This window comes from Ptychodera flava, chromosome 12 (genome assembly GCF_041260155.1).
Source record: "Ptychodera flava strain L36383 chromosome 12, AS_Pfla_20210202, whole genome shotgun sequence".
In the NCBI taxonomy this organism is placed as follows: domain Eukaryota; kingdom Metazoa; phylum Hemichordata; class Enteropneusta; family Ptychoderidae; genus Ptychodera; species Ptychodera flava.
The window spans coordinates 39,202,342-39,346,520 of NC_091939.1; the positions used below are offsets into that span (position 1 = coordinate 39,202,342).

Genomic DNA, 144,179 nt, shown 5'->3' on the forward strand with positions numbered 1-144,179 from the left:
TGTTTGATCTAGAGTGCGCCATTGCGCATTTTGCGCAAAAAAATCAGTTACGGCGCTATTTTTTCAGGACCGGGCGCCGTTGCAGGCGCAATATTTTTTGGCCTGTGCAAGGTGACTTTTCCGCCGGGCCCCAATATTGTATGGTACGCCTATGCTCTACGGAGAGGATTTACCGTAACATGGTAAAAGTTTTTTTGCGACAATGACGAAGTACATAGGGCATGACGTTGGGGTGACGTCAATCTGAGGGGTCTTGTGCAAAGACCATGCCTCATGGCGAAACGCCAACGGCTGCTGACCGATTTTCTGATAAAGCTGTCTGTTGTCTCCTCACCCACGCCCAACAATGAAGCGGGTACAAAGGTGGAAGAGCCAGGAACTCAAACGCAGACCAATGCTGTCCGTTTGAAAGACGCCGGTGTTCAACAAAACCGCACGCCGCAGGTGAATACAATTTTACCGTTGATCATTTATCAAATGAGAGATATTCGGTACAGCCATTATTAACAATGGAGTTGCCGAGACTGATATCGGTGCACAGCATTTTTGTCACAGATTTTTTGAAACCTCTTGAGTGGAACTTGATCATAAAGTGGCATAGCCCTGCGTTCAGGTCTGTGTGTTCCAAACGGCGTTATACAGCCTCCACCTCAGCCCTGCAACGGTCTATTGAGATAACTGGGGTCTCTGCGGTCCGCATCCGGACTGCAATGAAAAAAACGGTCTTTTTGGCCAAAATTCTGCTCTGTCAGGGCAAAATCCTTTCCCTACCTACTTTTATCTCCTAACCAACCCTAGTAAAGATGTGATTAACTTCTCCTAACGTCCAAAACCGCTCGTTTTCTGAAACATTACGTACTCGACAAGTTGTTTGGATTGCCATTTTGAGTCTCGCTGCAAGACCCCAGTTCTATACATAGACCGTTGCAGGGCTGTGGTGGAGGCCATATAACGCGGAGAACACACAGACCTATACGCAGGGCTAAAAGTGGCATAGAATAGTTATGTTTTTCATCATTTTGTGAGTTTCTGAGGACAAGTCGGTTATTTGTTCGTGTGAAAACTGATAGTGATCAGCGTAGCAGCTACGCGTGTAGGGGTGTTCAGTCATACAAAAACATACATGAATTATATATATATTTCGTGTCAAACAAATAGGGTAGAGAGTGAGCATTTTTTCATCTGTTTAATTTTTCTCTACTATTCGCAAATCTAGTATTTTACATTACTAATGATTTATGTTTTTTAAACTTATTTACCGTGAACCTCCACACTTCAAATTAATAAATATTACATGTGATTGTGAGTGTAAAATCTTTATTGAAGTCAGATTTTGGCAATTCAGTGTTTACAGCTCAATAAAAAATCACTTTCTTCTCTCAGGTGAAGTGGCTATCACAGTGGCACTGGCTATACTATGAAGACGATGGGATGTTTTGCCGCATCTGTAAAGAAACAAACAAAAAGAACCCATTTACTGGTAAAAGTGGCTGCCAGAATTACAAAACTTCTACATCAACCAGACATGTTGTTAGTAAAGAACATCAAAATGCTATTCAGGAACTGAAATTGAAAAGTAATTTCCAACAAGCTTCAGTGAATGCTGCAGCTAGCCTTTCTCAAGAAGAATCTGACAAGTTTAAAGCAGCTGTTTCGATGTACCGCACTGTGTACTGGTTAGCAAAAGAAAACATTGCTACTTTCAAGTACCCCTCCCTGTTAAACTTTCTTAGATTGCAAGGATGCGAGTCTCTCAATCACCTACAACAGGGAAGAAATGCCACTTATGAATCTCATATCACAGCTGAGGAAATCCAAGATGCAATTGCTGCTGTACTGATGGATGATCTGAAAAAGAAAATTGAACGAACGCCATTCTTTTCTGTCTTGTGTGATGAGACGACAGACATATCTGTTGAAAAGAAACTTGTGATATATCTTAAACTTTTAAATACAGAAACATTCAGCCAAGAGACACATTACCTCGACAACTCGGTAATACCTGATGGTAAAGTAGTAATTATAACTGAAACAATAAATAACAAAGTGTTAAAAGAACATGGTGTGCAGAAACTGGTAGGCCTAGGCAGCGACGGTGCCAGTGTAATGACTGGAAAAGTTGGAGGAGTCACAGCTCTCCTGAAAAAAAAAATCCTCGTCTCATCAATATACATTGCATAGCTCACAGGCTTGCCTTGTGTACTGCAAAAGCAGCTGAGAAGGTGGAATACTTGTCCAAATATCAAGACGTCTTAACAAATACCGGTATATTCACCTACTTTAAATATTCTGCAGTCAGAGTCGCAAGCATAAGGAAATACAGAAAGTGCTAGAATATCCGGACCTGAAATACAAAGAAGTATTCCATGTCTGATGGTTTTCTTTCTACGCGTCCTTGTCAGCAATCTATTGTACATGGGATGCTTTGGTGGTGTACTTTGAAAGCAGGAATGCGTCTACAGACCCTAAGGCAAAAGGGATTCTCAAGAACATTATCACCTATGACTTTGTGGCAACCATGTATCTGTTAATGGATGTCATACCAGTACTCACTCAGCTATCCATGGTGTTTCAGAAGCAAGAACTGGATCTTGCTTTGGTACAGCCAGCTGTCAACCATGCTGTAGCTGAAATAAAACGACTGAAAGAAGAAGATGGTCCTCACATGCAGCAACTGTCACAATGCCTGATACCTGCTGAGAATGGAAAAGTTAAACTTCAAGGACATGTACTTTCACACTGCACTGAAGCAAAGGAGCGACACTTCAAAGCTCAGATACGTGAGCTGTTCTGTGAAGAAATCATAAAAAATCTGAGAGTCAGATTTCCAGATGAGAGCTCCAATGTAATCACTATGTTCTCTGTCCTCGGCATGAGACCTCTGTCTTTTGTTGATGACAAGGAAGCCTGGGGAAATGACAAAATTGACTTGCTGATTGACCTGTACGGGAAAGAAGTCCAACTGGATGACGACACAAAGGTGGCACCAATCATAGATGCAGATGAAACACGAAGAGAGTGGGCTCTTGTTAAGGACCTGGTTTTACAGGAGGCTTATCCTAGGGAGAAACTTGCAACTTTATGGAAGTTACTTCATAGCTACCATCGAGAGATGTTTCCCAATCTTCTTACCCTTGCCAGCATTGCACTTGTACTCCCAGTGCAAACTGCCGACTGTGAACGAGGCTTCTCAGTTCAGAACAACACAAAAACTGCTAGCAGAAATAGACTAAGCAGTGACAGACTCAACAAACTTTGTACAATATCCATAAATGGACCACCAGTTGAAAACTTTGAGTTTGACAGAGCTGTTGGGGTATGGAGTGAATCAAAGGAGAGGAGATTATTAAGCAAAAGGGGACACTAATTAACTGAAACCAAAAATATTACAAAGTTTGTACTTACCTGCAAACCACTGATTTCCTCTTGTTCCGACCAGTGAATGAAACTGTATTGTGATCTATATTGGTAGCTGATGGTATGTCTGCAATAAAACATGCATTGTTACTGATCAGCAGTATTGAGTTGAGAAGTTTAAATTAGGAAAAAAAAGTTGTTCTTAAATGTGAACTCAAATAGTCAACATTTGAAAAACAAAAACAAAAAAAATAAATGTGTTAAGTGTTAATTCAAAATGGTCAACATTTGAAAACAAAATAAAAGTGTTATTAAATATGAACTCACCTGTAAGTCTTGTTTTGTAGCGATCTTTCCTGTGGGTAAACGTAGCCAGTCACTTCATAACTCCATGATTTGATTGACCCTTTCACCACCATGGTTTGGCCCAAACCCATTGTTATCAATGGTGATTGTGGAAATGTTTACAGGGAATTGGGGATGAACAGGTTAAAGGGCCAGTAGCTGTCACTTTTGATATGTTGCTTTCAATGTTTTTATTCTGAGTATCAAAATGACTATTGTAATTCTCCAAAAATCAAGTTTGTCAAAAAAGTCTGTATATCTGCTCTATTTCTGGCATTGTTATTGTTGACATTTGAATCTAAATTAAGTTGTTAACAATAAGGATTTACTTTTTAATTATGAGAGAGTTGACACACTGGATACCAGGCAAATAACTCAAAGCTCTAATCAATAGAAAACTGCATTTGTTGATTGATACACAGAAAAAAATACAAAAAAATTAACATTTACAGCTGTAACACTTTTTTATCGATTCCTTAAGCACACACTCTGAAATCTTGTCTTTGCAAGTCTTACCTGGTCACCCCCTGCCCATAATTAGCCTTTTAAGAAAGTAAATTGTAAATTTACTTTGCTCGATATTACCCAGGGCCACTTTTATCTGCTAGTCACGATCAACAAGGGCCCCCCTTCAGACATTTCAAGGGGCCCTCAATGGCCCCCTTTTTTTGCCAAGGGCCCCTTTTTCTCAAGGGAGTGGGCCCTCAATGGCCCCTAATTTTGAAGTCCTAGATCAAACACTGATTGTGTATCAGTGACAAGGTGGATAATAACACTTACTGACTAGTAAGAGAGATGTATTTTATAAATGGCATGTTATAATGGCATGTTACAACATTTGCATGTTTCGTATTTGTTTATTTACGAGTACTCAAAAAACATGGCGGCGCCCATGCAAGTTGGGTACACTTCCGGTTACTCGCATAGTATACTATGAATCTGCGCATGCGTAGTCAGTAAACCACTGACGCGACTACCAATCTATTATGCTTGCGTTGAGCTGCTTTGAGAAATGCTGAAGACAAGATCAGTACTTAATACACTGAAGTCAACACAATGCTCATTTGTGTAACTGTTATGTGAAAAAGATTAAGAAAATGCCAAGCATGTTGGCTTTAACACTCATCTTGTTTGTGTTTGCTTCTATTCAGGGAGGATAGGGCTGTTAACCTTGCTCTCTCACCACTGACCCCTGGGGGCGCCCTCCATGAAAGTGTATCTTAACTATGTACCTGAAGGCTGATTTATATTTAGAGAACAATATCATAGTACCATTAACTACCCACAGTTCTCTTTAATTTGTATCCTTGAATGTTGACAGTCAAATAACTTTTTCTACTCTGCATTTTATCAATAATTTGAACCATTGAAATACTTATTTAAGTTAATCCAATAAAAAGTCTGTTGAGATATTGAGTGAAAGTTTCAAAATCACTGTCAAATAAATACAAAATTTATGGTCTGCCGTTGTCAAAGAGAAATGTTTTGAGTAAATTAATTTTGATGATGCACTGGTTTTGGTATGGCTGGCATTCTTTATTTTCTCTGTTCTCTCTCAGGTACAAGTTGCAATAAGTCAGTTGAAGATTCACAAAGACCCATCCACACAACACTAAAGTTTCAACAGCTGTAAAGCATTCAAATATCTACAAAGAAGAACTATAAGATGACCCAGTCTTTATCTAAAAGTCTGAAGGTAACAAAATGAAAACCTAGAATGTGATTGGTGTTGGGTATCTCATCACACTGCCAAAACATTGAAGTAAATAAAAGGATGGAGCACTTAGAAAAAACTGTAGTTTGAAGACCCCTGTGAAAACCCTACACTTATTATCAGACTTTAAAAAGACAATGCTTCTTATTGTGTAATTATCTTTTAAATGAATTGGTTGGAAATGAGAAAAATGATAAAAGATTTAAAACTACACATCATGTTTATCTTATTGTAGTATGTAAGTCAATGATAGAAGTAAGCTGTAGTCTTCAGACTTTGTGGAACAGAGATCTTCAAAGATGAACCAGTTTGAACTAATAAGGTGAAAAATGATGATGTCATGGTCATTGAGGATTGAAACATCATTTCAGAAAACTTATTTTTACTTTTTACAAATGCCTATGGAGTATAAAGTTTATGTATTTTCTGCTGATATCATACATAGTCTACATCATTCAAGTATAGTTTGTTAAATTTAAAACAAGGGAAATTTATTCTACCACAGTCTTGTCTTTTACACCACCAGCAAGTATCCACTATTCAGATATTTGTACTAGTAAATCTATATCAGTTTTCCACTGTCACCTAAGCCTTCATGACAACTATCAGTATGAGAATATTTGCAGAGGACATGTGTTTGTGAATTTTCAAAACAACAGACTTTGGTACTTTCCATCATGAAAGAATTGGTCAGTTTTTTCAGTATTGATGCATTGAAAACCACAACTGTTAGATTTTTATTTCTCACAAGTTTATTTGTGTGATTCATTCAGTTTTTTAAGAAGTTTCATTGAAGTGTACATCAATTTGATCACCAAGTCTTCTTTCAATCTCATGATTTGTTCAGATATCCTCCCTGCATGTTGTGAATATTTTCAATGTCTTCACATATCAGTGTTTGTACAGCCAAAGGAATCATCGAAGTCCTTTGTATTTTAATAATGTGTATGTATATAAGAATTTTTCTTCCTGTAAAGTTATCATTTAAGTTCAAATTTGAGAATATTAAAATCAATATATTATAACTTGGTGTATGGTCACATGATAGGGTATACCATTTCATACTGATCACTTCAAAATAATTACAAACTTTGTAATGTTATTGTGAGTTTACACAATCTCACCATCTCAACACTTCAATGTTAAATATACTATTTGTTGACTCTATCCTCAATGAAATGCAATCATTTACCTGAATCTTCATGCAAAGAATTATATTGTGACAGAAACAATAAAAGTAAGACCCTCTTCAAAGCATGGTTTTGTTGATTGTAAATGTATTGTTCAAGATGTATATCAATCTCTCTGATAAGAATAATTATTACTTCCAGAGTATGTTTTCAATAAAAGTGTATTTAAATAACATTAGAGAAAAGTACATTGTGTTGATTCCTTGTATGTTATTCAAAGGTATGCTTTAATTTGATCAAAATATTCTAGATTTTTCGATTACTGATAACGTCTTGCACAACTTTTATGGCCTCCACATTCTTAAAAACTTTTGAGAGTTTAAATGTCCAGAACAGTTAATAGAAGACATACTGGGCTGGGGGTGGGTATTAGTAGTTTTGAATGAGGCTGCCTGTAGAGGGCGCTCGACAGCTACCTGTTGAGCACTACGATAGGCTGTAGATACTGGAAATTGAACAAGGTTGATGTAGGGCATGAAGCTGAATATCACATTTGCCAAAAATGGATTAAGAACCCCACCCTCACATCAATTACAAAACTTAATATTTGCTTAGATTTAATTGTCAGTAGCTTGATATCAAGGCTTTCTGTACTGTGCATAGATAGATCCTGCAGGCCAAGACAAAATCCAGGCCTACTCTACAACACATCTTATTGATCACAAATATGCATAGGGAAAATCTATTGTTATTTTACAAGAAAAGATAATGCCCGCACCAAACACTGATATCAAAAGATTAGCAAAGACAGAAATTGCATTAATGATAACAATGCAACATCAGATTATTCAGGGATTTGAATAGGGTAACCCACGCAATGTCATCAAACACTTTGCCACCTGTACTGCCAGAGACACTTTTACCCATTTATTTTGTTACATGTCTTTCTTTCGTCAGTTTTAATTGTTCACGGTGTTTTATATAGGGTACCACTGCATCTTTTTTGCCAATACATTTTTCACAGATTTGAGATTTCATCAGGACGAGTAGATATTTGGAAAAGATGACGAAAGTGTACATGTGGTTTGGAATCATCAATTGGACGCAGATAGCTATCAGACTTATGCATTGGTGTTCTTTTGCAGACAAGTACTTCTGTAGTCTGGCATCGGTCTTTGAACATGGAAAGCTCACCCATTCAACGTAGGAGCCTGCGGTTTCTACTCAGACAAAGCGTCAAAAACTTCTTTTTCTTGAAGAGCAGATTAGCAAACATCCTAACAATTAATATTTTGATCGTAACCCTTACAGAGTACTGAGAGTACGGCACGGATCCGCTGGCTGGCTACTACGCATGTCAATCCCCACCGCCGGTGGCGCACTTTAGTATAAAGACATGTATACCTTTCACCGATAAGTGCACGGGTTTTAATGTCACGGAGTTTCCCTTAACTCAATAGAGCAAGCAGCGGACTTTCTTTAGTACATTTACACACAGATTTGACTGACAATTCGTAGTCAGACGACTTTGATGTAAAAACCCATGATAGCTGCATGAAATGTAGCTGTGGGTCCATAGCTGTGGTGTTTTCGGACGGGATTTCTGCCTTCTACGAGCTGGGTTTGACTTTGACGTTTAACCCCGCCACCACAGATGGAAATAGGGTGCATATGGTTTTCACAACTGAATTTGATGAAACTAATTCTATCAGTAGCGTTAACCTCACAGAGATAGTTTTCAAACATATATTTCTTCTCAAAAACGTGATAGTAAATTATAATTTTGAACTTCACTGAGCCAAATTTGCATGCTCAGCTCTAAATTTTTCGACCATTTCATGTTTACATTATTGTAGTCATACGAAATATCTGAGAAACCACAGTTGTCAAATGCGTTTGATTTTTACAATCCCCGCTGACTTGACGGAGTTTTTATCATGCATGGACTTAAAAGTCTAAACACAGTGCAAGATACTTTACTCTCCTTTGAACTTATCAAGAGTATCAATAAATCTATCAATACTGGTTTACCTAATTCACCATGCAACATAAAATTCCCAGTTCAAGTATTAATCTTCAATAGATTTTCAAGAATTGTTTTGTTTAATTTTTACTTTGTTTAAGATTTTGATGACCATAAATTTTGCATCTGTTCAAAAGTATTGGTGGGATAAACACTAATACATAGAATAACTCACGCTGAATATGTATTGGGACGTCGTTTCATTGAGCCTTTGTCTTTAAACTGATCATATGACGTCATCGTTTAATGCGCAAGCGCACTGTGCGGGCGTATATAAAGCCAAGAAAAATAAATTTTGTTTCTCATCCTCGCGGCGTCAATTCAGACCCGCCACGTCTTTTTTTTCTGCTCATGAGGAAACGCAAAAATACGCAAACACAGTGCTATATAAACATAACTGTAAACAAAATAACTGACGCTAGCATTACATTCAGAACTGTACAAATATGTCACTGTTATATGTCACTGTAAGCTGCAGTCAAAACTGTGCATTGCTGCACTGCAGAACTGTTGCCATACAAAAATACTAAAGCAACACTGCTGTGCATTTATCTCTGCGTGCAGTCCTATGTTGTTTTCATGGTTTTTGCGCGTTCTTGTTGGTTGGAGAATTAAAAAAAATGAGAAGAAAAAAAAACGCGTCACCGCATCATTTTTGCAATATGTCTGGGATGAGAAACAAACTTTTTACTTTTGTTGGCCTAAGCGTGCTTGTTTATACGAAGTTCACTTATCTTGGTTTGACTTATCTCGTCTACAAGAAAGATGTGGATCATTCATTATTTATCATGTCCCATGCCGTGTTACAGAGAAGAGAGCCACTCCGTTCAAAGACTTGAAAATTAAGAGGGCAACCGTGACGGTCAACTCTTGAAAGAATTCATGATCACAAAATGTTCCTCGTTCTTAATCGTCTTGCCGATTTCCTTTCGAACGAAATTCGTGCAATTTTGATCACCCAAAACTTTGCAGACGACGGTCACTGTACTGGGTATGCAGGCTTTCTCATGGTAAAGCTACAGCCAGTCATTTGAGATGAGTGAGTCTTGAGGGACTGTCATATTCCAGCAATTCATTTCCTGGAAATGACCAATGAATTACATACAACCTTGCTAAAGTGAAGGAACGGAATGTGGCGGAAGATACGATAAGCATAGGCATGGTTTAACCATAGGGTGTTGCAAGCAATTAGCCTGGGAGTTATTATCGATGAATGTCTGTATTAAACTCTTGAAGTCTTACCTGTGTCATGTCTGTGCCTATTACTCTACTACATGTATCTCTGTATAGTATTTCTCCCTTATCCCCTTAATTAAGGTAGTATGGACCGAAAGTGAAAGACTTTCTTTTCAATGAAACTTTCGACTATTCTCGTACCGGATCAAGAATAAAAATCAGGGTTCACCTCGCAAATTGTGGTACTAGGCCAAGAAAGACAAATCATCTAAGAATACCCGATATTTAATATTATAAATGGCTGACGTCCCTGTGTTATCTCCGAGGGGAAAATAAAATTTTCGATGAGGCGCGTTCTGGGCCTACCTTTCATTGGTTCTATTTCGATCCCCAAAGCGGGGGCTTATCACCCTGACTAAATCTTTAGCAGCTCATATGAGCTGTGAGGTAAAAGAAAATAATGAAGGGGATTATGGAGGGTAATTAACAGATGTGGACATCTACTGTTTTCTTTGAAATACCATAGGCCTATAGAGATAATGCAGGTAAAGTACACACACGGCACAATTATAGGTTACACAGAAAGATCCGTCGCTCGAGGGCGCTCTTTACGGTCCCAGGGCGACGAAGCCGGCGAGCGGCTGCTATCTTCACCATTCATGGCAAACTCATACGGCGGTGCAGGGTAGGATAGGTGTCTTACACAGTCCCTCTATCCACTGTGTGTCTTATTAGGCAAACTGTTTCAAGAGAGCATAGGTTATTGCAAGCAATATTCGTCTGGGAGTTATATTCATTAAATGTAATGTATTACACTTTTTATTGTACAAGTCTTGCATTAATAGCTGTCTGCAATTTCAAAATGCATCATTTGCAATCATCAAAAACTTTATCATTTTTTATTCATTTTCTTGTGTTTTTCATAACCGCCAAGAAAGAAAAATTCAATCAAGCTATAACTAGTCAAACCATTACGAATATACACCCCCGGTATACACCGTACTCAATTGCGCAGGGAAAATTCTTACGGCTCAAAGATTTCAACTTTCAGTCAATCCGATGTTTGAAAAGCTTACGGATTCGGATGCTGCGAATGTCTAATCCATTGTTTCACATCGTATTTCCTGTCATTTAGAACGGCTATGGGTCAAAGATCATTTGCTTATCGAGCAGTTAAAATTTGGAACGCTATTCCCCCGTCCGTTCGTAGCTGTGAAACTTTGTTATCCTTTAAATCCACATTATGTAATTATCTGTATGCTAAGTTCATGGACGAGGGCTCTGATTTGGATTGATTGTGTCTTGTTGGACCTTTGTTACATTTTAGTTTCGCATATTTATTTATAATCTGTACATTTATCGAAATGTCCCCAATTCAATACTTTTTCCATGTATGCTTTCTCTTTGTATGACAATGGACTTATTTTAGAGGGCTCTGATGGAAATTACAATTCATTTTGTAAATCAGACTACCCTCGTTAAATAAAGTATAATAATAATAATAATAAAAAGTCGTTGAAAGTCGTCCCAAGCTCATTGTTGCAGACTGTCAGCCTTCACGTAAGTGTTTATGTCAAGCCGCCAGGAAGGTATAGCATGTCTGGAGGAGGTCACGCTGAAAATTGTACAAAGTTTGGCTTTAAATCGATTGGGAAAGTTATCGATGCACATAATGTTGTCATTAATGTATACGTGTGGATTTTGTTGTGCTTGCGGACGGAACGTCCAATCGAGCTACCTTCAACATAATTTCATTTTCACTCAATATATTACCATATAGTACTTCAACGTAAATTGAAGTGAACACATTATTAGTTCAAATGAAGAGAGTGTACGTTGACAGAGTGTTAAATATGATAGTGTCCTTGTAGCGTTTCTTATGACATCTTCATTACGTTTGGAACAACAACAACAACAACAACAACACAGTTATCTTCGCTGAATTTTATTGGTCAACAAGAACAACACGACTAATAAACATAAACAACAATTCAAACAACAACAACAACAACGAAGACGACGACCAGATTTCTAGGTTCCCTATTATAGTTTACTAACGTCAAGTGTCTCTGTACTTACACCGACTCTTCGCTATTGTCTCTGTTGTGGCCATGGTTTGTACTGTACACTGGGTTAACTGGATCAAGTGTTACTTTTTGTAGTGCAGTGAATAAAATGTAGCTCTTTTCGCGTTTAAACGAATAATTAAACACCTTTGTGAGGCGAAAATGCAAAGGGAAGCGCGCGCAACTGCATTTAGTCAAGTGACAAAGTTAGAGTAGTCGCCTCATTTGAACACAAGCTATCGCATTTTGCAAAATAATGTCATTAGTATAGCGAAAGTCGGGAGAAAAGACGTCGTGTCCAGCAGTAGACATTATCAAGGAAGCAGGCAGGGTATTAAGCATACCATTTTGTAGCATACTGTCGTTCAAAGTGATGTCAGGTCGCATCAATGTATCGTAGTGACTACGAACGCGTTCGATCCCCGGGTTCAATCTAATCTTTTAATGGCAGGCAGATATCTTTTTCTAATATTTGGTGGCCTTGAAAAAGGCCGTTTGGTTTGTGAGCGATCAATATGAAACTGAAACGTTGCTGCATTTTCGAAGTAGGCTTCTACTGATACAGCAACAGTACCCGAACATAGCACTGGGTCCGTAGCTGTGGTGTTTCGGACGGGATTTCTGCCTTTTAAGGGCTGGTTTTGACTTTTACGTTTTAACCCCGCCACCACCCGCGTTTTTTAACCCCACCCGCCGGGTTAAAACCGTAAGAGTCAAAACCAGCTCGTAAAAGCTAGAAATCCCGTCCGAAAACACCACAGTTATGGACCCACAGCTACCGAAACATATTCAAATATGTTCGCAAACAAGATGTTTAAGGTAGTATGCGCCTAGAAAACGAAAAACTTAAACTTTTGCTCAAACTTTCCTCAAGGAATATTTCAACCATTCACTTTTAAAATCAAGAATGAAACTCAGAGGTCACTTTTCAAACTTTGGCAGCAGAGAAAAATTACCCAAGATTAAATTTATTTGTAAGGCCGCTAACCCTGTGTACACTCTATTTAGAAAAATAAAATTTTCGATTTTCCAAAAACTAAGACGGCGGTGAAAGGTTTTCTTACACTAAGAGCTTTTAAAATGAACCTTCCACGAGTGGTATATCAGAAAAGCACTGTGAAAGTTTGAGAGTCAGAATATCTATCCCCGAGTCGTATTCTACCTCAACCCGAGGCCAAACAGCTGATCACGAAGCATACTCAGATTTTTGTGTTCCTGAGTGTACAGTCACTCAGGACGCCTTCCAAGATAGCACACCTAACAAATGTTGGACGTGGGACTCTGAATATTAACGCAAAAAATGCTTAACCAGCGGAGGGCACATTATAAGCTTACTTAATTTGTTAAATTACTTAAATTGTTGACAGCTTTGAAAATTAAACTCACTGGTCTCCTTTTACGAAATCCATGAAATCGAAATTACACTCTCATGTCAGGTTTTCACGAATGCAATAAATTACCAGATTTTCTTCGAGTTAAACTAAATTTGATCCAAATATTATGGAAATATAAGTTTTACATTAAGTTTAAGTGCTTCTTGAATTGTATTTAATTTGCATCTACAGGGCGAAATGATCCAAAAGTCAAAAGATTACGTCACTTGATGGGGGAGCCGGTGGCAGAATTGCAGTTTACAGTATTTCACTTTTTTAAAACAATAAAATCAACTCATTACTTATGCTTTGATGACGACACTTTCACTACAGCTACATTCAAAACATGCGATATTATTATGTAATTCCATTTGCGTAAATGGATATTATAATGAAAATTGGCTGCAAATTTATTGCTCTCTTTCGAAATTTTAATTAAATGCATGATTGCACCAAGGTATAGTTAAAACTCGCCCCACCCAACCCCGGCAATGTGGTCAGGCTACAGCCGTGCCAACACTGTCATTGCAAAAGGGAGGTTGACCACAGGCACCCGTGTGTTGGATAGTCTGCTAGATCGATCGATTTTCTACTCGATCTATCGATCCTGTGCTCTATCTGCCCAACACTGCAACTACCATCATATAGACTAGCCCGCTAGTCGCTTTGCATGTTGGTTTGTTTGTTTTGTTTTGTTTTGGTTTTTTTGACATTTAAATAAAGATTGTCAACTTATTCAGTCATTCCGTCTCTCCTATTGCTTTTTTACCCACGTTCCGGGTGTGGTTTTGGCCAGGTCATGCGATATAGAGGCTTTGCCTTCGTGTAGGTTTATGCTCGCCATAGCGATCACTCTACCATTAACGGATCAAACCACGCATACAAAATTAAATCAAGACGAATTTTGCTGAAATGTCTTAATTTTATTACAACATTATTAAGCCCACAGACTTAGGGCAAGTCTGCAACTACCACTACCTCCTAAATACTTCTAAATAGGTTGCAGGGGCGGGCAGATCAAGCAGGAAATCGATCGATCTAGCCACAGGCGCTCCTTAGCTGGGTAGTCTGCTAAGTAGATCGATCTAAATACTCACAAGGTGTGCAACACAATCACTCAAAAAAACACGCGATCTGGGTTTTCAACTGGCCGTTCTCTCACACAAAACATTCAATACTACACTCCCATATACCTAGTTGGATCACAAATTTAACCATCTCCTCGAAAATCACGCCGATGAACGTGTTACTCGCGTCATCTTGAAGAAATCGGCCGTGTTTTGAGACCAAGCGCAGTGAAATGTGGCCTGCAGAATCATTCTACCGTATGATGTAATTTATTCCACTACTTATTGGCTAATCAACGGCCAAAACAAAGGTCATGGCAAGACGTCACTGGTTAAGTATAGTTGAACCAATCAGCAGTGGAAAAAATGACGTCATATGGTAGAATCGTTCTGCAGGCCGCATTTCACCGCGCTTGGTCTCAAAACTCGGCCGATTTCTTCAAGATGATGCTAGTAACACATTCATCGGGGTGATTTTCGAGGAGATGGTTAAATTTGTGATCCAACTAGGTATATGGGAGTGTAGTATTGAATGTTTTGTGAGAGCGCACGGCCAGTTGACAAATCGGGTGGTGTGTTTTTTGAGTGATTGTGTTGCACACCTTGTGATTTAAGTTACAGTGGCAGGCATATCGACTACGGGATCAATAGATCGATCCGAAAATCGATCTACTTAGCAGACTAACCAGCTAAGGAGCGCCTGTGGATCTAGCACAGTAGCAGACTACTCAACCCACGGGCGCCTGTGAACGTGAGTGTGAGATTTTCTGAGTACTGAGATTCATGTGATTGTTTGTTTTGGCTGAAAATTGCAGGAAAGATTCATTCGACAAGCTTTAGGAATCTAATCGTGCAATACGTATATTGGCGGTCATGAAATCCAGACTGCAGAGATACAGCAAATGAGAACCTGAACCCATGGACCTGAACCACATCTTGGCGAACTTAGTGCGCCCTCTGGTGAGCGAGACTGTGCGAGATCCACTTGTTTATGTGTGAATACCGGACATTGCATGTGTATCGGAGACGTCACCGCTATCATATCCAAGTTATGGCCGTTGCGCGTTGCAAGATTTCGTTGAACAATTTGCCGTGTACTTTCCGGACATTGCTGATTTGTAATTTCTGACTTACGTTGACCCCCGATTAATGCAACTTCAGCGGCGTGGCTGCTACATGCCTTTCGACCGGCGCTCAGGTACGTCCGTCTCTCTTGAACTATAACTTGTTGTGCCAAGTTTGAAAGAAATTGGGCCAGTTGATGTTTGAGCATGGACTGGAGCTAAAAAGGACCTGCGTCGATGAAGTTGAATCTTTATGACCCACCGGACGACTAACATCAACAACTATCCTCTCCAAAAGTTCCCACGCTAATCCCCGCAATATTACATGTACAACAAATAGTGTCCAGTCATTCATTTTTACCATAACATATAAACAGCAGCTTACAAATTCAAAACAAAGATTGAGGCTGGATAGTATGACAGGATATTAGAAATTCAATTTTTTTTTCATGTACAGCTTCAGGTGAAACAGGGATAGATATGCTTGTTTGTGCTGTTAGACTCTTGTTACATGGCATGTACAGTGTAATTTAGAAATTTTATTATTACTCTTCATTCTCGTGATTTTTCTCAACTGCACCAGTGTTTCATTTGTAGTAAAACTGCATGCACATTGATTCAAATTCATGGGTTTATGGTGCAGTTAAATTTCAGTATCATTCAATTTAATGTAGTGCATGGGAAACAAAACAACATCAAATACTTGGCATATACATTACACACAGACATACTCCATTAAAACTTGTTTAGGATACTGTACATATGGATGTGTTAACTTGTATTGCAGCCATTCAACATGACTGCATGGCAGTTTAATTTTCTGCAGTCGATCTATTTAGTCAATTAATCTTTCAATCATACTTGTAACGAGCCATGCCAGTGTACATGTTCTATTGCCAACAGTTGTGTTCATGTTTACTATTTGATTGTTCTGCCCTGAGATGGATTTCCAGAATTAGTATTAACCGTTCATGAATTTCTGAATTTAAAATAAAATCGGGTATTTTTAAACTTGCTTAGATTCAACTCGTAGTGAAAATATACAATGCAGATGTAATGACTGAACAAATAAGTGAAATCTTTTGTTATCAATACAAAATACTAAATTGGGATTGCCCTGTGTGGAAGTTGGTTGACAGTTAGTCATCAAATATTAACCAAGTTAAGGGGATTGAAATCATGAATGTTCATGTAATATTTATTTTATTTTTCCTTTCAGAGACACCATGCATAACATCAGCAGGGTGGAGATATGGTGCTGTCTATTGACCAAAGGTTAGTAAGGGATCGGGAATGTTGCCCAGGAGCACTGGGATCAAGATGGGTGGGTACTGTGGTTTGGGATGTGGGGGGTACATGATCTGGGGGCTTGGAATTGATATTATGAGGGATGGGGTAAGATTTGGAGGGATGATGTTTGTGAAACTTTCTTGAAGTATGACCGTTTCCGATGTTCTTGTTAATATTTCAAATCCATTTACTGTTTTTGTAACATGACACAAGATGCCATCCCAATATTTCCTCAAAAATTGTTTGCCTGTAATTAAACCCACAAAAAATTATATCACGTGTTTGAGCACCATCCGGAAAATTTTCATAAACTTACTTTTTGTGTTTATTTATTCATTGTTTGGCATATTTAAACAAAATTCTGTTGAAAATGCCACATCATACCTCAAATTTTTATGTCATTCCTCACAAATTTTACAAAAGTTTGATATTTCAACAAAAATTACTTTTGTCCCATTCAAAACTTTACCATATTTCTATTTATGTGACCAAATTTGAAGAATCTCCCTTACACTAAAGCTTCCCCCGCTTGATTTCTATGCGTTTGACCAAATTGCCTGTACTATTTCTTTTGATTATTCACTGTTTAGTACCAAAAACCAACAGACTGCCTGACAATGCCACATAATACCACATTTTATGCAGCATTTGTCAAATATTCTTTCACATTTCAATATTTCCCACGCGAACTACCAATGCCTCATTCAAAACTGTACCTCTATACCAAAATTTCCCAACTTACCCGGTCATTTGTCACTTCAAAACCAAATCATGATATGAAAATGCCACAAGATGCCTTATTTTATTCAATAATTATCACAAATTTGGTCTTATTTTTTCACAGGTGCAAAAAAATAATTTTCATTGATTAAATGTCATGATCCTCCTGAATACCAAATTTCCCCTACTAAATGTAACATGACTTTTCACTTTTATTTTTATCAAAATATAAAACCAAATTATAAAGAAAATGCCACATAATGCCTTAATTAATGCAAATATTTCATTCCAATATGATTTTTTCCGTGCTCAATATTTCATTCGCTTGACCCACTGTCTAAACGTTTCACAAATTGCAATTGATGATTCATGATTGATAATGCAAAATTACCAGTGAATGTGTCATTTTCACAAATTTGGCTGCAGTTTTTCAATTTGTGCCATTAACAACTAAACAATAAACAAAAATTTCTTTACTTGCAAATTTCATACTGTTGAAACAAACCATCTGCATTTTTTTTTCACTGAAAATTTAAAACCATTGAAATCAAAATATTCATTGAAAATTTTCTATACAATAATTTCCCTTAACCAAACTTCATGAATTAAAGCAAAGTTTGAAAAATGTTTTGAAGAACACCAACTGTTGGTTTTATGAACAAATTTTTGGTAAGATTCTGCATCATACCCTTTTTTATTATTTACTTCATCTTGATCATATTACATAAAATTAAATCTCAAAAATTCTAACAATATTCCTTTCAACAATTGATGGTTAATGTTCTGCAAAATTCCATGCAATAAAATGTAATTTCAATCATTCTCACAAAAAATTGACCATATTTCTAATAAACTTCATACACGTTTGTTTAATATAAATAATTCTGAAATTTCCCTGTAAATTCTTCAAAATTTTAAAGACTGCATGGAATTTTTTGTTTGTATGACTACAAATTTGTGTATCACTTTTGGTGCTATTGAAAATTTGATTTAAAAAATGCCTCACGAGGCCCAGTGAGGTCTTCATTCTTACAAATTTCATTCCAATATGATTTTTTCAAAATTTTTCAAAATTCTTACATATTTCTACCATCTAAATTACTGATAAACATTCTGGCCAACCTCCCTGTGCATGTGGGCCTCATTTATCACAAAAAATGTTGCACAATGTATGGATGCATGGCTAAAGCTTTGTGATTGGTGTGACTGTACAGTATAGTGGATTTCTTGTGATATTTTTGGATGTGACTGTCAATCATGACAATGGGCAACATTGAGACAAGTGGCTGTTAGTGGATACTTGCCAGCTTACATTGGTATACATATCAATGTAAAGTATTCAATAAAAAAGTTACTGGTCTCTTTTGATCATGTTGTTATTGTTGCTTTGACTTTATTTGCGTAGCTTCTCAAATTGTTGTGAAATTGGCCCTTGTAACGTGGTTGGCGATTGCACCCTCAGACATCACCTGATTTCCTTTCGCTGTACATGTGATACCATTTGCAGAACTTTAAGCATACATCCAGCATTGGTGACATATCTATTTCAATTTCTCCATTGTTTTGGCATGTTTTCCCTGCTAAATTTTGAATGTTCAATTTTTCAAATTCACATGCACTTTGATAAATTTATCAGCTAAATTCATTCTGGATACAATTTTTTAAACTGTGTACCATCTGGTTGACTTGTAACTATTGATGTCCAAATTTTCCAATTTACATTAACCATCAATTGAAAAATGTACCCTTAAAAATTTTTAATATTTTCCATAACCCATCATAAAAACATCCCAAGTTTCCCGATGACATCATTGTGTAATTTACATTTGGCATGTTTTTATTTTAAATTTTGACCCTGTCCCATTTATAAAAACCCCAATGAGATGATGCAGGATCTTGCCTCAGTCCAAACATCAAATCAAAATTTCCCAATTCAAATTTGACTATGCATTTTATCTGAACAATTTTGTCATTTGGCTTATTTCCATTTACTACTTACTCTAAATTTTCAGTCATCAATTTGAAATTGACACATTCACTTTATTATGACCCCTAGAAATGTGTAGTTTGGCCTATTTGAATTATATTTTCAACTTGATGATTCCTAAACTGCCCAAAATATTTGTTATCCACTCATCACACAAATTGTCTTATGTGGCATTTTCACCCGTCCCAACTTCAAATATTTTTATATAATTCAATGTTTCATTTGGTACAAGTCTGGTTCCCTCCTAATTATATGTGAAATGTTCAAATTAAATTGATTATCGATGGATATTTATATCTGTCAAGGTCGTGTGGCATTTTCATGTTCCCTGCCATTGAACTTTATGAAGTCTATTTTTAATCATGATGCAAATGAATGACATCACTTGACCCATTTCCAATTCCACCATTTGTGATATGTACTATTCTTAAAAATTTGATTGTCCCTTTAACATACAAATTCCCCAAGGTAATGTGGCATTGTCACCAGTCTCATTATCCTGTAAACTTTACAAAGTCCCTTTCGATTTCATTTGACGTTGTTTGGCCTATATCAACTTCAAAACACCTGATATGTGAACTGTTCAAATTTGATTGATTGTCCATTAACATTTACATTGCTCAAGGTGATGTGGCATTTTCACTCACTGTTATTTAAAACTCATTTTTAAAAACTACATCATTACATCAATGTTGCCTCAAAATTTATTCCCAAAGTAAGAAACATGTTTTCACATTTTTTCCATGTGCCCTATCTTAAACTGACTTTTCAATTATTGTGTCATACTTACAGAAAGTCTCACAAACATCAGGGGATTGATTATATTGGGATAATTTGATGAGGGATGGGTTTGGGGTTGGGATTATTTTTTTGTTCTCTCTGCAGGATGGAAGTTGTACGGTTCACCAAAGAAGATGAAGAAGAAGAAGATGAAGAAGGAGAAGAAGAAACGAATGACACCACCGATGAAGATTTTGGAACAATTATTTTGAATTTCTTGATTTGTATGAAAATTTATTTGTAAATTAAATGTGTATATTAAATAAAGGCACACTGCCCGTATTAAATAAAGGCACAGTGCCCGTATTAAATAAAGGCACGCTGCCAATCTATTTCCCTCCTTTAGGGATCTCTTCTGTAGAATTTTTGGCCAATGCATGAGGTAAATTATTTCCAAAAGTCAGGGACCCGAAAAATGGAACACAGAAAACTAAACTACGTTATTTTGTGTTCTGGAGCTGCCTGCAGAATATTGGGTTTTTTTTCCCTCTTAAAAATGAGGGTTTTTTTTGTTTTGTAGATGGCTCAGTGTATTTCATTTGGACTTCTGTATAACTTAGTTGCCATTTAATACGTTCAGGCCCCAAAAGAGACCACTAAAAATACACAAATCAATTTTTCAGAGACTCCATAGGCTTTGAACTTGGTACGGATGTTGATTGTCATAGGTTAATGCATGAATAATGGCGCCACTGCATGTTTTAGCACTTAACTGCACAGCACATAGGCACAATAAATATCTAGGCACAATAAATATCATGGCATTCAACATTCTCATCAAGTTGGAGACTTGAAAAGTCTGTCTGAAACTTGTACTTTTTTCGTTTGGCTGAGGTCAAGCTGTAATCTGGCTTATAAAATTTATATCGTTTGGCAATAAATTGACATTTTTTCAGTGATACGTACAGTCAGCTTGATACGGGTATTATTTAGTATTAGCCTCTGTGCTAGGCAGTGCAAATCTGCTGGTACCCCAAGTATGACAGTATATTTATCATTGGCAAATGTTAATATTTGTAAAAAACCACATGATTGCAACCGAAAAGTGCAATTGTAAAATCATTAATTAGCATTTTGGAATTGATACAAAATTGGTCTCGCTTAGAAAAATTTATTTTGATAAATTGATATCAGAATTCATAGACACCTCAAACTTGCAGGGCTAATAGGTGCCTGTGACTTCTCGTGCGCCTGGGTATACAAATTTCGATAGGTCATGTGACCTGGTAGCCATATTGGATTTTCCAAAAACCTAAAAATGGCTTCTCCAGATGACCCAGGGTCTAATCGATTCAAGTTTTTTTTTATGGCAAGCATAATTGAAGATCTTAAGAATTTGCAAATCACATGCAGTCACGTGACCTTGGCCGCCATATTGGATTTTTGAAAAATAGCAATCTAATCTTTAAAAATCTTCTTTTCCAGAAGTAAGTCCCCGGTTGAACTGAAATTTACAACTATCATCTTTCAGTTAAATCTCTTTCAAGTTTGCGAAAGGCATATGGATCGGTCACGTGGTTTGGCAACCACATTGGATTTTCCGAAAATACCAATTTAATCTTTAAAAATCTTCTCCAGAATTAATACACCAATTGATCTCAAATTTTACTCAAATTAATCTTTTTGTGAGCACTATTAAGTTTGAGAAAGGTATTTGGATCAGTCAAGCAGTTTGGCAGCCATATTAGATTTTTGTAAAAACCCATGACAATCAGTGAAACCTAGAATACAATGAGATGATGTTCAGAATTCCTCTTTACAAGAAACAAAAGACTTATTAAGGCTCAAATTTTACACATAGTATCATCAATGCGAGAACAAGAAACCATGGCAACCACTTGGGTCCTGCCAACGCCGCTTGCAGCTTTAATTATTATGTTTGTATTATTATAATCCCTGTGGATGAACTCTGGGGGAATGTTAAAAATGGGCTCTGTCCATCTGTCTGTGTGTCCATCCATCCCTTAATGCATGTAGATATCTCAGACATTTCTGGCCAAATTCTTTCAAACTTGGCGCAAGGATAAAACTTTCAAAGAACCTAGTACCACCACTTAACTAGTGGTTCGAAATTGGACTATTGATTTTGTCAGTGTTGTTGTTGTTTGTTTCTTTCTTAGACCCCGAGATTACTTGTCTTGAATAATAACGATTGCTGGAATTGATTTGATGTCATATTGTATACTTTGAATTTTACACATTAACAAATATATATTTGGCGGAGACTATATCATTGACAATGACTTGTCTTCTGTGTAGAAAGATTAGAGATGCAGTGTCCATGGTAACACAATAAAATGAAGATCTATAAATATGTAATTTTACATTAAAGGGACGAATGAAATATCCACATGTAAGAGGACAGATATTGAAATTGAAAGTAACTTTTGCAGGTTGATGTTTTGTATTTGTGGTTTGATTTTCTATGGCATTAGAAGACATCATGAATTGTCTTCCGCTTTTGACTATGGTGTTGTAGATTTGTATGAAACCCGATAAATGGTCAAATGCCCTATGTGGTTTCAATAAAATACCTCATATTAAGCTTTTCTTCAATGATTTTCAAAAGATTGATACAATCGTTTGTCAACAGTATCAAACACAATAGATTTCATCATAATTTTACACCAACATGGAACACAGTTTTTATATGAAGAGGCTCTTGGATAAGTCTCTTTTGACCAGTTTCTGTTTAAAAATGAGTGAGAAAGTAAAAGCAATTTAAGCTTTTCCCCGCTTACATAATGTTTTCAAAGCAGGAGCTGTAAACTCAGTGGCAATGCTATGTACAAACAGCAGTTGCTACAAACGTAATGGTAATTTTTTCGAGAGTGCACGTAGAGGGCGTACATCATTGCAACATAGGCATCATGCCATGCTTGTCCCTTGTAAATATCAGCCATTCAATAAAATAAACATACTGGGCAAAGACAGAAATGCCAAGTGTACACAGCTGCCATTTCTAAAACTGGTGAATGACAGTATTAAAATAACTGGTATTTAGAAGCTCATTATGATAACTATCTAAAGTTTTACAGGGCCAATGCCGAGTGTGAGCGTCCAGCTTAATATTATCGTGCGCTGCCAACGCTAAATATGAATTGTGGAGCAAGCACTCATGTCCTTGAGTAATTAGCAGATGTGCATTATCTTCTCCGATGCTTGAAAATACTTCATTAAACTGAAAAAATAAAAATGAAATAAATTTACATAATTTTGTGAAGTTTGTCTTCTGTCCCGAGGCAGAGGACTCTAATCACCTCTTTGCCAAGCCTGCAAAAAAATTGATCTCAATTTATAGCAGATACAAAACCGCATCGTGGAAAACCTAGAAAAAATTATTTGTTACTGCTCCAGCGAGGACAGTGCATTGGAACGGTGATGTCAGTTAATGATATAGATTGTTTTTCAGAAACTACAAGTCAAGAATAATATTCTAGCCATTCATTTCGCCGGATGTTGTCCCGCATTCAATGCTTTCCTTACTTTTGCTCATCCCGGAGGTCAAAAAGAGGTAGGAAGTTCCTACTTCCTTCTTGAAACCGCAGCCCATCTTGCTTCGGAGACGGTTCCTCGTCAATGTCAAAGATTATATATATATATATATATATATATATATATATATATATATATATATATATATATATATATATATATATATATATATATATATATATATATATATATATATATATATATATACGTGTTGCCGTTGAGCACTCTGGTGAGTCCATATTTCAATCCTCAACAATGTGTAACCGTACTCTCTGTGCCCAAGTTCAGAGGTTGCCATAAAGCCATTATGGCGATAACCGGGAGGGCACATTGTATACATTTTGTGTATTTCGCTCACTGCTTTAATAGTAGTTAGAGCACTCTGAGATTGTTGGGCAGCCTCTTGCGTAATATAAGGGGCGCTCACTGTTGGCACTATGCTTCGCTTATGGTACGTGTTGCCGTTTGAGCACTCTGGTGAGTCCATATTTCAATCCTCAACAATGTGTAACCGTACTCTCTGTGCTCAAGTTCAGAGGTTGCCATAAAGCCATTATGGCGATAACCGGGAGGGCACATTGTATACATTTTGTGTGTGTGTATATATATATATATATATATATATATATATATATATATATATATATATATATATATATATATATATATATATATATATTATATATATATATATATTATAATATATATTAATATATATATATATATGTGTGTGTGTGTGTGTGTATTTATATAAATACATATGTGTGTGTGTGTCAGTAAAACATTAAAAATTGGATGTACACATCCAAAATTTTCATTTGCAGCTGTCGAGCCAAGTGCGGTATAGTTTCATAACGTGCTGTATCCAATCACAACGAAACGATATATCCAAGATTGAAGAGACTTTCATCAGAGAAGACATTTATTTTGTGGTTCGTTTCGGTTACAGGTGAAACGTTGAAAAGTACTGGCTGCATATCGCAAAAGAGTACGGTACACACATCAGTTGAGAGGTTGGGAAGGGAAATTACGTCACAGCACGTTGTCAACGACAAAATGCGATGGTAACTTACATGATCACACTAACTGATAATTAAAATATGAAATGATGACTGCAATATAATCTTAATGACAACAATGTACGGCAAAAAATCGAGACAGTATTGAAAAAAATGAACAACACGCATTTGGTGGACGATCATGACATAAAGCAGAAGACAAGGAAGTGCGCACCTCAAAGTGAACTTCTTAAACTGTTCTCATGTGAACAGGTTTTTTTAAATCTGAATTTCGGGATCACCGTGGATAATTTGGAAAAAAAATTGTAGAAGCCAAAATAATCGCCAATGTTTGTGCTGTTACAAGGGAAACGCCCCCTATCATTTTTTCTAGTGACCAGGTAAAATAGTTTGAATTCCTTTTGTTTTCTTTTGCTTATTTGCGTGACCCGGTGTTTATGAATAATGTATCTTTTGTCGTATATAAACGTATTCATTGCCACGTCACTTTGACTTAACTTAATTCCGTAAGCACTGGGATCGTCGGAAGTCCACGTCCACTGAGTTTCCCAGTTTTGAAGACCGGGGCCGACTTTAAGGACTTTTCCCACTGGTGCCAAAATTGTGACTGCAATCTAGAAATTGTGTTTGCCTGTTGACGCCTTAGGAAGTTCTGGTATCAGAGTTCCTGTGAGTACATTACAGTTATTTGGAAACGTCCCAGTGGTAGGATTTTCAAGCTGTGACTTTCTGCGAGGATTACTCTACTTGTGCGTCGAGCTGCAACGTGGCTGTTCTCTTGGAACTGATGCGTCCGGATGGAGTGGGCACCGTGTGTGGACCAGCGTGTTTCAAGTTAAGAGAGCTCTCGTCGTTGCTCCTGTGGACACTTTCTTATTTATTTAAAAGCTAAAACTAATACGTTTTGTTACTTGGTCACGTTTAGAGTAGAGATAATTTCAATATTGTAAAGTTATTTTCTTGATGTCACTACGTGACGTTCTTTAACAAGAATAAAGAAGTGTTCTCAATAACTTGCGTGTAGTTTCATTTATTTGACCGTCTTTTGTTGCGGCCAGCGGGTCCACCTGGAATTGTACCACTTTGTTGAAGACAATTTCAGACAGCCATTTCCATTTTGCCTTGCCGACTTGCCTTGGTCGTAAGTGTTCTGGGAAAAAAGTTAAAGCGAAGATTTTTCTGTAAACACCATATTTTCTTTATTTTTCAAATATACTACAAACTCTTCTATCTCCATGGTGTATTGTACAACTGAGAGGACGGTCGTGAAACTGGAGGTGCATATATGTCGTGAACTGGTCAAAATCTAATGGTATACCGTCGCTGGGTGTGCTTTATTGCTTAAATAAAGGGACCGTTCAGTTTTTACGGCCTTTGGGGCCGGCAAAATATTGTCGCCGGTGTTCAAAAAAATATAGACCCCCCTGAATTTTTCGTGAATAAAGATGATCCCCCTTTGTCAGACGAAAAAATTTGATGACCCCCCCCCCCCCCCCGGCTGAAAAATAACCAAAACCCATATGTCAAATTTACCCGCACGGTTTTGATGTGAACTCCGGTACGCGGCGCACTTTATTCGTGTAGCAGAGATGCCAGTGCACAAACTTCCCAAACAAATCCATGCACTTAATTAGGACGACTGTAAGGCAATTTTTAACTTTAAGTCATTTCCATAGACAACTTATGTCCATGGACATTGTATAAAGTAAACTTTATTGGAGTGGTTCGCCAAAGGCAGCCCTCCGGTTAAGAGGGCCATGGGCCATTACATGAAGTCAACTTTATTCTAGTGGGCCACCAAAGGTGGCCTGCCGGTAAAGAGGGTCGATCATGGCCATTGCATACAGTAAACTTTGCTGGACATGGCCGCCGAAGGAGGCCGCCTGGTCAGAGGGTCAAGGGCCATCATATAAAGTCAATTTATTGTAGTGGGCCGCCCAAGGCGGCCCGCCGGTAAAGAGGGTCGATCATGACCATGGCATAAATTGAACTTTATTGTAGGTATTATGTTTTTGAAAATGTGGTGACCCCCTCTTTCCTACCAGTGAAAAAAGCGATTACCCCCCCCCCTTTTACGATGATCCCCCTGGATTTTGCCGTCTCCACCCCCGGCCGTAAAAACTGAACGGTCCCTAAAGCCTGCTCCTTGTTTTGTTCCATGCGATGTTTAGCAATTTTAGCTCCAGAACTGGTATCTGTCTGTCCCTCCTTCCGTCTACCCGTCTCGTCATTCTGTCTGTTGATTTCTTGAAAACTCATTGATCAACTCCAACTCATTCTTAGAGATCAGCTATGAATACGAACTAGAAAATGAACTGAAAATGCTCACGTGTTTCATTATATATTGCATTTATGTGCAAGTTTGAACCTTTGCTACATGCAAAGTGTTATGATCAACACAATGAATTTCACCACAGATCAATTCTAAAGGTCATTAAGTATTCAAATATGTAATTAGCTGAAATAAAAATAATTAATTTCTTTGAGTACTGTCATTGTATCACAATATAGCATGTGTAATTACCTTTGGTCAAGTCCTTCAAGCTCTATATGCCAAACCGTGAAAGCTTGTTAGCTATTTATGCAAATTATGAATTAGCTGACATGAAAATGCAAAATGACTTTCAATACTGTTATAACCTGGTATAATGATCAATGTACACAGCATGTTTCGCCAAATTTTATCAAGTAAATGCCAGTATATATCCCTAATTTGGAAGGTTCATTAAATATGCATATTGGGAATTGGCTGAAAAAAATGTCAAATGACTTTCAATAATCTTTTATCATAGTATCTTTAATGTACATAGCAAGTTTTGCCAACTTTGGTCAAGTCAAAACAGATAAATATCGCTAATAAATGCGGGATATCGGACCGCAGGCGGGCGAAGATTGCATTATAAGCGCGCCAACCCAAACTCACTGCATGGACATCACATTTACGAAATCGAAGTCCAAAGTCAACTACGTCATTGTTAGAATAAGAGAGGTTTTCCATCACACGGGAGCATACCACCACAAATTTTGCACAGATGGCGTTGCACTGGCATTGAAAAAGGGTGCATGGGAGCATGGGAACGCGGGCAGTTTCCCTCGCTATGGGTAGGAAATGCATTGAGCAAGACACACTTCCGGGTTCGCAAAAAAACGAGGATCCCATTTACGGGGCGCTCAAATATAACTATTTGCTGTGATACATAGCAGAGGCGTATATGTTTGTGATGCTGAGAGTAACATCAGTAAATAAATGACGGTTTTAAAGTTGACGTTTTTTTCGATGAAACAGACTTCTGAAGGTAGCTCGCTTGGGGAACACGTCATCCCGGCCGCTGTCCGCTTTGACCCCAGTAATAAGTGATTCCCGGGTTGTGCGGGCGCGTTCAAATTTTACTATTTTCAACTCATGGGGGCGCACTTTTTGGGGTAAAAATTTGTCGTCTGTCACTGTGCGCATAGCGAAGTTCAAAGTCAAGATGGCGTCAATCACTAAAGACGACGTCAAGAAAATGAAAGTACCTGAGCTCAGAAAATTTCTCAAAAGTAGGAATGTAACTTGTGGTGAGGCGACGAAGGCACAACTTGTGGAACTTTCTGTGTTAACGCTTGAGTTGGATGTTAGGGCTATAGCCGATGATGACTATGAAAAATCACTCGGCGAACGCAGAACAGTGATTGATGGCGGTAGACAAGTTGTATTGCCTGACCCAAATGTGATCACACAATGGGAAAGCAGTCTTAAAATGATGCCAAAAATCGATATTGCCGATGTTTTTGTTTATTTGATATCCCACTGTTGTTGGAGTACATCTCGCATGAAAAAATACAGATACGATCGGGGATATCGTCTTTATAAAGATGGTAACATCATAGGTGTACAGCTACATCCCATGCCAGATGTCAATCATCTCTACGTAATGGGCGACTGTGTACGAGAAACAAGCGTCCGTGAAAAACCGTACAAAACCTGGTTACTGCTGTCTGAGGAAGGTGATATTGTATCCGGTGGATGCACTTGTGTAGCGTAAGTTTCTGTTATATCATTTAAATATAAGAACAAAGACAGACATTTGAACGCAATGAACCTACTGATAATTAGGAAAATTTGAGACACAACGAATAATCGTTGGCAGTTGTTCTATTGTTTCTTGTCGTCAATTGAAAACATGAACTATTGAACATGAAATGTCGTTTCCCTCCTTGTGTAAGTTGTGACAAATTTATTTTTATGTAGTCGGCGAATTCAGCTTGAAACATTTGACTAGCGAAGTTCCATCGTCGAACTACATCCTCATTCAAACTAAATGACAAAAACGAAAAGGGGCACCTCAAATATCCACAAACGTAACAGTTAATATTTTTTTCGATTTTGCAATTTTCGACATTGCCATGTACAGTGAGCAATGAGTGGAGTCATTCAGCTTCGTTTTGTTTATAGTTACGCCGTGTTGTTAGGTACAAAAATAGAACTCTTTACATTGTTGCAAGTTTTAGTGTTACTTTTTAGATAATTTATAGATGGCTACAAAAAAGGTCAGTGACTTTGTTTCTACCAAGAAAATAAACAAACGGCAAGTTGACCTATTTTCTTGAACTTTTTTTTTTGCAGTGAACATGGAAGCTGTAAACACTGTGTAGCTTTGCTATTCAGTTTACAAGATTTCAGTGACCGCCACTGTGATAGACACACAGCCACTGGTACAGACGTTCCATGTTACTGGGATCGTCCTCGGCAGGAATCACGACCGCTTCCAATAGATGACATCAATATCGGACACTCTGATAACAGTACATTGTTAGAACCAACATTAGAAAATTTTAACCCATTGTCATGCCAATCAAACATCTCTGATGAACAGGTATTGCAAGAAATTCATGATTTCACAAAACATGATGACTGTCAGGTAAATGAAGTATTAGATCCAGTGACTGATGCAACTACATTTCCTTTACAAACAATACCACAGTTATTCAATGATTTTAAATCAAAACAGTCAAATCAGAGTGATTTTATCAAATTTTTACAAGAAAATATTACATCAGAATACATTACACAAATTCAGTTAGAAACTATCAGCCAGAGAAATTCATTGCAATGGTATGCTCACCGAGTGGGTAGAATAACTGCTAGCAAAGCTGGGGATATTTTGAAAAAATGCAATGCCAGTAGTTCAAATTTTGATGGGGTTGTCTCAGAGATATTGGGAAATGGCAGAGACTTGTCTAATGTGAAAGCTGTAAAATTTGGCCTTGATTCAGAACCAGTTGCAAAACAATTATATTTCACAGAATACTTAAAAAATCATAAAAATGCCAGGATGAATGATATTGGCCTGTGTGTACATGAAAAGTACCCAATGATCAGTGCTAGTCCGGATGGTGTTGTATCATGTGAATGTTGTGGTGAGGGTCTATGTGAGTGTAAAGCTTCTCACAAACACCGACATAGTTCTCCATTAGATGCTGCCAGAGATCCTACCTATCATAATGTATATGCTGATGCTAATGATTGTGTTAAACTTAACAGGAGATCACTGTGGTATGTTCAAATTCAGGTACAGCTGGCTTGTACTATGCGGAAATGGTGTGATTTTGTTTTTTTCACCCTCAAAGATATTTCTGTAGAACGAATTTATTTTGATCATGATTTCTGGGAAATGTCATTACCCAAACTATTGAGATTTTACAGAGAACATGTTGTTCCACGTCTCACATAGGAATGTGAATGAGAAATTGCAGACATGTATACACTTGTTATTGAAGCTTTAGTATCTGTATCTTTTTAGGGTGATCCTCAAATTGTACCCTTCAAAGGGACAAAGTTACTCATTTTTGACATTATTTCAGTTATTTTAGTTTCTTTTGAAATATTTTTGATGATGATCTGCTCACTAAATTATGCTAATCCAGTTGTTATAGTACAACTCTCAACCAGTGCATGGTTATAGTGTGTGAACACTTCCATTAAACAATTTTTGGTACATACCAAAAATCAAACGATGGAAGTTATCATGCATTATGCCCATGTACAGGGTAGAGGTTGAGATTTGTGAACCAGTCATTCGGCCTATTTCAATGGGCAGATAAATACAAATATAGAAACACAAATAACTGAAATAATGTCAAAAATGGGTGACTTTGTCCCTTTAAGCAAGAGAATCTATCTCTCTGATGTGACAGTAAAGATGAAAAAAAATCAGAAAAATACATTAGGATAGTTGAAAACGTTTTTGTAAAGGCCAATGTCCTAGTAGGGGTTTCTAATCATTTTTCAACATATATTTCCCAAATATTAGTTCTTGAATTTGTTAAGGTTGTGTTAATTTAAATACTACTACGCCTGATACAGTACAATACTATTTTATTTTGATGAAAAGGTAAAATTAGTTGTACACAAAATAACTTAGTGATAAATACAAATATTGCTGTTTATATGGTATGTGCTATACATACTTTAAATACACTGATTCCAAATCAAACAGTATTACTATGATCCAATGATATAAATATTAAATGTAAATTACTGGCAGATGTCTGTTTGGTAATAATTTGAATAGATAATTTAAAATCATTTTCTTCAATATTTACATGGTCAACTAGTACAGTAAGCAGTATTTAAATATGCTTACACCTTTCATAATTTATTATAAGTATTTATAGAAATTCAAGAGTTTTTGGTATTTTATTATTAAATGTGAAATGTATATTACTGAAATAAAATATAAACATTTTGATTTTCTGAAATAAATTATTTGTTTTATATCACTAGATATCTGTTTACTTAATGTTTAACATCAAACATCTTCACCACTTTTGATAACATCACCAATGTATTGGGTACAAAGCATTATCTACTTTTTTACAAGCTTTGGCATGAAATTACAAATACCTGCAGCAACACTGACCATTTGATTCATTACTGGTTTAAGTTTAAGTGGTATTACCTGATTCAGTAAATTAAATGATTTCAAACGGCCAATGGCTCTTTCAACATGTATGCGCAATCTAGCAATTTTGCGTGTTTCAATAACTTCTTTAGCATTCAGTCTTTTACCTTTGCCATATTTACTTTTCCGTGTAAATGGAGGAATACGTAAAAGTGCTTTCTTTCTTAGAAGCAAATCCCTAATATTAAACCCACGGTCAGCCATAATTTCATCACCCTCTTCAATCAGATCTAAATATCCACTGTGTTCTGTAAGGTATCTGTCTGAAACATTCCCACCCCATAAATTTGATAAGAATGAAAACATACCAGATGGAGTGATAGATACAAGTAATTTAAGAGTATTGTGTGATTTGTATGAACTGTATGTGGCGATTTGTGCTTTAGGTTTCCGTGGTTTCTGAACATAAAATTCTGTACAATCTATTATGCTTCTTGTATTTGGATACTGTTCCCTGAATGACAGTGGCATATTTTTCATTACCTGTTCTCGTGATGGCCATTTTATGATTAATTTCATTATTTTTGAAATATATGTAATCCATGTTATAAATACCTGTGAAACTCTGGTTTTGGAAACCCCAAAAATATCCCCATAAAAAAACTGAGAAGCCCTAAACGTAATCTAACTAAGGTCATAAGATACTCATCATATCTCTGTAATTTACGTTTTGGTCCTGTCTTCTTTCTTTGCTGCTTTGATAATTCTTTCCTGTGCACTTGTACTATCACTCCAGTATTTTAGCTGTGGTTCCTTCTTATCAAGAATATTAAAGAAGGAATCTAAATATTGGCGGGAAGGAAACCCTGTATATCTAAATACACTTTCATCAGATTCAATTACTTTTTCAATAAACAGTTCTCTTCTCAAATTGTCTCTATCAGTCAGCTTCTCTTTCAGTTCTGAATGTTCATTTAGCAACCTATCAATGTCATTTCCACAAATATCTGTTTGAGTTGTGCTGTCAACATACACACGAATTCTCCTCCTGTTTGCATCTGCCTGATCTGCTGTCCATCCATCTCCAAGCTTTGTTAGGTTTAGTTTTCCAAGTTTTCTATCATCTGAGTGCTCTCCAGCATCATCACTCATAGCTGTATACAGGTAATCATGCTGATTGATTGGCTCTATCATATTCAATGAAGAACCTATTGAGATAAAAAATATGTCTTTTGTCATTTTGAAAGCTTATGAAGGAATGGTTAACTTGTGAAACTATCCAAATTAAAACTCAGTATACTATAACTTGTACTGTCAAGTCAAAACAAGACATCCCCATGACATACAACAACCTTCATGGAGGCATACTTTTTGATGTGATAACATCATTGTTAAAAGGATATAAGTAAAGGTAAAGTCAGTGTCTGGTATAGGTTGATAAATATATTTGGCCTCAACCCAAATATTGGCGATAATTGCCTGTTAAGGATGTAGAGGTGGTAAATTGAAAGTACTGCCAATGTCAATAAATTGTCAATTTTTGGATTCTTCTTTGTTAGTATAATCAAAATGTGTAATAAAATATGAGGGTCACCATGCTCGTGTACGAGTATGAATTTTAACATTTATGAGAAAGAATGTTGAGTCAGCATTTTACCACCAATGCCTTTTTCTATGGACAAAACCATACATTGCCATTTATCTCAAAATTAAGGGCGATGACCCTGCAATTTTCGCTATTATTTATTTCGTTTGTCTGAGCTTTGTGCAAATTTCCATTCAAATGACAATATAGTACAAGTTGTTTTTCTAGCAATTCTACATGTAATCCTATGAGAAGAGAAAAATTCCACATATGCATAATGCTCAGTGGTACATCCTTAAAAGAAATTGTCTCCTACTGTAGTCAGAAAATAGATAAAGCTAATTCGCCGTAGCTTTTGGCTATTTTTTCTGTATTTTCTGTCTGTATTTCAACTACAGTTTCTGTTGTCTGAATTCCAGCAGCATGGTAGTATTATGAACACAGCAATGTGTGTTTAGTCTATGTTGAAAACTGAAATAATGTTTGAACTTGAATTCATTTTTGTTGACAATAACATTTGCGTACACAGGCTTTGTTGAAAAGCAGAGTGGAACAAGACAGTGAATACTGGCCTGGAATAATGAGAAAAGAAAAACAGAAGATACAGACAGTATACCTTTTAGCACTATGTGATTCAATGACCTTATATTAAACCCCACCTATCTCACCTCTATTGAAATTATTTATGATACAATTTTTCTCTAAGCTGTCAAAAATTTGTTCATTTGATCATAGACGGTATAGCGAGCTCTACTGTCTATGATTTGATGTACCATAGACCCTGAATATACTGCATGTGGCAATCAAGGTAATATATGAGTTGGGAGTCACTATGTACATCATTGTACATGTTTATGCTTACCAGATAAAGAATTTGTATCAGAATGACAACAATCCACTACCACTTCTTCACCAAGGTCACTCATCTCAGCATCTATGATTGTTGCCTGTTGCTGCAGCTCTACATTTTCTTTCTCGGGGTTGCAACTCCAATACGCAAAAGCAGTAGCCTGTTCACGCTTCAATATGTTAGTATTTGATCGACACACTGGCGACACCTTGTAACTATTGTACCCAAATAATGTCGGAACAGGATGTATAGATGTTGGCCCTCGTCCGCCCTCGAAATGTCTGGAGCACACTCTTGAATAGTAGTTGGGTGACCAGCCTTGTTCACGACGTAACATTTTTATCCACTGCCGTCGTAACCTTGCATTTTTCAGTTTGGTCGGGAAAGCATGAAATGTTACATTGGTCATCCACGGATATTTCGACAATTTTTTCCTTTTTTCCGCTGACGCCGAGCATCCTGGAGCATTGCACACGAACCTAACCATGCTGGTTGCGCTAGGACGTCGATAAACAATGTAAAATATATTTCTAACCTGTATCAGCAGACGATGTTGACGGCTGGGTCGTACAAACAGATCACGCGCTCCGTGTTTACAAATTTTAACCCCAAAGAAATTTCTCTGACGTCACCAGACATGCGCCCTCACACAACCATTGTGTATGAATCGTTCGTTTTGCACGCAACCCGGGAAAAGGCTATTCACACTGGTTTTGGTCGGCCCCAGGTACCCAAGTCACTTCGACCCCGTCACACTTTTGCCTACATGTCCACGGAGACGATTCAACATGTTCCACAACAAAGCCAAGACAAAAATTGAAAATATCAATAAAATGGCTTCACAAAGGCTGAAATACACGATACTCGATGAAGTATGAAGTTTATGAAATGAAATCAAAATTGACAACACAAGTGTTTGTCTCGGGTAGGCCTAATACCACTTGAAGTTGAACTATTCTACAGACTGTTTTTTTCCATACAGTGCAGTATTTGTCAGTGACAAATTAATCTTTCCAATACATTTTTTGCGATGAGCTGGAAATTGATTAATATCGAGTTAATGTACATAAATATTCCGTTATTTACTGGGACACGTTTATTTTCTCGATCCGCTATATGCGGACTACGTGCTGAAGTACATTGACTGTTCATGTCAACGATCGTTTCTCCCTCTGCAGAGTTTCTGTATCCCGTTCAACAACGCTGTACCTCGATCACACGATAGTGACGCTATGTAGCTGTGCAGTATTGAAACTTATCATAAAATGGCCACCTCGTCTAACAGTAACACGTATTGTCGGGATTATCGTACGGAAAAAAGACTGCAAAAGTAAGACTTATGAATCTTCATCAGAATTGAACACATCATGATTGTACACGAGTATCAACCGTGAATGCACGTTGAGCTCGGCAGTTACACAAGCATGGTACGCTACATGCATAGCCCTACGAGTATGGCGACAGTGTCCGGCTTTGGCTACGCCGCCTACCGGAGGTGGGGGCGTAGCCAAAGCCGGACACTCTCGTCATACTCGTAGGGCTAGCTACATGCACTGCCGCGATGCCGATCGTATGCATTCCAAGGCCTATCCCGGAATTTGTTTCACAAACAACCTCAAAGGAGAGCAAACATACTTCTATGGACAATGACGAACACGTTTCTTGGCGAAGCAAAATCAAAACAGTGCAGAAGTACATGAAGTAGGTCATGGCCTTGGACTCTGTGCACGAACCTGATTGGACACTTCAATACCTTTGACCCAAAGTTATTATTCATCAGCACTTCCATGCCATGAGGCTAGGTAGAGAACGTATGTACTCATTTCTGGCGATCGAGCAGCGAGGGAAACAATCAATTACCAAGGATAAAGCTAATTTGCTAAACGATATTTTATCTTGAATAGTGAGTTGAATGAGTAATAAAATATCATATTTTTAATGTTCAATACGAGGTTGAAACACGGAGGGACCGTGGTTGAAACCAGAGCTATCCAGCTGTAGCCAACCTGGACAAGCACATTTCACAGCGCCCTCAAACAGTCGATTGTTTTCACTTGTCATACGCGGCGTAACAGAAAAATTAAAACTTTCATAACTTCATTAATATCCAAGCCACGCCCACCAAAACCTTTTCAGTTCTAGCCATTTGAATTCTGAAGATGTCTACCAAATTTGACTGAAATACGTTCAGCCGTTTTTGAGAAAATGGACCAACAGACAGACAGACAGACATCGCTGCGACATATGCTCACGTGTTCACACGTGAGCAAGAAAATGAACTGGGAAAGATTTCGCCAGCATGTCTTCCACTGTATATTTTTCACGGTGTAGTGCGCATGTGCTATCTTCAACGCAATGCTGAGCAGAGTCACCTGTGGTCTATTCCACTCTGCGTCTATATATGGGCCCAATAGACGTCCGCCCCATAGACGTGTGTACATATGCTTGAGAAGAAGAAAAAATCGAACGTCGAAGATGACATGGTGGCATAGTCCCTATACGAAATAGCTATTTGGTTTCCTGGCTTTCTTCTTCTCAGGCATATGTACACACGTCTATGGGCGCACGTCTATTGGGCGCATACTGCAACGACAATCAAGAATGTAGTGAAGAGTCAGATTTGGCCGAGGACGTAGTCGTTAACGGAGACGTGCTCAGTTCAACAACAATGAAAGTATTTTACACGCTGCTTTTCGAACATAGTGGGCTACGCCGATTGTATATCCGAGTCCTAAACTTACCCCGAGCGAGATGAAACTTCTCTTAGTTGCGATAATTAATTTTATCTATCTGGCTGTACATTCTTGGTGTTAGAATTGTGTTCTTTTATATCGGGCATTCACGTGCTAATCATTGTTTATTTTGACTGAACACATCTGATCAAATATGAGCACAGTGTCTTCTAGACAATTTGTTTTACGTACGTAAGTAATGGTCAAATTTTTGCAAGCTGTTCAAAGTAATATATGGAAAGTTATACGTATGGCTTCAAAATGTGTTGTGTTTAAAAATAGAAGGATAAGAAAACAATGCGAACACAGTATGATTTTACTATTATTAATTGTTAAAAATTATTCTTTGGAATTTGTTTATTTTTAGCAATGTGTGATCAGCAAACTCAATATCAATCAACAAGTGGTGAAAATGACTCAAGTGAGCAGATTATATCTGCTGGTACCTCACAACAAGATGATGATACCGTAAAGGCTGATGGAGGTGATGTTGACCTTCAGATTGATGAGGATAACAATGGTGAGAGAAATGGTACCCAAGGTGAAAGCCATGCTGACATTTCTCAGATGGATAATGGTGTATTGTTGAGATACACAAGTGATGCATTGCAGAGCGACTCTGATGAAAGTAACATACAGTTTGTCAGATTTCCAAATACTCTTCAAGGTGACAGCAATATTGAATTGCCCAGCGACAAAGACACACAAAGTGATGAAATGGAATGAAAAGGTACAGCACAGCAAATGCTGAGCAAGAGAGCTCTTGTTACTGAAGATCAGCCAGTAAAGGCCAAAAAGAGAAAAACCAAACAAAAAGAGGCTGATATTCTTTGGCAAAGAAATAACATGATGTTAAAAGCTGGAAAAATTAATCGCTGTATTAAATTTGCATTACGGAGACAAATTACGGCATATTGACGAACTTCGCACTATACTTTACGTCAAAGAGAAACACGAATCTACGGAAAAGCCAATAGCTACTGCGACCTTCGCAAACGCCGAGACTAACACAAAAAACAACCAAGCATCGAAGCCGAAAAAGCCAAAAAACTTGCGCTTGAACTACAAGAGCTCTTCCACAACGACTGTCCCTACAATCAGGTTACTAAGAATTAAAACTCACGCTATAGGAAATAAACGCGACGACAAGCCAACGATCAACCAGCCATGAAGATTCAAGTTCGCTAGAATGGCAAATAACTCAAGTTTACGGAAAATGGGGCCAGTCATACACAAAACTGCCGAAGTGCTGGTACACGGAAAGCGCAAAACGCTGACGCGACAACTGTAACTATGACTACAGGAGAAGAAGAAATGAAACAACCACTGGGACTCGAAAACGATCGGAATTAGAGATGAAGTAAACGTCACGGACACTGAGGTAAGCGAGTTCGAATTTACGCGTTTACGAGTTGAAGATGGAAAGTACGTTGCTAAGTTACCATGGAAAGTCGACCATCCGCCATCACCAGCAAATTGATCAAATTACCGAGAAACAAACATGTACCACACTTCACTCCAGAACACAGATAACGGTCATCTACATTCTACGGCGTTTCTGGATTACCAAGATTAGCCTGACCGTGAAAAAAATGCCGAGAAGAAAATGCGTCACCTGTCGGAAAACAAGCGGTAAACCTTATCAAATGCAGACAAAAGCTCGATGCAATCGTATCGCGTAAATGACGCCTCTCCCTGGGGCCCTTCGCTATAACCGCAGTAGATTTTACCGGAGCGATGAAGACCTACATGTGTACTTTGAACTTGTACCTGATCTATCCATGGGATCATTTCTAACCGCCTTCCAACGATTCGCAGCAAAAGCTACACTCGTAGATGGTTTCAGAAAACGCCTCTACTTTCATATTCTCAGCGAATGAAATAAAGAAAAAATTCATTTGCCAGATGTGAAACGCTATTTAGCTAAAATATCCAGTGTTTATACATACTTATAATTCTGTCTGACGTGATTCATCCCTAGCCAATCAAAGTCAAACACACTTCGCACAGCCTGAATTGATCTTTGTATATATGCAACAAGGTGTATGCCTATATCAGAGCGCATCGCTCACCGCTGGAACTGGTCGTCACTTATCCACCCACTGATACACAAGGTTATTGTAGCAGTGGTACAACACGGCTGTAGTAATAAAGTTTGAAGAAATAGACCGCCGCCTCTGTCTCCATCACTTGAACTCAGAAGTACCTGCTTCACAAACAATCCCAAACATTGATATAAAAGCGCAATCTTATAACAAAAATTGCTAATGCTGAAAGCCATGTGAATTATTTATGTAATCCTCTGATATGTATGTATTACCTAGAAAAACAAAGATTGTTAATAAAAAACGGAGTTCTGGCGGTAGCCTGTTCCATAACACAACAATACTGTAAAAGATCAACAAACATTTGCCGTTTTATTCCCCGTTGACGAAGGCTTGTACGATGACCAACAACGTCGCCACATATTTCTCAGCACTGAAATGATTGTAGTGTACAACAGTCTAGGCCTATACGTTTTAATTTAGGCCTATATAAATGTTGCGATGAAAAAAAAACCATTTAAGCGGGAAAACTTGTAATATGTGGAGAGCCACTTGCAAACGTGATTCTTAGAGAATTTGTCAAATATTATCCATTGAAGGTGTTTTCTTATGTTAGTCTCATCGACTATTCAATAGAAAACATCTTGCTATGTATTGGTTTACCTGAACAATTGAAGAAATGGAGAGAATGGAGAGAAAACACAAAGAACAAAGAGACAGTGAAGGTAATACTATCTTTACAGACATATTTGATGGTAGTTTCAAGTTTCAAAGTTACGATGGGGACGAATTTCTGGCAAAAGAGGGAAACCTTGGTCTGCCATGAACATGAATTGGTTTCAACCTATCAAAAACAGAAACGACTATTCAGTTGGAGTTATATATTTTGTAATTTTAACTTTACCAAGGGCATTTCGGTTCAAGTTTGAAAATGTAATAGTTGGTAAGATTATACACCCACTTGACGAAAAACCATTCAGTTTAAATTCTTTCTCGCAGCCATTTGTCGATGAATTGCAGAAACTTTGGAAAGGAGTGAATTTATCTACAAGTGCATCAGCTCTGCCACTTAAAGTTAAAGCGGCACTTCTCTCTATTGTTTCTGTGTGCCTGCTGCTAGAAAAAATTGGCGGGTTCAAATCACATGCAGCTAATTTAGGTTGTTCCAAATGTTACAAGTTGTTCCCCGGAACATTTGGAAAGACGAAACATAACTCTGGGTTTGATAGTACTTGGCAAAAGAGAACAAAGGAAAAACACAATAGATAAGCCCACCTTGTAAAAAAGTGTGAAACTGTCAAAGAGTTTAACAGGCTTACAAGGGTGTATGGAACATATTACATCATCCTTATAGAACTTACATACTTTGATTGTACCAGAATGATTTCCATAGACCCTATGCACAATTTATTTCTGGGCATTGGACAGATGATGTTTAAATTATATCTAGATTCTTATCACCAAAAAAACTAAAAATTCTTAATGAAAAAATACGTTCTATGAGTGTTGCTTGTGACATTGGTAGAATTCCACAAAAAATTGCGTCACAAAATGGAAAATTTTCTGCTGATGAATGGAAATACTGGATTACTGTTTTTTCAATGTATAGTCTAAATGGGCTAATTCCCAAAGAACACATATTATGTTGGGAGAGATTTGTACTGGCATGTAAAATTTTATGCAAACCATACATCACAGAAAGTGATATTATGAAAGCTGACATTTTACTTCTCAACTTTTGTATCAAATGTCAACAACTCTATGGCAAAAAAATGATCACTCCAAACATGCACTTAGTGTGCCATATGAGAGACTGTTTGTTAGACTATGGCCAAATCAACGCTTTTTGGTGCTTCCCATTTGAAAGGTTTAACGGTTACATTGGCGAGATTCCAACTAATAATCGATCAGTTGCAATACAATTCATGAGAAAGCTTACAGTATTGAAGTTTGTACAGAATATAGATGTGAGGAGTGATTTTTCTCAGCAATTGTCACCACTGTTCGAAAGGCCTGGATCAAAAGTGCATGTTTGCAGAATTAGTGATTTGTCTTTTGGCGGCACTAGAGGTGAATATTATGAAAGGTGTACAGTGGGGATGTACAGAGTCATTATATTTGCCAAATATTCATGTTGAAGGGGTATTGTCAGTCGATGATACTCTCCTACTTGAATCAGTTTACGAATTCATGTACCCAGTAATATGAGTAAGACTATAGCAAGAAATATGCATCACTGCATATTTATGGGGAAAATTTGGATCTAGGATGGCATGTAGAACACTGCGAAGTGTAAGGGTAATGGCAAAACGGACTGGTGATTGTGAAGAAATTGACATATCTCAAGCAAATCTGCGTCCTTGAGTATTACAGCCTTTCAGCTGAAATAAATGGAGAAAAAGATTGTTCATCAGTTTGCCCGTGTTCGATGGTACAAGCAACATACTGCCAAAGATAAATTTGGTAACACTCTTCAAGTGTGGCAGCGAAATAGATTTGAAATGCATGGGAAATGTAACTTTTAACCATTTTATCGCATTGTTTGTTGCTATGCCTGTGCTGATTTTGAAGACCATGGTCAAGTTGTGAGTCCAGTCAACCGTAGAATTTTGATATGTTAAAACAAGCCTGTCCTTCGGCCATGTGACAGCATAAATTAATGGAAGGCAGTTATAGTCTCCAGACTTTTCAATAGTCTCCCTTTGGTTTGAAATTAATACAAACAATTGTGAAATATGTTTGCTCTGTCATGTAACTATTTCCATATATTATATCCTTTGGTTTGGAATAGATACATTTCATGAAATATCAGTTTTCTGTCTTTTCAATTAGATTCCCATGCTACAAATGAGTATGAATGATCATTCTTTTTCAACACAATGTACTCAAGCAGATTATTTGTTTTTTTAAATAAATGCTATTTGATAAAGCATATTTCTGACTTGTGTCTGTAAATATATTTTCCCCATACAGTACGTCTTCATGTGTGGATAAGACAACCAGTTGCTGTCCCCGGCAACACTACATAAACATTTTCTCTGAAGTCAATATTATCTTTCAACTATCTTTCACAGTTATTTCATCATTATACAAAACCTCAGGAAAATGAAATTTCTTAAAAGTAACTCTTTGAAAATAACCTCTTAGGCTCAAACGCCCCATCATAACTGACAGAAATTGTTCAACCGGAGCGATGGTTTCCATTATTTTATTAGTGAGGACACACATAACATAGCCTTGGCCACTATGTGCTCACATATCCCCTGACGCTTTCCCCTACTCCTGTGATTAACATATATACTCTGTGAAACCATTGAAATCAGCTGAATGACAGGTTTCCAAACACTATTTAAAACATGCTTTTTATGGAAGAAACACACTGTCACTGGAATAAATGGAACATTAGAAAGGCTTAAAACACTGGGAAATGAGATTGTCTTCAGGTAGAATGTGCCTTGGGAACAGAAATCCCGGCTTTCAAATGTTATCATTTCTCTTCTGATCTACCACTTTCGGGGGCTCATTTTAAAGCTCTTGATGAAAGAAAAGTTTTTAAAGTCTCAGTTTTTATTTCAAATATCAGGATTTTTCCCTCATAGAGTCAACACTGGGATGGCAGCCATTTTAAATGTCAAAAATTGCAACGAAATCTTAGATAATTTGCCTCGCAAGTAACAAATTTTGCAGGGTGACCCCTGATTTTTGGTAAGAGAATGGTCGAAAGCTTCACTGAGCAGATTTTGAGCAAAAGTTTTATTCTTTCACTTTCAAGGCATATTTGATCTTAAAAATAACTCTTTGTTATTAAACTTTTCGGCTAAAACGCACCATCGCGGCTAAAACGCACCATCGCAATGGATAAAACCAGTAGTCGTGCCTAAGGTATTTTTAAAGATGCAATGGTACGTGTAATCTAGTTCACCTGGCCATGTGTCAATTAAGCAAATTTAGATCCATGTTATTTTATAATTAGGCCAAAGTAAGTAAAAGGTACGCGGGCAAGCCGTTAAAAAACACACATACAAAATTTAACACAAAATCGGTTTGCCTTTTATTAGACAATGTTTCTCAAACAACATGAATAATCCTGTCACAACGTGACACAATGGTATGATCGCTGTATGAATTTCAAGACAAAGAATTGATCAAAATAAATTACAGTAATTAGCCGAGGTGTGCTTTTCCGTTATTAGTTTTATATTTCTTTCTTGTGTGTTCAATGTGTCCACATGTCAATACCATTGCATAGCACCTTGACAGACTCATCAAACTCCCTAAATCTCGACAGTTTGAGGAATGGGTACGCCATAACATTATACAGTAGCAAAGTAAAAAGCTACGACTTGGTTTTGCGACAAAAATTGCGCCAAACTGCGAGGAAAGTTTGTGTTTTTTCCTCAAAAATCCCGCAAAAAACTAAGCGCGAGGATGCAAAGCAAAGAATTTATTTACTTTGGCCTTAAGCTTACATCTCTATTCAGAGCTTACACGAAAGGTTTGAAACACTTGTTTGTCATGCGAAGGGACTATGTGTTAAAAGAGAAAAATCCCATTTGTAGCAGTTGAGGTGATATGATGCAGAGTCGCTGTTAATGAATTATATCGATGCCGACCCCCCTACAAATGGTTATGAGACTAATGAACAAGCGCACTTTGCCAACGATTATGAACATGATTGTCTACAGACACATCATCGTTATAGCTTTTCTTTGGAATCTTTTGGAAGTCATTATTGCCAAAACCATGTAATTTTCTCAGAAAACGGGACAAGTAGAATTCGGAAATCTAGCCATTCTTGGTCTCTCATGCAATGGTTTTGACTTTGGGCAGTAAACATTGTGTAGCCAGAAATCTTACGACTCCTGTTATCACAATTTTTATATCAAACATTACTACGGCTTATCTACATAGGCTGGGATCACGCCATAATGACATATTTTCCACATACACCTCGTGGGTCATGTTTTCTGAAGAAGAAAACTAAAAAAGCTTCATATGATGTCTGATAGACAAAATATATCTTTTTTAATCAAAAAGCAGAAAATGTTAGCCCTGGACTTATTTTGGTGGAACGTCGCGGAGTGTTTCTACACTCAGACATCCGATAGACATACTGGCGATGTAATGTTAGGTACAACATTAATATTTGCAACGCCAAAACCTGACCTGAGAATATTTACAATAGTGATAAGAAATACTAAATAGGTACCATTTTAATGAAAATTCAAAAGCAATATTAAAATAGAAAGAAAAACACGCATCTTTACCCAGTTGGTTAAACTAACTTAGTAACCTTGTGTACATATCTACATAGCAACTCAAACTTATTTCGCTTGGAGAGTGTTTCTCGTCTTATCGGGTACAGCAAAGTCTTTTTGAGTATTTCCTTTTCCTGTGTTCACTTTTTAATTTATTCCTGGTTTGATTAAATCGGTATAAGGTATGCCTGATTTAACGCACTTGCTAAGCTATCTACTGTCATGTCAAGGTGTAAGTGAGAGACCGTCAGGCACCTATATACTGGTACAGCAGCCTGCTCCACTTTCTGACAATGAATCCAGAACCAACCCTGACAGTGACTATTGCACAGGTAAATAGTCACTGACAGGGATGGTCTTGGATCCATTGTCAGAAAGTGGAGCAGGCTGCCTTTACACGACGTATATAGGTGTCTGGCGTCCTCTCACTTACACCTGGACACGACAGTATATAGACACCTTGGCATGTGCATTGTTATCAGGCTATAGGGACCAAAAGCCCCCAACTATGGGTATCAATGATGATGATAGCGTCCCAGCTTTTCGCCACATATACGCGTACAGAGAATCAAATCCACCTTGCGCGTCATATTGAAAATTTCGCCGAATTTCCTCGCTGCACAGCTAAATATTGATGGAAAGAGTTGCAGATTCCATTTCCCTTATATGTTGCCCTTTCCATTATGATATTTTTGCCGAGATTTTCATGGAGAAATTCCCAAAATACCTGAGCGATAATAGTCATAATGTAAAAAAAAGTTGAAAACACAGCCAACAGCCAAACGATCGATTCCTTATTCGACCAGCGGCGGTGCGAATAAGGAATATAAATTTCTTATTTGGCCCGCCGCCACGGGTCGGATAAGGACTGAACGTTTGATTCGCCCCACAGCTGAGTGGAGAAGAAAAAAAAGAATAGTTATTCGCCCCGCAGCGAAATCCGTCATTACCCGAGGATCAGGGGCATGTTAATCAGACAAAACGAATTTGTGACGTAAAGTTCCAGGGAGAACGACATTGGAATTTTTACTTGCCCAGAAAGATTGGAAACGGAAAGCCCGAAAAGAAGTTCGGCTGGCCTTCGGATCGTGGCACTCAAGAGCCAGTGAGACTTAATGCCCGTGGCACAAGACGACTCTCTCAGTTGATTATGTTTTTTACGGTCTATGTGCAATCCAACCGAATATTTAACCCATGAGTACGTTATTTGAAAAAAGCAAGCCAGCGTTTTAGAGAAATTTTGATACGTCGGCATACGCTAGCTAAACAGACAAGGTGCGACAGGGCCCCTCACAACAGTTAGTAGGCCCGTACAGCGAGTTTGACTGAGAACACGCGACTGTGATATAGCTTAGTCGTCTACACTATATACGACCGATATCCGTATGTCATAAGATGTTAATAAACTCCGATAAATTAGATGCAATAGGTGTTGGAAAGCCTCACATTAGTAAACAATTCTTGAGGAAACCTTATCGTTGATCTCCGATGCCCGTATTGCCAGAGTGTACAACATGAGGGCGCTATACAGCGTAACCCCGGCTCTTGCATGCAACGGTAGCTTGCTGTCGGCCGCTGTGGCAAACGTTTGAGCCGCGATAATCGAAATCACTCCAAAAGACAGACGTAAAGATGGAAATAGTACGGCTGAAAAAACCCAAGCTACTAAGGCTATTAACCGGGAAACGATTCCTCGGCAAATTAGTTATTCTTGTTGGTAAAAACGTGTACATACTCTTAGCTAACAAAGTTTTAATATCGCGAGATCGAGATTGTTCTGGTGTAAAATTGAACTTCAAGTAAATTGTTTTACTGAAATTAGACAGTCCTCTATATTTAGAACCTCGGAATCCCGGATAATACGACGAAAACCAAGCTATGAAGTATTTATAAATTTACCAAATCCTGCACCAGCTTGCGGGAAAAAATACATTCAAAGTTATCGTAATTTTTTCTCTGCCACGCGCTTCTAAAAAAGAAATATGATAAAGGTGGATGTACCAACGATAACACGTATAATCCCACAGGCAAGAACTGTTCCTAACGACAGACATACAGACAGACAGACAGCAATAGTAGGCAATCAGCATGTGTTATAGAGGAGCTAAAGGCCGATGTAAAACTTAATTATATATTTCATTTATTTTTTTACTCTGTAAGGGCTTTCTCTCAAGATTTCCTGATCAATATTTCATCGCTCAGCAAAGAATCCACGGAAAATATTGTTTTGCTTACATTATATAATAAGATTTTCACTCTTGTCATCATGATATCGATATTTGACTGAAGTTACACTACCGGTTAAGTTGCAATGAACCAATTACAAGCATCTAAAACTTCTGGTAAAGTTACGCTACTTCTTTTCGTCTTAGAAAATTGTCGCAGGAGACATATGGAGAAAGTGCAAATTGTATGGCAGTCACATTTAGAAATCTTTGCAATGCTAACAAGTGACGACATCGTTTCCAAAATTTTCTAGCCACTACCCTCATATATTAGGAAGGATTGTTGATTCAAAGTTGATTCAACTTATTAAATTAGCAACTAGGCTAGGCTGGCCAGAGTTGACAACAGAAAGTTACAATATCCCTGATACAGTACATCTTTCCTGGCGCTCAGTGATGATGCAGTGAACTCAGCAAGATCAGTTTGTGGAAAATGTTGGAAAGTCTCCATGTCGACGGGAGGAGGGAACTTTGAAAAGGAATCAAGTCTTGTAGGTTTTACATTTACAGAGATGTGCTTCGATTGAACGCAAAATTACCTTGACCTTAGTTTTGCAGACTGAAAATACAAGCAGCGCTGACGGAGTTAGACGGAGATTTCTGATAGGCGCCACCAGCGTCAAGGCAGTGCAAGTTCCCCCAAAGCTAACTGCGACGCATGGCGTTTTGTTGAGGAACGTGCGTTTGTTACCCTACAAGGCGCGGGGCAAGGCGATGGTAAACTAAGAAAGCTGGTGTCTGTGGAACGATGTTTATTATCTTGGACAAAGAAAGCTGGGATCTTGGTTATCAAGTATTTTCGCTCACTCTGATGCCTCAGATTCCAGAAGCTGGCATAAAGTCAATGTCAATCTTCTATCCACGTTCTCTTAACAATAACGTCGGTGTAGTATGATGTGGTTTTTAGCATGCACAGGCCAAAGTATCGCTTGATGTGTTCAGTGTATATATATCTGGGTGCACAACGACGTGAATTGCTGTCATATGACGGACTTCTTAATAGAAAGTTATCAACGATATTAGTCTTTTCGGAGCTTTCCTCTGATTTCCAAAGCCAAGAACAATTCAGCGAAATTACTATAAATCTGAAACGAAGTGTTTGGTAAGCACATCACGATGGCAGGCTGTCCGGGTGCAAGGACAGAATATCAGACATTGGAGACGATATAAATAAAAGATAAGCCCTATGCTATGAAAAAGAACTGGAGACTTTGGACTTTGATACACAGATATATTCTGACAGATTATCTTTCGCCTTTCTCAACAAAAAGGGCAACAGAATTTATTTGGAAGTTTAACTTACTCTTGTCCAGTTAACAGAGGGTTAAAAGAAGACCCTAATACATAAGTCATCGACCGATGCATGTATTATACAATTTATCATTTTTTTAACATTTGGGTATGATTCATTTCACCGCAAACTTTTCCAGATCTTTCATGTGGTGTGTGTTTTAACAATTTTAAACATAGCATTTGTCGTATATGCAGAGCAGGGGCATCTTTTGTGGGCACAAGTGCACGACAATTTCTATACTCGTGTTTTCATTCAAACTTAGTCTGAAATTAGCTGACTGATTGCACTGAAGATGGTAAAACTGATGGTCTTTAAGAAAAGGCAGATCTGAAGGGTTTTGGATATCTGTGGCTTCACAAAAGTAATCTTATCATGCGGTCACAATTTTTGTCTGGAGCAGCCTGAGAAATGGTTGAATGGACCATTACAGGAAAAATGCGGTTCAGCGCCACTTGAAAGGGAATGTTGGAAGCAATGGAGAGTGTCAGTGGTTGTTACAGCAACTCAAATGCGTCTCATCCGTTGACTGGAGATGACATTATACTCATCGTGACCACAAAGGATAGCATATATTTCGTGAACGATGTTTTGCATTGCTACAGAGATCTTTTTATGACAAATTTACTTTCTGTGAACCTATTTTACGTGTATTTGTCCCCGCTTCCCCGTTATATGACATGCGAGAGAATCTTAGTCACATAAATGTATTAACGATGTTCGAGTGTCACATAATAACGATGTTCGAGTGTCATATAATAACGCTTTCAGAACCCTACTTGGTATTAAACGTCGCTTAAGTAATTCTGAAACTTTTGTAAGCAACCATATTATGACCTTTGATAGCAAACAACGCATGCTTCGTTCTAAATTCTATGATAGATTGAATAAAAGGACAAATAAGTTGATTAAAGCAGCTCTATCTGTCGATGTTGTAAGGCAAAGTGTCTTTTGGAACAAGACTGTTTCAGATTGTTTTTAATTTTGCTTTTTAAAAGCTCTTTTAGAGTTTTCAGGTTTTTTTGTTTTTTTATTTTGTTTTGTTTGTGTCTGTGTGTGTGTGTGTGTGTGTGTGTGTGTATGTGTGTGTCTCTTTGTGTGCACTTCAAGTGGAAGTTCCAACTACTAGGAATTACAAGATATGCATAGCTGGAAAAGTCTACAGGTAACAAAAGCATAGGGTGTCACGTCTACATACAATTTTCACAACTGAGCGACAAATTTTTAGGTACCCTTGATCATGACAGTAGGAATTGAAAGTTGCCATATTGTCACACGCTGCGTTACAGTGTTGAAGTGCTATTAAAATACTGTAGCCGTTTATAGCTGAACTGTCAGCAAATTTGATTCACCGATTACGAATACAGTGATCATTTTACTGCTTTGCATGGTTACACATGTTGTTTCTTCAATTTCTCATTCCTGACCTGATGTTTGTTGAAATTTTCATTGAAATTATAGATTGACTAGGACCTAGATCAGTTAAAAATAGATTTGAAAAGTCTACAAGTGATAGATGTGGACAGATCGATGACAAATGTTTGTTATATCTTTGCTTCGATAAGATAACTATAGTCAGATTATCATCATACGCCACCTTTTGCACCAATCTTAAGATGGTCAATCATATTTTGTAAATTTGTCTCATTTCAGCAAGCATAACAATATCATTAGCATACAACAGAATGTTAAAAATTGCTAAATCATAAATAAAAATAGAAAGAAGCGTTGGCGAGAGCACGTCACCTTGTCTAACTCCATAAGTTGTTGCAAACCAAGAAGTAATTAAAAGTTTCCGTTCACATTAATACATACTTTTAATAGACTCGTAGAACCGCCCATTAATATTATTTTGCAACAATTCATAGAACAGCAAGTCCCTTCAACCTAATCGAAAGCCTTATCATGTCAACAAAAACAGAAAAAGTTGGTAAATTTTGAGCTTTTCTATTTCTTATGATAGATGTAAGTACATAATATGGTCAAGACAAGTTCTTGTTTTTCTGAAACCATTCTGTTCATCAACAATTATTTTTTTAATGAAGCTATTTTGTTAATCTATTAACAGACATGATCCCCATTTATAATAAGCACTGCAACACCCCCCCCCCCCTACAACCCCCCCCCCCCAGTACGAAAAAAAAAACGTTTATCGAATCATGGAAGACATACAAAGATTTTTTTCCAAAAAATACCTTATCACTCCAGGTGCAACAAACTGAAAAAGTTCACTGTTTAAAACCTGAACAGGTTAAATACACGCGTTGTTGGCCGATATACGGGCTCCCTCCCGCAGGGACGTATATATACTAAAACAATCGGCTAATTTGCATTTACGTACCAGGGAATCTGCTATTTTTTTTACACTCTTCGTGACTTCAACTGCCGAGAGCGACTGCCGAATTTTGCCGTCGTACGATCGCGTTGTTTCCCGTACCATCAATAAGCGCCCTGTTTATATATTAGCATGTCTTTGTTGCTGTTTTGACCACATCAACCCATCAATTTTCGAATCACGCAAATTTTGTTATAGATGTACGCCCATAATTAAGCCAAATCCGTGTCACTCATTGCTCACCTTTCATCTCGTGAAAAGTTTAGACTGCAGTTTTCAATAAAATATTTTTGACCTTTTACTTCTTAAAACATTAAAATCAGTATGTGAATTTTGTCGAAACGTATTCTGGTTAACCAGGGGACAATGTGCAGTTCGGCGCCACTTTTACAGAGCCAGTGCGAACTCGAGCGCAGCCAGCAGTTACCTTGGTTACACACTGTACAGTGTGCTGGCTTTGTTTGCTACAAGCCAAGTGAGGGCGCTTGCATTTTCAGGTCTTGGCCAAACTTACTATTACCAACGTATCTTGGTCAAGATTAATTCAAGTAACTTGTAGATTTTTAACATAAGGCAAAAAATGTTTGAACAAATATGAGTAATAAATATTTTTTTGCATTTAATCACTTAAACCATTTCATAATACCTATTATAGTGATCTGTATATCAGTGAAGTTCATACCAATCATACCATTGTCAGCTCTCTCAGGAAAACAAACCTTATCAATTCAGCTGAAAATATCTGAATGGTTTTATACTGAAAGACCATGGTGTTGTCAGGAACAACTATCATACATAAGATTTGTGAAGTTCTTATGCAATTTTTCGAAAACAATATTCATATGCAGAGATCATGGTAGATTCAAATCAAGTCACATGATGAATATTGATGTTCTGTTATCAATATTCAAAACAACAAGGGCCTACTGAAAACACGATCAGGTTACATGATTTTATTAAAAATATGATTTTGGTCAAAAGAAATATGCATAAATTTTGATTTCATGATTTAAATGTAACAAAATAATAGAAACCACTGTAACAGATTTGTTAATATATATCTAAATATCTTTGAAAATGTAGATATGTAATACATCATGTAAATACATTAATCTACATTAAACATATATAATTCTTTATTTTTATTGTGAAATACTCATAAATGTACATAAAATAATAGTTTTTTATCCATCAGTCAAAAAATAAAGTGATTTTGAGGTGATTTGTTGCTAAAACACTCTTTAGTGAAGTAGATTATCCTATAATTTAAATTATTTTCAATATACATTTTATATTTTCATGATTGTATAAATCTGTATGATGCTGACCTCACAGTGAAGGTAAGAGAATGGTGTCTCTATCAAAAGCAATTGAAAAGCTGTTCAGTCAGTGTTTGTATGGAAAAATAATCTTGCCACTGTGCTTTGAAATCTAGCACAGTGACACCACTTTTTGAATATATTTCCCAACACACCTTATCATTCCGATTGTTTTCTGAAAGTTTCAAGAAAATGACAATATAACAAGCCTTAGGATGTTTTCTTGCATTTCTACATGTAAATTGGTTGATGCTCTGTTATCCATAGATACTACCCTGCCCTTAACTTGTGTTACACTTAATCATCTTGTGAGATTCATGAATAAGGATGAGAAAAACTTCTCAAAAGTTAACATTGAATGAGAAATACAGAAAACAAAAAAGTTCACAGCATGTACAAGGAACAATCTCCTTTCCATCATTTTTGTTGAGACAACAGTATTAACAGGTCACCATGACTGCACTTGACCTCTCTTACTTTTCACATTTCTGGCAGTTGCCCTTTTTCATTTATGTAGGTTCACATCACTGATTAAAAACATTGTAGATGTACCAAAGTCCTAGCATTGAAAAGGTTGATAACATGATTAGGGAAGAACCATTTGATTTCAGATGGGAGGGGGAGTAGAGGATTTTGATAACAAAAAATGTTTAGGTACCCTATTGAAAACATAGCAAAGTCTAGCTGTGAAAGGGTTAATACGTACCCTGATTAGGATATCTACTGGTGAAGTAAAGCTATACATTTCTACCCCATTGCCTAGTACATAGGTTTACCTACCCTATTGAAAACATTGCAGATGTACCGAAGTCTAGCTGTGAAAAGCTTCATATCCTTTTTACAATATCTACTGGTTGAGTGAAATGTTCGTGAAATTTGACAGTGAAAATTGTCCTTTTACTGATTGATTCTTGATTGTCAGCAATGACAATACCATTGACTTTGTCATCAAAGTCACCCTTGCTGACACTTGGTTGCAACTTTGGCTTGTCATCTGAGTCACCAATGTCATTGATCTCTCTGCCTTCCTCCATTTCCAGCATGTCCACATCTTGTAGCTCAACAGTTGACAGATGAGCAACAATCCCTGGGCCATAGGAATGTCCTAACACATTGACTGAAGTATGGAAGTGATTCCTGTGAAGCAATACATACATAAAGATATACAGAGCATCATTCAATTAATGATACTACAATATATCACAGCTTAAAATTCATTGACAACAATGCCTTGATAGCTATTTACTTTCTGTTACTGACACTGGAGAAACTCTCCACAGTGAAAATTCTCTGGTTGTGAAATTAAAATAGAATACAACAAGTCATCGTTGATGACACAGTCCCCACTTGTTAATAATGGGTACTTTGATTACATGTCCTCAGAGAGGACAGAGTCCTCTTCATTAATTAGGTCTGTGATAAAAATACTTTGATACAGATGGCGCTCAATGGCCAAGAATGAGTTCCATGGTGATGAAAACATAAAACCAATGTAGGCCACCATCCTAAAGTTCATAAAATGAGTCAACTAGGAATTAATCAACAGGATGTTGCAAAACATTTTTGCATACAATTCTAACACTTAACAGATTATCACTGGTACCATATTTCATAAAGTTTGATGCAGTATTTACAACACTAGGAGATCAACATCTGTATCAAGTTTCATCACATTTGACGTTGTATTAATTTGTGGCTATATCACCCTAATTAGGAAAGTTCATTACTTATGCAATTACAAATTAATTAAAATGACACTGATAAATGTCTTTTTCAATGTTAAAGCAATGTGAGCTTAACATCGGTTAACATCTGTATAAAGTTTCATGAATTTGATGCAGTACATATTTCTTGACATATCAGCCTACTTACGAAACTTCAATAATTGACATGTTACTGCTACATGACGTGAAACAAATTGACGAGCATATGTATGAAATAGGTCAATGTCAACTTTGAATGATACTGGTGGAAATATGTCTGAGTTATGGCTCTGTACATGAAAACATCGTAATAAAATGGCTGCCTAGCAACCATATTGGATCGTATCACATAAAAAATCGATGTACATATGTATGACATAGGTCAATGACCTTGTACCAACTTTGAATAAAATCAGTTGAGATATGCCTGAGTTATGCCTCTGTATATGAAAAAATCGTAACAAAATGACCGCACAGCAGCCATATTGGATCGTATCACAAAACAAATTGACAAGCATATCTATGACATTGGTCAATGTCCTTGTACCAATTTTGAATAAAATCGGTTGAGATATGCCTGAGTTATGCCTCTGTATATGAAAAAATTGTAATAAAATGGCCGCCTAGCGGCCATATTGGATTGTATCACAAAACAAATTGACGTGCATATCTATGAAATTGGTCAATGTCCTTGTAGCAATGTTGAATAAAATCGGTTGAAACATGTCTGAGTTGTGGCTCTGTACATGAAAAAATCATAATAAATGGCCGCCTGGCAGCCATATTGGATCGTATCACAAAAAAAATTGACGTGCATATCTATGACATTGGTCAATGTCTTTGTACCAACTTTGAATAAAATCACTTGAAACATGTCTGAGTTATGGCTCTGTACATGAAAAAATCGTAATAAAATGGCCGCCTGGCGGCCATATTGGATCGTATCACAAAGAAAATTGACGTGCATATCTATGACATTAGTCAATGTCCTTGCACCAACTTTGAATAAAATTGGTAGAAACATGTCTGAGTTATGGCTCTGTACATGAAAAAATCGTAATAAAATGGCCGCCTGGCGGCCATATTGGATCGTATCACAAAGAAAATTGACGTGCATATCTATGACATTAGTCAATGTCCTTGCACCAACTTTGAATAAAATTGGTAGAAACATGTCTGAGTTATGGCTCTGTACATGAAAAAATCGTAATAAAATGGCCGCCTGGCGGCCATATTGGATCGTATCCCAAAACAAATCGACGTGCATCTGTATGACATATGAAGTAATCCTTGTACCAAGTTTGAATGAAATCGCTTCTTGCATCTCTGAGATATCTGCGTGAACGGACGGACGCACGCACGGACGGACGCACGCACGCACGCACGGACATGACCAAACCTATAAGTCCGCCCGGACGGTGTCCGTGGGGACTAAAAAGTAAATTAATTAAAAATAATAATACGTTTAGATTTGTACTATTTGCTCGCACACTGTGATTTGCAACTACTTTGAAAACTAGCAAACACCATAAACAAGATGAACAGGTTAACTCATACTATATAAAGAACATAAAGTATGATTTGTTAGAGTACTTCATAGATAATGAAGAAACACCCGTCTTTAAAGGAACAGATGCTGTAACTTCCGATACATGTTTTTCCACTCTTTTTGTTTTGCATATCCACAGAAAGTTGTTGTTTCACTCTCTACATCATCTTGAAATACCTAAAACATGTTAAAATATTCAGCTTGCCAGTGTGAAAAGGTGCACAGTGCACTGTTGTTGTTCATTTTTCAATTTCAGTCTGCACTAAAATTGACTTGTCACACAAAAAAATGAAGTTGAGGCATGTACAGGTTTTAGTTCACAAGCAAAATACTGGGATGTAGGATAAAAAGCTGTGGTTAACATATGAAACAAAATATTAAAAAAATATCACTTTAAGACTGCATTAGTGATTCATTTTGTGAATTTGTTGATATTTTTGTTCTCTCTGTAATGTTTCTTTCTTCAAATCTCTCAATTTTATCAAAACAGATAGTGTTCAACTTGTAGACAATCCTGTATGTATGTTGGCCAAACTTTTTGTTCTATGGAGCAAATATGTTCATTCAGTGCAAAATAATGATAATACATTGGAACTTGCAGCTTTTTCCTTTGAATGAGTACATTGAACTGATGTTCTAGAAATTTTTTTGTTGAAGAACAAACTTATGAACATAGAGGTCACAGGGTCATGATCTTTGACACTTACAGTAACCAATCAACAGTCCACAGAAGAGTGACATCACCAGTGGGTAATCCAGCTGCTGTCAGAACTAGCAACATTGTAACCAATCCTGCACTTGGAATACTTGCAGCTCCAATGCTTGCCAAGGTGGCAGTCAAACTACAGAAAATGAAAAAACCCAATAAGTATTTCATTTTTATTGAATTCCATTGAAACAACTGTCTTTGCGTTTGATTTCATTTGAAAGATATCTTTTCAAATAAATATATATATTCAAAGCATGACCAGCCCAAATAAAATGAAAGCTTGTCTGTATAGTTAATACACACCTTACAGTTACGATGGATCCAGCACTAAGATTTATTCCATTCATCTGTGCAATGAAAATAGCCGCTACAGCTTCGTACAAGGCAGTACCATCCATGTTGACTGTGGCACCAATGGGAAGGACAAAGCGTGTCACCCGTTTGTCAACTTTGTTGTTCTCCTCCAGACATCTGAATGTCACCGGCAAAGTACCCGCACTTGTGTGAGATGAAAAAGACAAACATTATTGATTGCTTTGTATGAACACAGTGTGTTACTTCTATAAAGTCATGGTGTAGTAGTTAACTGCCGGCAAAGAATAGCTGGACAAGCTGACAGATTTCCAGGTTTGAGAGTAATTGGAAAATACACGTACTGGCTCCAAAATTGTGTATTTTTCAATGGTGCTGCTGTAAACTTGTCCAACAACACTGCATTAGATACTGCAATGCATATTGCTGTTCTACATCACAAAAGGTGAATTTCTTGGCTGGTGCATAGCAGTATGAAAATGGTCACTTTTTGACCGAAATTGTGTTATACATATACTGCACTGATATTGAGCCATCAACTCTAAATAGCACCTCTAGCAAAAGATATATTAAGATCTGTGTGCTGTACCAGTACACGTTAAATTTAAACTTTGGTTCACAGCACTAAGTGGAAAATTTAACCTCCATAATTTTCAAACAATCACTGTATCCTTCATCAGCTGGACTAATGCTGGTTGACGTCAGAGTGCATTTGCTCTGATCTTCATGGTGTCAATAGTAAACTCCCAGCTGACGTCCAGTCTGAAGTGGAAGTCTGTATTGTGTAGGTGCAGGTCAGGGAACATGTTATACTAAAAGTTGGCAACAACACAAGTTTGCTCGTCTTGCAACCAATATCTAGAAGAACGGGAACAACAAGCTCTCGCGACGGCTCCTCACCCGTCAGGATTGTGGTTCCGATATACTGACGACACCCATTGCATGATTCAATGTCCCTATGCCCAGGAGTTCACCGACCACCTGAACTCACTTTCTCCCGATATTAAGTTCACCACCGAGGCTGATGAGCATAACTCAATCGCTTTACTAGACACATTGAGTGTCCGCAAACCCAATGGTCAGTTGAAAGTTAAGATCTATTGCAAACCAACCCACACTGACCAACATTTGAACTTTGGCTGAAACCACCTACCGTACTCCGGCACAAACTAGGAGTGATTCACACCTTGTCTCACCGAGTGGAATCCATCATAACTGACAAGAAAGATCTAGAGGACAAGGTTGCCCATGTATCAACCGCTCTACAGCATTGTTACTACTCCAAGTGGACCTTGGATAGAATGAAATAATGCCTTTTTCTACAGTTTCTGAGCCCCCTCCGCAACCGGACTATCTCCAATCCTGGGGAAAGGAGCAAAGGTCTTGTCATTATCTCTTACGTTAAAGGTCTTTAATTTCTGAGGCCCTCAAGCGGATTTTTGCCATTAAGGGGATGTAGAAGTGTTTCAAGCCTACCAAGACTCTAAACAAATTCTGGTTGCCCCCAAGGATAAATCCAAGAAAGGTTAAGACACTGTTAAGTCCATCTATCTCATTCCTTGTGCCATCCTGCAGTGATTCATACATCGGAGAGACTGAACACAATTTTAAGGCCAGATTCGGTGAACACAGATGCCCCAGCTTGGCGGGGAGTTGGGAAATGGCACACCACATTCATAAGACTAGTCTGGGTCATTCCATTGACATAAAACATGTTAAGATCCTAGACAAAGATCCACGTTGGTTTGAATGAGGTGTCAAGGAGGCTATCTAAATCCGGGCCCTGCAACCGTCCCTTAAAGGGACAAAGTCGCCCATTTTTCATGAATTTTGTTTGATACGAGATACTACTCATATTATTTGACAAGTTGAAAGATACTGAATGAATGGGTGACCATGCATATATTCGACCCTAGTTTTAGACAAATTGAATGAAACCATTGCAAAAATGAATTAATGGTCATGACCATTAATTCATTTTCGCGATGGTTTCACGTATTGTGTCTAATACTGGGTTCAAATATATGCATGGTCACCCATTTCTTTCAATATTTTTCAACTTATAATATAAGTAGTATCTCGTATCAAACAAAATTCATGAAAAATGGGCGTCTTTGTCCCTTTAATAAAGATGGGGAGCTTATTATTTACCTGAGACGTACACCAAGATTGTCAGAGTGCATGTGCGCTCTGACGTCATCTAGCATTAGAACAGCTCATAAAGGACACAGTGGTTGTTCGAAAATTTCTGGAGGTAAAATTTTCTCCTTAGTGTTGTGAACGAAAGTTTAAATCTAATGTGTCTTCAAAGTATAAGTTGATATACACAGTATTCGGCTTGTCAACTCTGCCTGTACATGTGTAAACTGTGTTGTAATTCTTGTCCAGACTAGAATTCAAATGTAAACAACAGTGCATTTTGCACATATAGACGCTATGTTGACAAGGTACTGTTATTAGTGAATGTTGCAACATTCTTTAGGGAGTAGACCTTGCAACTGATATAGAAATAAAAATAATGAAAAAATTCATCAAAAGTCAGTATTCCCAGCCCTCTAATATAGAAATAACGAGCGACGCGCTGACCATTAACGTTTATTTGTGGGCAAGGGCGAGAGGAAAGCCAAAAATTCACGGGCGAGGCTTGCCGAGCCCGTTAATTTGGCTTTCCTTGAGCCCGTGCCCACAAATAAACGTTAATGGTCAGAGCGGAGTCTGTTATTTCCATTATATTAACAGCAAACCCAAGAAAACCGTCAAAATTTCCGAAAATTTCAGGAGCGAACGACAACTGGGCCCATGAAACTGAGCAATACATGACACACTGTCACGCGCGCTGTAAAAAATTGGCAAATCCGGAGATGTTTTCAGAAAAAAGTATCTCAACTTGACCTACAAGTGCTCCATTTTATTTTGTGATTGTTTATGGTTTACGTTTAAGCTGTAAAGTTACGATACTTTGAGTTGTGTATCTTATTATTCATATTCACAGAGTTAATTCTAGGACGCGCCATTGCGCAATTTGCGCAAAAAAATCTCGAATGGCCCTCATTTCTACCTTTGATGCGCCACTAAGGGCGCAACATTTTATGAATGGGTCGGTCGATCACGCAGAGTTCACTTAGTTCATACATTTACGTAGCTCCCCGAAGGTCATTACCTCAGTCATAGTGTGCCATGTAAAACGATTCAGTTACCCTTCGACCTTTGCCCACTACGGCATATATGGTGGTGCATAGGAAGCTGGGTAGAAAGGACTGATGTAGGGGCAATGGTGTATTGGAGCCGTGCGCATGTGGTACGATCGATGAATGTAAACAATGGCTCCGGCCGCCGCGTTATCGTGAAAAGCTAGTCGCCGCTCAGATTTTTAACGCCAGTACTACGGTATATAATAGTTGATGAACCCAGGATGATCGGGCAGTCCCTTAAATTGAAGCGTTTGCACGTCTATAGTCCATACCAGCGAAACGTTGAACACTGCAAGGAAAGCATTCATGCTTGGCCGGCCAGATGATCGTTTTGAAGAGCAACACAGTTTAGGTCGGACATATCTCGTTTTCCAGAGTAGCCAGGTCTATGCATAGAACAACACCGCTGTGTAAAACCCTTTGGTCAGAACCAATGATCGTAAATTTGCTAATACATACAAGTTATGTTTAAAAGTTGATGTATCGATCACTTTATGTGTTACACTCTCGTGTTGTACCACTACCAGTGTGATAATTGTCGACCAGTGCAAATCGGAGGCCACTCGGAGAAATCCTACCGGTGCGCTAAGCTTTGATCATGATCGTTTCCACAGTCAAAATCACAGTCCGTAGTAATTTGTACAGTTGTTTAAGTCCGACATCAATAATTCATCACATAAGTTACGTAAACAATTGAATGGTCAGTTTGCTGCTGCCATTGTTGGGCCTGTTGCGTACGTACGGGGCACAACTTTGCTGTAGGCTTCGTTGGTTACAGGTGGCCCGATCTCTAGTATTCTCCTTTTCTTGACTTGATAGACTATAGTATTTTATGCAGAAAATTCAAGGGTTTTACATGTGTGATCATGACGGCCCCCTATTTTCTAAAATGGCCCCCTTGGGACAGGAGTAGGGGCCCACAGTGGCCCCTTGTTTTTACGTCCTAGAATGAACACTGTATTCACGGGCATGTAAACAAACCATTACTGTGTATTTGTGGCCAGTCACGTGGTTCAGCTTGACCAATCAAAATGCGAAGGGCAGGGCATGGTAATATAATATTGAATTGAAATGTTATATTGATGATATGTAAAATGCAGGTTGTAACTCACCTGGAGGCTGTGCCAAGGGCAGTTATCCATGCTTCCAGCACTCCAAAAAAGTAAACAAATTGATTTTTTTTGGTGATCACAAAGTACAGTCCTGGAAGTACCATGAATCCATGAATGACGGGTCTAATAATCACAGTCAACATATACATGCCAAGCTGGGCCAGCACAGATTCCAGATCACGCATGGATAGCAACTTTGCAGCAATCAGGGACATGATACCAACTGGTAAATACCTGCAGGAAAATAATATATGTGTCAGTGTGACATTTAAACCAAATTATATTATACCAGTATATTGATGACAAAAATACAGTGATCTGTTTATTGAGATAAGAAAATAGCAGTACTACATTTAAGCAATAAAGCACACTTGGTGAGGGAATACCACAAAATTTTGACCAGTTCATGACATACATGCAAGAGAGATAGCTCTTTGCACAGACTCCTATATCTGTCGCCGGGTGTGATTTATTGCTATTATATCATAACAGTATATTGAAATCAGGCATGGACGTCAAAAGCGGAATTTGCTCAAGCCAAGAGCTCGCACATTTGCCAGCTGTGGTATATCATGAATATACCAAGGTTCTTTTCATATCTCGACCAATCAGATAGCTGTATTTGCACCATCAATATACTGGTATAATATAATTTGTGGTTTACAAGTGTTGGAATCTGATCAAGTGGTCCTGAACATGAATTAATTTGCAGGAAGTGAATAGTTGATCAATATATTTTAGGATATGATTAAAGTCACAAGTAAGCATTCATAAAACACATCAGCTGTCAAGAATGTTGGTCAGCTGTTAATTAATATTCATATATCTTAGACTCATATATCTAGGACTATATTAATTGCAAACTTTGTTCTTATTTGAACTTTAAGGAAAAAACGTTTTACATGTTTTGAGCTTAAATTCTAATGTACTTGAACTGTTGTAGTAACAGTCAGTATCTACATCTGAGACTGAATTGTTTGGATCAGTTCACTCTACAAACACACAACAGATATCCAATTCCTTTACATTGGGTACTTGTGAAAATCTTGAGATAATACCTGTTGTTAGGTGTGATTTACTACTTAAAGTACAATGTGTCAGATATAGGAATTCTCTGAGTTTCACAATTTCTTTCTGATCTACCAGTTGTGGAAACTGATTTTAAAGGTTCACTGTCTTAGTATTTTTGGAAATACAAAATTTTATGTTTCCCGCAGAGTTACCACAGGGATGGCAGCCATTTTGAATTTCAAATATTGTTAAATATCAGGTTTTTGTTTCTCTAGTACCAAATTTTGCCTGTGACTCCTGATTTTAATTCTTGATTTTGAAGTAGAATGGCTGAAAGTTTACTTGAGTAAAGTTTGAGTGAAATTTTAAAGTCTTTCACTTTTGAGGCACATACTACCTTAATCATGGCACAATAAACTCATGAAAGCTATCTCTGATGTAACATAAAAGACTTTTTCATATTACATGAACTGGTATTACACTCACTGAAAAGAAATTGAAGAAAATCCTCAATTGATGCAAAGAGTTTACTATGCTGGAAGGTACACAAGATCTGAATCAAGCAAAATGTACTGACATTTTAAAGCTATGCACTTCAAAACACTATCTAATCATGGAGGGATTGTGTACAAAAATACATGTACATCACTGGTGAACAAGTTATTATATTCTTGGTACATACCACATGACAATCAGAACCATCTGCATGACAATGTCATTCAGGATCACAAAGAACTGACACATAACATGTGCTTTTTTGCCCATCTTGGCCATCAAGACACCAAAAATGCAGAACACCATTAAATCCTAAAAAAAATCAGAATTTTATATTAATCTTGCTTGTGCTGTTGTGCTTTTCAACAGTAATGAAGTATAAAAATTAAATGATACAACATTTTGTCAATAAATAAGGAAGTTTATTATCATCTAATTTGACCATATTATGTTCATCATTCTAGTTACCATGGAGTTGCATTTAACATTTGGAAATTTTTTCCTTAAAATGCTTCCAAACATGAAAAGCACAGAAAATCTTTTTCTTTCTTACTTTTTTTTTTATCAAACTGTGAATGGCATTATGGTTCACCTTAACATTAAATCCAGAGTGGAATGAACAGGAACTCATAGACAATGCTGCAAAAGTATAGGGACAATAGCCACAGGTTTGGGAATAATGTTTTCATTCATCTTCTGAAAAATGACTCCATGTTTTCTCCTTTTCCCCAACGTGCATTAAAAAGTAATAATAGCCTTGAACAAATAATGGATGGTACACAATATAAGATACAATATAATACTCCAGATTAGAATTCACTATTTGCCAATAAAAGGCATTGTACTGACACACAGGCTATGTTGATCACATTTTAAATTCATGGCATTTTGACATGGGGAACTACATCATATGAAGCAGAACTAAAATACCGGAAAAAGATAACATACATTGAAGATTACTGGAACTTTCTGACATTTCATCACAGAATTTTAAGGTGTGTGGAACTCAAACTCACCAAGCATGTTCATGCCGTTGGACAAGACTCCATTTGGTTGTTTCTCCAATAACATTGGTGATTGTCCCTTCAACATATGAGATGTTTGTTCCATTGATACCGTATAATCCAGCTCTTTCCAAGTCCATCATGTTTGCAGCCACTGTTTAATCAAGTGATATGTTGATAGTCTTCTGAGCAAGGATGTTACACTTTCAAGTTCTGTTTTTGTCTGTTGAATTGGAAATAAAGACAAAATTAACACCTATCACAACTGAACACCGGCAAACTTGGATTCAAAGAAATACAATAGCCACCGGTGGATGTGAAGAGGAAGTATATTTTCAAAGTGTAGTATCTGTTATTTTACATTATTAGTACTCTAATTACAAGCTAGGCTGCTGTTCTGGTTTCTGTAACATCAAACAGTAAAGCTGCATGATATTGACAGCCCAATGAATAAGTATAAAGCACATTATATAAAAACAAAATACTGGTAACTTTTAGACTGTGAGGGCGCACACACTTGTGGTAATGCTGAAATACTTTGATGATGTACAATTTCTGTATGTAGTTGCAACCTACAGACAGACAGGCCCTCTGCAGAGAGGCCCTCTGCTCTAACAATTTAACTTCTTTAGGAGAAAATTACCATACTTAAGAGTTCATTAAGAGTTCAGGCTTAAAGGGTTAGACCAAACTACTCTTACATTTTAACCTCTTTTGGGAAAACTTTACCTGATTTCATAGGTCATTTGAGGTTCACAATTAGAAGGTTAAATTATTGGTGCAATTTAGTCTGAAAAATAGAAAATCAGAAATTACTGAAATGTAGGTTGAATCAAAGAGACAAGTCATTACTTTTTTAAAAAATCTTCCTGAATCAGTTATTTATGTTAGATGAGATATTGCACTGAGATAGTCAGATGACAACTCCCCCACTGACATAATTGATGATACATGGAAGCTACTACGTGATCATCACATTTACATACTATATAATATCAAGAGAGAGTAGAGCTATAATGATCAATAATTCAATGTGTGTCAAGTAACAAAGCAAAATTAATACTTTCTCACAAGAAAAAAAAAAATGACTTTATCCCTCCAACCCTCAGCGCTGTAATTTTTCCCATTAACACTTTGTTGTTTGTCAGTTTTCCAATTTTTATGAATTTTTCTGTGATTTTTTTCATAAGTTTAAACAAAATTTCCTTAACTTTTTATAGGATATCATATTTTATCAAAACTGTTGAGAAAGTCAGAAGGAAACTTGTCTGCAACTGAAATAAATTGTCTGCATTATATTTTATGAATGCTAATCCTTACCCCAACCATGACAAAATACGGATAGTTTTCGATCGGATTTGAACCCACACGGCACTTAACTTGGGCACTCAAAAGAAAAGAGAAATACTAAGGTACAATTATTTAATATACATTATGTATTTGTCTCAAGACAATTATACAGACTGAACATCATTGAATTTCACAAGTAGTCTGTGGGCCGGCCTAGCTTTTCTTGTCACTTTGTTGACATGGGTTTTCCATGATGCCTTGTAGGAGGCATCATGGGCCAGTGGCTAGAGCAGTGGACTCACGATCAAAGGATGGTGAGTTTCGAGCCCCAGCATGGCTGTGGTGTTGTGTCCTTGGGCAAGGCACTTTATTCCTCATTGCTTCTCCCCACCCAGGAGTGATGGGTACCTGGTAGGACAGAGGTTGTTATGTGTGCGTTTAGCTCTGCTGCGCTTATTGGCTGCACATGTGAGCTGTTGTCTGCTCCCCAGGGAGTTGAGTGGTATCATATTAGGTCCAGTGACCAGGGGTAATAATAATTGTAAAGCGCCTTGATCACATCTACTTGTGGATATGTGCGCTATATAAGAACCCAATATTATTATTATTATACAACTTCAATACTTGGCAATCTACCATCTCAAGTTGTACTGATTACATAATAAAGCAGTTCCCAATGTTTTACTTGGCATGCTTGCTGTATAAAAGCTGAGAAAAAATCAGGAGAATTTCTGTCTGCTCTGAAGGTGATGGCTTCTTTTTCTGTCAAGATACATTGTCCTCGGGGACAGATATTCAGACTCTCAAACTTTTACAATTCTTTTCTAATCTTCTACTTGTGGGTAACATTGGTTTGCATGTCAAGTGTTACAGACATTTCACAGACTAATGTTGTATTGCTTAAGCAAAATTTAGGCCAAGATTACCAGTACCACATGTAGTAGAAGATGAATGCAATGATAGCATTGATAAGGAACTGTACCACCTGCAAAGCGAAGTTTAAGGTCAGCTACTGGTTCTCACAGTATTTCTGGGGGTAAGCGTAGAAGCGTGCATGTGTTACCACCAATGTGTTTGATATGTAGAAGCGTGAAATGCATGTATGACAGGAAGACGGGAAAACAAATAATAGAGAAACTGATATCATGCAAAACTGGTGAAAATCTGGTAAAAGCTGCAGAATTCAGACAGGATGAGGAACTTTAGGTTCAAATCAGAGGTCAAGACTTAGTCAGCATTGAAGTAAAATATCACAAGTCATGCTACAGAAATTACACTCGTTGCCATAGAGACATGATATGAGAAGAAAGATGAAGCAGACAGTGACGTGATGTACACTCCATCATTCAAGATTCTTTGTACGAACGTCATTGAGAAAAGAATCTTTGATAGGGGTGAAGTCTTTAGAATGACAGCACTGAAGAATCTGTTTGTCAAAATCATAAGTGATACAGAACACTATGATGCATCTACCTACAGAAACACTGCATTCAAAACAAGATATGTTAAACAATATGGTGACAGGCTACAATTTATTCACCCTCACGTTCATGAATGTGAATTGGTATTTGACAAAGAAAAAGTAGTTTATCAACAAGCAAGGTATTAAATATAACACAGGAATCTGAAAGTGAAGATGAAATTGAGCAATGTGTGCAAGAGTCAATGGCAAGCCGCGGTAGTGAAGTGCATGATATTTTCCATGCTGCCATGCAGCTGCATGATGTCATTGAGAGTGCAGACTTTGTAAGCAAGTGGCCACCAAAAGCAGATTATGTCACTTTGCCGATTTGGCCGAGTGGTTCTGTCTGTTGCCTCTCCCCTAGGCGACTGGATGCTGTATGTTGTGAGTTCAAACCCGATTGAAAACTAGCCAATTTGCAGCAATGCCAAGATTCTCACCTGATGTTCAGGAGCTTACTTTTCAGAAAACTGTGTCAAAGTCTCAGATGATTCACAGAATAAACTCTTGTCAATTGGTCAAGATTTTAAGACCTGTTTTCCAAAGGAAGAAAAGCTACACCAATACATGTCGCTCTTGGAATGGCAATTTTTCATACAACAGATTCATCATCAATGTTAGAGCTGTTGAATGGTTTGAGTCACTGTACATCACATTCACAGATTTTACAACATGACACTGCATTGGCTATTCAACAGCTGCAAGGAAATGGGATTACACCAGGCTTTTATCTATATGTATTGCCTATGACTGCCATAAAGGACATTGCAGTATAAAATTCTCCTAATCACAGGACAATTAAGCCAATCTTTTGAATTCTTGATTCAGTGCCACCTGATTTGTTGGGCAAGCAGTACAGGAATACAGGTTTGGAGGATCACATAATTGAGTCTGGTGTTTTCACACAAGGCTCTGTCAATGGTGTTATGAGTAGCCATCACTACAATAGAAGTATTCTACCGGTATGTCATTAGCTGTAGCTGAAGCCATGCATCGCCTCAGATTCTCAGAGTTTCTTGACAGTTTACCAGAAGCAGAATACCTGGGAGCTCTTGACTGCCTCATCCGTATGTAAGAAAGTTTCCCAGAAGACTTCAGTGATGAAGCAAAAAGTGACCATGTAAAGATGTTATAGGCAAAGTACAAGGCACACCTTGAGGAGCGTAGCAGAAGCAATGCGAACTACTGGAATTGGTACTTAGAAATGGTACAACTACTAAGTACTCCATTTTCTCTGGGCAACACAAGAGGAAGGATGGGAGTTACATCGGTCTACGTACGTACTCAGGGATATGCTGCCTTGTTACTGTGCATATGGCAGGGTAAATTATTCCCAGGAGAAGTACAAGAATTAAGTTGTGATCACGAAGAGGTGGACACTCTTCTCCTCCTCCATACAAAACATGCTGTGAGTGCAGATGCTGACACGGTCATCATTCAAAGCCCTGGTGCAGATACAGATGTGCTCATTTTGGCCATCAGCATTATTCATTGTCTGCAAGCCAACCTGTATCAACACATAACAGGTGGAAATGGCAGAATCTTGCATGTTAACAGAATAGCAGATGGGTTAGGGGAGAAAGCTGCACAGGCCCTTGTTGGTATCCATGTATTTTCAGGCTGCGACACCGTCAGTGCTTTCAGAGGAATAAGAAGCTGGTGAAAATAATGTTGAGTGAAGAAAGCCACATTGCAACATTTCTGCAGTTGGGTATGGAGTGGGAAATCACAGATCAATTGCTGCAGCGAATTGAAAGATTTGTTTGTGAAGTGTATGACCAAAATCAATGTAACAACATCAATGATGCAAGATACTACGGTGGACGAAAACGACAATCGCCGCGCTGTGTTAAAGAAATGACCGCGCTGTGTTAAAAGCGCCGCGCTGTGTTAAAAAATGTCCGCGCTGTGTTAAAAAAAGCGCCGCGCTGTGTTAAAAGCGCCGCGCTGTGTAAAAATCGCCGCGCTCTGTTAAAAAAATGTCCGCGCTGTGTAGAAATCCCCGCGCTGTGTTAGAAAAATGTCCGCGCTGTGTGTCCAGCTCTCGCTGCATCGGGCAACACACTCTGCACAACTGTTCATCACAGTTGCAGTCATCGCAAGTCTGGATTCTTTCAAAACTGCTTTTTTTCTGGTACAAAATTAACGTCCAAATTATCCATGAAAAATAGATCCAAAACTACACTGTGCCACCTCTGAATGTCGCGACGGTCGATACCGTATACGCGTACCGCGGTACAGAATGAGATAAATCCATTTTTAGTATGCCAAAAAAGCCAGTTGTTCTCATGTAAATTTACGAAAAATATTGTTACTTTTTTCTTTTGATTTGAACTCTTGACCCATTTTCTGTGTGACTGCAGCAGGTATTTTTTGACAAGTACCGGTATTATAAGTGTTCGTGTTGCATGCGAATAAAATGTAATGTCGATATCTGTACGTAATCCCAACTTTAAAAATGCTTGGTCTCGGGAGCAGAATTTCCGACGTTCGATCTATCGGACGTTCGTTTTCGGCTTAGAGTGATGAAAATAGTCCTCCCCCACCCCTGTGCCATAACTAACGTTACTCAACTCTGGTCTAACACAGCTAGTCTGCATTGATTCTTTTGAGTCCCCCTACAACTAACTCAAGCCCTACAAGTAAGACAACAAAGACACGCAAGTTGATATAATATAATAGCAATAACCCCCTTCGCCGGGTATACACTCGATTTTGGCACAATTCGCTCCATATAGCACTCGCCTATCGGCTCGTGCTATATGTCGCGCATTGTACCAAAATTTCGTGTATACCCTCCTGCGGCGGGGGTTATCGCTTAAATGAACATGTAATCTGATGTAATTCTTGGTGTGTCCATTGAAAAACAAAATATTGTGGACAAAAATACTGAATTAAATCAGCAAATGCTGACAATTACTTGCCTTTAACATTTAATCGCTCAGTTATGTTAAAGTATGTATACCTTAGTTTGCACATGCACATCACTGACTTTATTTCAAAGTTACACAACCTTTAGTGATAAATCCAGAGATACATGAATGTATGCACATGGCATGAGGGGATTGTCCTTTAGGCCTACAATGCTGTCAGCTGGCCACTGCCTTCTCCGGTATTTTCAATCTATAATCAATCATGGCATATACTATGGTATAGTAGAGCTTAATTTTTAAGTGACAGGACTGGTGTTCAGTATGTGCGTAAATCGTGCCGGTCTTCCCAAAACAGATCCTAGCTGACACTTCAGATTATTTTAATATACTTAAATCATGGATAATGTTACCGCTTCCATTTTGTACTTTCCTATAACTTTTGGTCTTTATTTTTAATTGGTAGTCATTAAATTTTCCTGGAAAAAGTTTATGTACATCTTTTAAAATCCGATTTACTGGTTCCAGCGTGCGAAATTCACGCTAACCCGATGGCTCGAGACCAGCTATTTTCATGCTGGACCAGTAACTCCTGAAAAATGTCCTGCAGTTCCTAAAGACGCGGGCAAGTAACTTTCACTATATGAAAAGTAAGTTTACACAAACGTTTTCCCAAGCTAAATACCAGACAAAATTATTCAGAGATACGAAATTTATTCTTTCAAGAGATTTGCAAAACGTGAAATTTGCAAATAAAAACCGAACAGACTGATCGGTACTGCATCCAGGCGAAAGACCTTACCTCACCTTTTCTCGCGAGAGTAGTGGCACTATTTAATACGCTCCCCATTTGCTTTCGGTTCGTGATCTCCTTGTGGCCATAAAAGATTTATTGTTTAGCGTATGTCGAGGTAAAATGGATTTCCAGGACACCGCAACATTGCACTTTTAATATGACATCGGACATTTAGCTACTAGACAACACAATATCGAAATTATAATTGTTTGGTCATATATTATATGTGAGTTGGTGAAATCGCCAATATAGGATATTTACCCACAGTTTTAGACAAGTCCAGGCTCGTATAATTTAAGTTAGAGTCGGACTACGGCAAGACAGCGGGGCCAGATCTGTAAGGTATAGTGAAATCACAGATATACATCTAATATTTACCCGCAATCTGACAAGTATGGTATCGTCTAATATAGAAATAAGTGTCGGATATAAAGGACCAGATATGAACTGAAAATGCTCACGTATTTCATACAGTTATGTGTAAATTTGAACCTTTGCCACATGTTTGCAACTTCATTGAAAGTATTATGATCAACATAATGAACAATAATCACCGCTGATTAATTCTCAAAGGTCATGAAGTATACAAATATGTAATTAGCTGAAATAAAAATATTAAAGTTCTTTGACTGCTGTCATTTATATAGCAAGTGTAATTACCGTTGGCCAAGTCCTTCAAGCCATATATGCCGAGCTGTGAAAGCTCATTAGATATGCAAATTGTAAATTAGCTGACATGAAAATGTGAAATGACTTTCAATATTGTTTTAACCAGGTATAATCATCAATGTTGTCATGTTTTGCCAACTTTGATCAAGTAAATCCCAGTATATATCCCTAATAAGCAAAGTTCATTAAATATGTAAATTAGGAATTGACTTAAGTAAAAATGCTTAATGATTGTCAATAATGTTGTATCATGGTATCTGCAATATATGGAGCAAGTTTTGTCAACTTTGTTCGAGTCAATTCAGATATATATCCCTTATTAGGAAAGTTCATTAAACATGCAAATTAGGAATTTTCTGAAGAGAAATGATTAATGACTTTCAATAATATTGTATTACAGTGTCTGAAATGTACATAGCAAGTTACATCAATTTTGATCAAGTCAATTCAGATGAATATCCCTAACTATGAAAATTCATTTAATATGCAAATTAGGAATTGGCTGAAGTAAAAATAGCGTCAATGACACTGTAGCTCCCATCCTGGACTATTTAGTGTTTGTTCTCTGGTCAGATATTTGAACATGTGTGAAAGGGATAAAGTGCATGAAGTGAAAATACTTAAATGAAATGTACTGGAGACAGTGAAATATGTTTAATGTAATTATTCAGAATATAAAATGGAAAAAATACAGAATTAGATATATCGAATACTGTAATACGACCATTAACTCAAGTCATTTACAATGACATAGTCCCCACTTGTAATAGGAGTACTAGTCTTGATGGGGCAGGAAAATGTGGTCATTAAGAAGTATCATTGGAGTGTATATGTTGAGATCTATGGGCACATAGGTCTATGTCGTTGTTCCCAATTTGAAACACATGAGGCATGTCTAAGTTACGGTTCTAAATTGGGAAAAAAGATCAGACCTCTAGCAGTATTGGCCAGCCAAGAAATACATATGTGCATTATAAATGAGGTACAAGATGTGACATCTAAGGTCTAATATCCTATCAAATTGGAGGGTATAGAACTTGTGGTTACTGAAACATGCATATATATGTATAATCAAGGTCAAAGGTCATCAAGGTCACATGACATTTTCAAAAAAAATTATATTCCTAATTAATCCCTATATGCCAAAAAATCAGATCTCTAGCTCTATTCGCTTGCCCAGAATTAGATGTGTACATAATTGATGAGGTAAAGTGTGTGTTGTCATAAGGTCTCCTATCCTACTAAATACAAAGGACATAGCACTTGTGGTTACTTATTTATTGACATAAACATATATTTTAGGTAAAAGGCCATCGAGGTCACATGACATTTGGTCAAAAATTTCTCTCCTATAGTTATCCCTATATACCAAAAATCAGACATCCAGCTCTATTGGCTCGCTCAGAATAAGATATGCGCATAATTATTAAGGTACAGTATGTGGCGTCATAAGGTGTCCCATCATACCATACATGAAGGCTGTAGCACTTGTGGTTACCGAGTTATGGAAAAATATGTATATTTGAGGTCAAAGGTCACCGAGGTCACGTGACATTTTGTCAAAAAAATTGTATTGCTAAGTTATCCCTATATACCAAAAATCAGACCTCTAGATCTATTGGCTCGCTCAAAATTAGATATGCGCATAATTAATGAGGTACAATATGTGGCGTCATAAGGTGTTTCATCATACCATACATGAAGGCTGTAGCACTTGTGGTTACTGAGTTATGGACAAATATGTATATTTGAGGTCAAAGGTCACCGAGGTCACGTGACATTTTGTCAAAAAAATTGTATTGCTAAGTTATCCCTATATACCAAAAATCAGACCTCTAGCTCTATTGGCTCGCTCAGAATGAGATATGTGCATAATTAATGAGGTACAATATGTGGCGTTATAAGCTGTCCCATCATACCATACATGAAGGCTGTAGCACTTGTGGTTACTGAGTTATGGAAAAATATGTATATTTGAGGTCAAAGGTCACCGAGGTCACGTGACATTTTGTCAAAAAAATTGTATTGCTAAGTTATCCCTATATACCAAAAATCAGACCTCTAGCTCCATTGGCTCGCTCAAAATTAGATATGTGCATAATAATGAGGTGCAATATGTGGCGTCATAAGCTGTCCCATCATACCATACATGAAGGCTGTAGCACTTGTGGTTACTGAGTTATTGACATAAACATATATTTTAGGTAAAAGGTCATCGAGGTCACATGACATTTGGTCAAAAAATTTCTCTCCTATAGTTATCCCTATATACCAAAAATCAGACATCCAGCTCTATTGGCTCGCTCAGAATAAGATATGCGCATAATTATTAAGGTACAGTATGTGGCGTCATAAGGTGTCCCATCATACCATACATGAAGGCTGTAGCCCTTGTGGTTACCGAGTTATGGAAAAATATGTATATTTGAGGTCAAAGGTCACCGAGGTCACGTGACATTTTGTCAAAAAAATTGTATTGCTAAGTTATCCCTATATACCAAAAATCAGACCTCTAGCTCTATTGGCTCGCTCAAAATTAGATATGCACATAATTAATGAGGTGCAATATGTGGTCGTCATAAGCTGTCCCATCATACCATACATGAAGGCTGTAGCACTTGTGGTTACTGAGTTATGGACAAATATGTATATTTGAGGTCAAAGGTCACCGAGGTCACGTGACATTTTGTCAAAAAAATTGTATTGCTAAGTTATCCCTTAATACCAAAAATCAGACCTCTAGCTCTATTGGCTCGCTCAAAATTAGATATGTGCATAATTAATGAGGTACAATATGTGGCGTCATAAGCTGTCCCATCATACCATATATGAAGGGTGGTAGCACTTGTGGTTACTGAGTTATGGACAAATATGTATATTTGAGATCAAAGGTCATCAAGGTAACATGACATTTTGTCAAAATATCCGAGATATCTGCGTGAACGATGGACTCACGGATGGACTCACAGACGGACATGACCCAATCTATAAAACTCACTGGACTTCATCCGTGGGGAATAAAAATTGTGTCACTGCATCCTTTTTGCAATATGAATACGATGAGAAACTAAATTTTTATTTTTCGTGGCCTTATACATGGCAGTCAATGGAGATCTGCCTTATACATGGGAGTCTATGGACGTGTAAACTAAAAATATGCAAATTTCACCACGATTTGCCCAAATTTGGGAAGGTCACTCCTATGCACTTCCATACCAAGTTTCAAATCAATCGGACTTGTGGTTTCAGAGCAGGAGATTTTTTGACCAAAAATGGGAGAAAATTACAAAAAAATTCATGAAAAATTGCAAGTCCAAGATACTGACCCAAGATGTGCACAATCATTTCATGTCAGCCGAAAGTACTTACATGCTAATTTTTCATGTAATCTGCTCAGTGGTTATTGAGTTTTTTCAATTTTGACTGTTTTTACATTTATTCACTTAATTTGCATATTTTTGGCAATGACAACTTCATTTGAACAAAATCTCATCTACAGCCCATCATCCATGTACACACCAAATATCAAGATGAAATGTACAGCGGTTTTGGAGTTTTTGATGTTGACATACAGACATACAGACATACAGACATACATACATACAGACATTTCCCTAGCCTATAAGAATAGCTTCCATTGCCATATATACATATGGCTATGGGAGCTAAAAATGTTTTTTGACTTTCAATAATGTTATATCACAGTATCTTTGATATATATAGCAAGTTTCAATGACTAAAATCAAGTTAAATTGTGTTGCTAAGTTATCCCTATATACCAAAAATCAGACCTCTAGCTCTATTGGCTGGCTCAGAATTAGATATGTGCATAATTAATTAGGTACAGGATGTGATGTCATAAGGTCTCCCATCATACCAAATATGAAGGGTGTAGCACTTGTGGTTACTTAGTTATGGCCATATATGTATATTTGAGGTCAAAGGTCATCGGGGTCACATGACATTTTGTCAAAAAAATTGTATTGCTAAGTTATCCCTATATACCAAAAATCAGACCTCTAGCTCTATTGGCTGGCTCAGAATTAGATATGCGCATAATTAATGAGGTACAGGATGTGATGTCATAAGGTCTCCCATCATACCAAATATGAAGGGTGTAGCACTTGTGGTTACTTAGTTATGGCCATATATGTATATTTGAGGTCAAAGGTCATCAAGGTCACATGACATTTTGTCAAAAAAATGGTATTGCTAAGTTATTCCTATATACCAAAAATCAGACCTCTAGCTCTATTGGCTGGCTCAGAATTAGATATGCGCATAATTAATGAGGTACAGGATGTGGTGTCATAAGGTCTCCCATCATACCAAATATGAAGGGTGTAGCACTTGGGGTTACTTAGTTATGGCCATATATGTATATTTGAGGTCAAAGGTCATCAAGGTCACATGACATTTTGTCAAAAAAATGGTATTGCTAAGTTATCCCTATATACCAAAAATCAGACCTCTAGCTCTATTGGCTGGCTCAGAATTAGACATGCGCATAATTAATGAGGTACAGGATGTGGTGTCATAAGGTCTCCCATCATACCAAATATGAAGGGTGTAGCACTTGTGGTTACTGAGTTATGGACATATACTCATATTTAAGGTCAAAGGTCATCGAGATCACATGACATTTTGTCAAAAAATTTGTATTGCTAAGTTATCCCTATATACTTATTTTCACTTTGTTTAGTGTGATTAGATATTATTTTAGCTGAAAAAAGGGTCCAGGGAAAGTAAGGAAAATCCAGTATTCCACAGTGTAACAATTGGCTGAAATATAAAATTTCTTTCAGTCTCTAGAATCCGAAACCGAATCCGAAACTGAATCCGAAACCGAATCCGAAACCGAGTCTAATTTCAGCATCGTCTAGCCAGAGTGTAACGTGGGGATAGCGCCCTCAAACCACAGATACCGGCTTCCCATAGACTACCATGTATCAGAAAAATTAAAACTGTGATAACTTCATTAATATGCAAGCCACGCCCACCAAAACCTTTTCAGTTCTAGCCATTTGAATTCTGAAGATGTCTACCAAATTTGACTGAAATACGTTCAGCCGTTTTTGAGATAATGGGGATACAGACACACGGACACACACACAGACACACACACACACACACACACAGACAGACATGGCTAAACCATATGCTCACGTGTGTGAACACGTGAGCAAAAAATGAGGGCAACTCCACACATCGGCTCTACCAAGTTTGTTTAATATTACGATATGGTGAATAAAATGATCATTTCATTTATTTTGTGTGGAATACATGGCGAGACACCGGTGAATCGACAGTGTCTAAACTTCGAAACTAGAAAGTAAATGTCCGATATTTAAACATTGTGCAAAATTGCGCCTTCATTGTAATTTGAACTTGATGGCCATTTGCCTTGGTCGCCTGTATAAAAGATTAAATTTTTGTGATTCGTCTTTTAACGCGGGTTTCGACATTTTTTCTCTTCATCACTAGCCCAAACTTTTTGTATTCCCTTTCTTAGATTTGATGATAGTCATCTTCCCTCAAAGAGGAGAGAAGCCAGAATCATTTTTGAAAGAGTCAACTATTGTAGGACTGGATTTGCGTGTGATCCTGTGTTTAGTGCCAAACATTATCCATCCCTGATCGGAGTTCTGGACGCTTACATATTGGGACATATTTCAACTTCAAGCCGAGCTTGTGCTCGTTTTCTCAATGTTAGAAATATTTGTTGTGAAAGCTGTTTTAAGAAATACAAACGTTTATGTGTTTGTGTTTAACCTTTCACTGCATGATTTCACATGTTTTTGGCACTGAGATCAGATGCCCAAACTTTTGGTTTGATAGTCATCATCATTTGCTTCCCTTTCAATAAATTAAAAGGCACAAAAAAGTTTGATGTTAGGATGTTGAAGTGGCGTGTTTTTATTTTTTTTAATAAAATGTTCTTGGCCCCCTGAGAGCGGTTTAGGGCCAGTGATTTTTTAAAGTTGCTGGCACGCTTGGCCAGTGGAGATTTTGCGTGAGTTTCACACGTGAGATGTTCATGTGTAGATGCTTCAACATGCAGGTCAATGTCACACAGTGTGTTGATTTGAGAATAGCTCAGCCAAAATCATTTCAGATTGCTTGCTGTTAGCACTTTGGTTTCCAAGCATCCCAAGAAATTTGCTGTTTTATATGAACTTGTTAAAGGTGCAGGTTTTTTATCAACTTTATCTCTGAGCAAATTGAAGAATGCAAAGGAGAATGCACAACATTCACATAATTAGACAATGTCAACAACCACCAATGCAACAACCAGGGATTTAAGACTGTCCCTTTTAGAGGAAGTTTTTGAATGGAAAAAGTCCCTCCCCCTTTTACCTCTTCCTGAAATACAATACATATATTTATAGAGATTTTTCTAACACAGCGCGGCAATTTTTACACAGCGCGGACATTTTTCTAACACAGCGCGGCGATATTTACACAGCGCGGACATTTTTTAACACAGCGCGGCGATTTTAACACAGCGCGGACATTTTTCTAACACAGCGCGGCGATTTTTTACACAGCGCGGACATTTTTTTAACACAGCGCGGCGATTTTTACACAGCGCGGACATTTTTTTAACACAGCGCGGCGATTTTTACACAGCGCGGCGCTTTTAACACAGCGCGGCGCTTTTTTTAACACAGCGCGGACATTTTTTTAACACAGCGCGGTGCTTTTAACACAGCGCGGCGCTTTTTTTAACACAGCGCGGTCATCTTTTTAACACAGTGCGGCGATTGTCGTTTTCGTCCACCGTAAGATACAGCTGCTTTTGACTTGGCCTGAATGAATAATGAGGCGTGAACCTTGTGTTTTATAATACCAACTTTTTTCTCATTAAAATTGCGATGACTGTGATAAATATAAACACCCTCATGGTAGATAAACGTTTGTAGAAGAGTGAAGACAGGAGAGGGAGATACACTGAGTTCCTTCCCTCCGTCCAAACAAGAACAGCTTGGTACAACATACAAAATGTGTACAAGAGCATAAACAGGAGAGAAGGAGATACACTGAGTTTCTTCCCTCCCTCCAAACAAGAACAGCTTGGTACAACATACAAAACAGGCATTGCCAGACTGCTGTTCACAGACCATGTCTACAGCAAACAGTAGATGCACCAAACCCACATGGTAATGGATGGCTGTGTTCTGGTATCACTCTCATCATACATGTACAGTGGATGACTTTACCTGCAGATCTGGATTCACTGATGAAGTTCATCAAATGTGAATGCCAGAAATCATCCTGTGAGACCCCCAGATGTTCTTGCCAAAGTGCATAATGCTGTGTACAGAGCTCTGTGAGTGTGTATCTTGTGGAAACAAAGCTGAGGTGGAAGATGATAAAATAGAAGCTACTTCAAGTGATGAAAGTGATACTGAATAGACACTGTACGACAATAAACATACATAGCTATCCTTTGGACAGCTTATAGCAGTTCCACATCTGCACTACCAGTAACACTGAAAATTTCAGCAAAACAAGCTTGACTGATCAAATCAGCTATTCTGAATTTTGCAACAGTCAATATTCTGTTTGACACCTGTTGATGACATCCTTTCGTCCAAATGATTTGATAATTTCTTAGTCTTCTTGATAAAAACACCTTAACTAAATCTCTGTGAATGAACATGGATTTTTTATATTTGTAGCTATTCTTGCAACCATCACCCAGAGATTTGCATTCCATATCACATGAAACATTTCAACTAAGAAGATTTAGGCAAAAAACATGAATTTGAATATTTTTGCTCACATTCATTGAAATTTGGTCATCTTTAAACATTAATAATGTCCTATCATGTTTAGTGTGTAGTTCAAAACTTTTCCATATCTCAGAAAAGAACCATATACCCATAATGTCATTTACATATACATGTAATTTGGGGCAAAAAGTGGTAAAATGAAGGTTTTGTGTCACATTCTTGATTATAAGAAATAAAGTTTCCATACTGCTTTCTCTTAAAATTCAGTTTTTGTTGATCTTTTGTTGTACTATGTGAGTGAAACTAAAGTTGTTGTTTTGGGGAAACATTAAAAAATGCCATTTTTGGACAAAATTTATTCTATATACTCATAATTGGGAAACAAAATAACAAATATGCATATTTATATACAATTTCCTCTGGTTTACTGGAAACAGTAATCTCTCCTTCAATTTTATACTGCTCTGTTATATTTCTGGTAGATTTACCCAAAAAATGAAACTTTATGGTCAATTATCATGCCCTGGTTTGAAAAGCTAAATTTGATATTCTTTCATGCTAATACAGATTTGAGGGTCAAATGTTGGCCCAGTAAAAAAGGTGAACACCGTCTACAGGGGTATATTCAAAGAGTTTAAATTAAGGTGTATACAATAAAATTACCTCATTCAGCATCTGCAACAGCTTAGTAGACAAGAAAATTGATAATTTACCTAACAATACCAAATTTGTTTATTCTTGAGTTATGAAAAATGAATTCTTGTATGTAGCCGAAATGATGTAAATTGTCCACAGACACAGGGATGGCCAATGCCTCAAATCTCATATCATAATGGTGATCTCTGCAATTGAAATCTCTGCAAAAGTTAGTTTATACAGGGCAGAACAAACAGCAAGATAATTATTGGTTTACCCTTTTATGAAAATTTCTTGACATATTTGTGAAATGATATTTGCATTTCTCAGAACAAAATGTCAGGACATACCTGACTAAATCCAAATTGGCATCAAGGGTGTCCACTTTCTTTTCATCACCCTCTTCAATGTCCAGTTGTTCTTTCTTTTCACGGTCGCCAGGATGGATGGAAACCACCAAGATAATTCCCAGTATGGCAGCAAACAGAGTTGTACAGAAGTAGTAGACCAAGGCACGTCTTCCCATTCTGCCAATTGACTTGGCATCTAACTGAGCTGAAAGTGAAACAAACACAACGCACATAATTATGAGCTAGACCTAAAACAAAGACAACACACACAAGTCAAGAGGTTGGGTACTCCTGTGCACATATATAGTCACACTCAGCAAAACTAAACCATACAGCTCAGGTCAACATGTGCCGTATTCTCTGTATCATAACGCAATCTACTCCTTACATCACCTTAAATCATATCTGACAGTGTGTAATGTTTTATATGTGAAAATAAAACCTCTTTAGACTGAACTGTAGTAGCACTGGACTATACATGACATTATCTGTGATATGAGAATGATGATGGGACGATGAAACAAAATGGCAACAGGTGGAGTTTTGCTTGCTTTAGTTTGAACTTGTAATACATCCAAATTAAAATGTACCTGTACATACTCTAACACGGAATGAATCACAGAGGTTTAAGTCTATGACAAAGAAAAAATTAATATCAAGTAAATGACAGGGATATACCTATCTGAAAAATCCAGTTCCAAAGCCAATCTGACAAACAGTGAAAAACACTGCTATATATAACACCTAACTGAGAAATGTCTGTGAAAAATCTGCTTGGCCTATTAATGCTAAACTGCACAAAAATGTTTATTGCTGCAGGTGAACTGGCAAGCAGGTGGTACATTCTAATTATGGGACTAGAAATATGGCTCACACAGTAAATTATGTTCTTTTCTAGCGAACAGTCAGAATGTCGGCAAATCCCTATCAAACACTCTTGATTATGACTTTATCTCAAACTTTGCTGGATTATTTCTGAATACAAACGCTGTAGAAATTCCTTCCATAAACTGGGATAGAACTTTTGAGTTTTTGGATAGTTTTTGTAGTACAATATAAATTACATAATTATCACCTTTTATCCTTACCTTGCTAATGTAGTGTTATTAATGTGAGCTCATTTCAATATATTGCAACACCATCTACTTCCTCAACTATGTTTAAGCAATAACTTTGAGTTACTATGACACACTGCCCAATAGAGGGCGCTCTTTGCAGGGACAATTGTCAAGTGATGAAACATTTCAAAAGAACTTTCCTACCTAATGGTAAAAAAACCCCAGAGTGTGCTTGCTCCATATATGTTAGGGCTAGGGCAACATTGAGAAAAGACAAACAGAAGTTTTTTCCTTATACAAACCAGTTGACTTCAAAGAGTGGCAGATGGCTCATTAATATTCTTGAGCATTAATATTCATGAAAAATTGTAGCATATTCTATATGCTACAAAATTCTCAATGTTTGTGTATGTTTGCTTTCTTAGGGCTTAATGTACATAATAACAACAGCTAGCCATTTCAACTTCACCTTCAAGGGAATTTTTTTTCATCTTTTTTACTGAACTGTGTGCACTTACACAAAGAGAGAAAAAATCTTTAGTAGTTATAAAGAAATGTTTTGTAGCTTCTGAAAAAAATAATGTACTTGTTTGTCACGTTTTTACTGTGCTTATATCCTCCCTGACCACTGTAAATTTTGGATCAACATTGCCCTATACAAACCAGTTGGCAGTATTTTTCTAGTGACCTAGCTGGTCTTGTCACCTTGTGCCCAGTACTCAGTAGAGTTAAAACCAAAATGTGTTTTCTAAGCTGAGTTTCTCGATGTCAGATTCATTCTTATTGCTTTTTGTCAGTCATTGTACAATGGGCAAAATCACAAACAGAGAGGTTTGTAGCTATCCAACAGTAACTTTAGGGTTTATTTGCCCCCAAAATAAGTCAGTGTCTGTTCATTGAATTCAAAGACCGGACCCATTGACACCACACCTTGCTTGTGACTTTCATTGTATGCAGTCTAGTCACAATGCTTTGCCATTCACTGAACTGAACTTGTTTCAGTAATACCAATTTCTGTGCTAATTTCTGCTTCCAGAATTTCATAATGTTATGGACATTCATACGAAGCACAAAAACTTCTGTTTGTCTTTTCTCAATCATACAGAGATAATGTGACACAGAAACCTCATCTAGCTAGGGCAATGAACTTTTGAGAATGTACTCTCAACTGGCTGACAGGCTTCAATATGCAACATAAGACATCAAATCAGGTCCAATAATCGTTATCATTAAAGGTAACTATGACATTTACCAGGTCCAAGGAATATATTGAAAATGACAAAGGCAATGGGGTCATCTTGAACCATGAAATAGTGGTGGTACCAGGTGTCAGAAATGGGTAAGCGTACCCTGCCAGCTACATGTAGCTGCACCCGTCAAGATTGACCCAAAGCGACAAATCCATTATTATTTGGTGAATTCACCAAATTACTTTTGTGAGTCAAAATTTGGTATGCTGTCACTCATCATTTGAGTAACAGACAGGTCATATTTTGATACAACATCTCCGTATCTACCATACAACTTCTTAAATGATTTCACTAATCTACTTTCTGAGAATCCTTGCCTCACTAACTTTTGAGCTAATAGGCTGTGTCTAACTCGAAAGTCTTCATATGAATTGCATGCTCTACTGTATCTAAGGAGTTGTGAAATGTACACACCATAAGCTGGAGATGATATTGCTTGACAAAAAGGGAAAGTTTATGATTTCAAAATTGAAATCGTCTCTTTTGTCACACAGCTTAGTATATAGTGTATTTTGTCTAATTTCAAAAAATACGTCTAAGTATGATGCCGAGTCCACACTTTCAGTTGTTGTTTTTATTTCTAAATCATCTGGGTAGATGTGGTGTAGATAATTGGATATACCAGGACTGTTTAAACTGATGACATCATCAATATATCTGTGGGCGTTGTTAAATCTCTTGGCAATCCTTTTACACCCAGATTTCTGAAGTGATTGCATGAACTCTGTGCTTCATACGAATACAAAAATAAGTCTGCAAGAAGTGGGGCGCAGTTTGTGCCTATAATATAAGTGTAGGGTATGGTATTGTTTCAACAGCATTCTATTGAAGCAGTTCAAAAATGTATCAAAATCGAACTAAAATTAGTCCCTTTCATGTAAATGTTCTTGCTGTACATTATACATTATCTGTTGCCGTGCCAACAGGTACCAATAACAGGTCAAATGTATGGCAGTGAAAGTGTAGCACCCATGGCCATATTTGATATGCCAGCTGGCTCAGTGCAGTGCACGATGATTCATCCCGTCTGCCTACGATTGGCAGCGCACAGCCCACCAAATCATGCAATCATATGCAGCCTAGATGAAACACTGCATGGCCCATAATGATGAAACAAAGCATTTTTTAGTTCATTTCTTTCTCAAAAACACTCTTAGTATAACAGCAACAAACTTCTTTTATCATTTTACAATACAATATGTAACATCCCATCTATCTAACAAAACATGATACAAAAACACATAAAAGGCTTGAACTTAAGGTTTGTGTATAGTAGATACTGAATGAATCTGCAAGACTAATCAAAGTAATTGAATGGCAAAAACAAAAAGATCAAACATTATCTTTATGTGCAGGAAATACTGAACGAAAATTTTCTGAAATAGCAATCAAAACATTGTGTCAGTTTTGACAGAGCCAATTACCTGAAAACTTCATAAAAATACCGGGTAGAACATTTCATAACACTATCTACACTACTACATGAAGACACCTTTGACCTCAGGGAATCTTAAGTTTCCTGTACAGTGAATAAAATTACTTCTAATATATACCTTCTGCTCATGCTGTGTCATGTCGTGTGAGAATCCCTAACATGAGAGAAAAACAGAATTGCAATTTGTCAAGGGAAATAGTTGCATCGCTATTGCCAGGTCATGTGACCAAAAAGATTAATTCGTATCAGGACATGTCATTGACCTAGTGTTATTTTGTAAACTATTAACTCCAGAGTCTGCACTAATGAACCTCTATGGAAAAAGGTGTGATTTAGCCTTCTCCCAGACCAAGAACTTCAACATCTTGTGGAAATTACAAATTCAAGTAATGCTAAACACATAATTTTTACACCACAAAGATTTTTACTTTGTTATCCGAACCTGATAGCAGTGTGATGGACGTACCCAAGCACATACATGTTCAGTGTTCGCGGTGATTTTTTTCTCCTCGCGTACGGCATACGCATTAGTCTGCTAAAATTGCGTAATGGCTGTATTTGAGTGCGTAATTTCACTTCCGTACTCGATTGATGGAAAAAAAACTGACTACAAAATACAATGTGCCGTTCAATAAACCTACGCTACATATTCGAATTGTACGATGTAAGATTATTTTAATGAAAACAGTTTAACGAACAACTTGAACAACTGGGCATTGTTTCAAACATGCTGAAACGTAACAGCACAGGGTATTTTTTGGTAACCGGTGCATCATCATCACGGCTGACAGCTTCACTGTGACGCTGAATCCCTGTTGTTGTATCGGAACAATATGTCATGGATTCCGACATGGGTTCAACTTCACTGCGCTTCTCCGTGTTCTCCATGTTGGGTTGCCCGGTAGTGTCTTTCGAATGACCCTCTGAATCATTTTTTTCACGGACTCGTAGAGCAAAGTTGAAAGAAAATAGAGTTGTCTGCTTCGACGCCATGCTGCATGCGTGCTTTGATCAAATTTGGGGACAGTGAGACGCGATGAGAGTGCACAGTTGGCATTTAATTTGTTGCAACATTTCTGTCAATCACTCACTTTGTGTCAAAAGTTTAAGAAACTATCACTGGCTTGAAAATTAGCAACGTAATTCATAGGCACAGCTGACATGATAACGTGCCTTTGAACTACGATGCCTATTTTTCCGACCACGCCCAGAGAATCCGAAACTTTCCACACAAAATGAGTGATTGACAGAAATGTGTTGCAACAAATTTAATGTCAAGCGGGCACTCTTCTTGTCTGGTTGTCGCCTAAGCTCAGTCGCGGGTAGTACTTTCGGAAACATTTTACTGTTATCCTTTGCGTATAGAAAACACATAACAATGGAAAAAATGCGTAGAGGGTCAATTTCAATGCGTAAATACGCATGATTTTTGCGTAAACGCGAACTCTGCATGTTGATATGTGGTATATCACAAATTTCTACAAAACAGTAAAATAAGCACAAGGTATGTTATAAAACCCATATTGCCTTGTCTATATTTGGGCTATGGTACCCGTCATGACACTAACTGGAAATCATGCTATTTTTCTTGGCCTGCGGGCTAAAGAAATAGCATGCTTTCTAGGGTGCTATAGCCCTCATGTGGTCGATATGAATCTGATTCATGGAAAGTAATAAATATGAATCTGATTCATGGAAAGGAATAAATATGAATCTGATTCATGGAAATGAATAAATATGAATCTGATTCATGGAATGGAATAAATATGAATCTGATTCATGGAAAGGAATAAATATGAATCTAATTCATGGAAAGTAATAAATATGAATCTGATTCATGGAAAGGAATAAATATGAATCTGATTCATGGAAAGGAATAAATATGAATCTGATTCATGGAAAGGAATAAATATGAATCTGATTCATGGAAAGTAATAAATATGAATCTGATTCATGGAAAGTAATAAATATGAATCTGATTCATGGAAAGGAATAAATATGAATCTGATTCATGGAAAGTAATAAATATGAATCTGATTCATGGAAAGGAATAAATATGAATCTGATTCATGGAAAGGAATAAATATGAATCTGATTCATGGAAAGTAATAAATATGAATCTGATTCATGGAAAGGAATAAATATGAATCTGATTCATGGAAAGGAATAAATATGAATCTGATTCATGGAAAGGAATAAATATGAATCTAATTCATGGAAAGGAATTAATATGAATCTGATTCTGGAAAGTAATTAATATGAATCTGATTCATGGAAAGCAATAAATATGAATCTGATTCATGGAAAGTATAAATATGAATCTGATTCATGGAAAGGAATAAATATGAATCTGATTCATGGAAAGTAATAAATATGAATCTGATTCATGGAAAGTAATAAATATGAATCTGATTCATGGAAAGGAATAAATATGAATCTGATTCATGGAAATGAATAAATATGAATCTGATTCATGGAATGGAATAAATATGAATCTGATTCATGGAAAGGAATAAATATGAATCTGATTCATGAAAGTAATAAATATGAATCTGATTCATCAAAGTAATAAATATGAATCTGATTCATGGAAAGGAATAAATATGAATCTGAATCATGGACAGGAATAAATATGAATCTGATTCATGGAAAGAAATAAATATGAATCTATTCATGGAAAGTAATAATATGAATCTGATTCATGGAAAGTAATAAATATGAATCTGAATCATGGACAGGAATAAATATGAATCTGATTCATGGAAAGTAATAAATATGAATCTGATTCATGGAAAGTAATAAATATGAATCTGATTCATGGAAAGTAATAAATATGAATCTGATTCATGGAAAGTAATAAATATGAATCTGATTCATGGAAAGGAATAAATATGAATCTGATTCATGGAAAGGAATAAATATGAATCTGATTCATGGAAAGTAATAAATATGAATCTGATTCATGGAAAGCAATAAATATGAATCTAATTCATGGAAAGTAACAAATATGAATCTGATTCATGGAAAGGAATAAATATGAATCTGGAATAAATATGAATCTGATTCATGGAATGGAATATGAATTTTTCTGTATTCACTCTTTTGTTCTCTGAATCAAGTATTATTCAGTATACTAATTTTTTTACACAGCACATTGAAATTCCCATATTTATCAATTTGTGAAATTCACTTGTGTAAATCATGAAAAAATGCTTTATGTTTGACAGTGTGAGTGTAGGTATTTCACCGTGCTGTAGAAAGGGAAGCCACAAAACCCTAAATAGTCAATTTTCAAAACTATAGGAAGCTACCAAGGAGCAAGTAGACTATGTTTCAGAGGAAGATGTGTCAAAATTTCAAGATGAACCAATATGCTTGTTGACTTTACGATATGCGATATGCTTGCGATATGCTTGTTGACTTTACTTTGTGCAATAATACAATAAGTAGAACTGTCATGAAGGACTCAGTGGATAACTAGTGGGCAAAACACTCGCACAAAAATTTCACCACTACAGGAAATATTTGGAAATGTACATGTAAGCCAAATGAGTCCCTAGCTGACACCCTGTATGTTGTGATAACAGACTGCAAGATGATGTGCAACACTTAGCAATACTATCAGCTAATCACTTTGCCATATGTATATTGGGGTTATGGTGTACAATATTTATTTATTTATATCATTGGATGTAACTAATGAAAAAGTCCTTAAAACAGACTTCTTCAAATCAAAAAAACTTATAAATCTAACAGTTTACTAAGAAAAACATCAGCACATCGTGACTCACTTGAAAAAATTGGGTTTTTAAAATTTACTATCGCAAAAAAATTCACAATCTGATTGTGACCAACCCCTAACATCTAATGGTCTGACCCTTATCACTGTGAAGTAATTTCACCTATACTTGACAATATGTGTAAGGTGGAGTGTTTTCAAAGATTGTCAACAAAGTTCATTCAGGACAACAAGATTGCTTGCACCTGAACTGACCTTTAGAATATGTTCTAAAGATTGAACAGAAGAGATTACACAGAGCCTTGTTGTACACCATAAGTACACTGGAAAAATTCTGTAATTCCATGAGGTGTTCTAACACATGAATTGATAGTTTTTTACATTGATTGTCACACTTTTAACATATTACTTTTCATACCTACTTTTAAGAGCTTGTAAACCAAGGAATTATTATCTATCCTATCAAATGCTTTTTTGAAATCAACAAATGCACAGTAAGACGTGATTTATGCTTACACAAATATTCTAGATAGCAGAGAAACAAATATCCAGATAGCAGAGACAAATATTTAAAGATAGCAGAGTCTAAGATGTAAATGTTATCAACAGTGCTGTGACCATCTCTAAAACCAGCCTAGGCTTCTAAAATTGCAATTGTACAGTTCAGTTCAACAAACTTTGTTAAACGCTTGAACATAACATTACAAAAAATCTTGCTTATAACAGGAAATAAAGTACTACTGCAGTAATTACTGACAGAAATGTGCATCCCTTTCTAAAAAAAGAGGGACAATCATACCATTGACCCATTCTTTGGGAAATACACCTGTATTCAGAATTCCATTGAACAAATTTAACAAAAATCACTCTGAATTCTTTACAAGAGGTTTGAAAAAATCTACATGAATACCATCAACCCCTGCAGTGTTACCTAATTTACATTTGTCAATGGTAGAATCTACTTCATCAGGTGTGATTTCACAATCAAGAACACTTATATCAATATCCATGTCTTCCTGACCCTGTAATTATGTATAGAGGTGAAGAACAAAATTGCCTTGTATCATTTGAAATTGAAGAGGAAACTATTCTAAAGAAACTGCTGCAGTTAACTAGCTATAAGGCTGCTGGACCAGATAAACTGTCAACAAGGTTTCTCATTACAGTGGCTGTAAAACAGCTAACAAAACCACTCACAAATCAATCAACACTGGAGATGTTCCTGCTGACTGGAGGAAAGCCTGAATGTGACATCACCCAAGAAAGGAAAGAATCTGAACCCGGAAATTACAGACCAATTAGCCTAACATCAGTCTGTGGAAATATCCTGGAATAGACCAATTAGCCTCACATCAGTCTGTGTAAATATCCTGGAATAGACCAATTAGCCTTACATCAGTCTGTGGAAATATCCTGGAATAGACCAATTAGCCTAACATCAGTCTGTGGAAATATCCTGGAATAGACCAATTAGCCTTACATCAGTCTGTGTAAATATCCTGGAATAGACCAATTAGCCTCACATCAGTCTGTGTAAATATCCTGGAATTAATCATCAGAGACACAATAGTCCTACAGTTGGAAAGACTCACTTAGTAGGAATAGTACTTACAGTTAAGGCCATTATTCTTCGGTGGGGCAAGTTGGTAATTACCTACCAATTTAGCTAGGGATATTGCAATATACCAAGGGAACTTCCTAAGCCAAACTCTGTTTTCCTATCTGGAGCGGCAAGATGAAATCTAAACAAACAGAGCAGATAACAAATTTTACAGCCACCAATGGTAATCTGATCTCGGGATGAACCATAATGCACTCCACTGTTGTCCGCTTTATGTTTCAGTAATTTAGCTGGTCAGAGGAAACTTTGGTAGTGATTTTGTATGTGTGGTTCAGTTCATTGTGTAGTATGTTGAACTCTTTTCTGATTGCCAGCTGGATTTTTACAGTACAAGTATTCTAAAATTTTATTTTGCCATTATTTTACTGGTTGCTATCAAAGGTTTCTTCACCCACAAAAAATTAAGCAGCTAGTTGTGCAGGTCATGTCAAACTTTTTGATTGTGGCCTTCCAGGATGTTTTGGGCAATGGTACTGAGAATGAGATGGGCGATGACATGCTGAAGTGCCGTCTGTGGTGCATTTATTCTCTGAGCGATATTTACCATAGTTTCAACTTCATGGAGCCTTGTACAATTATTTTCTTGTTAAACTATCAACAGATTTTGTCATCTTGTCTCGAATTTTGATGGAGCTTTCAAGACAGACTGTAAAGTTGACTTTTTATAAGTCGCTGAGTGCTTTTGAATTAGACTCCTGTGAACCACACAGTAAAAACTGGCTTTTGAAAGATCAATGTACATGGGGTGATCTCAAACTTTTTCACCAAATACCATGTTCTGTAATGATGTTACTTCATACAGCTTTTTCAACCCTAGTTATGTGTAATATTTATCAAAAAGAAGACAAGGCACGATATGATCTATTAAGATCGTGTTTTATTCCTTGTAGTTTTCATTCCCCAATCCAGTCCCCTTTTAACGAACCTACATGAAAATGGTTCATCCCAGCTATCAGATCACCATTGCTGGCAGTAAAATCTCATTACCCGCTGTGTTTGTTTAGATCTCATCTTGCGGCTCCAGATAGGAAAACAGAGTTTGGCTTAGGAAGTTCCCTTGGTATATTGCAATATCCCTAGCTAAATTGGTAGGTAATTACCAACTTGCCCCACCGAAGAATAATGGCCTTAACTTAACTCTCAACATGGATTTCATAAAGGAAGGTCGTGCCTGACAAACCTTCTGAAGTTCCTGGATTTAGTGACACAACACACTGATGAAGGTATTCCTGCAGATATATTTACACTTTGCCTAAGCATTTTACAAAGTACTACACACTAGATTGATTGAAAAGATGAAGTATCATGGCAGAAATGGAAATATTCTATGGTTGGTCAAAGCTTGGTTGACAAATAGAAAACAGAGAGTAGTCATAAATGGAGCATCATCTAAATGGAGAATACGTTACAAGTGGTGACCCACAGGGTTCAGTTCTTGGACCAGTACTCTTTCTAATCTACATCAACAACATTGACTGTGAAATTATTTCTGAGCTCAAGAAATTTGCTTATGATATGAAGATATATTGCCTCTTGTGAAATTGCAGTGATCTTGAAATTCTACAATTTGGCTGATTTGGACAAACTTCAAAACTGGAGCGAAGACTGGAAATCTCATGACCTTTAATGTATCAAACTGTAAATGCATGCATATTGGCTTCAACAACCCTATTCATTAATACTCAATGAACAATATTTCACTGGAACAAAAAACTGAAGAAAAGAACTTGGATGTCTTACTTCATTCTACCTTCAAACCATCAAGCCAGTGTGTTTAAGTCTGCAAAATGGCAAACAGAATGTTTGGTTTCATCAAATGAACACTGTCAATCAAATAAAAAATGTCATTCTTCGCCTGTACAAGGAGCTTGTGAGACTACAGTTCGAATATGCAATACAAGGTTGGTTGCCATGGCTACAACAGGATATAAACATCTTAGAAAAAGTGCAACACAGGGCAACAAACATGATACCTGAACTCCAACACAACAATATCAAAACAGAATTAAACAGCTTGGTTTAACAACACTTGAATGATGAAGAATTCTCAGCGATTTGATTCAACTCTATCAAATTATCAAAGATCATGATAACTTATCACCTTTCACTTGTGTTATCAGCTGATTCGAGAACTCGTGGACACAGAACCAAACTTCATAAACCAACCGTTCGACTTAACACAATGAAGTACTTTTCTCACCAAGAGTTTGTGGACACTTGGAACAAATTACCAGCCCCAATCATTAATGCAGAAAGTGTGGTGAACTCTTTCAACAGCAGCTACGCCGCGCCCGCCTACTACATACTACAGTAGTCTACAAGTGCAGCTTCATCAGAGGGATTCTATTATCCTTTTGTCCACATCTTTCTCTTACCTCCCGAACTGAACTGAACTGTTTGACATTTTAAAAGTAGTATTGCAGGAGAAAATGTGTACAACCCTATACCCTAGATAAACAACCGAATACCATATCATCTCTTGTCCTGACACTGGGACATTGAAAAACATTGCGCTGCATGAACGCCATGTTGATGCACAGGGAACTTAGTAATCTTGTTGTTGTTGTTGTTGTTGTTATTGATGGTGGTGATGATGATGTTGACGATAATAAAAAATATTAAAAAACAATGTCTCATTCCTTGCTGTTGTTTGTCGATGTTGTAGATAATTGTAAAAGAAAACTGTAATCGTGATCAAAAAACGACGTAGGTCGCCCAACGTCACTCCCGCCTATTATATAGGACGGGAGTGACGTTGGGCGACCTACGTCGTTTTTTGATCACGATTACAGTTTTCTTTTACAATTATCTACAACATCGACAAACAACAGCAAGGAATGAGACATTGTTTTTTAATATTTTTTATTATCGTCATCATCATCATCATCACAATCAACAACAACAATAACAACAACAACAACAACAACAACAAGATTACTAAGTTCCCTGTGGTTGATGTAGGCAGGGGCACGGATGTTGATTATGATTGATCATGATAGCAGACGTAAAATTGACACTAAGAGGACTACTTGGAGAATTTTAGGGTCCATCCGAGGGCTTGAAAATATACGAATCCTTTACGAAATTCTCAACCGCGTAGAGGTTTTTGTAATCGCTGCCTTATCATCAGTCTGATGAACCATGGCCAATTGTCACTGATTGAACATACAAACAGCGGCATGATGCAGGAGAAGGGTGTCGTGTGCACACGATTCTCTGATAATTTTCGAATCAACACACATACCAAAAATATCAGAAATATTAAATTTTATCACGAAGACCACTTACAGTCTTATTCTTGATTTCTTGCGAGCCATTATTTCTTGGGGAAATCCTGCTGCTAGCGTACGTTCTTCCATCATGAGACGAAAATGAGACAACCAGTTCACATTCTGCAGACTTAACATTCCCCATCGTAGAGGGCAGCAAACAAGGAAGTCACATGGGGTCACAGTCAGGATAATATTTCTATCCAATGGTTTACGGAACCATCAATTGAAAGGGGGAGAACACAACGATGGTCTCCTGCCTGATTTTCTAAATTTTCACATTCGCATCGTAAGATAACACAAAAAAGTAAAACTTTGAACAGTAGAGACTCTACTTCAAATGTCAAAAACAATGTGTGACTGAATGGAATTATTTATTTTCTACCAAATTTGCCGTGATCACGCCTAAATTTCAAGCGATTAAAACATGTATTTTATGGAATATCCAGTATTGTCCATTTTGAGCAGCAACTATTAAGTCATATATGTCTTGTACTTTTGGAAAGAAAAAAACATTTTGGGCAGGCCACTGTGCTCAGTTTTTTTCACAATTTGGCAAAATGTAGTAGCCATTGCCCAATACAGGTTTATTTTTTCTTTGTGTGCATCCCTAATAAGTATATGACTATATGATAATGGGGGGGGGGGCTTAAAAAATTTTGATCAGATAGACTGTGGACTTGAAAATTTTTCAGGGTAGTGAGGGGGATCTAAAAAAATGTTTCAGTCGCGATTCCTCCAGCCCCTCCCCTTAACCAATATTTGTGAACGCAGCCTAAACGAAAACTTGAGTGTAGGAAGAGATTTCTCTGATGAAATCATGTGAACAGTACAGTTTCAACCTATAAAGCGCTAAGTCGTTCTGACTTAGCCATCCATATCCACGAGTTCGATCAACTGGCGGGATCGACAGATCGAATAAGTCGTCTGGGCATACAATGCCACTAACAGAGGATGCTTGGATTTCATCACAGTCAGCTAAAAGGCGGTTAAGTTTTCCGCGACAAAACTATTTGAACTACCTTTCTTTTACTACCTAGTGACTGAAATAAAAACCACATACAAACCGAAAACAAAGGTATCGCGAGCGCGAATTTGTACAGGTACACTGGTCGGACCTACAAGCCGACACTGGGGTACTCTTGTGCGATATGTCTGCTCGTCACTTAACCTCGTACATGTCGACCGTTGTATATACATACTTTCACGAAAGCGGTATGCAATAAATCCCTCCAGCAACATCTTTCTTAAACACACAAGGCTCGAAATTAGCCGTAGTCTCGCGTCCACAGACTACCAACTTTTCCCAGGGGCTACAAGAGTCCACACATGGTAGCCCACTCAGACTACGAAAGCCTGGGACATGAAATACTTGGCGTGTGATGTCCGTCACTTTCGGACGAGCTAAATGCAGTCAACATGCAGTTTCATTTGTTTGAAGCAATTATCCTTTCATCTGTGAAGAGTTTTTTTTTTCTGGTGACTATTACAATTTTCACAGCTATGTTGTTGTTTTCACAAGATGCAGAGCGTTTGATACTAGAATGTTGAGTTGCTTTTCCGTGTGCAGTCTTTGCATGCCAGTTCACACTATGCTGTTGATCGGCAGCATACAAGAAGTACTCGTGTCAAGTTTTGGGGTTTTGATGCTGAAATTTCACAAAACTGTCACTTCTTTATCAAGAGATTGTGTAATCAGTTTGATTTGAAATAGTAATATAAAACACTGTGTCAGTTAAGCTTGGCTGAGTTTCGCTGTCTTTTATCTATGGTTGTAGATCAGTATCCGTATGTTCTGTATAGAGAGACTCGGGTGTAACAAGGCATGCCAGTTCATAAAGATCATGAGAACACTTTTTTCTGTTTTTCTTTACTCAAGTTACAATTTCGATATGTAAGCCGATTTTGAAAGTGATAGAAAGTGTGAAAATGTACATAAATTAGCATAAATTGAGCGTTCGTGACACATAACATTGGGTTTCCCGAGTTGAAGCCCCTAGTTTTACTGCTATTTTGAGTTGCTGAACCGGGGCTTATACTCGGACGAGTACAGTATCACTAAACTAAAATATTCATGGACTACCAGCCATTGTCACTGGGCTACCAATAGTCTGGCAGAGACCCTGCGATTCGCGTTCTCGCCTGTTGGAACACGCGCGCCCTTCAGAGACGCGACGCGAATCCCAGGGTCTGGACGTTCTTGCAAGCGACCGGTCGGATTTCTGCCTGATCCGGGTACTTTATAGAACTCCACACACCCGTTAATCAAAACAAAAATGACAAGTAGCATAGCCAAATAAAATGAAAAATGAAAAATAAAATATACCACGTATATAGGTCTACCGGCTACTAGTATATATTCTCTCCGCCCAGTTAGATAGGTGTTTCTTTTGAGGTCACTACCCTTATGAATATTCATACCCTTGCAAAAACGGACAGTCGCTGTGTCTGGCAGCGCGTGCTCACAGCTGCACAGCGTAGTCTTCGAATGCAGGCGCTAGGCCCATCGTGGGCGCGCACAAAACAAGGCACAGCGACTGTGGAGAGTCTAGGCTACCAACTTCAGAAAATGGTAGCCCAAGTGGACTACCAGGGTGAAAAGTTAATTTCGAGCCCTGACACAAAATGAAATAATAACACATTGGGGTAATTGAGCAGGCTTTAAACGGGTAACATGATAGCTCTGTCATCTCCAATGACGAATACGTTACAAATATGACTAAAACCACAAGTATAAAATTAAAAACAAAAACTTTTAAAGTCCAGGAAGACATTATCCTTCATTGGATATTCACATGCAGTTTCTTCGGAGAGACAGGGAACTAAATGATTCGTGTTTGACAACCATGTATAGTACTGAAATCTCATAGAGAAGTATACTGCAGCAGTACCGGTGTATCATACTTTGCAGGGACAGGCGCTGCTAGCGGACATACAGGCGTTGTCCCGCAGGAATATTGAAATATGTTTCGGTTACAATGAGCAGCTACTTGCAAATACCTTCTATCAACTACATCTGCTAAAAGGTCACACCTCTTCCCCTATCTCCCATTTCATCACGACGCTCTTCTTTCATCGATTCAACCGCAAACAGTGACTTTCGAAATTTGCCTTTGTTACACCTCTATCTTGATAACTTACATTTGTTGCCTAGATACCGCGGCACACCCACCAATGACACATCATACATGTACCTAGACTTTAGCCGTTGGGACACCAAATTAAACGAACTTTCCACAAAGTAACTTTAAACTGTTCACCCCCTTTCGAAATAAATATTATTGGTCACAGTCAGCGTGAGAAATTCACGCTAACCTGATGGCCCGAGACCAGCAGTTTTCATGCTGGACCAGTAATTATTGAAAGATGTCCTGCTGTTCCTAAAGACGCGGGCCAGTAACCTTCTTTATATGTACAGAAGTTTACCAGAATGTTTTGCTAAGCTAAATACCTGACAAAATTATTCAGAGATACGAAATTTATTATTCCAAGAGATTTGTAAAACGTGCAATTCGCAAATAAAAAGTGAACAGACTGATCAGTACTGCATCATATCGAAAGACCTTACCTGACGTTTTCCCGTGATAGTAGTAGGGCTATTCTATACGTTCCCTCTTTGTTAAGCGTGTGTTAGGTTAGAGATCTCGTCGTGGTCATAATAGGAATCAGTCAAACAGGCAGAGACATATGCATATTTCGAGGTAAACTGGATTTCGAGGACACTCCAACATTGCACTTGATATTGGATATTTACAGCTACTGGACAACTCAGTATCAAAATTAGAGTTGTTTGATCAGATCATAAACCCTCGACAAAAACTATGGTCAGATATATTAGGTGGTGAAATCTCCGATATTGGATCATAGTCACCTATGGTCTATTCCGCTCTGCGTCTATGCGCCGTATAGACGTGTGTACATATGCCTGAGAAGGCATATGTACACACGTCTATATGGCGCATAGACGCAGAGCGGAATAGACCACAGGTGACTGTGTATTGGATATTTACCCACCATTTTAGACAAGTCTAGTATCGTATAAGTTAAGCTAGAGTCGGACTACGGAAGTCGGGCTTGGCTAGACCGCGGGGCAAAATCTGTAAGGTAGTATCTCCCAGATATACATCGATTATTTGCCTGCGATTTGACAAGTATAGTATCGTCTAGTATCGAAGTTAGAGCCGAAATGATGACGTCGGGTTTAGCAAGATCTGTGAGGTGGCAAATCTCCGGCATATATATCGGACATTTGTCCCGAAATCGCCGATAAACATCGATGATTTTACATAGACCAGACGTGACCGAGACACGAGGCGAGTCATTCTAGTGACGATATTAGAGTCCCAATCGCCGATAAATATCGAGTAAATATCTGTGATTTCACAGATCTGGCGTGTCGAGACGCAAGGCAAGTCATTCGAGAATTGCCTGGTATCGTTTACCATAAAGAGTCCCAAAATCGTCGATATGTATCAACCTGATGTAAAATATCGGCAATTACTCAAACCCGGCGTGCCGCGACAGAAGTCAGTCATTCTTGTATCGTCTAGTATCGATATTAGACTCGATGTATAGATTGTTATGTATGACGGAAATATGTCGGACGTCAAACTTCGATACTGGAAAGTAAATGTCCGATATTAAAACATTGTGCAAAGTACCGTCTTTATTGTATTTTGACCTTGATGGCCATTTGCCTTGGTCACCTGTAAAAATTAGCTTACATTGTCCATTTGTGATTCGTCTTTTAAGGTGGGTATCGACACTTCAGTATTATTTATCTTCATCAGTTGCCCTCATTTTTTGTATTCCCCTTCCTTGAATTTGATGAGGAGTCCCTCAAAGGGGAGAAGCCAGAATCGTTTTTTGGAAGAGTCAACTTGTATTGACTCCATTTGTGTGTGATCCGGTGTTTGTGCAGCCAAAACTTACCCATTACTAATGGGAGTTCTGGGTGCTTAGCATTTCCATGTTGGAACATATTTCAATCCCACGCTTGTGCTCTTTTTCTCAGTGTTAGAAATGTTTGTTGTAAAAGGCTGTTTTACGAAATAAAAACATTTTATGTATTAGTGCTTAACCTTTCACTGGTTTCATATGTTTTTGGCACTGAGATCAGTTGCCCCCAACTTTTGGTTTTGATAGTGATTTGAAGAATTAAAAAAGAATAAAAGAATTAAAAGGCACAAAAAGCGATTTGATGTTAGGATTTTAAAGTGGCGTCTTTTTTTATTTTTTCAATCGCATGTTCTTGGCCCTATACTGAGCGCAGGTAAAAAATCTCCACTATATTTGGATTATGATCGGACCAGTTGATTTTCTTCAGGTCCAGTGATTTTTTAAAGTTGCTGGCCTGCTTGGCCAGTAGAGATTTGCGTAAGTTTCACACACTGGTCACAGTGCAAAATTTGGTATCAGAGAAACAAATTATTTGCACACACCTGAAATTCAACATGGCTGCCATCTAATGGAGAAAATTTAACATTCGATTTCGAACTTCAAATAAGTCCCCATGATTGGTAGATCAAAACGGTACTGTGAAGGTTTAAGATTCGAAATATCTACCCCGAGGTGTATTCTACCTTAAAGCTCTGTCAGTTATTTTAGATTGATTCGCTTCACAAGAACTCAAGAATTTAGCACTATTACTTTCCTCGTAACAATGTGTACACATTTACGTTAATCATGTCCGGGCCATTCAGTTTTTACGGCCGGGGGCGGCAAGTTCATGCCATTGGTTTTCAAATGTAGATAGACCTGCCCCCTTCACCCAGGAGCAAAAAATGATGACAGGCAAGAAACATGATGCCCCCAAGAAAACATAAAACAATTGCGAGAATACTTAAAAAAAAACTAGAAATAAATCATGAGCTACCTTTATAACTATAATACCGTTTCAGTTTTTGTATGTTAAAGCATGCAGATATCCTAATGAGGCAACACACATTGCAGATAAACAAAGTCATAATATCATCATCTTCCTTGCTATGGAGATTCATAAACTGTTTCCATGAAGTACAAACAAAGCAATCACAGTTAAAGTCATTTCCATTGTAACTTTGCATAGTCTTCCTCTATATTTGTGCGCATTGCTTCCCGGAGCATGCTCGCCTCCATATCGTGTGTACACTGTATGCACTGTTTCAGTTTCTTCACCTTCTTCACTGCTGCCTATTTCCTGTACATCAATGCCATCACCATCTTCATCAGAGCATAATTCCACGTCACTGTTTCCATCCACTGTCTCTATGTGCTTTCTTGTTTGGTCTGTTTTCTCTTTTGTCCGTGGGCTAGAGGGGGTCTACGTGCATCCCCCCCACAGGATAACAAACCTGTATTTTTCAGAAGCCTTGGGATCCCTAGAATACGAAATGGAATTTTAACAGGAAAAATATAGGGACGCAATAGCTGTTATGGTCATGTTTTGAAGGGTACCGCAAAATCACGATTTTCCAAGCCAAATGCATTTTCGTCAAATCTGTCTTCTTGTAAGTCATGTGCTGAGCTCATTTTTTAACATAACCTCACTTGTTTGGTATCATTAGAAAGACAATTTATTCCTCTTTAAGATGACATATTGCACTATGCAATATCTTCAACAGTTTTTGTCAAATATAACCAAAACTTACCCCTTACCCCAAAATTTAACATTGCAAATTACAGTAAAACTCAAATTCTACCAATTTTTTAGCTAGGCATAATAAAATACGCATTGCTTTGTCTCGAATCTGTTTTATTTGATACAGGGATATGTCAAAAATATGAAATAGACTTTTAACAGAAAAAATATTGGGAATCTACAGCTGTAACAGTCATATTTTGAAGGGTACCGCAATATAACAGTGTTGCAGATTTGCATGCATTTTTGTTAAAACTGTCTTCCTATAAGTTATTTGCTGAGCTTGTTTTTGAATATAACCTTGCTTGTTAGATATCATTAGAAAGATAATTTACTAATTTTAGAATGACATATTGTTACTGCAATATCTTCTATAGTTTTCATGATATATAACCAAAACTTACCCCATACCCCAAAGTTTACATTGAAAATTTCAGTCATAGCTAAAACCAAATTCTACCATTTTTTTAGCTTGACACAAAAAATCTGGCCGTTTATGCTATTAAATCTATTTTATTTGGTACAGAGTCATGTCAGAAATATGAAATAGACTTTTAACAGAAAAAATATTGGGAATCTACAGCTGTAACAGTCATATTTTGAAGGGTACCGCAAAATAACAGTGTTGCAGATTTGCATGCATTTTTGTTAAAACTGTCTTCCTATAAGTTATTTGCTGAGCTTGTTTTTGAATATAACCTTGCTTGTTAGGTATCATTAGAAAGATAATTTACTAATTTTTAGAATGACATATTGTTACATGCAATATCTTCTATAGTTTTCATGATATATAACCAAAACTTACCCCATACCCGAAAGTTTACATTGAAAATTTCAGTCATAGCTAAAACCAAATTCTACCATTTTTTTAGCTTGACACAAAAAATCTGGCCGTTTATGCTATTAAATCTATTTTATTTGGTACAGAGTCATGTCAGAAATATGAAATAGACTTTTAACAGAAAAAATATTGGGAATCTACAGCTGTAACAGTCATATTTTGAAGGGTACCGCATATAACAGTGTTGCAGATTTTGCATGCATTTTTGTTAAAACTGTCTTCCTATAAGTTATTTGCTGAGCTTGTTTTTGAATATAACCTGGCTTGTTAGGTATCATTAGAAAGATAATTTACTAATTTTTAGAATGACATATTGTTACATGCAATATCTTCTATAGTTTTCATGATATATAACCAAAACTTACCCCATACCCCAAAGTTTACATTGAAAATTTCAGTCATAGCTAAAACCAAATTCTACCATTTTTTTAGCTTGACACAAAAAATCTGGCCGTTTTTGCTATTAAATCTATTTTATTTGGTACAGAGACATGTCAGAAATATGAAATAGACTTTTAACAGAAAAAATATTGGGAATCTACAGCTGTAACAGTCATATTTTGAAGGGTACCGCAAAATAACAGTGTTGCAGATTTGCATGCATTTTTGTAAAAACTGTCTTCTTATAAGTTATTTGCTGAGCTTGTTTTTGAATATAACCTGGCTTGTTAGGTATCATTAGAAAGATAATTTACTAATCTTTAGAATGACATATTGTAACATGCAATATCTTCTATAGTTTTCATGATATATAACCATAACTTACCTCAAACCTCAAAGTTTACATTGAAAATTGCAGTCATAGCTAAAACCAAATTCTACCATTTTTTTAGCTTGACACAAAAAATCTGGCCGTTTTTGCTATTAAATCTGTTTTATTTGGTACAGGGACATGTCAGAAATATGAAATAGACTTTTAACAGAAAAAATATTAGGACTCTACAGCTGTAGCGGTCATATTTTGAAGGGTACCGCAAAATCACAGTGTTGCAGATTTGCATGTATTTTGTTAAATTTGTCTTCTTATAAGTTATCTGCTGAAACATATTAAAGTATGCCTGTTCTGTCACTACATTTTGTTCAGCTTGGCTTACATATTGAGTATCGGTGATATGTATGGCCACGTGTCGGATACACAGACGTGGTTTTGGCATGAATCATGACAGAAGAAGCCATTTATGTTCAACTGTTACATTTTTTTTAAATATAGTGACACCCCCCAAGTGCTTCTAAAAAGACGAACACTTTTGGATACCAAAATTAAAAAGACCACCGATTCCCCCCCGTCGTAAAAATTGAACGGTCCCTTACATTCGTTGTCTTGGTCAAAGACGCCCTATTTGTCAAAAAAATACTTTTGTCAGCGAATCAAAACTTGTTGTCGTCCTCCCGTTTGCTCTTTTTAAACTAGTTCGGAACGTTTTCCGTGACTTGTCGACTCTTTGTCAAATTTAAGTGATTTTAATTGCTCTCTTAGGGATTTAATGAAGTTATGTCTTGTCTTATATAATTTGCAAGTAAAGTATTCATTCGTTTTTCATCAGAAGTAAAGGAGAAATTCCCGTCATTGGTGACAGAGCTAGACAGAGAAGAGATGCACATAATGATGTTTGTAAACTTGGAATGCAAAGTCTATTGTACCAACTGTTGACTTTACCAGTGCTCTGACTAGCACCATGAATGTCTGCCTTGGTATCTTCCAGTGTCTTCTCTTAGCAGAACAGACATACTTATCAAAGTAATTCTTCAGGGAAGGAAAATTGTCATTTAGCCATAAAGTGAGACAGAATTTCCTAATTATTGCTAGACATGTCTTCCGTTATGTACTAAATCAATATGTAGTTACCATTATTGAAAAGGCGGTTGTCAATTTGTGTATTTCAGCACATAGGAAAAACTCGATGGATAGTTCCGGCTCAGTGAATGGCAATTTTGAATACGTGACACGACACAATGAAATAAGTTTTCGTAAAAGTGACCCTTCCCTAAGTGGGGTTTCTGAAATGTGACCCCCTAACGGCCCTAAAATTAGTGAATTCCTAATAGTTACTACCCAAAAGATGTGCTGTGGGGCCTGCTTCCTACTTGGCATGCTATGTCAGGTTGCATCGATCTAAAGCGTCGATGACGTTCAAAGAGTAACATGCTTTATTTGAAGGCAAGGTTGGTAAATCTAGAACAAAGGCGGTCAATTCTAATGCGATATATGTAATTTTTAAAACAATCCACATCACATAACAGGGATTCGTAAATGGCAAAAAGATCAAGAATCTCTTATTTTTGATTCAAACGATTAATAAATCATAATTGAAAAAGAAGTGTGCAAGTTTTCACTGCTTGCCAAGATATTACGCCGGGCCCAGAACAAGGCGATGACTTGGTGGAACTCGCCAAAATCCATGACGTCATCATCATGGTACATAGTCAAGGCGAGGCCTTCTCTATCGCCCCTTATATAAATCATGATTAATCTTTTGATATAAAAAAGAGATTATTGATCTTTTTCTTGCCGTTTATGAATCCCTGTTATCATCTTTCACCAACATAGAACTCTAGTTCTGCGATCAGCGATGTTAAAGTTCCGATATTACGTCATGCCTAACTTTGCAGCTTAGGAAATCTGTTCATGAATTTGCTGTACGCCATCTCGCATTCGTGGAAATGCAACCTCTTTATTCACCATATTGAAGCGAGCTCTGTAAATCGTTGTGTGTTGCTTCGACAGTTTTACAAACTGTTGTGTTGTCTCCAAAGGCTCCACCATAGACATCTTTCATTGTCAGTTGTAGATTTTAAAAGCTTTTTAACATTTCTGCATTGGTTTGATTTAATGTTAAAGAAGCTGCTGTTGAAGAATTACCAGTTCTTGTGGTCCTTCGTCGTTTCTGTGGACGAGGCGGCAACTTAATGTTAGCTGCTGCCGTAATGTGGTTAGCTTGGTTTACAGAAACCTTCATTTTTTCAGTGATTGTATTGAACTAGCTTTTGAGTCGCAATTACTGAAAGACAGGCTAAGTAAATCCACTAATTCTTCAAACAAAGAGGCAGATACTTGGTCATTACAACGATTATTCTGCAAATTAAAATAGATGTAGTGATAGATAGATAAACCGGTAACACTTGTTACTATCAAGACTGAAAAAAACAAGTCAGCAGTTTGTCCTAACTTTTGTATCTCAATGAACCTTATCAACTTTAATTTTTCAGAGTCCGTCTTTGCATTGAAGTTGGTTGCAGGGACAAGTGACGGAGCGCCATCAATGAATCAGTCGTTGAAAACGAGTAGTGTTACTAAGCGTGTTACTAAGCGTTTTTCCTTCTTCATAGTAATAACGTTCCGTTCACCCTTTTACTATTCGTTCTTTCATGGGGAGTTTATATGTTGAACTCGCCTTGGCTGCTGAGAGGTAACCTGGGGATCTTCAGTGTATTGACTACACGAGACGTTTAGAGTTCGTTGGTACTACATAGACTTTATTTCTCTGTAGACAAGCTTGACAGTTGCCATCGCCCAAGATACGCTTCACCCATTGTCTAAAATGTTTGGGTCCTCTGTGTTCCTCTCTCTCTATTCCAATCTCCTCGAGCAACTCAGTCTGCTCGTTGTATGTTTAAGGATGGGATTTTAAACGTTATCTTTAAGGCGTGGCTTTGATCATACGATAGACATGAATTAAAGATAAAATGATACATCCAATCATAAACATCAATGCAGGTCTTGATCTTAAATTGACAGGTTTCCATTAATATGCAAACGTAATTGACTACCTTCATAATTCTTAATATAATTCAAATATATTCTTGTTTTCATCCAGACTTCCGTAAACATCCTCGTAAAACGTAATTAGCGTTATTGTGCGTTTGTCTCAAATATGGTTTTTATGGAAATCAACTTATAATTAAGATCTTGTTGTTTTAATTAACCATTTTACTGGTGTCGATGACCGCTAGGTTCATTAACCTTTGTCTGAGATAAAATATCTCTGTAACAGTAGTTGTACCATTGTTGTATTGAAACCCGTAAAGAAAGTACTTTATCAATATCACCATTCCTCTGAAAATAAAACGTATTACTGATTTTATACCTCGTCTCCCATGGCCAGCTTTATCACAGTGTATTAAATACAAGTTACCTCTGACCCTTTCTAAAGCAATTCACAGGCAAGCCTCATGATATATGTGTGAATTATCGCTATGGTGAGCCATTTCGCAATTTGAGTTCCAAGCCAAAGTTTCTCCGTGAGGTTTGGCCCAGTCAATCCCCATGTGGAAAACGTGCATTTTTAACTGCTGCAGCAAATTTGTGGAATCAGCTTTCTCTTGACATTAAACGGTATGACACGGTGGTAACGTTAGCTACATTGAAAACCCAATCTTCCCTTATTAGTTTTTTTGTGTGTTATTATTATTCGTTAATATATTTCCTTCATTGTCAGCGCATATAGACTTTTGGGATATATCAAGTATATGGCGCCTTGCAATTGTTTTAATTGTTTTGTATTTATTCATTTATTATTAACAATGATAAATGCGTAGTTTTGCCCATTGACGTAATAAAAATCCACGTTGTGAATTACATAAATGTTTTGGAAGGAGTACACTACAAAACGGACACACACACACACACACACACACACACACACACACACAATACTAGTACCAGAAACATCTTTCGATGATATGAAAAGAGGTTGGCCGGCATTGACCTAATTCTCATACTGTATCTCCTACCGACGCTTTCCCAATAATAAAATTTAAAAGTAGGACTTGCAGCGTCATAGCGTTATTTGTCTTCACGTGACCGCAACAGATTGAAAGTTTCCCCCCAGGAAACATCTTTCTGCGAGAACTCCTACTTACCTGTCACTATTACTTTTGGGTTATCTCATTTGCTGCCTTCCAGAACGAGGCAAAAATTTAAATACACGTGATCTCATCCCAGGCGGAAACCGCCATGAGATTCCATATTCAAACAGTTCTCAACCTCCATAATAGACTATCAAATAGTGGGGAGGAGGGAGGGAGGAGTGACAGGTAAGTAGGAGTTCTCGCAGAAAGATGTTTCCTGGGGGAAACTTTCATTCTGCTTCATCCTCCTACTTACCTGTCACTATTACTTTTGGGTTACACAGAATCCAAAGCTTAATTGGAGGAGGGTATGTCAAACAAATCTCCCAACCTAGGTAGAACCACACCTCAAAGAACCTAAAGCAAACTAGCTTCCATAGGCACATCCTTGAGGTAAGAGTTAATAAAGGTATTTGGAGAAGCCCAAAACCAGCTTTACAAATGTCATCCACTGACACTCCTTTAAACAAAGCCCACGAGGCAGCCATAGCTCGCGTATCATGTGCTCTGATGGAATGCACAAGTCTACAATGGCCATCGGAAGAATCATAGGCAAGTTGGATTGTATCCCTTAACCATCTAGAAATAGTGTCCTTGGACGCTGGACCATGTTGACCTGGAGACACCGTAATGAACAACTGTTCTGTATTACCACAAAGGTGTGCAGTCATCTTAATGTAGTAACGAAGAGCCCTACAAGGACAAATAAGTTTATCCTGAGGATCACTTGAAATATTTTCAAGACTCGGAATGAATATCTCTGTACCAACACGAGATACAGATTCATTCTTTGCCAGAAAACCTGCCCTAGGCAACAATCTAACACCTGTAGGCTCCCATCTGAGATAAGCACTGTTGATAGACAAGCGTGAATCTCACTACGTCTACGCCCAGACGCCACAGCTATGAGAAAAACAGTCTTCATAGTTAAATACTTCAAACCAGATTCACTAATAGGCTCGTAAGGAGCTGGCCTTAATGAGTCTAACACCCAAGGAAGACTCCAAGAAGGCAAAAGTCTCCTCTGAGGAGGACGCTTAACAAAAAACCCTTTAATCAGACTATCCAAAAGAGGATGCTGACCTACACTATGTTCACCATAACTCGGAAGGAAAGAACTCAACGCTGAACGATATGTTGAAATAGTTTGGGGCTTTAGACCTCTAGCCTCAAAAAGAAAAACCAGAAAATCACCCACAGAACTTAGAGGTGGATGCATGGGATCGACATCATGTTCTTTGCACCAATCACTGAATACTCTGAACCTGTAATTGTATGATTTAATGGTTGATGATCTACGAGAGTTCGCTGCATATTCTGCAGCTCTCGCTGAAAATCCCTCTGGGCAAAAACGTTTCTTGACAGTTTCCAAGCAGTCAACTGGAGGACTGATGGATCTGGGTGAAGAAAACCCGACAACAGTTGGCTCAGAATGTCTGGGGTCTCTGGTAGCTTTATTGGAATCTCTATTAGCAACTCCAGCAATCGAGGAAACCACGGTTGTCTTGGCCAATTCGGCGCTATCAGAATGACAACACACTCCTCGTGTCTCATCTTGCTTAGTACTCTGGGAATCAGAGACACTGGAGGAAACGCGTATGCGAACATGTTTGTCCAGGGAACTGAAAAGGCATCCACTGCCTCTGCTCTTTGGTCTGGAACTGGAGAACAATACACCTGCAGGTGGGCATTGTGTGCGGTTGCAAACAGATCTATGTGAGGCCTGTCTAACACCTTGAAAAGGGACTCTACCACCTGATGTTTTAACATCCACTCTGTTGGGATAGGTCGTCTCCTGGACAGAGCATCTGCTATTAGATTGCACCTGCCTGGTATGTGAGCTGCCCTGATCCTGATATTTCTGATAATGCACCAATTCATTAGATGCCAAGTGAGGATGCAGAGAGATGAGACCGTGTTCCCCCTTGCCTGTTCTCAAATATGATACTACGGTTGAATTGTCTGACCTTACAAGAACCAATCTCCCTAAGATATGACGGACGAAGGCCTTTAAACTTTCCCATACTGCCTGAAGCTCGAGAAAGTTTATGTGCTCTTGTCTCTGGGCTACTGACCAGACTCCTGAAATGGTCAAATCTCCCAAATGGTCAAATCTCCCATATGAGCCCCCAACCTTGCATTGAAGCATCCGTGGTTATTGTAACCTCTGGGGGCTCCAGGGACAGTGAAACTCCCTTGAAAAAATTGACTCTGTTGGTCCACCAATGAAGATGCTGTGTTAACAGGGCGTCTACCCTTATAGGATGACTGAGAGGATTCTGATGTGGTCTCCATTGAGACAGAAGGAAAATTTGCACTGGCCTCATGTTCAACCTTGCCAAAGGTATGAGCTGAACGCAAGATGCCATAAGACCTAGGAGGCGAAGAAAATGCCGCGCTGTCTGAAAACTGCCGGGCAAGAGATGACTTACCATTTCGCAAATAGCTTGAAAGCGCTCTGGCATAGGAGTAGCAATCCCTTCCTCCAAATCTATTTTCGCCCCTATATAATGAATGTTCTGACTGGGGCAAAGTTCTGACTTCTTTTCGTTTGGTAGCCAGCCTAGACTGACAGCTGTCCTTAAAATACGTGCTGTATCCCGCTGCAATAACCTGATCTGCGTCTGCCTGGCTAGCCAATCGATCAGATACATGTGAACATAAATTTGTTGCTTTCGAAGAAAGGCACCCAAAACTGCTGTGACCTTGGTAAAACACACGGGGTGCTGACGACAGACCGAAAGGCAGTGTCCGAAACTGAAACACCTTGCCCTGCACTGCAAACCTGAGAAAATGTCTGCAGTCTGGGTGAATAAGGATATGTTGATAAGCGTCTGTTAGATCGATTGAAACTGCATAATCCCCTTTTGACAGATCCGATAATACGGAACGTAGAGTTTCCATCTTGAAGTGTTTCTTTTTGAGAAAATGGTTTAACGGGCGGAGATTTAAAATTGGTCTCCACCCCCTGATCTCTTTGGAATTAGAAACATTGAGCTGTAAAAACCTTTTGATCTGTCTGTGACAGGCTCGATAGCCCTCTTTGAGATTAATGAATCTATTTCCTGAAGGATAGCATTTCTCTTTCCTAAACCTGACGGAAGAGGAAAATTTATAACCTTGCTTGTAAGAGGGGGAACTTGAAGAAATTCCAATCGATAACCTTCTGAAACTACCCCTAACACCCACGGGTCGTTGGTTATCTTGGCCCAGTGCTGACTGAAAAGAGATAATCTTCCCCCTACTGGCACCTCTGGAAATGGAATTTGAATATTTAACTGTGCTAGATTTACACACTGAGCCACTGGTAAACCGTCATTGCTTAAAAGAATGGTCTCTGGGCTTCTCCGGAAAGGGCGGCACTGGTGGTCTAAAGCCCTTATTATCCCTTTTACCCTTAAAGTAATTACTAGGTGTAGCAGAAAAAGACTTCTTTGCAGAAAGTCTGTTTAGTTTAGCGGAAGGCTGCGACTTCGGCTGAAAAGAAGCAGGTCGCTTAACTCCCCTGACGTGGTCTAGAAAGGGAGACTATTTCCCTAACATCTCTAGCTGCTTCAGCTTCCTGGTGAAAAATATCTGAGACTTCTCCATGGAAGAGTTTATCACCCCGAATAGGAAGCTTAGTCAAACGATTTCGAGTTGATCTAGTAGGAAAATCCATCTGATCAAGGAATAATTCTCTTCTGGCAGAAACTGACAAAGCAATGGCACGCAAGAGTTGATCTGCTGAAGAAGTTAGAGAAAACTGCAAAAATTCCAAACCCTTAGACAATTGGTCATCAGGAATATTAGAGCCTGGCGAAACTGCCGTATGTACAAAAGCAGTTGCCAACAATGAATGTGAAATGCATCTCAGTAAAACTCTCAGAGCTTTATCTACCATAAGATGTCCAAGATCAGCCTTATTGGTAAAACTTCTCAAATCCTTAGCTGAAAAATGTTTCTTATCAGCCGCCAATTTAGTGTGGACAAAACTTTCTACACTAGGCGCTCTGGCAAACTCCTCAAAGTCTTTCTCAAGGAACCTGAAATTCTTGTCTACAGACTTTGTGTACTTAGACACTCTGGGCAAACTCTTCTCAATAGCTGTCCATCTTTGTGCAATCAGTCCCTCAATGGGCAAACGAGGAGCACCTGTAACTGTACTATCTCCACCAAGTAAAAAGGACTGACGTTGACTATGACTGCTATCATCTTTTGTACAGCCAAGCACATTGCCAATAATGTTAATAATGTCATGCCATTTCCCAGACAAAGCTTCTGACATGTCAGCATCAGTAGTAGAAATTTCTGAATGAGTATCAGAATGAGCAATGTCACTTCGCACATAATCCTGTGACTTAGACATAGAATGACTGTCTCCATCTGCGCTCTCATCAAGATCACTCGGAGCAAACAAAGAAACAGAATCAGGATCTCTATACTTGTAGGACGGCTGTGGAACAACTCCCGACACAGTTGCCGTCTCCTGATTACTTATCACCTCTGTAGGGTCCACATGTAAGTCCCTATTCAGACTGTGCTTTTGGTGTTGGGGCTCCACATGATTGCCCTCTGTTACACCAGCACTCTGAGATTGAGCAAGAAAACCAGCCAACAAAGAAGAAACCTTCTCCGAAAATTGCTCAAATCTAGTGTCCAGAATACCCTCAATCTCGTCCTTAGAAACATACGACTCGTCAGAGGGCAAACTAGCAGCTGCACTACTAGCCGACTTCCTGGACTTGTCCTTCTGAAACTTACCTTTTGAAGTTTGCCTACCTACAGCATTCAGGATTAGTAAAATGCGCCATAGTTCATCCGACCAATCCTTGCAAATATCACAAGGCTTAGCCTTTGAACACTTGCGACATGCAAGACACTTGTCATGGCTGTCATCAGCAGGAATAATCTTCCTACATCTAGTTGCAGCGCAAACCTTAGAACCGTCACTCGCAGGAACATCACATAGGTCCATGATACAAGCAGAACCGGTAAACCTACAGTACACAAAAACCAGCGCGATAAATTACCATAAGTACAATACACAATGCACGAGAAAATGGCTCGCACAGCTGCAGACTGACCAAACACGTCACTGCATTCAAAAGCGTGGAAAGCAAACAATAGCAACACACACTTGCTACAGAAACTCAAAGCAGAACTTCAAACGGCCTGAAAAACTACCGTCAACCAAACTGACTGCTAAAAGAGAGCAAATAAACAGGAAATAATAGACGATACCGTAACTCACGCTCCCAGGAAGGAACAGTAGAGCAAAAACGGACGTCAAAAAACCATATACTGGAAGGCTGAAACACGGTGTGTTTTCACACACCGAGGCAAATGAGAACTGTTTGAATATGGAATCTCATGGCGGTTTCCGCCTGGGATGAGATCACGTGTATTTAAATTTTTGCCTCGTTCTGGAAGGCAGCAAATGAGATAACCCAAAAGTAATAGTGACAGGTAAGTAGGAGGATGAAGCAGAATTGTATTTGCCTAGCCTTAGCGATTCCTCGGTCCGATGAAAGGTACCTGTACGTAAATTTACACTACTTCTCTCGACAAATTCAAAGACTGCATACTGGTGTTGGATCTATTGAATTCAAAATTCATGCTGTCAAAATCGTTGTCTTCAATTATTTTCATACATGCATAAATCACTAAGTCTTGGAGAGGAACGGCAATCGACTGAAAATTCTAGTCAAGTGAAACCTGATGTCGCACGGATGTCACGTGCTCTCACATAGTATCAACGCAATAAGTCTTCTTCATGAAAATATATTTATCATCATTCTGAACAGGGGAGAAGAGGTAAAGAAAGCAGAACCACGGAAGAAATGGTGGTTATTCTGGAAGAATAAAGTTCAACCGGAGATGGAAGTCGAAAACACAAACAGTGAGGACATCCGGGATACGACAGACGTATCGATCACTATGGTGACGGACGAGCGTCTGACGAAGCTTTTCACAACCGTACAGCCGACAGAATGAACGAGTTGAAGGTTGACTCAGGTGAAGACGTCAGTCCTAAACGGGAGAAACTTGAAAAGCGTGAGTCCAAGGCTCGGAAAGTGGTCACCAGCACTGACAAATCCGAACTCAAATCTAAGAGGAAGGAGAGAAGGAATTCTAGCCATAAAGACAACAATTCTGCAAACGGTGAAAGCAATGCTGTCGCTGCCAAGACAGAAGAGAACACTCTTGCAAGGAGACGAGATGCTCGGCGGAGAGACTCTCGAGTTGTCAAAAAGTCCAAAACCGAGAGAGAGCGGGCTTATGCAGTGGAAATAAAGACCGACCCGGCATACGATGATTTGATCGAACGCACGATGGCTGCCAGGAGAGAGAGAATTGTTGAATGTAGAAAACGCAGTGCTAAGAGAAGAGAAGCACGGGCTGCAAACCAACATAAACTTACTTATGAAGAGAGTTTGGCTCAGCTTAGAGCCATGGCAAAGATTAAGTAAAGGATGACGCTGCCCGAGTACGTTCGTTGAGTGTCATTACCTGAACGCACGGCCTTTGCAGCTGCATCGGTTCGCTGACATTTTGGTACTGGCCACCCCTTGTCTGTTTAACATGCATGGTGGTGAACGATTGCTCATAACCGTGCTCGAGTATAGATACAGGAGACGTGAGCAAGAATCTACTATGTACGAAGATAAAAGACTACACGCTACACAAATTCTGTATCAGCAGAATATGAAAATGGAAAATGAGCCTGAACAACGGGATTAAAGAAAATTATCAAAAGTAAAAAATAAAAAAAATTTACATGGAAAAAGCTGACTAGCTGGATTCTTTCAAGATGAAACGTTCCAAAATGATTGCATGTAGAGAGGTTTGTGACTGGCACAGAAAGATAAATAATCATGGTGAAATGTAATAAATATTCACGTTTTACTGTAACCGAGAGTTCTGTATGTTTTTGTCTTCTATACTGACTTAAGTGCAAGAAACACGTATAGTTTTCAGATCATTACCGCATAAAATAATCCCGTACAAATATCTATTTGATATTAGGTTTGTTAAGAACAATCCTGTAGGAATGACAAAGTCAACAACGAACGCGCCAGCGAGGTATAACTGAAAATTATTCCTTGCTGGCGCGTTCGTTGTTGACTTTGTCAAATTTAATCCGGTGATAATCTGGTGACAGCGTCCGTAGCTTAGTAATTTACCCTTGCTTACTTTGGCCAATTAGGCACTCAAACTCATCAGATAATAGATACAGCATGTTGATAAAACGTTAACGCAAGATTGTCAAGGGCAGTGCCAAAACACCAAAGGTTGGTAGAATATATCTTTATTAGCGATACAACGAAACACCTACCCACCCCTGGGGACGGACACGTAGGCATCGCCCTGTGGTCTAACGTACACTTGGGCATAGAGCTCGACTTTTTACGCTCCGTGACTTGGGTAAATAGCGATAGCATGGCCTAACACTTCAGAACCACATTAAAAAACAAAGAATACGGTCGATCAACCGGTCACACTGGAATTTTGTCGCCCAATGATCCCTTCACAAAACCACGATAGTGCCTCTAGAGCGTAATATTTTAATTTGGGGGAAATTAGGGACCGAGCACAATTAACGGCAGGGGGGCCGGAAGAGAAAATGGGGGGGGGGGGCACGAAAAAAAAAAAGAGTGTTAACTCTTGGGGTGGGCCATGAAAATTCCAGGGAAGGTGAGGGATGGGCCACCAAAATTGTTTACCCCATGACAGAAAGAGAATATTTTTCAGTAGCATTTTTGTTCCTTGTTGAAGCTGGAGCTCTTGTAGCATGATGAAATACCAAGTCTTAAACCTCACAATGCAGTTGTTATGTGTAAAATGAGCAATATTATTATTGAAAATTGACTTCATTTGTCAACAATAATAATGGTTGGTAATGATACAGAGACTAGGTTGAAACTGGTTATTATTGAAACTGGTTATAACAGCACTGAATGAACTTGTAGATTGTTTATAAGGTATTTGGTAATTTCATCATTCTTTGAGATTAAAATAGCACAACACAATACTGAAAAGTAGCTGTAGGTGTTACAAGTAGTAAAGCTTGAACATATGTTATTTTGTTTGTTTATTATTTATATATTTATTTGTTTATTATTTATTTCAAGAATGCAAGAATGTTGTTTTCACTAAAGCATATATTAAAAGTTATAAGGATTATATGTGTACAACTTTGTACCTATGTAATCTTTCTTTTTGGGGAGGGGGGCCACAAAAAATATTTTGTTGCCGGTGATGGGGGCCACTAAAATTTTTGCTGGTGTTAGGGGGGACTGTAAAAAATATATGCACCAGATATTTTCTCTTCTCGCCCCCCTGCCGTTTATTGTGCTCGTTTCCTTAGGTGCAGTCTGGCGGCAACCGTCTCTTTCCTAGAAAAATTCGTACTACAAAAGGGAAACATGAAAGCTGCATAAATGCAGCTCACGGGACACAAGTTCGGCGTCCCACTCCCAGGGCCCTACTTCACAGTTAGACGTTATCAACTTACCTTTTGCGTATGTAGTTTGAGTGAACAGAAGAGATATGATTGATAGAGCAACCAAAACGTCACTACGATAAGCTTTGCTCATGGTTATAGCGGAACCAGATTATGAGAGGTTCACATTACAAATGTCCAGTGCGCGTTTTGTTTACCCTAGCTGACCTACGAACTGAGGTCACGAGTCAGGCTACACTTCTGTACGTCAATACGAGCCAGGTTTGAGCAGTGCCCTCGCGCGTCAAAGTAAAAAGACACTACCACCAGTAGGATGAGTGCGGGCCCTCGGCAACATACCCGGGCAACATATCCTCAAAAATTACACAAAATATCGCTATTTTATAGTAATTTGAAAAGAAGGAAAAGCGATCTCAACTAGAAATCCAAGTAACCGTCTACAGGTTTCAAACCAAACCAAAGCTATTGAGTGAACGATTTCCACGCTCAAGAAATTTGATCAAATATGAAAAACTTTAGAGAAGAAACATCCCAAGGATCGAGGAAACACTGTCTCTTGTTAATGTATCGATCCGATCTCATTAAAATTTGCGAAGCTAGCAGTTTTCAAATATTGTTCAGCAACGTTTATTCTATAACTTACACACACACACACACACACAGACACAGACACAGACACAGACACATATATATATTATATATATATATATATATATATATATATATATATATATATAATATATATATATAGGCCCTATATATATATTTAAATTGTAAAATTTCTGTAATGCTGAGTTTTTGAACATTTAAAGACCATGGCTGTTAACACACAGTGTTTAGGTTTAGAACATTATTGTTAATAATTATGAACACTAGTGTTAACAATATGAACACTAGCCGTTCAAATTTGAATACCGACATCTGCATTGTGAACGCGTAAAGACGCGTCTAGTGTCCGCTATTGTTACAGTGTGGTTGCATTGAAATTGTGGTACCTGGCATCATTTCATCATTTACCTAAAATAGCAGTGGACCAGCTTATCAAAGTACGTACACAATCACGAAGTTTATAATAAACTGGATCGTGATTATCACTATCTTCATCTTAATTTCAAAGTCAACAACATCCGAATTCCATTGGTGTAAGAGGACTGGAAGTCACTGAGACTTACAAGAGTGAATTTACCTATGTACATCAAAACACAATCTTCTTTTGAAGTTCTGTGGTTCAGAATGAAGGAAATGCCCTCTTCCATGAAGCATTAGTCAAAGATTAAGATCTTAAGGCGTATGGATATATGGGATGTTAACAGAAATGACTGCCCTGAACAATGGGCTGGTTCAAGCAAGTTAACTTATGTCGAAGCCATATCACACTTTGGGAACAGCTCAGCTTGCTTTGTTGACCGTGGCCGTGATCGACTACAACAAGAGCTCTTTATTTTCAGTACATATTTGTTTTTTGTTGTTGTATTTGTTGTTTTAGTTTTGTCGATGATGATGATGATGATGATGATAATTGTTGTTGTTGTTGTTATGTTGTTGTTGTTTTCATATCGTGGCAGATTTAACAAAGCTTCGATGATCTGTTTACTTGTTGCTATTATGCTTTTGGCATAGTCAATGATATTGGCTTGTAAGAAAACCGCATTTAATAAATAAGTAGGCTAGATATAATCAAAAGACGGGTGACAAATTGAACATTACCAACGAATTTTATGTAATTATTATTCTAGAATAAAACTCTAATGTATGATCTTTAGACTTGATACAAGTCAATATATAGAAAACGGAATGGCAGCCATGTTTTGGCATTTTTCATTTCATTTTATTTCATTTTATTGCCAATTAAAGAGTGTGTATATTATACAGGTTGAGACAGTTTAAAAGGTAAAAATGGCAATAGGAGTCAAAAAAATAGCTTTTCGCTAATCGCGTTTGACTCCAACTCAGACTACATATGAACAATGAAAAATAAGAAAAGGGCTAGTATGAACTTGCACAAAACGAGTGTCAGTCATAGACATGACATTGTGAGGAATTAACAGTTTCATGAAATGTAATATATATATCAACATTCAAGGAGGAGATATTTTCGTACGGCTGTGGTAAACAGACATTTTGAAGTTCCAAAGTTTAGCACCTGCGGATGAAATAGCAAACTGCCCGGCAGGAGTAACAGATTTTGGAATGGATAAGTTTGGACCAAGCTTAAACCTTGTATCACGGCTGTGATCCACAGTCTGGAAATAATCATCCAATTTTCGCCGGGTGTTGACATTCAAATCCGTATCATTCCTTTCTACTTGGTTTTCTATTGTTTCTGGAAATCCTCCTTCCCCCTCTGTGTTTATGTTGGGGGCAACGGAGCTCTTCTTTTGCTCGTCACTCCTTCACGTTCGGTTGTTTTTTCCTCAAGTGGCTTGATAAGGGGGCGCTCGGCGCTTTGTACTTTAACTTTCACCTGGCCATTGACACCTGACGGAGGAAGAGGCGCAGTCCTCTTTGTTTTCTTCGTGAGAGGCGCACCACTTTGTTTTTCCTGCATTTCAAATGCACTATTAGCCACGGATGTCAAGGTAGCCGGGCCTTCTTTTGCTGTTTGGCAGCGGTGGTCGAGATGATGGTGCCGGTTTTACTTTTCTTGCCATAAGTGGCGAGCCGGTGAAGGGGTTGACGGGGTACGGGTTTGGTCCTTTGTTCGCTGGTTTTCCTTCCTTAAGAAATTGACTTTTTACTTTTCTTGCCATAAGTGGCGAGCCGGTGAAGGGGTTGACGGGGTACGGGTTTGGTCCTTTGTTCGCTGGTGACCCTGATGAAGGGTTTTTGATAAAATCACCCTGCTCACACCTGCTGTCATATCCGACAGAAAAGGGGTTAGTCTCATCGAATTCGTCATACCCGTCAGAAAAGGGGTTGGTCTTATCGAATTCTATTTCATCTGCGTCTACTCGTCTACATTTCAGTAACTTTTCTTCTTCGTCTTTGTCAACAAAGAACGGGTTGTAGTAACTGGAGGACACTTCTGATTTAACATTGATGGCTGTGCTTTCAAGGGCGCGCTCACCTTGCTCACATCTGTCGTCGTAGCCGACAGAAAAAGGATTCGATTCCTCGAATTCTGTCTCTTTCTTTATGTCATGTTCTCCTTCTCCGTCCATAGACAACGATTTATAGTTGGTTGGTTTCTCTGTTGTAGAAATGTCCACATTAACAGTTTTTATTCCGCCTACCAGGTTGTCCTGTACAGATGACTCTGGTAAACTGGCACAAGGCCTTTCATCTGTCCGTGGACTGACCTGTCAAACAAACATATTCATTCACTCTATAAGTCGTATGCCTTTCTTCCATTTTGTATCTGTCTTTTATGAAATGCAAAGTCATTTACGATAGAACACGCCTCGGGGACAGATATTAGACTCTCAAATTATTACAATTCTTCTCTGATCTACAAGTTGTGGGGTTCATCTGAAAGCTTTCCAAGCGAGACAAATTTTACCCTTTAAATTTTTCGAAATCGACAATTTGATTTTTCTCCATAATGAATTTCGAATATCAGTAAATGTTACGTTATTTGTTTCTATAAAACCAGATTTTGCGCAGTGACCCCTGATTTTTTTATACTCGATTTGGTGAGAATGGTTGACAGTTTCATCGAGGCGCGTACAACCGAAAGACAAGATCATGTCAAACGTATTACTAAATAACACCAGGCATATAAATGACGCTACTGATGGCCACTAGTAACTTTGATTTCAGTTCGAGTAACCACGTGACAATATTGGGAGGGGGAGTCGCCAACGAAGTCTTGAGAAGAAACTACATGTTTATGTCTAATGACAGAATTATTGAAGGAATGGATGAGCAGGAAATTATGAAAATTCTATATTTATAAATTTCAATTTATCTTCATTTAAGGCGCGCGCACACACATATACGTATTTGTGTGTGTGTGTGTGCCTATGTGTGTATGCCTGTGTGCGTCTATGTCTGTGTGTGACTATATGTCTCTGTGTGTCTATATGTCTCTGTGTGTTGACACTGATAATCCTCACCTACCTCATCTTCAACATGATCATCATCATCAAGGGTAGGCCTAGCACAGCACCATATAAATTTCAACAGCTGTCTTAGTAGTATTCTCTGGCGTGCACTAAAAAGTGAACAAAAATCAATTGTACATTTATTTGATTCCAATGGGCGAGTAAAACTAGGCAATGTTCTCGATTATTGTACGTTACGGTAAATCATTTAGTTAAAGTCTTGTCTTTTCGTTTTGTTTTGTTTGTTTCAAAAGAAGAAAGTGTAAGAAAAATGTCATTTTTATTTTCCTATCTAATCTTACCGTTCAGCAGTTGGTTTTTCCATTCTTTCGTTTTAGCAATAAGTTGCTGATGGCACATCTTATCAATGATAATGGATTCAACATTGTACGAATTACCACAGTATCTTGACAATACATTACGATTCCATACTTACGGTGTTTCTGTTAAGACTTCGGTGGTATTATTCATCTTCTTTTCATCTACTGTATTCATCTTGAATTATTCCTTTAAAAAAATCATTCGAATAAAAAATTACGTACAATCTTTCCAATGATTCGTGTCTTGATAGTCAATGCGTGTTCGTGCCTAAAACTGACAGCCCCTGAAAGAGATCTTGAAACTTTTTGCTCAAGTATACATTGTTGAGAGCCGCAGAATCATGATCTATGCCTTGTATTCCAAGCAGTACCCACAGATGCTGTCATGTTAGAAACGTATAACACTCATACAACATTTGTTACGGCAGAAAAGTCAGACATTAAAATGCTTCTGCGCGAGACATAAAGCTAACATGCCTGACACCTGAATCATTACAACAATATTGTTCGAAAATTCAGAGACAGAAAAATCCTTCAGAGAGAGATATTCATCAAAAGAACAACTGATCATGATAAATTTTAGTTGCTTCTGTGACATTCTTAGAGCGGCTTTCTTCCGACAACCGTTTTATGCCAAAAATTATAACCATGTGAGATTAAAACAATATATTGCATTACAACAAGTTATGTCCAACTTAAATCAATAAAGCAGACTGTTTCCATTTTTAAATAAATTCGATTGTTTGCCCTAAAAGAAAATACTTACTGAGGCGTTTCCAGCACAGCTGACAGTATGGAAGAACCAAGCAAACTGAATGTTCTCGTCAGCGTCTGTGACGTATGTTTGTATGACAATCCACCGTAACTATGGTTCCCGCGACTTTTGCCGAATCACCATTGTTTACTGATCGCGCAGTAAAAAAGTTCTCGTACACGAGATCCCGCGCGAATGAAGCCCGTTTTGTTCCTTTGGAGTCAAAGTTACCGTGAGAAATTTGAGGATGACATATATCAAGACCGACCCTGGGATCTTCTGATTGATATGACAGACAAAATTCGAAATTATCAAACCACTTTCATAATCAAGATATGATATGAAAAATCGTAACAGTAATTAATATTTGATATTTGAAAGTTGATAATTCTTATTCTGAATTAATGAACTGACTGAAAGACATAAATACACCATAGTTGGAACTAACAATACAATATATCCTAAAATTTGTTTCTGCGATATCATTTGCCCTTACAGTACAATGACAAGATTTGTCAACTTTTGACAAATTTCTTTTTCCCGACGAAAGTTAAATCAAATGTTAGTTTGAAAAGTTAATAGTAGAATTTCATTTGGAAACGTTTGTCAAGATACATTTGCCACAAACGTCAGGTTTGGAAGTCAACACAATCAGGTCGAAGAAAGTAGCCAAAGGGACTGGAAATTACAACTCTTTTGAAAGTTTGTGGTACATTACATTTGTCTACCAAGCGTCTTCCCATCGTACAAATTTCTGTTGGTTTTGCAAAACAATACTCACCACATTTATTCCCCTCTATCTTATACTTCTGTTTATAGATTCCCAGGAAATGTTTCAATTCCGATTACATATCTCATGACAGAACAAGCAGTGTTACCTTTTTAAGGTTGTATTCACAAACACTGGATGGACGGGACGGCTGAGGAATCGAGATTGAAATCTTAATTCGTTGATAAATGTTTAAATCACCCACTATCGCGTGGCCAAACATTTATTACGCCAACAACATTAGAAACATGTTTTGATATCTTTTTTTTCGGCATTTTCGGTCTTTACAGACATTCTGTTGTCCCAGTAATGGTTCAGTTTTCTCTGTTGTTTTGGTAAGAATGATAACTGCAGATTGCAGCTTTTTTTGTGAAACAATTACACAACATTAAAATGTTCTTTGAGAACATTCTAGACACAAATCATACTTTAACAGAAGTACTTGCTACGCTTCCCCATCATTAAAACTTATCTCAGGGGGACACTTGAACTTTATTTTGTAATCTGTACTGAAATCAGCCAATTAGTCCAGTCAAAATAGGGTTATACCCACCACAAATTGCAACAGAATTTTTTTCTTCAGAATGCATTTCAGAGAGGTACCCAGAACAACATATTAAAAGTTTACCCTAATCCACCTTGGGGAAATATGAATAATTTGCATAAATCAAATATGGCGGCCAACCATCCGACAAAATAGCATAATTGGCCATATATCACATGTTAAACAAGCTATTTCAGTGATTTCAAAGTCTGAGACTACTTATTAGGCTCAGGGAATCATTTTGGAGGTATAATTTTTCATATAGGCACTTCATTAATTTGCATAATTCCAATATGGCGGCCAACATTCCTACAAAAGACATTTTCGGTCATATACCACGTATTAAACAAGCTATTTCAGTGATTTTAAAGTTAAAAGTATATTTCTTTGGCATGGACAAATGATTTTCGAGATGCAATGATTTGAATAGGTAATTTGTTAATTTGCATAAATCCAATATGGTGGCCAACATTCCTACAAAGGACTTGTCGGTCATATACCACGCATCAAACAAGCCATTTCAGCGATTTTAAACTTTCTTGGGTATGAAGAAACACTTTTAGTGGTTCAATTTTTACAAAGAACCTTTGATAATTTGCATAAATTAAATATGGCTGCCATATTAATGCCCTATGGCTTAATAGCTTCAAATATAAATAAGGGTTTGGTATAGTGTTTAGCACTAGGAAACTATAAAGAAGAAACTGTTAAGTCCTTCGATATTCATTTTTAGCTCATATTTGGTATTGATATATAACTACCAAAAAGAGCTTATATGGTGAGTCTATGGCGTCTGTATGTCTGTATGTCTGTATGTCTGTATGTAGGTATGTATGTGCGGATGTATGTCCGTCACACGCAAAGGCTCCCATACCGCCAAAGCTACCATCTCAGTATTTGGTGTACAGGTAGATGCAGGGGTTGAGATGTGACGTTGTTTCAGTGTCAAAAATATGCAAATGAGGTCAGAAAAAGGGGAAATCCTGCAAATGTGCAGGAGTGGTGGCAATAACTGAAACAGTGCACACATCTGAGTAAAAAGGTTTTGGCCTTTAACCTATTTGTATGCAGGGTACCTATTATGTGCGGGAGTGGTGGCAGTAACTGAAACAGCTTATTATTCATTTCCTGTGATTGTTTATGAACTGTGACATATTAACTGACCTGCTCAAACCATGGATGTCTATATTTGTACATCCATGGTTGAAACATTCTCTGCTATGCATGTTGCCAAAGTTGACCTCCAGTACCTAAAGTTTCAGACGTTATTTACTTTTGTCATTCTTGTTTTTCTGGTTTAAATATTTCTTGTTGTTTTTCTGGTTGTGCAGAAATCATTGTCTTAACATCAACGTAGGATTTTCCTGCACTGAACAGATAGAAACAACACTTATTGTTGATCTTTGGTATGTACCAATTCTGATCAAATTTGAGCAACACCGTATAATTGCGGTATTTTTAAAATTTTAATTGTTCTATATATGACGACTGTTAATGATTGTTAGTCTTCTGAATAATATATTCTCTTTCTGAATATAACATAGGATTCATCTGTGTACGGCATTTTTGTAATTTGTATGGGTGTTTAACACTGTACAGTGTCAAAACATGTAATCTGTAATGTTTACTGTTAAAAAAAGGCGTGTTCAAAATCTTTAGTTTTTAATTTAGACTGAACCCCCCTTCTTATGGATGGGTGCATCTTTAAAAGATCCCCTAGATGACAGGCAAGAAGTCATCACACCTAACATCAAAAATACAATAAACACAACAAAGCTAAAAAAGAGAAAAAATGATTTGACAAAAATAAAAAATGCCATAATACACACAAATTGAAACTTAGCAAACAATGTCAGATTCATAAAAACTTTATGGACACATAGACTCAAAAAAATCTGAAAACTGCATGCTTTAGCATAGAATCTAACAATACAAACAAGTACATCTTGAGTCATTTTTCCAAGTGTCATTTTTCCAGATGTACATGCTTGTATCGTGTAACAGTTTGATGCTGTTGGGCTGATGAGTTATTTGAATTAATTTTAAGCCTTTCCTAAGCATGCAATTTTCTTTTTTTTTGTGAGTTTATGTGTTGATCAAGTTTTTAAGAGTCTGACATATTTTGAATCAGATTTTATTGCAAAACAAAATAGTTGTTTTGTTATATAGCATTTAAAAAACAGTGAGAAAATTTCAGAAAATTTGACCCAGCCAGACTAGAGTTATATTCTTTGCAAATGTCGAAATTTGGATAAAAGGGAAGCAGAAAATCGGTCGATTTGCATACATTTGCATAAATTACCCCTTCTATATTATGCAACCTACGACTGCTTACCAAGCTAAAAGGTGAGCCTAACCATTTTTAATCTTGGGTTAACAAATTAATCAAATTGGACGAATATTTGCAAAAAAAATTATTTTGAGCAAAATACGCTGCATTGGGTGCAGTGCCCTCTTAACAGATTTTTTTTCATGTTCCGGTTGCTAAAATCTCTACAGAACCTTATTTATATAAGAACCTATTTGGTCATTAATTTGGCAGCCATATTTAATTTCTGAAACTTATCAAAGTGTCTTTTAAAAACATTGAACAGCAAAAGGTGTTTATTCATGCTCAAGAAATATATTTAAACTTCGAAATGGCTGAAATAGATTGTTCAATACATGATATATGACAGAAAATGTCTTTTGTAGGTATATTGGCCGCCCTATGGATTTATGCAAATTAGAGAAATGCCAAGGCAAATCATTGCACCTCAAAAATCATTTGTCCATGCCAAAGAAATATACTTTTAACTTTGAAATCACAGAAATTGCTTGTTTAAACCCTTTGACTGCTGTAATTATTTAAACAAAAAAATTTAATGCAATATTTTACCAATTTCTGTGAACTTTTCTGTACGTTCTTTCTTAATTTTTTACCAAATGGATATCATTTTCCAGCAGCTACATTTTGTTATCAAAATTTTGGCAAAAAGCAGAAAAATTGACTGTGATACATTTTATATAGTTGACAATAATAGACTTTGGCGCCCGAAGGGTTAATACGTGGTATATGACAGAAAATGTCTTCTGTATGTATGTTGGCAACCCTATTGGATTTATGCAAATTAACGAAATACCTAAGTATGCAAATCATTGCATCTCGAAAATTGTTTGTCCATGCCAAAGAAATATACTTTTAACTTTGAAATCACAGAAATGACTTCTTTACCCTTTGACTGCTGTAATTTTTTACACAAAAATTTTATGCAATATTTTACGAACTTTTCTGTACGTTTTTTTCATAATTATTGACAAAATGGATATTATTTTTCATCAGCTACATTTTTTATCAAAATTTTGGCAAAAGGCAGAAAAAATGACTGCGGTACATTTTATAAAGTTGACAAAAATAGACCTTGGCGCCAAAAGGGTTAATACGTGGTATATGACAGAAAATGTCTTTTGTAGGTATGTTGGCCACCATATTGGATTTATGCAAATTAACAAATTACCTATTCAAATCATTGCATCTCGAAAATCGTTGTCCATGCCTAAGAAATATACTTTTAACTTAAAATTACTGAAAGAGCTTGTTTAATATGTGGTATATGACCGAAAATGTCTTTTGTAAGAATGTTGGCCGCCATATTGGAATTATGCAAATTAATGAAGTGCCTATATGAAACATTATACCTCCAAAATGATTCCCTGAGCCAAATAATTAGTGTCAGACTTTGAAATCACTGAAATAGCTTGTTTAATATGTGATATATGGCCAATTATGCTATTTTGTCGGGTGGCTGGCGGCCATATTTGATTTATGCAAATTAGACATATTTCCCCAAGGTGGATTCGAGTAAACTTTTAATATGTTGTTCTGGGTACCTCTCTGAAATGCATTCTGAAGAAAAAAATTCTGTTGCAATTTGTGGTGGGTTAGGTGCCAAAATCTCGTAGATTGACTGGACTAAATGGTGATATAGGTGTTACACTGTTAAGAGTGGTCATCACGTGATTAAAATAAACATACGTGATAATTAAGCTTACGCGAATCTCGCATGTCCCCCTAGAAAACTGTAGCAAAATTAGGGAAAATGCAGTGGAGTCCGGGCCACAAATTTCCCGTGAGGCTTTCCCTGGCCTGTGATCCGGAATGTTCCAGTTAATCAACATATTCCGGTAGTGTTCTTGACACCCCAAATGTAGCAACGTCTGAAACTATGGACAAGGGCAAGACTATATAAACTTGCTGTGTTCATACGGTGATAATCTGGTGACAGCCTCCACAGATAAGTAACTTCCCATTGCTTTGGCACATTTGCAATCACAGTGGTGGAGAAAAAAATCTTTGCAACACCAGTGTCAACGTAAGACCAAGACACCAAAAGGTTGGTAGTACAAATCTTTGTTGGCAGTACATATCATAATCAACATACTGCAATTTAATAATAGCAAAAAGAAACTTGTGCTGAGACCAGGACACCTCTACCCCCACCACTGAGGATGGACGTATGTACGGCGCTTATCTGACAAAACGTGCTTATCTGACAAAAATAACTAATTACTGCTTGTAGCCTTACTCATTTGTGGAAAGTAATCCCTCACACAATACTTCGTCTGTTAAAACACACAAACGAAATCTTAATTAGAGCAGTCTAAAATCACAAACATCACAAAATAGCCATATAATAGTTAAAAAATACAGTAAATTTCATTGATTGCGTAAAATCGCCGAGCACCTCAATTAATCACTGTGTATACATCGATCAACACATAGAGGCTGTCTTAAGGGGTAGAGGAGAGGGCACGAGGTCACATGAGGTCGTCCGCTCTCACGGTACGCGATGGCGGGAGTATCAAAATCACCACAATGGCAAGCAGAGTACTTCTTGTTTTTGTTTTTCATCACCTTCCTCGATCGCTAATTTTGCCATTTAAGTACATAAATTATACTCAATAAACATGCAAGTGGATGAGAAAAAAAGCACCTACATGTTGCAATACGGAGTTATCTTCATGGTTTAGGTCTCGACTACAGTGAGCGAGCGCGAGCCCGGCCGATGGAAGAACAACCACAATAAAAAAGAATTAATTATATGTCAACAATTTGAGAGTAGTTTACAGAAACAAAATCCTTCGTGTAGAAGACTTCGTATTAACGTTAAATTGGCACACTCCGTGTACACAACATCGTACAAAGCGACGACATGTACCGCGCGCATGAAAGTGCGCTGGCTAAAGTGACTCCCAGGGCATTGCTAAAAAGAGTTTTGTCAGATAAGCGCATTTTGTCAGATAGGCGCCGTACAGACGTAAAACCATCAGTGAGGAGATGACTGTCTAGCGCCCTCTACAGGCAGCAAGATACAAGACTGCCAATACGGTACCTCTACACATTGTCCCTCCGGTTCTTTCACAGTTCCCGACTTTTGAACTCTCAAAGTTTCTTAGAATTCAGAGACCATTGCATAAGTAAGTGATGTTTTGATCACTTAGCTCAAATTCCAGGATATTTTGATAAAATTGAAGAGTAGCTTTGAACAACATACAAAGAACCAACACAAGTACTTCCATTCCCTCTCATGTTATAAAGCTTTTATTGAAAATATGCTCCATAAGTGATGGTCATTCTTACAAGAGAGATTTCAGTACATCTTGAACAATACGTTTACAATCAACAAGACTGTGCTTTGAAGAGGATCTTGCTTTTATAGTGTCTGTCACAATTGAACTCCCATCTTAAACTGTACAAAGCATCAAATAAACTGTTGCATTTTGATTGAGGATGAGGTTAAATGTTTTTTTCAACATTAAAATGTTCAAACAGTTAATTGTGTGACATCAAAACTGTACAGTTTTCTCATTATTTTTAAATGATCATACACCATTTTATATATATTGAACTTTAAATATTCAGAAATTTGAAATGATAAACTTTAAAAGAATGCCAAGTCTAATATGTATACATATCTGTAAATCACGGAATAATTCCATATTTGGCTGTACAAACACTGATGAGTGTGAAGACATTGAAAATATTCACAACATGCAGGGAGGATATCTGAACAAATAATGAGACTCAGAGAAGACTTGGAAATCAAATTGATGTACAAATTGTGTTAATAAAAACTTCTGAAACAAATGAAGTCAAACAAAAATGAATTACACAAATGAACTTCTGAGAAAAATTACAAACAGTTGCGTTTTCATAGCAACAATTAAGAAAAAAATGACAAATTCTTTTATTTGTTGTGAAAAGTCATATCCACATACCCTGTAAGATGATTTCTCTACAAATAATCTTTTCAGTGTCATAAGAACTAAGATGACAGTGGAAGAGAATAAACCTAACACAAATCAACTAGTACAAATATCTAAATAGTTGATATTACTGATAGTATACAAGACAAGACTGGTAGAATAAATTTCCAATTGTTTAATCACACTGTCACTGTATTTGAATGATGGTACACAAGACAAGACTGGTAGAATAAATTTCCACTTGTTTTATCACACTTTCACTGTACTTAAATGATGGTACAAAAGACAGGACTGGTAGAATAAACATTGTATCAGTTTGTCACATTGTAGTTGAATGATGTAGACTATGTATAGTGTCGGCAGAAAATAACTAAACTTTATGCTCCTTAGGCATTTGAAAAAGTACAGATAAGTTTTGTGAGATGATGCTTGACTTCTAAAAGATAATTTTTCACTGTATTTGTTAATTGAAATGATAATTTTTCACTGTATTTGTTAGATGAAATGATAATTTTACACAGCTTATGTCTCTGTGGTATTCCTTTCTTCAGTTAATCAAAGCTTACTGGAGGAAAGAAAGCAAACAAAACATCAAGATAAATTCTGAGAATTGTACTAGTTTGTCTACTTATTTAGCCAAACTAATTTCTAGAAAATGGTTCAATAATCCAAGATCTTTCTTGCAGTGACAAACTGCTTTACTTTTGAAGATCTCTGCTCCACAAATTGTTATACAACAATAATGTTACACTGCAGTGTACAACTTACTTCTCCCAATGACTATATTTACATTATTGTCCAAAGAGATAAACGTGACATTTTGTGTAAAATTTGGTTCATGTTTGGCCAATGAAGTCCATTCCTCAGATAATTACACTGAGATACCCAACACCAATCACTCTGTACGTTTTTCATGTTTTCTTCTTCAGACTTTTTGATGAATTCCTGGGTCAAGATATTGTTCTTCTGTGTAGATATTTGAACGCTTTACAGCTGTTGCAACTTCAGGTCTGGTGTCTTTTTGCATCTTCCACTGACTTATCTCCCCTTGTACCTGGTTTAGAAGTAAATATAAATTTTAAGAATGCCAGCTACATCAAAATCAGTGCACCATCAAAGCTTATTTACTCAACAAAGGAAATTTCACACATATTGCTACAAAACTAATGCAACAATATTTCTAATTGACATTCAGAGTTTCATAAATGTTGCTAGTGGCAACACGGACTGCAAAATAAAATATGCACTAAACACAGCAAATGATAAGTCTTTCAACTGACAACTTTCAAATAAGACCACAGTATACCTGATGTACAACATGGTTACAATGAACTTTTTATTAACCTAGCCAGGTAAGAGTAACATAATTTTCAAATTGTTACTTTCTAAGTTATTAAAAATCCATTCAAAACCAATCATATTATTTTAGGCACATACAAGAACTTTCACATCTCCTGAGAATCTTATGAGAATATTTGACACAACCAATACAGTACATTACAAGTCAGTCTGAGTGGTTGGTTAAGACACAAATTTGAACGGGCCAAAATTGTGTGTGTGTACTGTTTAAGTTAGCACAATTGATGCAGTAACAGTTGTAGAGTGAGGTTGATAAGTGATTGAGAGATGGGACTGACTAAAATGCAGTGTAAATGCTAACCAAATTTTTCTTTCCTGTCAGAGTTTTTGGTATGAACCTCTAGAGAAAAAATTTCTTACATCTACCTTGCGTTGTCTGTATGAAATGTATGGGGGAATATTTACTATTTTCTTAAACATGGACGTTATTCTAAATCTAAAAGATTCTTGGAAGAAATCTAGGAAGAAAATAATCACAGCTTCTGAGAAACTCAGGGGCTTGTGATTCATATTATTTCAAGGGATGACACAGTTCATTAGTATCTTCATTTGTAAAACCAGTGAAACAGAAATATTTTGGCGAGTAGATTGATATGGTCTTAAAACAGTTCCATGGTAGATTTGAAGATGTATGGCCAAATATGAAACAACCATCATTTAAATAACAAATGACAGCATACATATCTTTGCCTTGATAAAACGATTCATTTGCTAATGTATTACTCACAAATTTGATAATTTGATAATCTGTCACTCAAATGATAAATGACAGCATACCTATCTTTGATTTGATACAATGATTCATTAGCTACTGTATTACTCACAAATTTGATAATCTGTCACTCACATGATAAATGACAGCATACCTATCTTTGACTTGATAACATGATTCATTGGCTACTGTATTACTCACAAATTTGATAATTTGATAACCTGTTGCTCAAATGATAAATGACAGCATACCTATCTTTGCTTTGATAAAATGATTCATTACCTGATGTATTACTCATAAATTTGATAATTTGATAATCTGTCACTCAAATGATAAACATTTGACTTGATGAAATGATTCATTAGCTACTGTATTACTCACAAACTTGATAATTTGATAATCTGTCACTCACATGATATATGACAGCATACCTATCTTTGACTTGATAACATGATTCATAGGCTACTGTATTACTCACAAATTTGATAATTTGATAATCTGTCACTCACATGATAAATGACAGCATACCTATCTTTGATTTGACACAATGACTCAATATAGCTTGGTATTACTCACAAATTTGATAATTTTAGACAAATTCTGACAGGTGTCACATGCTAGCATGGTGTGCTAACCTTTTCCAAACACATGGTATTGCACAACCAGGTATCACCTGGTAACACTTTGTGGATCAGGATGGATGGTATTGCACAACCAGGTATCACCTGGTAACACTTTGTGGATCAGGATGGATGGTATTGCACAACCAGGTATCACCTGGTAACACTTTGTGGATCAGTATGGATGGTATTGCACAACCAGGTACCACCTGGTAACACTTTGTGGATCAGTATGGATGGTATTGCACAACCAGGTATCACCTGGTAACACTTTGTGGATCAGTATGGATGGTATTGCACAACCAGGTATCACCTGGTAACACTTTGTGGATCAGTATGGATGGTATTGCACAACCAGGTATCACCTGGTAACACTTTGTGGATCAGTATGGATGATATTGCACAACCAGGTATCACATGGTAACACTTTGTGGATCAGTATGGATGGTATTGCACAACCAGGTATCACCTGGTAACACTTTGTGGATCAGTATGGATGGTATTGCACAACCAGGTATCACCTGGTAACACTTTGTGGATCAGTATGGATGGTATTGCACAACCAGGTATCACCTGGTAACACTTTGTGGATCAGTATGGATGGTATTGCACAACCAGGTATCACCTGGTAACACTTTGTGGATCAGTATGGATGGTATTGCACAACCAGGTACCACCTGGTAACACTTTGTGGATCAGTATGGATGGTATTGCACAACCAGGTACCACCTGGTAACACTTTGTGGATCAGTATGGATGGTATTGCACAACCAGGTATCACCTGGTAACACTTTGTGGATCAGGATGGATGGTATTGCACAACCAGGTATCACCTTGTAACACTTTGTGGATCAGGATGGTCATTTTTAATACTGTTAAGAATAAACGTCACATGGATCTTGGAATATTTTAGATGGTCATTTTTAATACTGTTAAGAATAAACGTCACATGGATCTTGGAATATTTTAGCTGGTAATGAATTTATATGATTATTGGACTAATTTCAACATTGAAATAATCATGAGCACTTCGACCATTAAAAACATACTGTTTCCCACACAGGAAGTAAATCATATAGTGTAAATTTAGCAGGAATGTGGTTGAAATTGTATTTTCAAGGAAATTTGATTAAAATATGACTTTAAAGTAGATGCAGCTGAAGCATAATTATGGTATTGTGCAAATTGCATTTGAGTCACGTCACGGAAAGAGGTACCTACTGGTCAAAAATATCGATTTTGAGATTTTTACATATCATGAATTTTAACATTTTCAGCTTTCAAATGTTGTCTTGCAAAGTTGGATTTGGACTCACTGCTAAAAATTGTCATAGAAGATGAGACCCCCAAGCACAGCATTTCAGCTCCAAGATATCACAGCTGATATAGCTGAAAACTATCACTGATCAATATTATTGATCAGTGATAGTTTAGAAAAATACAGTCCACTATTAAATAGTGGACTGTATTTTTCTAAGTGTGTGGATTTATGCCATATAAAGAAAAAATACAAACTCATGCAAGAAGACACTTGTTATATTTATGCCTTTGAAAAGCACAGTAAAATCTGGTATAACCTAAGCTGATATGCAATCTGCATTTTCTCCAAGACTTTGTATTACTATCTGCAACATGTTACTATGTTTCTTTCCTCCATTTTAAAAATTTGATCCATTGAGTTGCAGAAGCAAAATCAGAGTACTAATAATGTTACAGGGTGGGTGGGGGTGGGGGGGGGGGGTAGGTATTGGAAGATTCCATTTTTTTGTAGGGGAAACAACTAAAATTATCATCCATCCATCCATACCAATACAAACATACAGGTATATAGATACATACATACACACACACCCATCCATCTATCCATCCATCCCTCTATCCATTCCTCCATCCATCCATCCATCCATCCACCCATCCATCCATCCATCCATCCATCCATCCATCTATCCATCCATCCATCCATCCATCCATCCAACCATCCATCCACTGATCCATCCATCCATTCGTCCATCAATCCGTCCATCCGTCTATCCATCCATCCACCAATCTATCCATCCATTCGTCCATCCCTCCGTCCATCCGTCTATCCATCCACCGATCCAACCATCCATCCACCGATCCATCCATCCATTCGTCCATCAATCCGTCCATCCGTCTATCCATCCATCCACCAACCTATCCATCCATCCATCCGTCCATCCATCCATCCATCCACCCATCCGTCCATTCCATTCCATGCATACATATACACATACACACATCCATCCATCCATCCACCAATCCATTCATCCATACACACACATCCATTTATCCATCAATCCATCCATGCATATTCCACACAGATAAGTGAAATAAATATCACTGACTAGTTTTTATGATTAGAACTCTTATATTGTTAAAAAAGAAACCACACATCATTGTGTCAATGAGCAGACAAATTACTGTTATTCATCATTATATTACCATGCCCTGTCTATCGCGTTTTAATTGGTCGAGCTGAACATGAATATGAATAATATTGTAAACATATTAACTTTACGGCTAATACGAAAAAATTGTGATTTGTACAAAGATCATAATCAATCACAAAATAAAATGGAGCATTTGTGGGCCAAGTTTAGACACTTTTTTTTCAAAAAAAAATCTGGATTTTCAAAATTTTTGCAGCGTGTGCACGACTCACTGACAGGTTCTGGGGCCCTGTTGTCGTTCGCCACAGTTCATTGTAACCATGTTGTACAGCAGGTATACTGTGATCTTATTTGATAGTTGTCAGTTGAAAGACATCATTTTCTGTGTTTACTGCATATTTTATTTTGCAGTCAGTGTTGCCACTAGCAACATTTATGAAACTCCGAATGTCAATTGGAAATATCATTACATTATTGTAGCAGTATGTGTGAAATTTCCTTTTATCAAACAGAGGTTTGTTGAGTAAGTTTGACGGTGCACTAATTTTGATGTAACTGGTATTCTTAAAATTTATATTTACTTCTGAACCAGGTACATGATAAGTTAGTGATGCACAATGACCCATGGACACCAGACCTTAAGTTGCAACAGCTGTAAACCATTTTGTAAAGCATTTTTGGGGTTCGTTAATAATATAATGGAAATAACAGACTCCGCGCTGACCAATAACGTTTATTTATAGGCGCGGGCGAGAGGAAAGCCAAATTAACGGGCTCGGCAAGCCTCGCCCATTAATTTTTGGCTTTCCTCTTGCCCTTGCCCATAAATAAACGTTAATGGTCAGCACGTCGTCCGTTATTTCTATAATATACAAGTCCAAATTAAAAATAAATAATTAAAATTTTCTTTTCTTTTCTTTTCAATATAAATGAAAGCTGTGGTCTTGGTTGGTAGACATTCCTCCATCATTATTATTTCCATATTTATCCACTTGATATTCAAGTCAAACATAATACAATCTGGGTGATACATATTATTGTAGTGTAAATTACCATATTCTACTCTAAGATGCTTTGTGGTACCAGATTCAAGCAGAGTGGGACAGAAAGAAAATGAGTTCCTAAAAATCTGTAATCATGTAAACTGTTTGTGGGAAATGTAAAATTAACAACGGTCCTAGTAGTCAATTCAGCTCAATTATAGGTTGCTAAAAATACTTAAGGGAATGAACCTACACACCAAAATTTAAAAGCAGTTAGGCAAGCAGTTACAAAGAAAACATTTTGGCAAAAAATGTGAAATTTCTCCTAGAACACAAACAAGAAAATCAGAGGGCAACACAACCCCCCCTTCCCCTTCTCAAATCAATTCTTACATCATCATCATTTAACTGCTCCTTAACAACCCCTCGTTCTGACTTGGAAAATCTAAATAATATATATTTAGATATTCCTCTTAGAGGCATAAAAACTCATTAAAAAACCCAACCCAGTCATACCACTGAAATCTTGTTGCTTCATCTACTGGTAGTTGATACCCATCAACCATATTACGCCGGGCCATCACATTAGTCTGTTGGACCATAAAGTCCAAAGGACTAATATAAATGATGTCGCCGTCGCCATTGCCGTCATATATGTACTTTAAAGGGCTATGTTCAAATGTTGGCCTTGACAGCATCATCCTCCTGCAACTGTTAAATTTAATCTGTATTGATATTAAATGATGGTATCCAACATATTTTACCAATTCGATATAGATTACACCTTGAATCAAGGTTTTATTTGAACTGCTTTGTAATCATAATGCATATTCATAACCAAGCTGACCAAATTATGGCACATGTAAGATGGTGGTTGAGTTGTGATGGGTCAACTCTAAGCTAACAACATTAACGGTTTCAACAAAGTCATGTGATAAGATGCAACTAACAGATATCTGTCGCTTTAAGTTGATTTACATTATGAGTTAGAACCCGATTGAAAATTTACCGTATTATGATGTTTATTCATCCCCAAACAGCAATACCATGTTCCTCTACAAGGTGCCCAATAATTTTTTTTGGAGGGGGGAACCCTACAGGATTTGACAATGAAGGTCAATAAGCGATAGAGGTTGAGGGGCTACCGTGGAAATTCCAGGGTACCCCTCAACAGCCAAGATGTTGGCTGAGGGGCAAAATACGGGGAATGGACAAGTGTGGGTCCTTCCCAACAAACTATGTCATTTACATGGCAGACACAGAAACATCGCCAACACCATCCACACCATTCCTTCCCCTCAGGACAAAGACTTCAAGTAAGTATGTCGTCTTGAACACAAAAAAAAGATACACATTTTTTTTATCAATTTATACATCTGTTCAAAACCACATATGATTTGTAAGTACTGTCCATGTTGAGATAAAAAGTGTTAGGTGTGTATAATACAGTACAGTTTGAAACAATGACAGCCTCTGGTTAAGAACTAATGTGAAGGAAGGGTTAGGGAAACAAAGTAGAGGTATAATACAGTTTGATGTCGACACAACATGAGTAAGGTGTTAAAGTAGATTCGCAAGCTCATTATTGTCTACATATTCACTAGTTTTGTACCCATTACGATGTTATTGCAAATTTTTTGTTTACAGGGACATTTTTTGATATAAAAAAATTCTGTCAAAGAAAAGGAAGCCAAAAAGACTGTAAAAGTATGCTTATTGCTTCTCCAACTGCATGCATGGCAAATTAATATAATAAGTTCAATTTACCTGCATGATGTTCATCTTTTTTTGCATGAAACATAAGTAACCTAACATTTTTTTATTATAAAGTCAACCGTGCAACTGTTCCTAAAATAGAAAGATCCTTCATTATTTTGGATACTTTTGCATAATTTATAGAAACTAAACTGTTGCTCGATGTCTTTGTACAGCTTTTCATTTTTACCATTGTTTTAAACATAATTTCATTCACCCAAGTGTTATAGGGCATTAAAGCTCTCGAATTGCATATTTTTTCATAAATTCTTTTCTGCTTTGCCACACCTGCATGCCTAATCCCTTGGATGAATATTATGTTTGGAGTAGATAAGAAGATCTGTCCCAGTTATTAATTTGATCAAAGTACACATTCAACCAAAGATAAACATTTTTCCCAATGATAAATACAGGTGAAAGTGTACTGTTGATTGACTCTAGAGAACATATTGCATTACATATTTTGGTTAAAAGATGCTCTGGTTTATGTGTCCATGAAGTCATGTTTAAATTCTGTACTGTATTGTTTCTTTACAAGCCTTTGTAACTTTCATACTTGTTAATAACATTCTCTATGGTTTTCCATGTTGTAGGTTAATTTTGGTGTAGTTGTTTTAAAAGGTGATAAACTTACTATATCCAGATCAGACCACACAGGATTTAATGTTGTAGTTGAAGTTCTGAAACGGGTAGGTATATATTCATATTCTTCATTTGCTACACCAGTAGGTATATAGTTATGAAACATACATTATCTATTTTTTCCCAGGGCCATGCAAGTCTTACTCATGATTTACTTCTTAAGTACTGAACTGACCCTGTCTGTATTTTCTATCTTACAGCCAATGTGGAAACTTCGATGACATCCGTCTTAAAGAACATCACAAACAAAATCAACATTTTGATTGTGATGGGAAGTATGTTTTGTTGTATAAAGACTATTCTGAAATCAACAATGCATTTGTCCTTCACAAATACAAAGAGCAGGTGAAGTGGACATACAGCAAGCTCATATTTTATCTTTGTCAGCGTGGCATGTATGAAGGTAAGCTGATATTGTCTGATTTAGCCAATAAGAAACAAGTAATACAATTGTTTCTGTTTTTAGCTCTCTCGTATCAAACAAAATTTATGAAAAGTGGCTGACTTTGTCCCTTTAATGTGAACGATATTATTTCAAATTTCAACCTACCTCAGGTTGGGGACCAATATCCCGGAAAAGAAGAAATGCAATCAGCCAGGAAGTAAGGAAAAGATCCATGAGTCCATCTGTGTGAGGAGATATCAAGAGAAATGCTAGAAAAACATGATGTCATCACTATCATTGATAAAGAAACATGTGAAAAACATTTGACACAGAAGCACATCATGTTGATGACCAGTCAAGAAGCATATAGTCAATTTCAGCAGAAGTAAGATTTCAAAGTAAGCTTTTCTACCTTTAACAAAAAGGTTATTGACATTGTAGGAGAGAAGACTGTGACATGGTCTAAATGGGAACACGAAGAGTACATTCACAAGGGGGAGGTCAAAAGGAAGATTAGGCTGAAATTTGTTAGAGGGGTCTGTGAAAGATCTGTGAAAGATCTGAACAATACACTCAAGGGTTTCAGCATAGGATACCCAGTGCACCGTTGTGAGTCGCAAAACCCGGACCGAGAAGAGACGAAAAGAGATCAAAAGACCTCCTATCTTACTGATAGAAAATTTAATATGTTTTTTTGCACATAGCCAGCATCTGTAAAAGTGCCACGGGGAAAAATCATTTTATTCAATGAATAAAGTTTTCGTTCATTTTCATTCTCAGAAATTCTAAATATTCTAAAGAGTTGAGGTCAAAGAAATATTTGTGAATGTACAGTGCGCATCGTATATTGTTTGTTACCCTTTTCTGTTCAAAATGATGACATAAATGCGCGCAGGGTTGTGTAAAGGGGACACTTTGACCATTCAGCACTCATAATTTTTAGAGCTCAGGTTCACTATCAAAGTTCTATGCTGACTTTCTTCATTATTTACGCCCAGCGCAAGGGAACAGCGAGAGAAATGGTACGTGTTTGATGCTTGGATTTTACTTTCTTTTAATTTAATGTGTGTGAATATGCAGTTTTCACTGAAATACCAAAACTAAGTAAAGAAATTTGCAAATTAGTTACAGTACTTCCGCTCTGTTACGAAATCGAAAGCCAGTGATCTTCACGGTCAGGGTCACTCTGATTAGTCGTATTTTATTGGCATTTGATGAAACCCAAACGGACATTTGTGAAGTGTGAGTGATTACAGACCAGTCGGCCAATTGCAGGTCCGGTGTGCGCACAGGACATGAGTGATATGATGGAATAATTGTTTGCTTTATAATACAAGTAAAACTGCGCCCCCCTCGCTGAACAGAAATGCCGACGTCGTAGTTCGCATGTTTCGAGCTCACCATGACATCAAGTTGAAAAAACCTCAACAAATCTTTTTTCAGTTGTTCCAATCGTTGATTGTGCTATCTCTTGCTTTGTGCATCGATCTTTGACACTCAAAAAAAACTGCAAGCTTTCTGTATTGTTGTATATATGATGTATTCACAACGCCTGGCCTGAGGGGTCATTTTGGTCTCGTCTCATCTCGTCTAAGTCAGGGTTTTGCGACTTGCCGTGCACCGTTTCCATACAGTATGGCAGCATAAACAGATGAATGATTGCATAAAGAACCTAAAGCATGGTAAAGTCCTGTCTGTAATGGACTTTGCTGACAATTTTTTTGCCACTATCAAGAGGAAGTTACAAATCATTGGAAGCAAACCACTGTCACACTCCATCCAACCATGAATTAAAAATTAACATCAAGCCATCAGCTGGTGACAAGTCAGAGCTGGTCAAACATGGTGTCATCTTCATCAGTGATGACAATAAGCATGATGCACATGCTGTTCATCAGTTTACATCTATCGTGATATATACAAACTCCGTGAAAAAGATGTCACCATTGACCATCATCCCATCCAGTGGACAGCTAAGATGATAGTCAAAGCCAGTACAAATGCAAGACAAACTTTAGTGATATTTCCCATTTAGAAAAAGACTATGATTGCAAAATCACAAGAAATGTAAAGGAGAAATACCATGTTTGTGATGGTCTTGGTGGGACAGCCAAAAGCATATAGCAAGCCAAGCAGTTCTCAGTCAAAAAGCCATCATTGGAAATGCCAAAGAGATGTTTTTTACATACTTGGATAAGTACATGTATGCATCTCTTGACAGGGTCACCTTCAATGAAGCCTCAAAACAAATAGAACATTCTATGTATTCTATAGCCAAGAAGACATTCCACAGCCAAGGAACATAAGAGCCATCTGTACTTTGATTGGAAGCCGTCATGTCTTCAGTAGTACTGGTCTTCCTGGAACCATTTCAATAGACGTCAGTGTTGCTTCTGCCCAGCCTGCTGTGAAGATGATGAAGATTGTTGTATGAATACAGAATATGCACCCCCATCAGTTCAGAACGTTCTGACGCCAGACAAAAAGGTCAAACTACCCAGTGCAGCAGATATAGAAATACAGCTGGGAACAAATGGAGAAGCTTCATCCTCTGAATCTGTTGTAAGGCAAATACCTTTGTTGATTTATAATTTTGACCAAACACATACATAGAAATTTCTTAAACATTTCCTATCTCCAAAATTAGTCATTCATGAGACAGTAATTATCTGTAATTGTTGGTTCTTCTGTGTTTCCTCTGCCACTCTCAAATTCGTAAAATTACTAATTTTTTAGATGATTTACTAATTTTTTTCATTGTTGATTCATAAATATACGAATGCAAGGAAGCAGCTAGTTGATTGAGAGCTGAGCCTGAAGGCCCCCAAACCTCAAAATAGTTCTATCTAAGCACATGTTGTACTTAATTTGAATTTGATTTAATGATATTCCGTATTGGAACGGTTAAGTTTACTTATGAATTTCAAAATTTAAGAAAAGTTTCAATACCCAATTCGTAAATTTACTAAAAAATTTCAGAAGCCAGAGGAAACACAGTTCTTCCTTCAGAATTCTTGTTTTGAAAAATAGTTTCATGTTCAGACTTGCTGAAAGTAGACAAATGCCATATGTTGAGAAGATATGTACAAAGTACCTTGTATATTTATAGGTGAACAACAAATGGTGGCAACTTGTTTCACAAACACCCTGTCACACACACATGTATTCAAACATACATAATTATGTGGTTAATTTTATAATATTACAAGTTCTTGATTGCGATGAAGATGACAAACTTTATCACCTACAGTATATGAAAGAACATGGGCATGGGAAAACCCTGCAGTTCAGCTGGCCTGACATCATGGGAGCCTTACAGAAGCATCATCTACCTGGTATGTTTTCTCAGCAGCACCAGAATTGGACATCCATCACAGTACAAGTTTGAGAATGCGCTTCACCTTTCCCTTCACTGAAATCAAAGAAGCCAGGCAGAAAGGACAAATGTCTCATCCTTCATGTCTGTACACCTGAACAGAGTTTTGCTATTTCCATTTATATGGTGGCAATTTGTCTGTTTAAAGAAAGACCTGACCACTTTTCTGTATCAGCTAAGGACTGTCTTAAGAAGTAAAAACATAGGAGTGTTTGATTTTCATAGAATATGACATGAAGTCATTCCTAAATGTTTTTTCCTGATTTGTGTGTAGAATTAATTCTTGCTTGAATGATGTGAAATATTTCTTGATGGTTTTTTAATTCCTCTTGTGGCTTTAACCTGACAAAAAAGAGAATCAACTTAACCACTTTGACATATAGTTTTCTCACATTCCTGGCCACTGGGAGTGTGGGATCCCCGGTGTGGGAAAAATCAATCTCACACTCTCAGAAACTGTCCCACACTCTGCAGTATATATACTACATGAGCTCTGATTGGATGATAAACAGCCTTTCTTTCCATGCGCAAAATATTACCCAATGGCACGATGAATAACACAAAAACCGAAACTACAAAGTAAGCAGGTCAGAGTACGGGACAGACGACAACGTTATCACGATTTTGGATAATGTTGTACGTTGTTGGTGACAGACTCACAAAAGACAGCCAAATTTTCCATGTAACTGGTGAACATAGGCAACTTGGAACATTTTTTTTCTGTTGGACATCTCATCCATAGCAGAAGTTGAAGTATCAGCAATGGGTCTTGCAACGGAGTTTGTATTAGTGACATAGAATGCTTGAATCATGGCCGCAAAGTAGGATAGTCGCTAATACTAGGTCACAAATGGTTTTTACCACTTGTGGGACTTCATTTTAAAGCTCTTGGTGTAAAAAATCTTTTCACAATCAAAGTTTTTTTCTCCATAGAGTAAACACACGGATGGCGGCCATTTTGAATTTCAGGTAATGGTAAATCTTTGGTAATTTGTTTCTCTACCACAAAAATTTTCACCGTGACCCCAAATATTTATTCTTGATTTTGAAAGAGGATAGTTGAAAGATTCCTTAGGGAAATTTTGTGCAAAAGTTTGTCTTTCATTTTTGAGGCACATACTACCTTAAAGGGAGAAATAGAACAAATAAAATGCAGAGTAAAATAATCACATTGACCAAACTTATAATATTTTCAGATATTGTCCAGTGGACATTGTGATACATCAAATGCGAAGAGGATATAGTAAAGAAAGTAATGATAAATTTCCCTCACACATAAAATCCCTTTTTGTTGGAATTTTTTTGGATATTGGGTTGCTATTGAATATCAGTATATATTTACAACATAACAGTGCAACTTATTTATTTTCATAACCAAACAATCCATGGACATAGCTGCACAAATACACAATTGAAGATTTCATCATAATAGAGATGTCACATTAAGATCATCACAAGAACATGTCTACCAAATATCGAATATCAGATAGTTTTTGAGAAACAAATTTTTTGACCAAAAATGGCAAAAATTTCACTGTAGGTCTGAAACACTTCACTTCAAAGCCTGTGATTTCCCAATCAGTGCCACACCAGGTGTTTGCCAGTACGTATATCGTCATCCATGGAAAAACTAGCCATTTTCACAATCAGATATATGCAGGATATCTCTTTAACATACAGTGAAGCTAAGGTAAACTTTTTTGTATCATTGGCTATCTCTGAATTATCACTTCATCATTTTAATTAACTCTCTTTAATAGGTCTTAACGCAAAGGAACGACACGGAGACAAGTGTTTGGCCGAAATCCGGGGTTATGCATGTACTGCCATGGCGGGGGCAACGAGGCGTCATAGCGGCCTGGATGGCAGTACCGGGTTATTGGTACCGTGTATCGGGCAACATGCTACCAGTCGCCCGCAGCAGACCCATGACAGTACCCCCCTGGAACTTTATTATGTAAAGTTAGCGATATAGAGACATACAGTATCTTTTATTGTGAGCTGCTAGCCTGCAGCGAGGCTTTTTTTTTTTTTTTTTTTTTTTTTCTAGTGGAGGGTGGGTGGGAATTTTGTGGTGTGAACTTGAGCGTGGCAGAAGTTGAAATGGACGATCTGTGGCTTTGATCATACTGATATGCGCATGGATAATGACGTGGCAAGGGTGACGCAAGTTGTTTAGATAACGGTAAATTTGAAGGCGGTTGGTAGATAAGGTTACGTCTCCAGTGCATCCAGCAAGCAGTAGAAGTGGTGGTGCATGGTGACCCATACTTAGCAAGGTCTAAACCCTTCTCCCCGTGTCCCTCCAGACGTTAACAATGATTATAGCCAAGCCATAATCACCCATTAACGCAAAGGAACGACACGGAGACAAGTGTTTGGCCGAAATCCGGGGTTATGCATGTACTGCCATGGCGGGGGCAACGAGGCGTCATAGCAGCCTGGATGGCGGTACCGGGTTATTGGTACCGTGTATCGGGCAACGTGCTACCAGTCGCCCGCAGCAGACCCAAGACAGTACCCCCCAAATTATGGCCAAACCGCGGGCATGCATGACTGCGGTGGGGCAGTAAAACAGCCCCCCCCCCCCCCCCCCCCCCCGTGGTGACCATGCGTCATTGGGAGATTTCTCATTGTATATGTTCATTGTTCCTAACGTTTCATGTCTCTATAGTTCATGTAGCGCCATTACATCATTGGTATTGTCCACGGAGAACAGAGTCCTACGTCAAATTGTTGGCAAGTTGCGAGTACCTTCGGTACTACGTCCAGGGTCTCCTATGGTGTCGTGATGTAGATCTGGTACGCGTCACTTCTCCATCTGTCCAGTGTCTTTATGAGCCAGCCAGGTAAGCCGGCTTCGGCGGTGGTTGTGGCGGCACCACCGCGGAAGCCGTGCCCCCAAATTGAACAGGCGACTAATATTGGGTACATCTCTTTCCATTCTCTTGCCATCCCATGGCAGAGGTGGCACAGCGAATGGGCCAATTGTGTGGGCCAGGTGCAGTTCGTTTGCTATTGCGGTGGAGACGGTATCCGGGTTGATCGTTGCTGACTGGCGTCGCGGGTGTAGCGCGGTGTTTGGTTTTCACTGGAGCTGATGTCGGCACCATGGGTGAGGTCGTGGATGAGGCTGGCTGTGAATTGTTTATGCTGGTGGTCGTGCAGGGCAGCTGGAAGCTTAGTGAGGTTGATTGGTGTCATCGGCTGTAGCATTGCGATTGTCGCTGTGTGGATGGTCGCTCCCTCGAAAGGGCTGGGGGGTCTCTTGTCTGGTGCCTTGGTGGTGTTGCAAAGCATTATGGTCAGTCACGTTACACACGGAGCACTTGTGTAGCCTGCCATATTGGCAGGGGGTCTTGTATGAGCCTCGGTTGAGAGATTGACATACCTGAGGTTCGTCGTACTGTTTCTTGTTCGCTGAGCTCTCCCAGTAGTATGGGTTGGTATCGCTGCTGCGTAGGTTTGGGCAGTTGGTCTTCACATGACCATGTTGGCCACAGGCGAAGCAGGAAGTGCGTAGGGGGTGTGGCTGGTTGAGGAAGTGCTGGATATTGAGGTCTGGGTTTGGCTTGCTCCAGTTGGCCCTGTCTGGGTAACGGGCAGCGTACAGGTGGAAGAATTGTCGTACGTGAGCCAGGCCTCCGGCTTGTAGGCGGCAGCTTTGGAGGCGATGAAACGAAGGTGGGTGGTCATGGGGATCACCAAATGTGGGTAGTAGAATGTTCGATATAAGAAAAAGACGAGGAAGCACTGTAGCCAGGTGTCAAAGTCGTCGTTAGTTTTCCGCTTCACCTCGGTTGTGAATGTGGCTACGCCACGGTAGTCTGGATCGAAAGCTACTGTGTCTTGGTAGCCTGGGTTGAGTTGGGAGCTAGGGCATCCGGTGTAAGTCGCCAAATTCGATGAACTTACCGAGGTTAGCCAAGGCGTTGAGTGTTGATTGATCGACGTATGGCAGTAGCATGTCGGCTGGGGGTATTGCTGCAGAGGATTTGCCCGTTGGCCCGGCGCTAGGTGTGGGCGCCATGGCGGTGCATTGTGACCGGCTGGCTGGGCGCAGCCATATTGTCCAGGTTGTTGTTATGAGGTGCGCCGCCATCGTAGGGTGATGTGCGCAGCGCCACCACTGGTGGTCGAGTCGGGTGGGGCAGCTGTAATGGCGAGTTGATATCCATTTATACGATTAGCGAGATGATTACTTGGGTGGGCTTGAGTAAGCACCGAGCTGGACGGAGCGGCGAGCGTCGTGGCCCGGCGGCGATGAGTGAAGCAGGTGATAGTGCACCAACGACTGTATCAGTTGGCTGGACTTGCAGGTTTGGCGTCGGGATAGGCGCCGGTGCTGTAGTGTTGGTAGTTGGCTGCCGTAGTTCCCGTCGGATTGAATCAATGGCGCTTGCGATGCCGGTTTCTATTAGTTGGCGACGTGGTCTGACATACTTGGATCGGCTGCCGCTGTGGCGGTTGTCGGCACGCCGCTGGCAGGGTTGGTTGGTGTGGTTTCCGTCGGTACTGACTGGGGTACTAGGTATTTGCCGAGTTGCGCTGGGCGTCTCTTCGCCCTCGCCGATGTACGGGTGGCCGCCTGTGCGCGGCCCCTGCTTTCTTCGGTTTTGGCATGGTGAATTTTGTGGTGTGAACTTGAGCGTGGCAGAAGTTGAAATGGACGATCTGTGGCTTTGATCATACTGATATGCGCATGGATAATGACGTGGCAAGGGTGACGCAAGTTGTTTAGATAACGGTAAATTTGAAGGCGGTTGGTAGATAAGGTTACGTCTCCAGTGCATCCAGCAAGCAGTAGAAGTGGTGGTGCATGGTGACCCATACTTAGCAAGGTCTAAACCCTTCTCCCCGTGTCCCTCCAGACGTTAACAATGATTACAGCCAAGCCATAATCACCCAATATGCAGGAAGTCACTATCCAGCTGAAACATTAAAATAATCTCAACATGTTTACAAGTATACAATATACGTGCATGCAACAATTTCACTCTCTTTGTAACAGGCACTATGGTCTAATCATACATGTACTCAAATACATCAGAGGTGTATGACAAAGACACATTCATCCTTTTTATTTACAACTCGCGACCTAACAGCCAATGAAGCTCTGCTGTGTTATCTAGAGAATAACTATTTGTGACACACATGTTGATGAAGGTGGAAACCTTTGATAGCTCATTTCAGTGGCCACACAAAAATGGCAAAAATAGCTGAAAAAATACGCAATTGAAGATTTCATCATAATACGGATGCCACATTGAGATCATCCCTAAGAACATGTCTACCTAATATCTAATATCAGACAAGTAGTTTTTGAGAAACAAATTTTTTGACCAAAACTTGCGAAAATTGCCCCTAAAATACAAATTAAACTGCAAATTTCATCATAATTTAATATATCACATTAAAGCCCCCGTAGCTGCGAATTTTATGCCTCACTTTCATTTTTTTTATTTTCAAAGCTAAGTTGGTTTGTGTAAATGTGCTAACTGAAGAACGTGTATAGAAGTATCACTGCTCGCTGATTAGGACCATCATCATCCTACTCATTTTAACTGGTTGAATAATTAATGGACGCTGCAATCATAAAATGGCGGCCCCCTCGAAAAAGTATAAAATACACAGTATTTCCTGCGCATACACAATGTGATCATACCAGAAACAAGCATGATGCCATTTGCTTGAATGCACAACATACGATGACCATTGTTGTTGTAATCTTTATTTTCTCTGTCATATGATTAATTTCTGAAAATGTCAGAAATTTAAAATGATGAGAGAGAGAGAGAGAGAGAGAGAGAGAGAGAGAGACTGAGACTAGTTCAAGTTTGAGTGTGATCTGACAAATTTTTTCCAGCTTTTTGATATTTCTGGTATACAAAACATGTCAACCAACAATTTAAATTCTCTTAAGATGTATGGCCATTATGTCATGTTTTATAAAGCTGTCGTTTGAAAAATACTATTTATCAGTAGGTGGTGAGTGAAAAGACTGTAATTCAGACCATCATAAGGAAATAGATAAGTGCACATAAACTGAAGCAACTGGTTGACCTCTATGACCATTTCATAACGGATGAACACAGGATTGATTTTCTGCCAGCTCTAAGTGAGAATGCTGGAAGTGATGCTGCATCTGTGACTATGTATGAGGATGGACAATCATCTGCTGCCTTATTAAGGAAGTGTTACATGAATACACTGAATAAGTCTTTGAGACAGTAAATGTTGATTAACAATTCATGAGTTGTAAATTATGAGAGCTTCTACTGACTTGAAAACTGCACTGACATCACATGACAAAAATTTCATTATAGTTTTTTTATAATTAACGCCTAAAATAAACCCTAATATTCTAAAGGAGCAGCTTACATATATTTTGAAAAGATACTACAGTGTTGTGGCTGATTATTTTTAATCAGTCAGGTAAGGAATTATGTGATTGAATTAAGCCGACATAAAAATATTTGGTTTTACATTTGTCACAAAATGTTGATTTTTAAGCTGTTTATGTCCACATATGCGTCTGGATAATAAGTGACGTTTATTTCTGATAATCTGAAGTCTTCTGTCAAGTGAAAGCCCATATGGACATAATATTACAAAAAGATAATGGCTGATGACACAGACAAATTCAATGAAACAAATATTTTTATTTTATGCTTCCCCACTTGAACAGTCAACAGAGAGGGTCATCAAAGTTCAACTCCAAGACTCTTGGAGTTGAACTTTGATGACCCTGTCTGCTAATTCAATGTGTACAGTCATACGCAGACACTAATCAGTGTTTTTGCTAAGGGCGGTAAGCAGTTAAAATTTACCGTGGTTCCCCACTCATTTTCACAGGATTCCCCTTGATCTATCAATGCAGTCCTTAGACCAAAGAAAACCATGTCGGAGTTGAACTTTGATGACCCAGTCTGGGCAACTCTCCTTGCACTGCCATCGTTGTCATCCTAACTTAAAACCAATCATTCATTTGAGCCAACAACCAATGAATGTCATGCAACAACAGTTGTAGAACAAGGCAAATTAAAATTTAAAATAAATATACTAATATGCAAGAATCTCTCTAGTCAAGTCATATGAATGACAGTTTTGCCAGCAAGTTAGCTCATTTTGATGTCAATACTACTTTTTTGATAGCCATGTAATTGTGCTTGAAAACACCTTTAATGGGGATTCAGTGTCATCAAATAAAGTTTGTTTTGTTCTGACAATCTAATAAATTAAGTTACTACAACTTTTGAAAGCAAATAACCCCAGTCAAACATTATGCCCAAGTACCGAAGTACCAGTATACTTGTAGAGAACAGTGCAATTTCAAACGGTACCATTGTTTGTAAATGAAGTAACCGATAGCACATATGTACTGCCAATAAAGATAGCTAATGTACAGCCTTGAGCGGGAATGAGATAGCATACACTTTGTGTATAACAGTAATCTTTTCTAGTTGTGTTATTTGATTGAGTTGCTGTGTATGAACTCATAATGGTATTGAATAGTTTTTGTTTTCATAATATCGTTAGTCCTGGAAAATACTGCACAATTTACTTCACATTGCATGAGCAATTAATTACATTTGCACATGTGGATAGAAATATTTATTGTTTTATACATTGAAAATAGTGTTTCAAATATATTTAAATAAAATAACATCAGTCAGAGTCTGCCTTTAACACAGTCAACATTATAGAGAGAGTGATTCTCAGCTGTAATCAGTATACTTTCAGGGAGCTAGGTATGAAAGTTTGTTCATTCTTTTCTCCACTTTCCAGTTGGAATTCAGATGAAAGATTTTACAGAATTTGTGTAATTTGTGTAATTTACATGTCCCTTTAAAGAGTAATCGATAAAACTGAAACTGTTCAATTTCAACCCAATATCTGATTTCTACTGGCTGGCGACCCAATGCTTTATTTTGCGCTAACCTGTCTGACTAATTTATGTAGTAAAACTATCAATTATGTATTTTTCTGAGAACAGATAACTGGACTTTTTGTCTCTGTCATTTGTGACAAAGCATTGGATAAACTCTCTGATATCCAAGTCATTACAACAGCAATAAATATGGAAACTGAAGGAATAGAAAAAACTGA

At 37.7% G+C, this 144,179-nt stretch overlaps 5 protein-coding genes across 5 annotated transcripts; 2 read left to right on the forward strand and 3 right to left on the reverse strand.

Annotated features, from left to right (window-relative positions):
• The first annotated feature begins 273 nt into the window (after nt 1–273).
• LOC139146305 (uncharacterized protein C17orf113-like) lies at nt 274–20,304 on the forward strand. Its single transcript, XM_070717712.1, has 4 exons — nt 274–444; nt 1,384–2,008; nt 2,403–3,323; nt 20,198–20,304. Exons 1-4 carry the CDS (start codon nt 274–276, stop codon nt 20,302–20,304), a joined length of 1,824 nt encoding a protein of 607 aa, XP_070573813.1.
• A 7,804-nt stretch (nt 20,305–28,108) lies between these two features.
• Nucleotides 28,109–30,581, forward strand: LOC139145851 (uncharacterized). Its single transcript, XM_070717266.1, has 2 exons — nt 28,109–28,627; nt 29,213–30,581. Exons 1-2 carry the CDS (start codon nt 28,113–28,115, stop codon nt 30,318–30,320), a joined length of 1,623 nt encoding a protein of 540 aa, XP_070573367.1. The 5' UTR covers nt 28,109–28,112; the 3' UTR covers nt 30,321–30,581.
• A 1,632-nt stretch (nt 30,582–32,213) lies between these two features.
• LOC139146306 (uncharacterized) lies at nt 32,214–34,493 on the reverse strand. Its single transcript, XM_070717714.1, has 2 exons — nt 33,938–34,493; nt 32,214–32,698 (listed from the first exon to the last, which is right to left on the reverse strand). The coding sequence occupies exons 1-2, from the start codon at nt 34,410–34,412 to the stop codon at nt 32,214–32,216; spliced, it is 960 nt and encodes a 319-aa protein (XP_070573815.1). The 5' UTR covers nt 34,413–34,493.
• Nucleotides 34,494–50,411: 15,918 nt separating this feature from the next.
• Nucleotides 50,412–90,555, reverse strand: LOC139145852 (excitatory amino acid transporter 2-like). The gene is made up of 8 exons (XM_070717267.1): nt 90,417–90,555; nt 78,026–78,230; nt 62,229–62,439; nt 61,400–61,524; nt 59,707–59,940; nt 55,395–55,589; nt 55,090–55,224; nt 50,412–52,267 (listed from the first exon to the last, which is right to left on the reverse strand). The coding sequence occupies exons 4-8, from the start codon at nt 61,516–61,518 to the stop codon at nt 51,958–51,960; spliced, it is 993 nt and encodes a 330-aa protein (XP_070573368.1). The 5' UTR covers nt 61,519–61,524; nt 62,229–62,439; nt 78,026–78,230; nt 90,417–90,555; the 3' UTR covers nt 50,412–51,957.
• A 15,646-nt stretch (nt 90,556–106,201) lies between these two features.
• Nucleotides 106,202–108,157, reverse strand: LOC139146307 (uncharacterized). The gene is made up of 2 exons (XM_070717715.1): nt 107,929–108,157; nt 106,202–107,684 (listed from the first exon to the last, which is right to left on the reverse strand). The coding sequence occupies exon 2, from the start codon at nt 107,660–107,662 to the stop codon at nt 106,202–106,204; it is 1,461 nt and encodes a 486-aa protein (XP_070573816.1). The 5' UTR covers nt 107,663–107,684; nt 107,929–108,157.
• Between the last annotated feature and the right edge of the window lie 36,022 nt (nt 108,158–144,179).

Bases quoted from the DNA above. Each gene is read 5' to 3' on its own strand.
- LOC139145851 (XM_070717266.1), top strand. From the start codon at position 28,113: ATGAAAGTACCTGAGCTCAGAAAATTTCTCAAAAGTAGGAATGTAACT. The intron at 28,628-29,212 runs GTAAGTTTCTGT...TTTTTTTTGCAG, and splicing joins GGTGGATGCACTTGTGTAGC to TGAACATGGAAGCTGTAAAC.
- LOC139146305 (XM_070717712.1), top strand. From the start codon at position 274: ATGGCGAAACGCCAACGGCTGCTGACCGATTTTCTGATAAAGCTGTCT. The intron at 445-1,383 runs GTGAATACAATT...TTCTTCTCTCAG, and splicing joins AACAAAACCGCACGCCGCAG to GTGAAGTGGCTATCACAGTG. The intron at 2,009-2,402 runs GTAAAGTAGTAA...CGTCCTTGTCAG, and splicing joins CAACTCGGTAATACCTGATG to CAATCTATTGTACATGGGAT.
- LOC139146306 (XM_070717714.1), bottom strand. From the start codon at position 34,412: ATGGTTAGGTTCGTGTGCAATGCTCCAGGATGCTCGGCGTCAGCGGAA. The intron at 32,699-33,937 runs GTAAGCATAAAC...TTATCTCAATAG, and splicing joins TGATACAAATTCTTTATCTG to GTTCTTCATTGAATATGATA.
- LOC139145852 (XM_070717267.1), bottom strand. From the start codon at position 61,518: ATGGTGTTCTGCATTTTTGGTGTCTTGATGGCCAAGATGGGCAAAAAA. The intron at 59,941-61,399 runs GTATGTACCAAG...ATTTTCCTGCAG, and splicing joins ATGGTTCTGATTGTCATGTG to GTATTTACCAGTTGGTATCA. The intron at 55,590-59,706 runs GTGAGTTACAAC...ATCTCACACAAG, and splicing joins GCCCTTGGCACAGCCTCCAG to TGCGGGTACTTTGCCGGTGA.
- LOC139146307 (XM_070717715.1), bottom strand. From the start codon at position 107,662: ATGGACCTATGTGATGTTCCTGCGAGTGACGGTTCTAAGGTTTGCGCT.